Source organism: Furipterus horrens, unplaced genomic scaffold (genome assembly GCF_987537825.1).
Source record: "Furipterus horrens unplaced genomic scaffold, mFurHor1.1.pri manual_scaffold_11, whole genome shotgun sequence".
Lineage (NCBI taxonomy): Eukaryota > Metazoa > Chordata > Mammalia > Chiroptera > Furipteridae > Furipterus > Furipterus horrens.
In genome coordinates, this window is record NW_028327181.1 from 62,983,015 (window position 1) to 63,124,076 (window position 141,062).

General features: G+C 52.6%; 1 protein-coding gene, 1 long non-coding RNA gene and 1 other non-coding gene across 4 annotated transcripts in view; all 3 read left to right on the plus strand.

The window, feature by feature from the left end:
- The first annotated feature begins 224 nt into the window (after positions 1 to 224).
- RAB11FIP4 (RAB11 family interacting protein 4) lies at positions 225 to 96,797 on the plus strand. The gene is made up of 15 exons (XM_090291911.1): positions 225 to 383; positions 31,456 to 31,543; positions 32,992 to 33,080; positions 84,943 to 85,172; positions 87,336 to 87,530; positions 88,084 to 88,218; positions 88,508 to 88,543; positions 89,566 to 89,665; positions 89,938 to 90,041; positions 91,096 to 91,236; positions 93,203 to 93,284; positions 93,777 to 93,914; positions 93,991 to 94,149; positions 95,299 to 95,442; positions 96,551 to 96,797. The coding sequence occupies exons 1-15, from the start codon at positions 225 to 227 to the stop codon at positions 96,665 to 96,667; spliced, it is 1,917 nt and encodes a 638-aa protein (XP_090148037.1). The 3' UTR covers positions 96,668 to 96,797.
- Positions 96,798 to 113,010: 16,213 nt separating this feature from the next.
- Positions 113,011 to 113,082, plus strand: TRNAT-CGU (transfer RNA threonine (anticodon CGU)). Its single transcript has one exon. It is a non-coding gene; the product is annotated as a tRNA-Thr (tRNA).
- A 22,405-nt stretch (positions 113,083 to 135,487) lies between these two features.
- The window catches only part of LOC149998003 (uncharacterized), a 6,579-nt gene continuing 1,004 nt past the window's right edge, over positions 135,488 to 141,062 (plus strand). Inside the window, exons 1-3 of one of the 2 annotated variants that reach the window (XR_016514300.1) lie at positions 135,488 to 137,876; positions 139,023 to 139,290; positions 141,035 to 141,062. The exon at positions 141,035 to 141,062 is cut by the window's right edge and continues 1,004 nt beyond it. This is a non-coding gene — a long non-coding RNA (uncharacterized LOC149998003). Of the gene's footprint in view, positions 137,877 to 138,880; positions 139,291 to 141,034 lie in introns of those variants that run through there. The other variant, XR_016514301.1, reaches the window with a different exon arrangement.

Here is a 141,062-nt window from a genome sequence, read left to right on the forward strand (position 1 = left end):
GTCTCCGCGCCGCCGCCGCCGCCGCCGCCGCCTCGCGCTCGGAGCGGCGGGGCTGCAGCGCGGCGCCTGACACGGCCGCGCCCCCGGGCGGAGGGAGGCTGCGCGTCGCAGACCCACGCTGGCGGCCGGCGGCCCCAGCGGGCGCGCGGTGATGGCGGCGCGGGGCGAGCGGCGGCGGACGCGGCGGGCGGCGCGGGGCTCCAGCTGACTGCGGGCCCACCCGGATGGCGGGCGGCGCGGGCTGGGCGGGCGCCCCCGCGGCTCTGCTGCGCTCGGTGCGCCGCCTGCGCCAGGTGTTCGAGGTGTGCGGCCGCGACCCCGACGGCTTCCTGCGCGTGGAGCGCGTCGCGGCGCTCGGCCTGCGCTTCGGCCAGGGCGAGGAGGTAAGGGGACCGCGCTGGGCGCCCGCGCCCCATCACCTGAGCCTCCGCCCCCGCCCCAACATCCTGCTTTCCTTCCCCAGCGGCCTCGGAACCCCTTCCCCCGCCCCTCCCCCAGCTCCCTTGCCTTCTCTCCTGCCCGAGGCGGTGGCTTCACCCCGGGAGGACTCCCGCCTGTGCCACCTCCTGTCCCCGCCAGAGCTGAGGACATCGAGCTCCCCCTGCCCTGTCGGACCCTCGCTTTCCACCATTAGCGCCAGTGCTGCGAGCGTCACGCGTCACGCCCAGGGTGGCCTCTCTACCCATCTTCCATGACCCCCAGTCCCCCTGACCGGTCTGCAACCCGCTCAGGGTTTGGGGGAATAAGCTGTCAGAACTCGGCCTCTGGACCCCCGCCCCCTCCCTCCCTGTAGCGACTAAGACGCGGAGGTTTGTGTGCACGAAATTCCAGGACCCTGTGGGAGGTGTGCGCCTGGCTGGGCCTAGCCAGGGGGTGGAGAGGACAGCTAGGGGCGCTCTGCAGCTTGGCTCCTTGACTGCACCCCCTGCCTAGAATACAGAAGGAGGTGTCTGCCTGTGGCCACCCAGGATTCTGGGCACTTGCTCCTGCTTGGTGCCCACCACCACCACCCCCGCCCCCATTCAGGCTCCCATCGGCAAGCTTGGCCGGCAGCTGGCTGTGTTGGCTGCGGCAGGCCTGCCAGAGCCAGCCTTGGGGAGCAGCAGCTGAGCAGTGTTTCCTGGGGTGGGCCTGCGTCTATTTGGGGAAAGCAGGAGTTATGTTGTTAACAGGGCTGACATCTGAGGGTTGGCGCTGCCAGCGGGGTGAGCAGAGGAGTCTCGGTAAACACCCCATATATCAGTGTCCTCTCATGCCATGGGCACAGGGACTGGTGACTATGTCTGGGGGGAGGGCAAGTCACCTGCCTGCAGGTGAGCATCCCCACCCTCCTGCTACTGTGCATTCCGAAATGGTCAGGGGACAGAAGCCCTGAGTAGTGAGTTTCCAAGGACAGGTAAGGCCTCTGGCTGTGCATGGGGAGCACAGGGCCACAGGCCTCAAAAGGGGCACTGGCTGGCATTCTGTTCCTGGGACAGCTCAGGCCTCACGTTTCAGAACGTGGGAGAAGCCGGGGCATGGCTAGATTGGATCCATGCCTCCCTGTCACCTGCAAGTGGGAAATAATCGATAATCATCTCCCCCTGCCATGGGCATGGCCCAGACCTGTGGGTCCCTGGGAGCAGGAGGTGGAAGAGGATAAGGCAGGGGTCCAGTGTGAGGGCTTAGGTACCCCATCTCAGCATGATCACTACTGTGGTTCTGTTGGAGCCCCCACGTCTTTCTGCAGACCGAGCCCACCCCCTGCCCTTCCTGGCTTTGCTCGGGGGCACCTCCACAGCCACCATGTTCTTTCTCCTTTCACAAAGCTGGCCAAGCCCGGGCGTCCCCTGGAGTGGGCTGAGCAGCCCCGGGCATGGGGACAGCCCGGCTCCTTCCTCTCAGGACATTGGCTGCAGGCAGGAAGAAGTCGCTGGCTCTGGGTGGAACCTGGAGTTCCAGAACCGCAGAGCCGCCATGGTGGGAAGGGCTTTCCAGCCATCTCTGGCCCGAGGCCAGTAGGCCCTGAGCCCCAGCACCCACCACCGTATTCCTGAGCTGGACAGCTCTTGCCATTAGAGCCTTCTCCCTCATACACTCTAGACCCAAAGCTGCTTGTCCCTTAGCCATCGAGGATCTACACAGGGACTCACGTGGGTCTCTCTTCCACGTGGCAGCCTTATTTGAAAACAGCACTCCTGCCCCCCTCACTCCTTCCCACCCATCTTCCCTTCTCCAGGCCAAATACCCCCAAGACATTCTCATAGGACCCAACAGGGGCCCTGGAGCTGCCATTCACTGTTTCTGTGACTCAGTTTTCCTAGTAGTAACATGGAGGGGCTGGGCCAGAAAACCCTGCTGGGCCATTTCAGCCCCAACACTCACACACACGCAGACGACTCCGGGTGAGGCTGCCTTTTGACTGCTGCACCTCACTTTCCACTCGTATTAAGTTTCTGGTCACCAGAGCCCCCGGGGATCTTTTGTAGGAACCTCTGCCAAGACAGGAGTCTCTCCATCCTAGAGGAGGGTCAGTGATTTCTTTCTGTTGAAAGCATGCTATCCTTACAGAAGCAGTGTATAGGCACTGTAGAAAATGAGAAATATGGACAAGCAAAAGTCCTGTTGCCCAAGGAGCCCCACTGTGACACCTTGGTCACATGCTTCCAGAGCTGTTTCTATGCTTGTATGTGGATTTTCTCTAGAATGTGAGATCATGCTTTGCCTAATGTTTTGTAGCCTGATTTTTCTCCCCAGTAAAGGATTAGCATTTTTCTGCTTCAATAAATCCTCATCTCATTTAATATGCAGACCTTATTCAGTTTTCGTATTTGGCCCTAAAAATGTCCATTTTTGCTGTTTTGTTTAAACCGGTTTTCTTTCCAGAACTGTGCAACCATGCAGTCCATCCAGGTGTTGTGACCCCTAGGTCTCTCTCATTCAAACGCAATTTTTAAAAAAATAATCCCGACTGTAGAAGAGATGAGGCCTGTTGTCTGTGTCAATAATTTTTGAACCTAAACCTGTTACTTGGCCCTATTTCTACTAAATTTCATCTTATTGATTCCATTGCACTGTAACAGACACAAGAGAGAATATCAGACCCTACTCCTGTCCCTCTCAGAGGCTGCGCTGCCCTCAGGTTGCAGAAACTGGTGCTGGCTGTTGGAATTCGCAGGGCTGGTGGTAACACAGGGCAGCACCACGGACAGGGCCTGGGAGGGGCGGGTCTGCGTGCACTGGATCATGGACTGAGCAACCCACAGAAATGCACTTTGCATCCCTGCTCACTGAATATGCATTACGAAATAGGATTGCCATTTCCCCGCAGGTAGAGAGCCCTTCAAAATGCTAACAGTTTCCAGTTTCTATTTCATTTGTTTAAAAACCAGGTAGAGACATTGGTTTTCCGTACCCATTAATGCTCCAGGGTAGATGACTACCATTCATTAGATATGGGGTTCAGTGAATGTCAGTTATCCACCTTTTACCAACCACCCCCCAAAACCCAGGTTACCAGGATCAAATGCTTTGCAAAAATTAAAATAGACTAACTTTCAAAGTATAATATAAAATAAATACTCATGAGGCCATACTGATATAAATAAATGATTCAATGAATAAATAAATACTAGGAAACTCTCCTGTACAGAAGAAATTCAAATAATTTATGTAGATAATTCCTCATCATGGGGGTGGAGCCTAAGTTTCCACCCTGAAGTGTCAGATGTGACGGTGGCTGCCTCTAAAGAGCGCAGCGTGGAAAGGAGGAAGGGGCAGCTCCACAGCGGGAAGCCTGGGTGGCAGCGCCTTGGGCCAAGGGCCATGGCAGTAACAAGTTAGTAGATACGATGGGATGAGAGTGGCACTTCACCTCTGTAGTCTCCCTCCCAGGACGTCACCCCCCCCCCCCGTGGGAAAAACATCAGAGAGTCCCAACACCTGAGGGGCGTTCTACCAAACACCTGACTAGCACTCCTCAGGTGGGTCAAAGCCACAGAGAGTCAGAAACTCCCAGCGTCCAGCGGAGCCTAAGGAGACAAGGCCACTAAATGCACTGTGGCATCGTGGGTGGGCTCCTGGAACAGGGAGAGGACATTAGGTAAAAACTAAGGAAGTCGGGGTCAAGTACGGACTTTAGTTAATAATAATGCTATTAGGCTGGTCTCTGATAGCTCCCTGATTTATTGTTGACTTAGGAATCCTAGCAGAAAAGAGAAGACACAGAAATGTGATGGAAGCGTAAGTAATGTATGAGACACAAAGCCTGGTCTTCTAAAGAATGTAAAACTAGTGTAAAACCACTGCCCCAACCCTGGGAGCCTGTGATGCAGGGCGAGCAGGATCAGTGTGACAGGTGCCTGGAACGATGGCCCAGTGCCCTGAACCCAGGCTGACGTGGAAGTGCTTAGTCCAGTATCTGCACGGAGCAGGCACACTGTCAGACTTGCTGCTGCAGCGATTGTTATTATTTTCTAAACACTTGCAGGCATCTCTGAGAGGCTCTTCAGGGCTGGGGACTTCCTGGGGGTTGAGGTCCAGGTCTGGAACCAGCCTCTGTGTCCTCAGCCCAGCCTCCTTGTCCAGCCTGGTGTGCCAGCCCCTCCCTGGGCTGTCTCGGGACGCATTTCCTGTTACACACCCTCCCTTTTCCAGTTGGAAGACCTTCCCTCTTGCTAGAGAAGTGGAAGCAGAAGTAGTTGAGTGTGTCTCTGTCATCCACTAACACAGCACCATCTGCGGGCTTGTCCTTCCTGCTGGGACTGGAGCTCCACTCCAGCATCCCAAAGCGGGCTGTGAATTGTTTGGGGAGATAAAGCTGCTCTAGCTGACTGGACCCGTCTGTCATCCCCTCCACCCCATCTCTGCAGCTGCCCCTGGATGGGCCAGAAGCACAGGAACACCATGCCTGCTTGTTTATACTAAACAGGAGGTGAAATAAAGGCCCCAGTTGGGCTCCTTTAGTCCCCACGTCCCCTCTGGATGAACGGCTGCGGGAGAGATGCTGGTGCACCTGGCTTCCTCCTGGGGTCTGAACTCTCAAAGGGGTTGGGGTGCTGGGATGGACCAAGAGTGAGCAGGAGCCAGTCCCAGGGCTGCATCCACCTCTGAGATTCCTGGGCGGCCCCAGGCAGGGTAGTCCTGAACTAAAGCGGGGCTCTGCCCAAGGGCTGGGGATTGGGTGCTGAGGAAGAAGTAAGCACACCCCTACATCTGCAGCTGCAGCTGGGAAGTGGAGAGGGGCCAGGAGGAGAGGCTGAGCGGAAGGTAGGGCCAGATCAGGAAGGGTTCAGGCAGCTGTCAGTGGGCAGTGGGAGCACATGGCCAGAGGAAGAGGGCCTGGGCTGGGACAGGGGGTGTGGAAGGCCTGCAAAGCCCCAGCCAGTCCCCCCTGAACTGCAGAATTTAAGGCTCTTTTGGAGAACAGGCCCCCTCTATGTGTCCCACCCTAATGGGGCCCTGGTACAGACGACAGCTGGCAAAACAGAAGGAAGGCCCAGGTCCTGTGCACCTCGCAGGATTGCGTGGGGGCACCTGGGGCCCGTGAGTGGAAAGCCGGACAGGAGTGGGCGCGGAGAGGCCTTCTGCTTCCTGTTTCTACCCACCTGGGTACAGCCCTGTGCTCCTGAGGTTGGAGGTCATTGTGAGAGTGGGGACCGAGGCCTAGGTCCCTTGGGAGCAGGGAGTGAGCATGAGGCACTGAGCTCTGGGCGTGGGATGGGGAGGGCAGGGACAGGACCCAGGTGGGCCGTCAGCCCCCTCCAGCCTTGGCTGTACTCTCAGCACAGTTTGGCTGTGCCGGGATCAGCTGAGCTCCCTTGGGTGCTGGGCATTCACCCTTTCATAGGTGGATGCTAAAAGGTCAGGGTCACCAGGTGAGGCAGGGGAGTGGCTTTCAGACTTGCGTCTGACTCTGATGCCCAGGAACCTTCCCCAGCTCCAGGAAGAGAACCAAAGGAGCAAAGCAGGAGAAAGGAGGGGAGTTGGTGCGGGGGGAGCAGGGCAGAGGGAGGAGCTCTTCACAGATGGTGAAGGGGGCAGAGCCAGGAGAGGCTGAATGGAGGATTCCTGCATGCCCCCCCACCCCCCGCATGGGCAGGTGCCAGGAACGCAGGAACCTGGCAGGTGGGGGTGGATGGCTGAGAAACGGCTCCTCCTTCCGTGGACTGGGACTGCACTACCGTCTGCACTGGTCAGCCTTGCCTTAGAGGGCAGTGCAGATCTGGGACTGTGCAGCCACCGAGTGCCTGGTGGGTCCCACCCAAGTGCCATGCCCCATGAGACTTGGTGAGGACAGAAACACCCATGTTCATGGGTCAATTTGTGTGGGGTTGGGAGAGGGGCGCTACCCTAGGCCTGGATTGAGTGTGCATGGTGGGGGGCTTCCCTGCCTCCTGCTGCAGCGGCCTCTCTGGCCCACCCAGTCGTCATCCCAACTCCAGGCCTGAGCAGTCCCACCAGGGTGAGCTCCGAAGGGGAGGCTGACCGTTGGCTGGGACTGACCTGTGGAACCGGGCAGGATAGAGGGTGAAATGCCCACTGGCCTGGAAACCAGTGGATGTCATGCCTGGGTTAACTGCTGTCCCCACCCCCACACAATTGGCTGCATACGCTGACATTTTTATCCAATAGTTGTAATGGAAATACTTTTTGCATTTGGTGGTTATCTTAATATATATTCCCAGGATTTAAAAAATTGATTTTCCCCTTAACATCTTGTACACCTACTGTGTATGCCAAAACTCTTCCAGGTGCTGGGGGACAGGAGTAGCCTGAGCTTGCATTCTGACGGGGGCGGGGGAGAGAGCGGTGAAGGAATCAAAATTATACTGGGTGGTGTTAGGTACTAGGAAGAAACATAAAGTATGAAAACCGATGGCAGGTTTTTGACCTTAGAATGACCATGGAAGGCCTGGGTCATAGATGGACGTTTAGGTGGAGCCTGGAATGAAGTGGGGCCTGTACCTTGCAGATTTATGGGGTGGTTGATCCAGGCGGAGGCAGGAGGGGGCCTGGGGGTTTGAGGCACAGCAAACCTTGAGTGTATGGGGTGGGCAGGGAGATAGGCAGGGGGATGGGCAGAGGAGGACGTCACTTCACCCAGGTGAGAGATGCTGGGGGTGGGAGCAGGGGAGCAGCGGGAGAGAAGTGGCAGATTTAGCTAGTAGAGCCCATCTGAAGCGGGGTGTGAGAGAAGGACAGGATTTGGAGGCAGGAGTTTTACTCTGGCCTGTGAAACCTGAGATGCACCTGGCATCTAAGTGGAGATGTGGGACCAACAGTGGATTGATGATAGGTCCAAAGAATGCCCCTCAGCCCCGCTCCTCCCAGCAGACCCTTGGCTCTTCCTCCTTTTCCTTCTCCCCCGGCCCTAGGTCTCACTGCCCACAACAGTTTATGTGAGGAAAACACAGGACCTAGTGAAAGTGTGATTCAGCCCACTTAGGAAACCAGGCTTGGGTTTGGGGGGTCCAGGGATTCAGCTGGGCTGGCTTGGGACATCTCGTCTACCAGGATGGACGATGTCTCAAGATGCCTGCCTGCCTATCTTCTGTCTGGGATGCTGACTGCCCTTCTTCCTAGCCTCTCAGTCTGAGAACTGCCCCCTGCACCTTTCCTGCCCAGAGTGAGAGCTGGCTAGAGCCATAATTAATTGCTTGGACATGCTGTCAACCTGTCTGCTAGCCCTTTCCTGACTGGAGCCACCCCCAGTTAGAGTTGGACTTTGCACCCTTCTGTCTTTCACTGTCTTCCCCTCTCCCAGCATCTTCTGATCCTTGGAGGCCCCCCTAAGAGGGCCCCCTCCTTGCAAACTGCCACCCTAGGGTCACTGCTTAGGGATCTATTGTCCATAGCTGCGTGCTCTCGGATACAAGGGGAGCAAAGCCGCTCAGGATCCAGAAGTCCAAGTGATCCAAGAGGAGAGTGAGCCTCTTGGTAGCCAAAGCCCAAACTAGAACTGTAAGGATTTCTAAGTTTCCTTTAGACCTAAGACCTCAGTCTAACCCACATCTTATGGGCTGTGGCACAAAACTCGGAGAAGATTGCCAACTTCCTCCAAAAGTACTTATTGATGGCACATGTCTTATAGTGGGCACTGTCCCCAGGGAGATCCTAGTCTAAGGACAACACCTGGGCTTGGGAGGCAGAGGGATGATTTACACCAAAACAAAAACTAAAAGGGGAAGAGAGGTCCATTCAGTGAGTATGTTGCTCCAGAACAGCCCTGCCAAGATGTGGGACTCGCTGCCACCCAAGGCAAGGCCATTCTATCTGGACAAGGCTCTGGCTGGATTCTCTTTCATACAGGGAGCTAAGGTCTGTCTGCTAGAACACATGTCTGCTGCTAATTCTTCCCTCTTCCCATCCATTCATCCACCTACCTGCCCATTCAACAGGGCATCCATTTATACATCCACTAATCCATCTAGCTGTCCATTCATCATCCTTTCCATTCAAACATCTACTTGCTCATTCAGCCACCCAGCCACTCAGCCACCCATCCATCCATCTACCCGTCCCACCCAGTCATCTACCTACCTGCCTGTCCATCCACCCATCAACTCATTCATCGACCCAGCCACTCATTCATTCATTACCCTTTCACCCATTTCTCCATCCATCTGCTCACCCACCCTTTCACCAGCCTCCCCAGCTTACTCATCTCTCCCTCTACTACCCAGCATTTAATGATTATCTACCATGTACAAGGCCTGAGCACTGATCCAGGGACGGGGACCAGCTGTATGTGGTGCAGGCACAGGAAGGGCAGGAAGGTGAGAGCTCAGGCTGGGGCTGGAGTCAGGGAGTAACCTCATGGAGGGCTTAGGAGCTGGGACTGTATGACTGGCTCAGAAGAGTTTTGGGCAGGCAGCAAGACCCTAGCACATACCTCATTGGAGTTAGCTCTTTACGATTGCTCACGTCCCACACAGGTAGTGGGTCTGGCGAGGGCTGAGGCCTTACTGGGAGAAATGAGAGCCCAGATGATGTAAATACATGCCTATCATGATGGATGGACCTCAGTTTCCATATCTGTGAAGTGGGGACCATACCCCTATTGTGGGGCTCTTGGAGGATTGCATAGAATAAAGGCTGAACGCAGTGGCATCTGTTCTTCTACCCACCTTCTTCATGACCATGTTGGTGCCCTGCTGTTTCGTCCCCTTGGAGGGCTCGGACCCCTTTCTGCCACCTGGTACTAGTCCAGGCATGGGCCTCCTTGCCCAATGGCCAGTGACTCCTGCAGCCACTCTTGACTCTCTGTGGATGGAGGGGATAAGGGACTGATGTGCGCAACTGCCTTCATGTTTCGGATACACCATCTCCTCCTTGGGACCCCCTAAGACCTGAGAGATGAAGTGAGCTGTCCAGGTCCCACAGTAGCAGAGGAGCTGGGATGTGAATCCAGGTCTGTCTATTTCCAAAGCTGCCTCCTAAGTGGCCTGCATTTGGGGGTCCCAGGTGTTTCCAGGGTCAGAAGAGTGGGAGAATGATCAGATCTGAGTTTTAGAAATTTGACACTGGAGAAACCTCAAGCTTGAGGCTACCTCTGGCTTTCTCAATCCGGGGTGGTCTGGGTTGGAGGGGGGAGCAGCGCTTGGCAGTATCCTTATTTAGAAGTAGGGTGTCATCAACAGGGTAAGTGGGGTGGGTGGCACTGTGCCCCCCAGTAGATGGCTGCTATGGAAGGTGACAGGTGCTGGCTGGAGCTGAGGCTTTAGGTCGGAGAGGCTGCCTGCCACTGCGCCCTGAATTATGCATCACCATCACTTCCTGTTCAGATGGTGATTAAAGAGCTGGGAGGCATGTTCCCTGGCTGCTCCTGTGTCCTTCTGGGAGCCTCTGCAGTCCTGGAGACGGGTAGGGCAACGTCAGGGGCTGGCCTCGCAGGCTGGCCCCTCAGGGCCTAGACCCTCAGACTGGTCCCTCTGTCTGCACCCTGGCACCTTCTGCAGGCTCCTCCATCTTCTTGGTTCAAGATGCAGGCTCTCAGCCATGGAAGCCCTGTGGCCCCCACTGGCCTTGACCTCTTCCTGCTCCCAGAGCCCTGCATCTCCCTCCAGCGTCTCAGCTCAGGCCAGGCTGGCTTTCATGTTCTCTCTATGCCGCAGAGACGTGGTTGATGGGGTCCTGGCATCCGCTGCACCAGGTTTGACACCCAGGTCTACCACTTTCAAGCTCTGTGACCCTGCACCTCAGTCTCCTCATCTGTAGAGTGATAATAATATTCAAAACGTGTGTTAAGCCTGTAGCACCATGGGTGACACCTAGTGCTATAAATAATTGTTACTATGACCGTTGGCACTAACGCTAGGTTTTCTGGGAGGGCCGTCCGTTTTCATTCTTTTACAGATCCTTCTGAGCACCTGCTCTGGGTCACATTCGGTGCCTAGGATCGGATTCCTCCACTGAGGGAGCTTAACTACTGCGGGGTGGGGGCTTCTAAGGTAGAGTCTTGGTGAACATTGTGACAAGGGCAGGGCTGGCAGCCTGTCCAAGTGTGGCTGGGGTGTGAAGACGGCACAGTCCCTCTGCCCCCAAAATGGGAAGCTCTCCTCGAAGGGAAGGACAGCTGTGCCCAAGGAGCAACCTCAGGAGGGAGTGCAGGTGCCAGGGGGCGGGGCTGCTGAGGCAGGCAAGGCTGGGTGGAGAGGGCAGGGTGGGTGTTGCCCCAAGGTTAAAGCAGAGGCATGACTTGGCTCCATTGCATTGTAAACACACACGCCCAGAACTACCTTGGGACCCAGACAGGAGGCTCCTGCCCCAGGCCACGGCAAGGGGAGGGGAGGCTGAGCAGATGGAGGAAGGGCGGGTCAGAGGGCAGCTACAGGACTTCACAGCCACTGTGCCAGGGTGAGCAGCAGGGGGCATGGTTTCGTGCACTTCCTGCGGCCCCACGTAGGCGCGGGGGGTATGGTGCCTGGGCCCAGGTGCGGGAGCCTGCGGCTCAGGGTCTCCCACGCACCTGCACAGCGCCTGCAGCTCACAGGCCGGAGCTCACCCCAGGAATGCTCCCGAAGGCAGCTGCTCAAACAAAAAGCTCCAAATGCTGTTGATTTATAAATTTTATCGGACAGGAAAGGTAACTACTGCTAAACTGTAGTACTTGTATACCTTAAAACCCTCGTCCTGTCCTTGGTGGTGACCCACACATGGTTGTGACCAGGGCCTAAGAGTCATTTTGGTCCCTTTCCCTCTAATGATATTTCCTGTATTTGGACCAAACAGCCATGTCCCCTCTTTGCATGAGCCCGGCCCCAGCATTGGCCCTCCCTCCCGCCCTGGTAGCGTCTCCACAGTGTTCTGTCCTGCGCAGCAGAGCTGCCTGAGCCCGGCCCACCGTGGGCACCGGGGCTGGCAGCCTGCGCTGGCGTGGGCGGAGCGGCGCCCAAAGGGAGAGTGGGTGTGGAGGGGACCTGAGTCCCGGGCACCCACACCCGGCCTTCCGCCTGCGCTCCACGCTGGGCTGGGCTGTCCCTGAGCCCCAGCCTGTTCCCAGCCCAGCTGCCAGTCGCAGGACGGGCCTTTGGTGTGGGTTTTTAAAACTCCTGACCCAGGAGACACCTGCTGCCACTTCCTACACGCCGAGTGGGTGGAATCAAGAGCCTGCTTGCCCACTCGTCTGGACCCCCTTTCCTGGGCCATCCAGTGATTGGTTTGTTTCTCCATCTGTGTGTCTGTCTCTTCCCCTTTCCCTTCACTGTCTCCAGCCAGACTTGTCCCATAGCAGACCCCACCCAAGGTTTGAGGGTGCCCGTTTCATGATGCCCTGTTTCCCTGTCAACACAAAGCATTATTTTAAATTTTATTTTAAACTTGTTTAAATTTTCATTTTTAATTGCTAATGAGACTTTGCATTTTTTTCACATTCTTATTCTTCGTATCTTCTGCATAAACTGTTGTATTCCTCTCTTTTGAACACTTACCAAGGGGAATTTTAATTTCAATAGTTATATTTTTAAGTCCATTCTTTTTATTTTTTTTCAGCAGTTTGTCATTTTTTTCTTGCTCTGCTTTCTTTTTTGCTTGATTACATTTATTACTTAAAATTTCCTACATTTAAATGTTTTGTTCAAATATATCATATGCACCTTATTTCTAATTATATTTATCATATTTTAGTAGTCAGGAACTTATTTTCCCATCTTTAGCAAGAATAAGTAAGTTATTTTGTTTATAATCTTCTGTTGTAAAAATATTTAAGTTTTATCTATTTGGAATTTATTATGAGGTTCATCCAACATTCAGTTCTACTAATAATTTGAATTTATTTCTAAACTAGAACTGAATTCTATTACATTTTTTCTCACTCTTTATTTTGAAAATGTTCAAACAGAAAAGTTGGAAGCAGAATACAATGAACAGCCAGAGAGTCTTCACCCAGATTTACTGTTAACATTTTACCACATCTGATTTTTCTTTCACTCCATCATTGATTATCATCTGTTTTCTTTAGTATTGTTTTGTTTCATGGAAGCGTTTTAAGTAAATGAAGACCTCTTGACCTTTGCCCCATAAACGTAAACACCTCAGAGTGTAAGAACAAGGACGGCCTGCAGCTTAAACAAGGGCCCCCAGCACACCTAACATGAAATATTCAATAACATCATCTCATATTCAGCCCACAAATTTCCCCAGTTGTCCTCAAAATCTCCTTCCTCTCTCCTTGTTTTGATCCAGAATCCAATCAAGGGTCACATATAGCATCTGGTTTGTGATGTACCTGTTTCATCTTCAGAAATTAAAATAGTCTCTGATTTTTTTTCATGTCCGTAACATTGACATTTTCTGCCAAGTCTGGGCCAGGTGCCTGTAGGCTGTCCCCTAATCTACGTGTCTGATTGTTCCCTCACATTTCTGGCAAGGAGAGGTGGCAGCATGCACTTCTCAGGGCATCACGTAAGGACCCATGCGGGGTCATTTTTGTCCTATTATTGGGGGTGCTGAGTTTGATTAGTTGGTTAAGGTTGTGTCTGCTTGAGTTCTTCAATATAATGGTACTTTTTCATCTTTATAATTAATAAGTAATCTGTGGGGTGGTACTTGAGACCGTGCAAGTGTTTGTTTCTCCAGTAGCTTTTCACACAATGGTTTTAGCACCCATTGATGCTCCTTGCCTACATAAATTTCACTGCTGGTTGCAAAATGGTGCTTTTTCTGTTCCTATCTTTTTTTTTCCCCTAGAGATAGTGTTGTTCTGTAGAGATCTTTCCTTCACCCCTTTTATAAGCATCAGTAAGGGTTCATAGATTCTTTTCAGTGTGTTATAATCAATTACCATCATTCTTTCTTATGCGTAAAGACTTTTTGTGTTTTTTTTTAATTTTTAAAGTATATTTTATTGATTCTGTTGTTACAGTAGTTACAATTTATTTTTCCCTTTGCTCCCCTCTGCCCAGTACCCCACTTCCCTCCAGCAATCCTGCCCCTTAGTTCATGTCCATGGGTCGAGCATATAAGTTCTTTGGCTTCACCCTTTCCTACATTATTCTTCACTTCCTCCTGTCTAGTTTGTACCAACCAATTATGCTTTGTCCTGCACCATATCCCCATTTCTCCCCCTCCCCACTCCCAGCTGATTCCCCATACCTATGATTCTGTTATTCTGGTTTGCTTAGTTGGATTTTGTTTTTATTTTTTAGATTCAGTTGTTGATACTTGTGAGTTTGTTGTCATTTTAGTGTTCATGGTTTTGATCTTCTTTTTCTTAAGTCCCTTTGACATTTCATATAATAATGGCTTGGTGATGATGAACTCCTTTAGCTTCACCTTGTCTGGGAAGCATTTCATCTGCCCTTCCATTCCAAATGACAGCTTTGCTGGAGAGAGTAATCTTGGTTGTAGGTCCTTGCTTTTCATCACATTTAATACTGCTTGCCAGTTCCTTCCTGTCTGCAAAGTGTCCTCTGAGAAACCATCTGATAGTCCAATAGGCATTCCCCCTCCCCCTACCATAGGCGACTCTCCGCCTCTCTCTTGCTGTCCCCAGGACTCTCTCTTTATCTTTCACCTTTTGCATCTCAATCATGATGCATCCTGGTTGGTCCCCTCTGGGTCCAGCTTGCCGGGGGCCCTCTGTGCTTCCTGGGCCTGTATGTCCATCTTCTTCACAAAATTTGGGAAGTTTCCTCATTTTTTTCAATTCTTGCTTCCTCATTCTGCATTTCTTCCTTATGTTCCAAATCATTGATTTGAACCTCGGTTTTCTTCCCTTCATCATTGGTTTTGTGTGGATTTTCCTTCATTTCACTTAGCATAGCCTTCACTTCTTCCCTTATGCATCTGCCATACTCAAGCATATCTGTCAAGCCTGTGAGCATCTTTATCACCAGTGTTTTGAGTTCTGCATCTGTTAGGTTGTCTATCTCCTCATCTGTTAGGTTGGCTATCTCCTTATCGCTTAGTTCTCCCACTAGAACCTTGATCAGTTTCCCCTTTTGGGCCATACTTCTCTCTCTCCTCATTCTGACAGGCTCCTGTGTTTGTTTGCCTCCACATCCCAGGTACAGCTGTTGCTCCTGTTACATTGTAAGGGGTGGAGCCTTAGGTATTCGTCAGTACAGGGCGACCTGTTTCACCACGTTGTGGCTTTATGTGGGGGAGGGGTCTGAGAGGGAACAATGCCACCCATCCAGCACTCGCCCCTTTTCCAGGCACCTTTCCCACTTCCACACCGGACTGGTGCCCCTCTAGCTGCTGCCCTGGCTGTCGTTCCCAGAGTGGGTGGGCCTGCAGATGTTCAAGGACCGTGTGGGCCCTTTAAACAAGTGGACTCTGCTGAGAGACAGGCAGTTTCTGCCTCCACCCCAACCCCCACTGGTCTGCACAGTCAGAAGCAATGAGGCTTGATTTTCCCCGGTGCTGGGACCGTCGTAAGCTGCGAGGTCCAGTTAGGAGCTGGAAACGCTCCCCAGGTGTCCCGTCTGACTTTTTAAAACATGTGAATGTGCTTTCCGCCGGCCTGCCACTGTTGCTGCTGCTGCCACCACCACACCATGTCCTCTCCGCCCCGGCTCCGCCCCTCCTACCTGTCTGGATGAGTATTTCTTCTTTATATCTTTGTTTGTTGGACTTCCATTCATTTCGATTTTCTGGAACTTCTGGTTGTTTCTAGTTTTGAGGTAGTTGTATTCCTTCTTAGTTGTGGAGGGAGATGCAGCGTATCTGTCTACGCCTCCATCTTGGCTGGAAGTCTGTTTTGTTTTTAAAGCAACATTTTAAAATTTTGATCACTGTTACTTGGTGTAATATATTTTAAAATTGAGACAAATCAACCACCATTACCTTTTTTAAAAACTTTCTGATATTCTTCACCATTTATGGATTTTTAAGTATGTAACACATTTTCACAGCCTTTACTTGTATTGCATTAAGTTTATTAAGTTAGAGAATATTGCTTTTTATTATATACTTACTTCTCCTATTAAAAGCAAAATATTAACATTAAAAATAAATGTCTTACAATTAGGTTAAATTAATGTTTAATATTTAATATGTTTTGTTATCACTGAGGATGTAATGCTTTTTTTTCATTGATTTCTTTTTCTAGCTGCATGTCACTAGCATATAAAAATGCCATCAATTTTTGTAAATTTATCTTGTATCTCACCACCAGTGTGAGCTCATTTATTACATCTAGTAATTTCTGGTTGATTTCTTTCGGTTTTCAAAGTAAGCAGTCATGTCCTCTCCAAAAAGTAGTCATTTTCTATGTTCCTGTATTTATGAGTCTAATGACTTTTCCTTCTGAGCTGGGACTCATCAGCCTTTGTAGAATTAGTTGGCATAAGGATGGGCACTGGGGAGGCATCACCCTAACTTAGCAGGGCCTGGGACTGAGGCATGCTGGGACGCTGGCCACGTGGCCCAGGTGCAAGGTAAGGAAAACAGGCTGGGGTAGGTGCCTGGGCGGCAGTTGCCCTGGGTGGTCTCCCAGACAGCAGTGAGTCCTGGAGAGGCTGAGGCTGGTGTTGCTATGGGACGTGGTCTCATGTAGAGGGAAGGGCCTGGCAAGAGGTAGTCAGGGGTCTTGACTGTGGATCCGGGGAAGACTCAGCCTCCAGAGGCAGAAGCTGTACAGCCAGGGGACAGACAGGCTGAAACTTTCTGAGCACAGACGACCACACAGATGGTCTTGGGCAGCGGAGCAGCTGGCAGGCTGAGGCTGTTCCCTGCTCTCTGCTGTGGTTGAGGACTAGTTGATAGAACAGTAGGTACAGGGCTAGGGGGCTGGCAGACACTAGACCCCATCATTTTTTTCCTTATTATTTTATAGATGGAGTGACTGTTGCCTGCTACCATTAGTATGATATTGGTACCATGTTAATAAAGACCACCCCCTCCCTGCCCCATTCCCCACCCCCCATCACAGCTCCAGAGAGGTGGCGTAGGCTGAATAGGCCTGGAGCGTGTCATGGCCAAGCCCTTCTGTTTTCACTGCAGCTGCTGCGCCTGCTGGAACATCCCTGTCCCCACAGCCACCTAACTACCCTCTTGCCAGCCTCAGCATGTACAGGCTCAAAGCCCAGAGCCCCCAGGGCCCTGGGTTAGGGCCAGCCCACTGTCCCTGCCTGTGTGATTCCCCTCCCAGGTCTCATCTCCAGATTCTTCAGGGGGAGGCCTTTGAAAATGCAGATCCCAGGGTCCACACTGGCTGTCAGACTCTGCAGAGCTGTGCTGGGATGACCAGGTTGGGAATCTCCTTGCCCCTCTGCCTGGAGGCCACACAGGCTTGCACCTCACGGGCTGCCCTCTTCACAGGGAAACCCCCTCCGAGTCCCTGACTCTCCTGGGTCTTGTTTCCCTGGTCTGGAAAACGGAGCCAGGAACCCTCCCTGCAGGGGTCGGCATGAGGGTAAATGAGGGGCCACTGCCTTGTCCCTCTGGTGCCAGGGACCCTCTTACCTTGGTCTTCTGCCTCCACCCCAGGCCTCTGATCCACTTCCTTTGGGGTGAGGTATAGCTTGTGAATAAGGGAGGCCTCTTGCCTCTGCTCTTTCACTGCTGTGCTGACTGGAGGAGGAATCTGCCCATGCAGAGAGCTCCCTTAGATGAAGGACAGGGGCCTCTCCCCACCCGCATAGGCCGCGGGGAATTTCCTCCTCCAGTGCTTTGCGTTTGTCACTGAGCATGGAGGCTACTTTCCAAGGAGGAGGGACCGTTGCAGCAGAGAGGAAGCAGGGACCAGAAAGTCCCCTTTATCCCCCACTGCGCAGGGTCCGGGCTCTGGGAGGGCTGGTCAGCTCCTCCTCCGCTCCCTAAGCTGCTTGGCTCCAGGAGGACCCAGGAGGGGGTCCCACCAGATATGTCCCCTGCCCAGGGGATGCAGGCAGTGCTGGGAGCTGCGCCCCTGGCATGGGGGATGGGCACGTGGACCGCCTGCACATTGTTTACTTTTTGCCAAGAGCTCTCACATCCCTGATCTCCTTTGCTCCCCATGGAAATGGTATGAAGTGAGTGTATTGCTGGCTCCATTTCACAGGCCAGAAGGCTGCGGCTCGGAAAGTGTGGGCTTTGTCCAGGGTCTCACGGCCAGTTTGTGGCGAGGCTGCTTTTCTCTTTACCCCAACTTGGAAAGTCCCTGACGGGGTTCCCAGAACTCGGAGTCTTTTCCATTCGCCAGCTTCTGTCCTGTTGACAGCAGCGACACTGAAGTTCTGGCGGGAACACTAAGTTTACCATGTTTCAAGTAGTAAATCTCAGTTCACTGGGCGGCTGAGGTGCTCTGATTGCGTCCATTTGGGGGTAACAGAGGGCTGGGGGGAAGGCATTTCTGCTTGGGTTTAGCTGAAGTGTCAGTGTGTGGGGCAGTGGCCCGGGGCTAAGTCCTGGGTGCTAGTGGGATGACTGGAACCAGAGCTGGGCCAGTTTGGAGGGCAGGGCGGTGGGATGGGCAGGAGAGGGGGGCCCAGAGGCCACAGCCTGGAAGGAGCACTGGTGCGGGGCTGTGCTCCCGCTCCCACAGGCCAGCACTGAGCTTTGATGAGCAAACAGTCCCATCTGACATCGGCCATGGCCCCAAACCCACCGAAGCCCTAGAGTGGGTAGCACCCTGCAGACTGCTCTAAAGCTCACAGACGTCAACCGAGGGCCTAGCACCAGGGCCAGAGCCAGTGGCGGATGCCAGGTGCCCCATCCCACGGTGCTCTGAACACTGAGTGTCCCCCAAATGCCATGTCCCAGGACAGGTGCCTCTCCCCTTGCAAGGGGAGCTCCCTGCCCCTCGTGGCCAGGAAACCTCCCCCGAGGCAGGGCAGCCTTGGCTTCACCTTCATTAGAAAGGGTTAGCTCACCTGTGCTCGGGCCCACCCCCAACATTCCTTGTGGTGCTGACACCCCAGAGTTCCAAGCGGCATATACAGATTGGTTGAACTCTCTCTTGGACCCCTGCTTCCAAATTCTGGAAGGGTCCTCAGAAGCTACCCGGACCCTCACTCCTCCCTGTGTGTCCTAGGGACTGGCAGTGCCGGCTTCTCCCAGGGGCTGGTCTCCAAGCCTCGTTTCCTCCGGACCGCCACTGCTGGGGCTTATGGCTCTTTGGGGTGGATTCCGTTTTATCTAACCCCACCATGCTTGAGTTAATTTCTAAATGTAAAAGCTTTATTGTTTTTTCCCCTGAGTTTAAAAATGATCCAATACATTTTAAAAATTCAACCAGTTACCAAATGTAGAAAGAAGAGGTAGATGGACTGGCCACCCCAGCACGCAGAGAGAACCTGTGTCAATAACTTCAGCACTAGTTTCCCGGCGGGGGCTGCCTATTAAAAAAAAAGAGAGAGGAAGAGTGCTCATGAATCCAGAGTTTGCCCTGGGTCAGGTGCCAGGCTGTCTTGATGCCTTTCTCTTTAAATTCTAACACTCCATGAGGCAGATGGTGTTACCCCAGAGAGGTTGAGTCAGTCACTCTCAGTCACACAGCTGGTAAATGGAGGAGGTGTGATTCGAGCCCAGCTCTGTCTACTTTCGGAGCCTGGGCAGGACAGCAGACTGCGCCTGGGCATGTAGCAGTATTAATAGTCACCTCCATGCCTTTATGCTGCTCCACAAGCTATTTTTAGTTCACTCATAAATAGGGTAGGACATTTGTCTCTTCCCCGAGAGCTTCCCTGGAAATGTCTCCCTGAAGGGCAGAGTCTGGCTGAGGAGCTGAGGAAACAGTTCCTGAAGGCATTGACAGATGGATGGACAGACGCCCAGGCCAGTCTACCTCAGACCACCCAGGCGTCTGTCCCTTTCATTCCTATTCAGACTCCACACAGAGCCCTCCTGGGTAACCGCAGGTGTTCTGATCAGCAGCAGCACAAGCTGTGAATGAGGGGCCCGCTTGGGGACACTGGGACATAATGGGGGTCACATAAAGGAAGGCATTTCCAGCCTAGGAGGTGGCAGCCGGGGTCCCATGGGACTGGCCCCCCTGGCTGCACGGCCCCTCTCCATTGTGCACTGAGCGTCTTTGCTCAGGAAGCCACCCGCCCACCACTTGCTGGCCCCTGCACTCCTTGAGGAGGGGACCTTCATGAGGTACAGCCCCTCCCCCTCCAGTGTGAGAACCAGGAACCAATGCAAAATGGTTCAAATGCTGAGGAAAATGTGTCTTTCTCACAACACACAGGCTCAAGAGTGGGTGGCTCTAGGGTGGGTTCCTTTGAGGGCTCAGAGGCATCATTCAGGATCCAGCCCCAAATCTCCACTTCCCCGTTTGGACTCAGGTTAGTGTCCACTTTCCAGGTGGGCAAGAAGGGCAGGAGCACTCCCTATGGATGGCCTCCCCAACCCCCTGCCACTGCCCCCATCATCAAAGAAAAACTCTTCTAGAAGCTTCCTACACGTTTCCTCATATCTCATTGGTCAGAAATGTATAACATGCTTTTGCCTAAACCAGTCACTGGCAAGGGGGTGAGCCCACCTGACTGGCTTGCTCCAATCAGGACTCATGCCCAAGGGCACCTGCTCAAACGGGAGGTGGGCATCTCAGCCACATCAGGGCTGCCCAAAGGTGGAGGAGAGGGAGGGGCAGCATAGCTGTGACAAGCAGGATCTGTGTCTGCCACGTGGAGCTCAGTCCTTGTCATTATTTCTTGCTTTATATTACAGGGGAACTAAAAGGGTCAGAGAGATGGAGTAATTCCCCAGGATCATACTTCAAGGTCCCCAAGCCATGTTGTACGGAGACATTTCTTCCCAGCCCTTTACCTCCATCTATTTTTCTATTCTGGTTTTCTTCTCTTCCTTCCCTAACCCCATGCCCACCCCAGACACCCTGGGAAAAAATTACCTTTGATATTAATGTCATCCAACACCCTCATTTTCCAGGTGGGGAAACTGAGGCCCAAAGACCACTCAGGAAGGTCACTGATGGCCTGGGACTGGACCAAGGGCCACGTAAGCCCAGCACCCTGAGATCGCAAAGGGGCTTGGTGCCCACCCTACTTTATCACCTCAACCCACTCGAGATGACCCTGCAGCCTCCCTGCTGGCCGGGCCCTCTGCCCACGCCTGCTGTGGTAGAGGCTCGCCCTCAGCCCCCTCCTTATGCGCCTTTGCATGGGACACTTCCATGGCACTGTACAGTCTGTGACGGCCTTCACTCCACCAGTCTCACTGACCTCACAGTCATCTTGTGAGCTGGTGGGATGCATGACAGACATGCAAGCTGGGGCCCGGGGAGGGTCGTGACTTGCCTGAGGTCGCACTGCGAGTAGTACAGAAGCCCAGGCAGAGCTGACCTGTGCAGTCACACGGGTTTAAAGATTTTAGTTAGTTAGTTTTTTAGAGGGAGGGGAAGGAAGGGAGAAAGAGGGAGAGAAACATCAATCTGTGGTTGCCTCTTGCACACCCCGAACTGGGGTCCTGGCCTGCAACCCAGGCATGTGCCCTGACTGGGAATCGAACCGGCGACCCTTTGGTTCTCAGGCTGCCGCTCAATCCGCTGAGCCACACCAGCCAGGGCGCACATGGTGTTTAATGCTCTGTGATTGCTATCTTGAATTTCTGAGTCCTTTTGGAACAAGGGCCCAGCACTTCCATTTTGTGCAGGCCCCACCCATCATGAAGCTGACTCTGAGCCCGCTGGCCTGTGACTCCTCAGGGTGTTTTCTGCTCACCGCTCAGGATGAATCTGATTCCAGAGGACAGGCCTTCATGGCTGGGAGAGTGGGCTCATGGAGGGTGGGCTGGGGGGCCTGGGCCCAGGGTGCAGGGTCAGCAGGACCCACCCTGCAACCCTTGTCTCCAGCTGGTTCTGCTGAAACTCTAGTGTGACTTCCCTCTCCTTTCTCTGCTCCCCTCCCACAGCCAGTGGGGAGGCCAGTGGCTGCCTTCCTCTTCCCTTCTGTGCTCTTTGTCCCTGGAGTGGGGGTGGGGGCTCCAAACTACAGGCCTCATTGTGTGTCCTGACATCAGGCAGCTAGGCTGCCTGGGGAAATGGATAAAGAAGCAGCTCAGAGGCTCCTGGGGCGGGAACAGGAGCCCCCTGGAATGGTGGGAGGAAGGGCCCACACAGCAGGAGGGGGTGGGGGAGTTTGAATGCCAACCATACCCACTAAGGCCAGGTGCTGGCCTCAGGTCTTTGGCTGTGCGGCAGGTGTGATGGGCTCTCTCACAGGCCTGTTGGGTCTATTGGGAAGAGCTCTCCCCCTGTGAGCCTCCGAGATGGTGACTGTTATGCTAGGCTACCAGGTTCTGCCATCCCGACCTTCAGGAAAGAGTGTAGCCAACTCAGTGCAGCTCCTAAGCCCTCTCCTTTGGACCCTGGCCTCTCTCTCCTGCCTCCCACCTTGATGATGCCCCTTTCCACTCGCCCTCCTGCCCTGCCTCCAGCCCCCAAGACCACTCCCCTCAGCAACGATCTTGTCCCTCCTTCCCCTGCTCCCGCTGGCGGCCTGCTCAGCCCTTCCTCACCATGCCCTTCCAGTAGTCCAGCTCATCATCCTGGGCGCACGACGCCCCATGCGGTGTTCATGCCCCAGTGTCCCTGCTGATATCTTTGGGCTTGGAGCCTCCAGGCTGGTGCCCTGAACATGGCTCTCAGCTCTAGGGGGCTCCTCGGCAGAAGCCCTTGGGGGGTAATTCTAGGCTCTGCATGTGGGACAAGACTTGGGTGGTCTAGGGGGCAGGACTGAGCAGCTCCCCGCAGAATGGCGGGGTCCTGAAAGCGCTTCTGGCCTGCCTCAGGGAGTCTCAGTAAACCCTGGCCCTGTAGCCCCCATCCCTCCCTGAGACCCTGGCTTCCTGGCTTCCTTCCTGTCTGTTTATTTTTTCTTTTTTGCTTTGTTTAGTTTAGTTTGGAAGCTGGGGTGTTGACCCCACTCCACCCACGCTGAGCCCTGCCCCCCCTTTGCAGGTGTAGGGCGCCTCAGACACCCAGGGAAGCCCGGCCACCACTGCCCAGGGAAGCGGGACTTGCCTCCAGGATGTCCATGGGGTTTTAACATTTGCTTAGATTCCCGTAGCCGCCACCACCATCAGGGTACAGAGCAGTTCACCCCCAGAGTCCACATGCTGCTCCCTTGTATTCAAACTGTCCCCCAACTACTTTCCCCAGGGCCACTGATCTGTCCCCGGCCTCACAGTCTTGCCTTTCCACGTCCTTTGTGACCTTTTCAGATGCTGCTTTCACTCAGCACAATGCTTTTGAGATTCATTCATCTTGTTGCATATCAGTAATTTGTTCCTTATCCATCTGCCTGGCGGGGACACTTGGGATGCTTTCTGGCTTTGCCGATTATGTATAATGCTGTTATAGAAATTTGTGTGCCGTATTTCTGTATGAACACAAGTGTTCATTTCTCTGGGGTAAGGAAGTTCTACTCCAAATTTGCTGGAGTTTTTATCAGGAACTGGTCTTGAATTTTGTCAGTTGCTTTGTCTGGCTGTGTTGAGAGGATCATGTGGTTTTCTTTGGTCATCTTTAAGTCACACCAGTTGATTTTCAAATGTTGAACCAGACTTGGTGGGTAAATCCCACTTGGTCATGGCTGTGTTGTATTATATATATATATATGGTATATAATCATATATTTATGATATATGATATATATTATATATATTCTATATGACTATATATTCTTTTCTTTTTAAGATTATTTATTTATTTATTTATTTAGAGGGAAAGGGAGGGAGAAAGGGAAGAAACATCAGTGTGTGGTTGCCTCTCATGCACCCCCAACTGGGGACCTGGGCTGCAATCCAGGCATGTGCCCTGACTGGGAATCGAACCAGCAACACTTTGGTTCACTTAATTCACTGAGCCACACCAGCCAGGGCTATATGACTATATTCTAATATTGTCTTGAGGATCATTGTATCTATGCTTTTGAGGGGTATTGGTCTGTAGTTTTCTTATACTGCTTTTGTCTGATTGTAGTATCAGGATAATGCTACATTAAATGAGTTGAGAAGTGTTTTCTTCTCCTTCTGTTTTCCAGAGGGGATTGTGTAGAATTTATGTATATCTTTCTTAAATGTTTGGTGAAACTATTTGGGCCTGAAATTTGTTTTGGAAATATTTAAACTGTGAACTTGATTTCTTTAATAGTTATGGTACAATTCAGATTACCTCTTCTTGTGTAAATTTTGGTGGGTTTTTGAACATTGATTTATTGGAGTGACATTGGTTAATAAAATTATATAAGTTTCAGGTATACAATTCTATAATATATCCATCTGTATATTGTACTGTGTATTCACCACCCCAAGTCAAGTCTCCTTCCATCACCATTTATAACTGCTTTACCTTCTACCTACCCCAGCCTCCTTGCCCTCTGGTAATAACCGTATTGTTGTCTGTGCCTATGAGTTGTTTATTTTCAGCTTAATCTCTTCACGTTTTTCATCCAGCACCTACAGCCCTCTCCCCTCTGACAGCTGTCAGTCTGTTCTCTGTCTATGAGTCTTTTTCTATTTTGTTTGCTAGTTTATTTTGTTCATTAGAGTCCACATATAAGTAAAATCAATTTAAAAATTTCTGCTCTTTATTATTTCTTTTCTTCTTCTTACTTTGGATTTGAATTTTATGCTGTCTTTTTATTATTTAATTTCAAATATTTCAAATTTCCTTTGAGATTTCTTTGACTCGTGGATTATTTTAGACATGTGTTATTTAATTTCCAAGTGTTTGGGAATTTTTCAGATGTCCTTCTGTTATTGATTTTAGTTTAATTGCATTATGGTCAGACCACATAGTTTGTCTCATTTCAACTCTTTAAAGTTTTGCTTACTGGCCCCAGGATACGATCTGTCTTGGTGAAGCCTTCCTGTGCACACAAGAGACTGTGTGTTCTGCAATTATTGGGTGAGAGTTTATAAATGTCAATTAAGTGAAGTAGTTAATGGTGTTGTTCAGATTTTTTATGTCCTTGTTGATTTTCCATCTGATTAGTTCCGTTGATTGCTGGAGGGAAGTGTGGAAGTCTCCAACTATAATCGTCAATTTGCTGTTTCTCCTTTCAGTCCTATTAGTTTTTGCTTCCTGTGTTTTGAGTTCGGTTGTTAGGCACATGCACGTTTACCATGGTTATGACTTCTTGGTGAGTTGACCCTTTAATGTAACGTTCCTCATAATCCTTGGTGATCTTCTTTGTTCATATTAGTTAATTTCTGTTTTTCTATTGTTCTGTGTTCTGTTTTTTTCTGTCATCTCCATTCTGTCATTGAGTCTATCCACTGAATTTTTATTTCAGTTCTTTTGTATCCTTTTCCTTTCTAAAATTTCCATTCAGTTCTTTTTTATAGCTTTTTTCCTCCAAAGAATTTCTATTTCCATTTGTTTCAAGAGTGCTCATCCTTACTTCAGGGAGCATGGTTATGATAACTGCTTTAAAGTCTTTGTCTACATCTGGCACATCCTGGGCTTGATGTTCATCAATCGCCTTTTCCCTTGGGCCTTGTTGAGCTTTTCCTGTTTCTTTGTATATCAAGGAATTTTGGATTGTGCCCTGGACATTTTGAATATTATATTCTGAGACTCTGGGCTCTGTAAGAGTCCTCTGGAGAATATCAGTGTTTTGTTTGCTTGTCTGTTTGTTTAATCATTAAATCAACCCGTTAGGTTGAAGCCCCTGATTCCGGCCTGCCCTCCGAGCCGTGGTTCCAGTGTGTGTTCAGTTCTCCAAGCCTTCGAAGTGCTCTTTGGATCCACCTCGCACGTGCACACTCTGGCGGCCAGTCTGTTCACCGTCTGCACTGCGGTTCATTTACTAAAGTCTCTGGTCTGCTGTCTGGGGTTAGTGCCATGTCTGCGCAGCTTAGGAGTGAGCCCAGGACTTCAAGCACAACTTGATGGGATCCTATTCTTGAGCTCACTCTTCTCTGTGATTCCCCCTCACCCGCCCCCTGCAGTGCCAGGGGCCACTTTTCCTGGCCCTTTGGTTGGAAGTCTGAGGTTTTTGCCTCCCATACTTTCACATTTCCCATGACTGCCTCATTTGCAGGATGAAGTAGTAAGAGGAAAAAGAGAAATGAATATCAGGAATTTTTCTACACGCTTTGTCCACAGGGACCCCTTTTCCTAGTGTCTCTTTCTATGGAGAAAGATTTTCCTCCCTGAGTTTAGGTGTCTGGCTGCTGTTCCTGCCACCACCACCCGGTTGGGGACTGGGGCTCACCTTCGGGCAGGGCAAGGGGACTGATGAAAAACAAACAAACTGCATTTCTTCCAGACTCTGCCCCAAAAGGGTCCCCTCCCTTGGCCTCATATCAAAAATAGAGAGTTTGTTCTGGAGCTTTTTCCATTTAGTCCTGCTGTGTAGTTGTGGCATCTGGGCTTTCTGAGTCCAGAATGGGAAATATATAAGGAAAAAATAAATCATAACACTTACTACCACCCTGTTCCTCTCCCTTCAAGATTGTTGTTGTTGTTGTTGTTGTTTTTTTATTATTTACTTAAAGTTTTAATTTCCTCCCAATTTTTCTGCTCCTATTTACTTTCCAGGGTCCTCATATAGTTGCTCAGTGTATTCTGTCCACAGTTTTTATCTATAATTAGTGGAAGAGATACATGTAAAATACTGACTCAACCTTTACCTTCTGAACCAGAAGCCTCCCTTGGTTTTTGATCTTGGCATCTAATTTAAAAAGATAAACTGTCTACAAGCCACATTTGGGATGCTAATGGGAAACCTCTACTTTAACAACACATTTGAAATTATACTCTTTCCTTCAAATACAGCAGACCCTTGCTCGAAAAACATAGTTTCATTCAATGGCATTTTGTTAAAACATTGATGAGATGTCATAAGAACTTAACTCTAGTTTATATCAATTAGCCTATGGTTTCATTTACGTCATTTCACTTAAAATATCAAAACCTATTAATGACATTAAGTGAGGACTTTCTGTATGGAAATGATTACACAAAGATTCTCTGTAGAAAACCATGAGAGGTTTTCTAGGTGAAAAGAGACCAGAATACCAATGAATTCTTTTTCTGGTCAGAGCAGACCCAGATTTGTAATTATAATGGTATAAGTAGAAGTAATAATGGGTACTAATTGTTGGTAAAGAACATGAATTCTGGAGCCAGGCTGCCCGTGTTCAGATCCCAACTCTGCCTCTTACTAGCTGTGGGACTTTGAACCTGAAGAACTTAGTTTTTCTGAACCTCAGTTTCTTCACCTGTACAATGGGAATTTAAAAAGTACCTACTTCTGAGGTGGTTGTGAGAATTCAATGAATTCAGTAGTATAGAGTGCTTAGAACAGGCCTGGCACAAAGGAAGAGGTACAAGGCACTTGCTTGACTAATAATATTGTAACAGCTAACATTGATAAAGACACTTCACGTACAGACAGAGCCAGCTTATTGCCCTTGTTCAGATGAGGCAGCTGAGACCTCAGGGAGGCAAATGGCTTGTCTGAGTCCATCTGGCTTGCAGATCTCGAAATCAGGGAGGCGTGGGTGGCTGGATCTGGCTGGTGATCAAGGGAGAGTGGCAGCAATGGAGCGAGGAGCGTCGTCTGGCCTGCGCGAGAAGAGATGTGACCCCGGGGAGTGAGCGAGGAAAGAATCTGCCCGAAGAGAAAGGCAACAGAAATAGAAGGGGAAGCCTGGTAATTAGGTGGCCCAAAACAGGAAAGATCAATGTTTCACTGCCAGTGAAACCACCAGCTTCCCTGGCAGCCGCCCTGCGGCCCAGCTGTGAGTGCCTCCGCGCAGACAGCAGCTGCTCCTGTGGTCCCCGCCGGGCCCAGGGTGCACAGGGCGCCTGGCCTGGGTGCAGAGTGCAGCCTGGGGTGGCCCGTGCACCTGTGGCCCCTGTTCACCCAAAGACCGCCTGCAGGTGGTGATTTGCTGAACTCGCTGTGTGACCTTGAGCAAACCCTACCCTTCCTGGGACTGGCCTCCCTGTCTATAAAATAAAAGGCTGAGCCCTGGCTGGTGTGGCTCAGTGGATTGAATGCCGGCCCGCAAACCAAAAGGTCACCGGCTCAATTCCCTGTCAGGGCACATGCCTGGGCTGAGGGCCAGGTCCCCCGCTGGGAGAGCGCGAGAGGTAGCCAACTGATGCTTCCCTCGCACATGCACACCTCTCTCTGAAAATAAGTAAATCAAATCTTAAAAATAAAATAAGATAAAATGAAGGGCTGGGTGCCCCCACAAAAGGTTACCTCATGTCCAGGAGGGTTAAGGCTCTTGGTGATCAGGGTGAAGGGCTCGGGCCATAGAGGTGCAGCTCCTCCGATTCACAGGGGGCAGGAACTGAAACAGCACTGTGGGACACAGCCTGGTAAGAGCCCCCCTCTGCCGGAGGGCTGCAGAGCGCAGGGCTCCAGGACGAGTTACCCCTGTGGTGACTCTCCAGACGTCTAGCCTGTGCCTGTCTCCTCAGCTGTAACATGGGGACCCCACTAGTAGCTGCCACTGTTAAGACTGTTGTGAGGATTGGATGGGACCAACTACGGCCAGAGCCCAGCACCGCGCCGGGGCCTGTGGCAAGCCCTCCGCAGGCCCAGCAAGGGTTGTTCATACTCCCCTATATAAGCAATGCTGCTGTTTATTTAAAAAGCCATCGAGATTACAGTTATGGTGCTTACTGCTACGATTGGCATTTATTGTTTTAATTCTGCCGTGGTCCTGCCTGTTTTCCAACGGGGCGTTCAGCAACTGACACAGCATGTACGCGCCCACTACACTGTGAGGCGCACTGTGGGCGGCACTTGAGCCAGAGCTCAGGGTGCTCGGGGGACTGGCACTGGCCCTCGGGACCCCGTGGATCTGCTGTCATCAAACACCCTGCACCTCGGGCTGGCTCACGGGGACGAACAGCCTGGCCCTCCCAGTGTCTCCAGTCCCAGTGCATAAGTGGCTCGCGGACTCCAGACCCTCATCCACAGCCTGCTGCCTGGGTGGATGGGAGGCTGGGGCCCCTCATCAGCTCTTCAGCACGTGACCTGCATCAGAGGTAATTACTGCGTAGCCTTGGACCTTGGAGAGGATTGTAGGGATGAGCGCCAGGTGGCTCGGGGGTACCAGCTCATACCTGCATTCATAGACTCCCTACAGTGCTGGTGACGAGAGGAGGCAGGACATAGCTGGGGTAGGGAGTGGGCTCTCCAAAGCCCTGCAGGTGGCTCCCAGCCATTGCTACTCTCAGAAGCCACGTCATTGCCTGGCAGTGTCAGAGGCTGCCCTGGCTGGGGCAGGGAGGGTGCAGCTGCAGTGCTAGGGAGGCTCCTGTTGGACGGGCAGGAGCTGGCAGGAAGCTGCCTTCCTCTTTCACTGGAGTTCCTCCGGCCTTCCCCGAGAGCCCACTACCGACTAGGTTCAGGGGGTCACAACTCACCCCCACACTCACTCTCGAGTGGACAGACAGGGTCAGCGGGAAGAGAGGTAGAGCGCTGAGCCGCCAAGTGCAGGGAGGGAGGAAAGAGGTGTGTGAGGCCTCTCCGTGCTCACTGGTCACCTTCTAAACCCCATAGGCACATGCCCATGACACCAGGCCACCGCAGTGACCTGGGCTTCGGACCCCTGCTGCAGCTGTTACGCTGGAAGTGCCCTGTGTGCACGCAGGACACATGGTCCTTATGAATGGATGAGTCCTTCACAGGGCGTGTGGTGGGGGTGCAGGACAGAGATGACAGCATTAACAAGAACAACAGTGACAGAAACCCCTTTCCTACGTGCTGTGCACTGCAGTTTCCCGAGTGCTTTTATACCCACCCCCTGCCACGCAACCCGAGGAGAGTCTGGAGAGAGCTCACCCTGCCTGGCTGTGCTCTGGGTACTGATGGTGGTTATGGGGGGTGGGAGTGGGGGGGAGTGCCTGACAGCAAGTGTGTGTGTGTCCACGTGACTGTGTGTGGTGCCTGGCACATAGCAGGTGCCCAGTCGTTGCTTGTTGAATGAAGGAGTGAACAAATGCATGAATGAATGCTTCTGTGTGTGCTGTGGAGCGGCTGCCACTAAGTTACAGGCTGATTCGGAAGTGGGCTTCTAGAACAAATATCAAAGCTCAATTTCAGGTGCTGAAAATTATAGGGGGGGAAATGGCTCCAATTAATTAGCAAAGATAGTTCTGATAAAATGTACCATTGCCAAAAATTAGGAAAAAATACCCCAGCTTGCAAGTTGCTCTGATTGAAGACTTGTGACATTTTTATAGAGAACAATTTGGCAACTGTTATCAAATGTTTTAGAAATTTAGATGTTTTGGAGAATCAGTTATATTCATTTATTTATTCAACAAATGCTTATGATGCTTATGCTATGTGCCAGTCATGGTGCAAGCTACTAGGTACACGGTGGTGATTAAAACACACATGATCTTTGTCCTTAAGGAACTGAATTTCTAGAGGGGAAGATATAAGTAAAATTATCACATAAACATAATTACACATTGCAACAAGTGGTTCGAAGGGAAAATATAGCAGTACTATTGGGCTGGCCAGAAAGTTCATTTAGTTTTTTTCTGAGCAATGGCTCTAGTAGTGCTTAGTTGTCTTTAACTTCATTCGAAACACTTTTGTTAGTTTGTATTGTGACAGCTGTCATATCACCGTGCATTTTTTAAGAAGTTTATCAAAATTTGTGATTTTTTGTGCAGCCATTTTAATATTAAAGATGGAAGAAGATACATAACATTTTTGGTGTATTATGCTTTATTTCAAGAAAGGTAAAAATGCAACTGAAACACAAAAAGAAAGATTTGTGCAAGTGTATGGAGAAGGTGCTGTGACTGATCAAACATGTCAAAAGTGGTTTGTGAAGTTTCTTGGTACTACTGACATTTTGGCCAAATAATTCCTTGCTGTGGGGATGTCTTATGCATTGGAAGGTGTTTAGCATCACCCCTGGCCTCTACTAGAAGTCAATAGTGGGAGACAGTCGACATAGTCAAAATATCCAAATCAATCAAGTTATTGGTGAAAATTTTAAATGTTTCTTTTATTTTATCGAAAAAACCATAGGAACTTTTTGGCCAACCTAATACATGAGTGGATAATAGCTGGATGGGCCTAATTAAGTTGAAGTGGTCAGGAAGGTTTGTCTGGGAGGAATACATTTAATAGAAGTACAGATGGAGACTTGAAGGATGAAGAGATGTTGTCAGATGATCAGTGAGGAGGATAAGCATTTGAAATACACAGAGCAGCACGTGCAAAGGCCTTGAGGCAGAAGTGTGGTTTGCCTGTGGAGTCCACTGAAAGCCAGTGTGGCTGGAATGCAGGGAGTGACAGAAAGATTTTATCCTGGGTGTAGTAGACAGTCACTAAAAGATTTTAAGTAGATGACATGATCCAATGGAGGTGCTGAACGGGGAAGTGGGTAGTTAAGTGAGATTTGCATAGTCAGGGAGGGAGGTGCCGGCGGCTAGGGCCGGGTGGGATCCCTGGGCTGATGGCGGAAGGAAGGCAGCGTTGGGACACAGCCCTTGGGTGTGGACTGGATGTGGGTGAGAGGGAGCCATCCAGGGATGCTGACATGATTATTTCTTGCTTGTAGACAAAGGGGAGTTTGACCAAAGGTTTCTCAGACCTACAAAAATATTTTTAAAAGTGGTTAAAACTGTGTTGAACAGATAAGTAGGAAATGGCAGGGTTTTAATTTAGTCCCTTTTCTAGAGTTTCTGCAGTGAGTTCATATTGTTTTTGTATGAAAGAAACCATGAAGTTGAAAAGTCAGAGCATTTGCTGAATTTCATGCGCCAGTGTTTATGGGAAGGACTTGGAGATAAGACACCCCCTCCCCCCCAAACCTGGGAACTGAGTGCCGCTGCCTGGTGGTGTGGCTTTTCCTCACTCGTACTGTCTGTCACTTCAGGAGATTAAAGTGGCACCCCCGCTGTCTGGGGCTGGCGCTGACCCCAGGTTGACAGGCAAGGGGGCTGGGAGGGGACCGCAGGTGGCCCCTTGGCCCAGTTCATGAGTTCTCCCTTCACCACAGCCTCCTGGCCAGACTGCCAGCCTCACCCCTACTCCATGAGCCCTCTGGGGAGTCTGTGGGGGCCTCACACCTGTTACTTCTTTCTTCCTACAGGTGGAGAAACTTGTGAAATATTTGGATCCCAACGACCTGGGCAGAATTAACTTCAAGGACTTTTGCCGGGGAGTGTTCGCAATGAAAGGTGACGTGTTCTGGGGGCGAGGGTCCTAGGGGGTCTCAGGATTCTATTCAGCTGGTTTTAACTCAGATTCTTCCCAATGGGGGTCCCAGGAGCCCAGGATAGTTCCAGAAGTGGTTCTTCCCCTGGCTCCCCATGAGGGCCAAGGGGAAGAGTCTCAGGCTCTGAACCCTGGAGGGGCTGTGGGTGTGTCTGAACCTGTGCTGTGGAGTGCCACGCCAGAGCCAGGCATGACTGGACCGGCCGACCATCATTTCTGCCCTTCCACCGTCTGTCCGCTGTGGGGGAGGACCCCCTCTTTCTCTTCTCTTCTCCTTCTGGATGACCAGATTCCTGAGGAATTTCCCAGGACATGGGACTTCTGGGCAAAGCTGGACAGAGCTGGTCACCCCATCTCCCTCTGTCCCACCTAAGTTTCCTACACCCTCTTTTTCTCTAAACTTCCCCATTTCTTCCTTTCTTCCTTACCCCTCCCATTTAACGGGGCAACATAAAATCCCTCTCTGTATTCCCCAATTTAAGGCCAGTAGTGAGAGTCCCCAGAAATAGGGTCTCAGAATGGGACAACTCTTAAAACGCACACTACTGCCGAGGGAGAGCAGGTAGCTGAAGTGGCCAGCAGGTGGACTCGCTGAGGCCGTCCCCTGGCGGTGAAGAGGAGACAGCTTACTTCTAGAAGTCCGGAGGCCTTCCTGTTATCCATGAAGGAAGCCATATTTCCCTGTCTGTGTGGATAGCATCAGGATGAATCCTTCTCTGTGGATAACCCCGAGTTCTGGGAGGGTGGAAGGAAGCAGGAGTTAGTGCCAGAGAGGTGAGAGGCAAAGGGAAGTGAGCTGAGATGTTGAGGGGACTGCACATAGCAGGCCCCCAATAAAGGATTCTGAGTGTTGTTTGACCCTGTAGATCCACCACTACCTGCACCTGTCATGTGCCCATGCTAGGTACTTGGCAGGTTTGACCTCCTTTGTCTGATATGATTTGGGGACATTTTCTCACGGACCAAGGAAGGAGATCAGCTATGTAAATGAGTCAGCAGGTAGAGCCATCCTGAGGGCGGCCCTCTCTGAGATGTCTGGAGTATACAGGGCTGCAGGGGGCCTCTGCCTCAGGGTAATGTGTGTGTTTGGAGTCCCTGTGAGGGAGTATTGATTTACACCCCTTCCTCCAGGAAGGCCTCCTTGGTTCCTATTGCTCCCAGCTTGCCCTCTGCATTTGGGAGCCTCCTCTCTGTGTATTCCCTGTTGGGGTTAGTGCCAGTGGAGGGTAAGGACCTATCTCAGCTCCCTCCACAGAGCCCTGGACTGTCTTCTCTACAGCCTGGGTGTCCTATCTCTGTCTTTGAATGGCCACCTGGTCTCCTGGAAATTCAGGCTGCCTGCCTTCCTGCCTTCCTGAAGCAATGCTGCCACGCCAGGCTGAGGCTCTGACCCTCCATTGTCTATCTGCAGGGTGCGAGGAGCTGCTGAAGGATGTGCTGTCCATGGAGAGTGTGGGGACCCTGCCCTGCGCCCCGGAGATCCCAGACTGTGCGGAGCAGGTAAGAGCGGGAGACCTCAGGCCCTGCCCCACACAGGAGGGGTAGCGGCACCTCTTGCAGCCCACCTTACCTTTCTGGGTCTTCTTGCCTTGGCTTCACCTTTTTGGTGTCTGAGAGCCCCAGATCCTCCTTTGAGGATCCTTTGGCTTCAAAGTTAAGACATAGGTTTTGAAGCCAGAGCAGTGAAGCCCCTTGGGAGCCACAGCAGAGAATGTAGGGGCTGGGGATCCTCACGGGGAACCTTCACTACCCCTCTGTGATACCAAGGAGAGACAGCTCAGAAGGGGAGTGATAGGCTCATGGTTAACAGCAGGCAGGACAACAGTGTTTTCTTTTCTCCTGTGCCATAACCCCCTGCGCCCACAGGTCCCTATATGTTTTGTTTTTTGGTTTTCTCCAAACAACCACCAGTTAATTCTCTGACAAAACTGGGTGTCCAGCAATTCATTGTGACACTGATGTTCACTAACCAGAGTTAGTACAAACCCAGGGTCAAGAACTCAGTCCCATGAGACTCCCCAACTTGGGGGCAGCCACAAATGGGGCACCCCAGCTACCTGTACCTCCACTGGCCGACTACAATGCAGGATTCCCGTGACCCTCCTCGAGTTCAGTAGTTTACTAGAACAACTCACAGAACTCAGGGAAACATGGTATTTACTGCCAAAAGAGCTCAAAAAGAGTTAGGAGGCTTCGGCTAGAAATAAATGATAAAGATTTTTTTCAAGGGTCTTTAGGGTTTGCGAGTTGGAAATACTACTAGGTGATACCCAGAAGTGTACCGAAGAAGGAAAATAAAGCTGAGAGTTCTTACAGTAAAAATGCATTCTTGAAATGAGTTAGTCCTGCATTCTTGGCCTCTGGCTTGGTACGAGATGGTAATCCTTCAGATGACCAGTGGTCTAGATAAGGGATGTCAGGTGGTCTGGATAAGGGAACATTCTTTCCCTAGTCCTTCAGGGGATAATCAAAGAGTTATCTGGAAGGTCTGATGTGTATCAGGCATTGATGCAGGACTGGAAAGTTCAAAAGCCTACATTCCTAGGCTAGTTCAAACAAGAATAGAATCACTTCCTCGTGCCTTAATCCACTTGATTTTCGTAATTTAGCAGCTTGACTATAGTGATTCCATTTTATTTCTTCACTCTTTTCCTCATTGTCATTGTTGATTTATTATAGAGGACAGAGCCTGGGAACAGATCTGCATGGGGTCAGGCAGGGGGTGTGAGTGGCTTGGCACAGAGGTTCCCCGCCTCCCCAAGGCACACCACCCTCCCAGCAGGGTAGGGTCCTCACCAACCTGGAAGCTCTCCGAACCTTGAATCTCCTTGTACAGGAATCTTCAGCAAAAGACTTGGCCTGTTTCTTAAAGCAATGTTGTTTTTCCAGAATTCAAAATCTGGAGGTTACAGAAAAGCAAAGATCATGTCAGTTGAATTTCAGTCACCCCAGTACTCCCCTCATTTCCTCTCTCTCAGGACTTTGCATGCACAGTTTTTCATTTCTTTAGGTATGATCCCCTCCTGGGTGAACTTCTTTTCTGCCATCTCTGTAGGTCTGGCCTTCACAGGTGTCCAGAGCCCAGCAATGTGGCAACTGATTGCCAGACGCAGTGGGCAGCCTTGCTCAGTGGGCAGTGTGGTTGACCTGGGCTCTGTTCCTTGCCATGGGGCTCCCGGGGACTGGCAGGGAAATGAGGGGCCCAGTTCAAAGGTCAGCCTGCTGGGTGAGTGGGTGCCTGTGGTGATGGATCCTGAAGGCCTGGCGGCCCCAGGGCCCCATGATGTGAACGAATTCCTTTCCTGCCTCAGATTCCTATCATGTTTGGCTCTGGGCTCCATTTGGCTAAAGGCCAGGAGAGGCAAGACCACAGCTCCTCAGGAGTGGGGAGCAGAGGGGGCCAGCCTGGGACAGGTCCTAAATCCCCACTGTGCCCTGCTGTGTCCCAACTGTCCCCTAGGGGTCAGCTTAAGACTGCTGAGAGCCTGGATCACTACTTTGGCTCCCCAGGTGCCACTAGGGGATGAATATGTGGGGCGTTGTTTGGGGGCCATGTGAGGATGACACATGATGGGACCGCAGTAGCATACCCCCGGCCCCTCCTGTCCTCAGGGCAGGACAGGGGGTCTCTGATGTTACTCACCACTGAATGAGGGTTGCAGTTAAAATGGTGAAATGTTTTAGTGTGGGCTCGTGGTAAACAGTTGCAAACCAGTCATCCTGAGGGCACCCGGCCCCATTCAGCCCTGTCCCACGCCCCATGACCCCCACCATTGGGCTACATAGCAGGGCACTCAGTCTGCTCTCCAGACTTGCAGGCCGATGTGAGTCCACCTAAATCAGGTGGCACCTGTGTCGTACCAGTGCTTGAACTTGCCATATGACACCCTCCTGTGTCCCCAGAGCCCGTGGTACCCCGGCACTAAAAGCCCCTTTCAGGGTGTTGGGCAGCTTTTCTGGTGCAGGGGATTTGGGTTTGGTCAGAGTGGATGCTGGGGGTCCCTGGTGTCCATGGATGGGATCCTGAGGCTTAGGTCTCAGGAAACACCCAGGAGTCCCTCCTGAGGCTGGACCTTCCTTTTCACAGCCCCAACCCCCATGGTGTAGGGGTCTCTGCAGGGCGAGGGCACAGGTAGGTATGGAGAGCTCAGCCCAGATTTCATGGGCAAGGGGGCAGAGAGCTGACACCTGACCCCACACATGCTGTATGAGACCCTGGGTCCTTGGTCATTCTCCCACGTGGGTGACCCATAGGGAACCCCATAGAATGAACAGGGCATCAAGGCACCTGCTCCTCCTGGGTAACCACCATCTCAGCAAATGGTGTCACCATCCTTCCAGTTCCCCAAGCCAGAAAGTCATCCTTGCCTCCCCCACATTCAGCTGGCCTCGAGGCCACTGCCCCCACTCACCCCCTCCTCTCTCCCACAGCCACCTACTGGCTCTCGTCATCACCCCAGCCTTTCTCTCTCCAGACCTGTGTTCCACAGTTGCCTCCGGATCTTCCTAAGGAGGTGCTCTGATGGTGTCGCCCCCACCCCCCTTCTGTGGCCCCTCATCATGGATAGGATAAGGTCCATCATCGGCTCCTACCCATTTCTCACGGCCTGTCTCACACCCTGGAACTGGTAACACCCATCTGCTTCTTGTTCCATTGTTTTGTTTTTTTTAATGCTCACCCGAGGACATGCTTATTGATTTTAGAGAGAGGAGAAGGGAGGGAGGGAGGGAGGGAGGGAGAGGGAGAAAAATATCGATTGGTTGCCTCTTGTACATGCCCTGACCTGGGACCGAAGCTGCCACCTAGACATGTGCCCTGAACGGGAATCAAACTTGTGGCCTTCTGGTTTACAGGGCAACGCCCAACCAACTGAGCCACACCAGGCAGGGCTGCTTCTCATTTTTTGAAAAGTCTGTGTTCTCTCTTGCCTCTGAGACTTTGAACAAGTTGTCTTTTTTTCCTGGGGTGTCATCCACCCACTGTTTTTGGGCTAACTTCTGCTCATCATTTAAGACTTACATAGGCACCTCCCCCTCCAGGAAGCCTCCCCTGGTTCCCTCTGCCCCAGCCTGGAGGACAACCTGCGCTGAGCTTCCGTGGGGCCCTGTGCTCTCTATCACTGCCTTAGCCTCACCCTCCAGGATGGCTTCTTGTTCCCTGTGCAGTGACCCCATTTCACCCCAGGATGGCAGGCCTCAAGTTGAGCTCCCTCCTCATCCATGCTCCATAGAGCATTTCTCTAAGTATTTCAGGAGTAGAAATCTAGACGTGGACTTGTACTGAAGGGTATGCAGATTTTATTTTTTTAATATTATTTTAATAGATGTGGCCAGCATTTTCTTCCATAAAGATAGAACCAATTATATCATCCAACAGTATATGAGAGTGTCCATTTCCTCACCCCTTCACCAACCCTGGAAGGTCTTCATCTGCCTCCCAGCTTCTCCCCTCCCTTCTCCTTGCACCGCTCTGATGGAGGGAGACTTATTCTCACTTTCATCTGTGCTGCTGTTCACTAGTGAAGCAGATGCTGCCTAGGTCCCCAGGCCCTTTGACGTTCTTCTGTGAACTGCCTAGTCCTAGTCTTTGCCCATCTTCCACTGAGGTGTTTTTTTGTTTGTTTGTTTTTTAATGCTCACTTGAGGATATTTTTATTGATTTGAAAGAAAGAGAAAGGGAGAGACAGAGAGACAATGATATGAGAAACATCAATTGGTTGTCTCCTGTATGTGCCCCTACTGGGGATTGAACCCGCACCCTTTTGGTGTACAGGACAACGCTCCAGCCAGGTGAGCCACCTGGCCCAGGGCTGTCTCTTTTCTTATTGATTTATAAGGAGAAAAAAAAAAAAAAAAAAAAAAAAAATATATATATATATATATATATATATATCTCTGTTATTCTTTATGCATTTTGCTTGTATTTTACTCTTGGTTTTGGTGTCTTTTACTGCACAGAATTTAAATATTCTGAAGTAATCATTATCAATCTTTTTATGCCATTTAGATTTTACATATTATTTTGTGTCTTCTTTGCCTCAAGGCTGTACACTTACTCTTCTAGATACATTTTTTTCAAGTACTTTTAGACCAAAGGTGTTTATGCTTAATTCTTTAATCCACTGGAGCATACTTTTTGTTCCGGAGAGCATACTAGCTGGCGTTATTGTCTTCCACATGTCACCAAGCTGTTCCAGTTCCTGCGGTGGAACAGTCCTTTCCCCACTCATTTGACATTTTACCCCTTATTTGCACACTAAATGTCCTTAGACATGATTGTCAAACAGTGTCCCAGACTCTGGCCGGTTCACATCAACACGAGCTTTCCTAAGGGAAGAATGCAGAGGCCGGGGGGTGGGGCGGGCATGGGGGGCTCTTATACCCTGAAGATGACCAGTGTCCGGCACGCCTGCTCAGCAAACGCCGGCCCTGGCCTGAGGTTCCTGTCCCTCGAGAACCTGGCTGCCTGGGTGCGCAGGCACCAGGAGGGAGCATTCCTGGTGTCCAGTGACCCGTGGCTGTGCTTTTCCAGAGAGAGGCCCTGCAGGGCCCGCCGGGCCTTGGGCTAGTGGGGCCAGGGGTGCGACCTGTGCCGGGGCCTGAACGGGAATCTCAGTGGGGAGCTCCTCAGCTGCCCCCACGGAGAGAAGGTGCGGGAATGGAGGGGAGGTCACATCGATTTCACAAAGACATAGCAAATTTACTTTTCCTCAAACTTTTGATTTATTTCAACTTCAGGAAGATTGTAGAAGTACAATGAATACCCATGTATCTGGCACCCTAGATTCACTGATTGTTAGCCTTTTGTTAATTTGCGTTTTCTACGTATGTTTGTGTGTGTTTATACATACATTCTTTTTCTTTCTTTCATTTTTTGCTGGCATATTTGAAAGTTAGCTGCAAACATTATGACACTTTATTCTTAAACACTTGACCATTCCTCGGAGCAGGGCTATCCTACTATGTAACCACAATACAGTTACCATTTGTGGGGAATGGAACTTTGACTCAATATATTATCTAACATAAACTCCATATGTAAGTTTTCCATTATTTTTATAGCTTTACTTTTTGATCTCGGACCCAATCCAGGGCCACACGTTACATTTAGTTGTCATGTCTCAGCCTTTTTTTTTTTTTTCACCCTTAATAGCACAAACATTTTTTTATTAACTCAAGCCAGTTGCTCCAGAGAATGCCCCTCAATTTGGCTTTGGTCTTATTGATTGTCCAGCCCTTGGGGTAGTACAATTTAAATCCAAATTAAAATGATGTGGGGGGAGGGGCCCAGGAGGGGAGTTCTGTTTGCTTTTCCACTCCAACACGCATGTAAAGTGCCTGGCCGTGGTTCCCACTCCTCAGACCTCACTTTCCCAGCTGCAGAGCAGCCAGCAGACAGGGTATGAAGGAGATGCAAGATCACCACGGGCAGAAGGGCTTGTCTCTGTGGGGCAGAGTGTCCACTCCTTGGCACCTGTCCCCAGAAGTGGGAGGAGGCAGCAGGCCTCAGTCCTCACTGACTCCGAGAACATGTTGTGGGCTGTGTGGGTGTCTGAGTGATGTATGGTGAACCCTGGCACTTGGGGACAGCATGAGGAGATGGGAGTCCTTGCTCCATAGCTGTGGCCACATCGCCTTCTCAAATCTTTGCACACCTGCCCTCGCAGCCTTCAAATTTCAGCACAAATGTCGCCTCCTCAGAGAAGCCTTCCCTGACCACCTGTCTCAAGGAATCCCTCCATACCCCATCCCTCACACAATCATATCACCCTGCTCATTTCCTTCAGAGTGCACACAATCTTAATCGTCTAGGTGTGTCTTGTCTGTCCCCACAATGCACTGTAAGCTCCGTGGGTCAAGGACTTTGCCCGCCTCTTTCACTGCCACGCGCTCTGCAGCCGGCACAGTGCCTGGCACAGAGACACTGTTTGAACGCATTTGTTGCCCAAGCGGATGGATGAATCTCAGCCGTGGAAAGTCAGCTCTGCCAGGGAGGGATGGGCAGGTTTTCTCCGAACTGGGAGCAGCTGGGGGATCTCCCCCCAAAAGACTATAAGAATCACGCTCTGCCTCAGTGATTCCGGGGCTTAGGAAGGAGCTGGACAGGAGGTGACCAGTGGCTCTGACTGCGCACCTGGGCTCTCAGACTTGAATGAGTGTGAATCCCTGGGAGCTACCAGATGCAGCTCGAACGCAGTAGGTCTAGGGTCAGCCTGAGTCTGCACATCCTGCAGGCTCCCAGGTGGGGACCCTGCTGGGCTTTCAGTGACTGTGGGTCCTGCCCCCCACTTTGCCCACAGATGCCACCTGCCACCAGAAGATGTGGAAAGAGCTGAGGCTCCCGTCGTGGCCTCCTCCTCTTGCCTTCTGCCTGCAAGTGTTGTTTCTAGCAGTGGCTGTCACCTCCCCATGTAGCAAGGCCTGCTAGGCTTCTGTCTCCACATTTCTGTTACTGTGACAGACAGCACAGACTCTCCGCCAGGAACTGTGCTCGGCCGCAAGCTTCTGTCTCTGCTGTTTTCCCTCTGCGCTCCTTTCAGTAAGGCAGACTCCTTGGGGATGTTGTGCCTGGCTCCCCGCTCCTCACCCCGCTGAACTGCCCCCAGTGCAGACGGGACTTCTGACCTGGCTGGGAACTGGCATTGCCATCCAAACCTGGAGGCTGAGGGGTTTCGAAGCTTTGGTTTAGGGAGTAGGTGCATATACGCATGCCTGACGGCCCTAGAGGCAAAGGGTTAATTTGAGCATGGGAAAGGCATGAGCGTTGGGGTCTGAGGGCCTGGGGTTTGAATCCTGACTCTTTCACTGACTAGTGTGGCTGCCTTTTGCAAGTTGCCTAACCTCTCTGAGCCCCCCTTTTCTCCCTTGCTAAATGGGGGTTGTAACTGATATCTTCCTCTCAGGGTTACTGTGAACATGAAAAATGGGAAGCATGGAGAGCACCCAGTACAGTGCCTAGAAAATGCTGGAATCTCCCAGGTCACAGTGCACAGATTGCAAGACACATCAAGGAGATAGAATGAATACCTTTTGCCCCAGAGTTGCTGACAAAGCGCTGATAAGCGACGCCTGGGTCCCAGGCCTCCTACCACACCTGCATTCCATAGCCCACCTGCCGCCCCTGCACAGATAGGACATTCAGCCCCTGGGCCGCTCCCAAGAATTGGGCCCACCCCTGTGTCAGGCCATGCTCCGGAGGAGGGAGGGCCTGAGGACCTAGCATATCTGCCTGGCCCCCGGGAGAATGCCCAAATGTTTTATGAGAGAGAAACAGCTCCCCCAGCCCATCATTGCTGCATTCCTGACGAGGACAGGGGAAGTAGCTGAGAGTATCAGAAGACACCACGTGAAGTCTGATTCTTGAGGTGGCCTCTCTGGTGGGGGGGTGCGGGGGGTCCCAGGCTCGTTGTCAATTCTCCCCAAGCCTCTTTGATTATCAGCACAGCATCCGTGGGCAGGAGGAGCACCGGATAAGTCCCTGCCTCTGGGCCTTGCCTGCCCCACTTTGTACACATTCCCTGTATCCAGCTGGGCAGAGAGGGGGCTCTTTGGACCACAGGGGCTGGGAAGCTGAGCATCTTCTCAACTCTGATGCTGTGACTTTACATCCAGAACCCATTTAAGACATCTACCTTCACGACGCCCAGCCTGCTCTTCTCCCTGTGCTGTGTGACTTGGAACATTCTTGCTGTCCTCAAGGGGACTTTTAATCCAGGCCAAAGGGACCCCTGAGACCTGTGGGAGGGCCGGCGCCCAGGTGCACATACCTGAGGCCAGGAGGCAGGTGCTCCTCAGCCCTGCAGTCACAGGCAGAAACTCAGATGGATACGATATGGGAGAAAGTCGTCCTGAGGACGAACTAACCCGCATTCCTTTAGATTTTCCATTCCTGGTATCGAGTTCCATGTCAGGAAGCGCTGTTCCGGTTTACCTGCTCACAAACCCTCTTCATGGATGTAGCTTTTGTTTTTATTTCGCCTCAGTGTAAGGCAACTGCAAAGTGAATACTTCACCTTTCTTTCTAGCTTGCTTCCTTCCTTTCTTTCCTTCTTTCAATTAATCATGTGGACAGGGGTTGGAGAGAGAAAGAAACATAGACTTGTTGTCCTAGTTACTTATGCATTCATTGGTTGCTTCTTGTATGTGCCCTGACCAGGGATCAAACACACAACCTTGGTTGATGATGCTCTAACCAACTGAGCAACCTGGCCAGGGCACAATATCTCAATTTTTAAAAAGTGCTACCTGCAGTCTTATTTGATTTGTCATCTTGTACACTTTGATCCAATACATTATTTTTAGGATTTCTGGACCAAGAAAAGGTCCTTCTTGGTGAATTTATATCCTTTTCTCATCAGATAAGAAGTGTAGCATATCTACTCCTTTTCAGTCTTGGTAATTAGAAAACAGTGCCAATGATGAATCAATAACTTTTCAGTTTAGTTATTAATCTCCTTTTTCTGTATCGAGTTTATTTTTTATTGTATCATTTTAACTGTGAACGTCTCATTGTAAAAAGTTTCACAGATGTCAACAACAACAACAGAACTGAGTTCAGATAGTAAGGAGGAGCGATTTGAAAGGCTTATTCAGGGAAGGGAAGGAATGGTTATAATGGGAGGAGGGACCCCTGCTGTAGGGAGAAGGCTCCTGTGGAAGGTCTTCAAGCTTCTCGAGGGTTAGGCTAAAGGGGGTTTTTTTACGGGGAAGACTAGACAAGGTTCATTGGTGCAGGGCAGTGGGAGGACAGGGCGGTGTGGTCCCTGGAGGCAATCAGGGACCGCTGTGTGCTGAGGCCAGCCTGTGCTCAGAGGGCTGCTGGGAAGGGGCTGAATGCGGCTCAGGAGTGGTTCACAGACCCGAGAGAAGAGCTGAGTCAAAGTTTAGTGAATAAGCGTTTTGTTTTGGTAGATGGTAGGGACCAGCAGTTCCAGGGAGGAGTGTGCATTTGCAGGGTGGAAAGTGGCAGTTCCTAGGTATCCCTTTGCCTAGACTTCACCCTCCCCAGGGCAGGGGCCAGCCCCCCAAGTCACCCTGCCCTGCCCGGCCCTGGGCCAGAGTGGGTAGGTCGGTCAGTGTTTGTTGACTGGCTAAATGAGGGCCTTCTTAGTGAGGAGCTTACCTTCCTGGGAGGTCTCCCGCCTCCTCCCTGAGGGGACTCAGCTCCCGGCTGTGACCCTCACCCCTCCTTCAGGAACTTCTAGCCCCCTACTTCCCTAAGAGGGTCCCCAGCTCCCAGCCTTCCCCACCACCACCCCTTCTCTGAGGGGTCCTAGCACCTCCCTCTCCTCCCAAGAGGGCATCCAACTCCAGGCAGCAAGGCTGGTTTCTGCTCCCACCCCAGTGTCTTTTTGGGGGGTTGGGACAGGCTGGAGGAGAGGGTGGGAAGGCAGAGGGGGGTTACCCTTCAGTCCCCCAGGGCTGAGGACAGACCAGAGGGAGCATCAGGCTGCAGCCCAGGGGCTGGGAGTGGGCAGGCAGGGACCCCTTTGGCCTGTTTGCCAGCCTGACCTCCCACATGTGACCAGCCACACCCTTCCTGCTGCTTGGACCCTCTCTCAAGTCATCTCTGCCTCTGCGTCTCTGCCTGTGCCCTCTGTCTGCCTGTCCTCTCTGTCTGTCCGTCTGTGTCTATATATCTGTCTCTTTCTGGCTGTCTCTCTTTGTCTATTTCTGACGCCATCTCTGTGCCTGTTGATCCCGTCTTTCTCCCTCTCTTCCCACCCCCTTGTCCTTCTATGGTCCCTCTCCATCCCGTCTCTCTCTGGCCTTCTGATCTCTCCAATCTCAGCAGGAGCCAGACCCAGGGCTGAGCAGGGGGCACACGGAATGCCAGCCGTGCACAGGTGCTTTCCTTGTCAGCTCTCTGACCACTACCCCGCTCCCGTATTGCCTGCATAGATGAACCAGGTGGTACTATTACACCCACTTTAATGATGAGGGAGCTGAGCTCAGACAGCAATTAAGTTGCTTGCCCCAGGTCTCAGGACTACAGTGTGCAGAGCGAGGATTTTAATCTGCACCTGGCGCCAGATACCTCAGATAGCCAGCTCTGGGTCCACTTTTCCTGAGGCTTCTTGGGTTCCCAGGCCTCCCTCCCCTTCCCCCAGCAGCCTGGGAGAAAGGACCAGAGCACTCCTCTGCCCCAAGGGGTTTGCACTGCTTCAAAGACAGCTCATCAGAGCATCTGCCCTGCCCAGAGGACATCTTTTACCCAGAGGAATGAAACTTAAGTATTTCAGGAGCCAGTGAGTCCTGGCCTGGGACCAGGAAGCAGAAGTCCCCTAGCCCATTCCTACTAGCTCTTGTACCCCTGGACGTGGGCAGTGACCTGGACAGAGAGGGTCCTAAAACCAAAGTCTTTGGGTCGGGTAGAGGAGGCAGGTGGCGCAGAGCTGCCCAGTGTGGGTCTGTGCTCCTCAGGACGGAGTCTCTGCAAGGGGGTCTGGGAAATGCATTGCGGAAAGATGAGCCAGCTCCTCGGCTGCAGGACTTCTGGGAGCCTGTGCACCTCCGGGACCCCCGGCCAGGAGATGGAGGCAGTTTGCCCGCCTTCTTTGCTCTTGGAGCCCTTCATGTGCCAGCCTCTTTGTTACAGAAATGCGGAACTGGCCGCTCCTGGGCAGCCCGGGCGTGGTGGGAAACTTGTTTGAGACACAGCTGTCCCTCCTTCCCCAGAGGAAGCAGTGTGGCCCTGTGATAACACTGTGGGGTCTGGTCAACAGCTGTGACCCAAGGGTGCAAAGGATGTGGCTACATCCACAGTCGTGTGTGAGTCTGGTTCCTTATCTACTAGACAGGGTCATTGAGCACCGCAACTTCAAGGGGGCACCGTTCCCACCGTAATCGTAGGAGCGGCACCTCTGGGAGTTGTGCGGGGCATGGCCTGGGCCACCAAGCATGGCCATCCTGTCCCAGCCCCCATCATCATTGTCTGACTTTTGCAACAGCCTCTCTGTTGACTTCCTGTCCAATCAGCCACCGGTGGCATCTCCTGCAGCCCTCCTGTGGGTCGTGTCTCCAGTCCCCCCTCTTCCAAGTCCCTTCTCCCCTCAGCCAGGGGCCAGAGCAGTGCCCTCCAGTCATGCGGAGCCTGGAGTCCGGCCTCGGAGATACTTGGCCTCTGTGGTCTTTGGGGCCAATGTCCTTATTTGTAAAACGAGGATAAAATACCGAGCAGGGTGCAGTTTTCTTTATCACTAGATACTGAGCTTCTGGAGGCCAGAGGCCACCCTTATTCCTCTCTGTCCCTCAGGGTCTGGCACGTACTTGGTTTTGGTGAATGCTTATTAAATATCCACTTTGTCACTTTGACCAGAACCTTTCTGGAGCTTCTCCCACACTTGACTGGTCCTCCCAGGATCTCCCCAGCACGGCCTGCCCTTCCTGCTTCTTGGCCTTCTCCTGTGCTCTCTCTCCTAGAATCCCTGCCTGCTCCATCTGCAGCACTAGTCATTTTGGGGACAGCCCCGCTGCCACCCCAGAGCCTTCCCTGCCTCTCCACCAGCACCAGCCCCTCCCCTGTGGCCCTGACACTTCTGCCTGACCGTGGGAGGGGTCATTTGTGTCCCCATGGGGCTTCTCTGTTGTTCTGTAGGTGAGGCGGGGAGTGGGAGGTTGTCACCTTGCTGCACCCTCTTGGAGTTCCCGGAGCCGGTGCGGTGCCAGGCGCAGAGCACAGCTCAGGACAGGAGGACACAGAGTGGACTGGAAGCTGGTGGCGGTCACAGTGCTCTTCCCCGCTTCCCGTCCCCCGCAGCCGCCTCAGGCAGGGGGTCAGCCTGCTGCTGTTCCCGGCGCAGGCCCGAGCTGGGCTGCGGCAGGCTAGCTGGCTAATGCTGGCATGGGGTCCATTGAAAAATTAGTCTTTGGGTCTGGTGGAGAAGTAAGCACATTAGAGACTTGTGTTCGATATCTTGGCTCACTGGACACTCTGTTGTTTAAAAAGGGGTGGGGGTGGGCATTTAAAATGCTTAACTCAGCCCTGGTCTGCTCCCTTTGAGAGGAGGTGGGTAGCTTCACGTGGGACTGAGAACTTTGCAGTCAGATAGGCTGGGTCTGAATCACGGCTCATCCCCTGCCTAGTGAGACTCTGGCAAGTGGAGTCGCTCCCCACACCTGGTGTCCCATCCGTGCGGCGGGCACATCCTGGAGCCCTGCTCAGGCCCCTGAGGACCCAGGCAGGTGGAGAGGAAGCCCTGGGCATCCACTAGAGGAGTCAGAGATGGATAGGGAGGCAGCTCTAGAAATGTTCGCACCTGGAAACATCACTAGTTTGCTTCTATTTTCTGGCCAAGGACCATTTATTTCTTGGACCTCTTCATTTTCTCTCGCCTTCCATGACTCATGCAGCAGGTGGCTTTCTCTCTGGGACTATTTTTGTCACTGAAGCAAAAAAATTGTTTTAATAATTTCATAGGAGTTTTCACACATGACTAATAAAGAACAATATCACTATAAATCCTGACTCAGTCACGTGCTACCCCCAACCACCCACAGCCCCCTCCCAACACCCCTACAGACTCCCACTGCCCATGGACCCCTACCCAGGGACCCCCTTCATCCATGGACCTCCACCTCCCTTGGGCCCCCACCCACTGTCCCCCATCCCCTACAGCTCTGGCACCAACCTCAAAGCCCCACGGCCCCACCTACCTGATAAATACCTTAAGGCCATTTGTCAGAGAGGACCAGTACCCAGGTGAGGCAGAACGGCCCCTCCCCACACAGAAGCCTGAGCCCCAGCCTGGCCTGTGACTCAGATCACACCTCCATCCCATTCCCCTCTCCATCCTCCCCGCAGACCCTTAGTCACTCCCTGAATTATACAGAAAGGACCACCACAAGGCCACCAGCCCTGCTGTAAGCCAATGGTCTAACCAAAATAAGTGGGTGCAGGACTCCTCTGAGTTCAGTAGGCTCACGACCCTTGGGACGGTCAGAGGGAGATGAGACTCGGCCGGGGGACACTTCTTTCCCCTCAAGAGCACCTGTGGGAACTGCTGTCACTGATGCTCCCGGCCCACCCTGTGCAGAGTGTGGACTGTGACTGTCCCCAGGAAGCTCATTAGAACTGCAGTGCCTGAGGCTGGGCCAGACCCACTGAATCCAAACCTGCATTTTAACAAGACCCGGGTGACTCACTCACATGCTCATTAAAGCCTGAGCCACACTTGCAAGTCCCTGGGTCTCCACCTGGTGGCACATTGGAATCACCCCATGAACTTTAGAAACCCGATGCCTGGGTTGCATGCCCAGATGCAGTTTTAACTGGTCTGCAGTTTGGCCTGGACGTGGAGAGCTTTAAAATCTGCGGAGAGGTTTGCGGATCGCTGCTCAGTCTCATCACTGGCCCGGTAAGGTGGCTGCCGGCCAGCGCGTGGGAGGATGAGTGTAGGTCAGGAGTACCCACCTGGAAACGAGCAGGGAGGCGCAGGGACAATAAGGCGCTGTCCCATGGTCCCACTGGCTGATGGCAAAGCCTGACCCAGGGCTTAGTTTCCTGACACCAACTCCCAGGCTCTTAGAGTCACTCCCCCTACACCACCTTCTTGAAAATTTTCCGTCGTGGACCTACACCCAACTCCGGTCCTCAAACTAAAACCCCGGTGGGTCTCCATCAGCATGCGCCCTCTGCTCTGGCTTTGTTGGCTGCCGGCTCAGGACTCCCACACACTGTCCCCAAAGCCAGTACAGAGTAAAGCACCCAAGCCGGGAGGGTTAACACATTGTAACCACTGAGCTTCAGCCCATTCTGGGATGGACACCGGCGGGGAGGCAGCCCCATAGAGTGGCGAACCAGGCGCTCCTGGCAGCCGGGTCTGAGCTCCAGCCCTGCCGCTTGTCAGCTGTGCAGACTCCCACTGACCTGCAGCCTCTCTGGGCCTCAGCCCTAATCTGTAAACTGGGCCCAACAGCACTCCCCTGCTTCAGGTTGGTGTGAGGACTGAGTGAGATAAAGGTGACGCGGCCCTAAGCAGGGCCTGGCACGCGATGGGCACGAGATCAGCGTCGGGGCTGCCGAGGGCCTTCAGCATCATGGAGCACGGACACAGGAGGCCCGGGGTTCTCAGCGGGCCCAGGTGTCTCAGGCCCCTGCAGCAGGAACACCTGGAACCTGCCTAGCCAAGAGGCAGCCAGCGTGGACCTCTCTCCTCGGCCAGACACACAGGCTCGGGGTGGGCCCGCGTGCGTGTTCCGTGACTGCAAGGAGACCTGCCTGTCACTGTGGGGACGCCCCAGCCTTCCTGGGCAGATCAGGCAGCACAAGCTGGCTGTGCTGGCCTCAGCTGGGGGCACTTTCCCTCCGCGAGGAGGGGTTACTGTCAGGCATAGCAGTTGTTACTGTCATGGCTATTTTATTTTTATTCCTCCCTCTGGGAGCCCAGAATGAAAGGGAAATGTCAAGCTCTGCTGCCTCATTATGGGGAGCAGAGAAACGGGCAGGCGGCTGGGTGTGGATATTCTCAGCCAGGGCCCATGGAGACTGTCTAGTGTAGCATGTTCATCTTCAAGATGGGGAAACTGAGGCCATCAAGGGTCAAGGACTTCCCCAAGGGCGAGTCGGGGCCGCTGGAACCTGCTTCTCATGGTTCTTTGGTCTGAGGTCTTTCCCCTATGACTGCTGCAGCCAGGAAGGAGTTGGAGGTGGTGCCCCCAGAATTTTCACCCCATAGCCGATGTTGCCATGTGAAATGCAGACCCCTGGGCCCCGGTGACGAACTCAGCCTCTGGGGTGGACCCAGAGACCTGCATCCTTAGCAGATCCTGACTTGGAGTTCTGGAATCACTACCGTGGGCTCCCCTCAATGCCCCCAAGGCCCAAGACCTGTGCTCTGGCCTCTGCTCACCTCTCCTGCATCGAAACGGCCCCCTCGACCATCCAGCCCCTGGCAAATCTACTTTCATTTAAAGCATCACTTCCTGGCACACCTGACCACGGTGTGTCCCAGACGAGGGGAAGAGAGGCGATGTCCTGTCACAAATAAGTACGTGCACCCTGGACCCAGGCAGCCTGGGACTGAATCTGTCCCTGGCACTTCTCGTGCTGTGTCCTCTGCGTGTTTCCTCCCCTGTCCCTGCCTTCGTCCCCACACCTGGAGGAGGGGTGCAGTGGCGCCTCCCTCCCGTGCTGCGAGGACTGAATGAGCCGGTGTAAATAACATGCGTAGGTTAGTAACTAGCACATGGGAAGGACATATAAATGTTTGCTATAATTATGCCCATTTTACAGGCTGAGAAACTTAAGCTGAGGGAGGTGAAAAGACTTTCCCAGGGCCACACAGCCACTAAGTAGCAGAGTTGGTTGGGGTTTCTGCCCTTGACCCACATAATCCCGCCTGAGTGTCTGCAGCCTTCCCACTCCTGCCACTCAGCGGGTGGGTGACAGGGGGGCAGGGAAGACCGCCCACCTCTCTACCCTCCCCCACAGTCCTCACACACCCTGGGGTTAGGATACGTTCCCAGTTCTCTTAGCCAGGGGGGCAGTATCTGGAAATCAGGTGGCTACCCGGTGTCACTGCAGCTCAGCTTCCATTCGCCCCAGAAGTCCCTAATAGAGGCTGCTGGCAATGTCACCACTCTCAATCTCAGAAGCCAAGCACTTCGGACTAAGAGAATAGTTTCAAACAACAGAGAAGTCCCTTCCTTGTCTGGGGCAGAGCTTTAAGGCCACGTGTTCTTCAACCCTGTCTCTGCCGATCGTTTTTCTAGAGTTCAGAAAACTGTTCCTTTGCAATACTCCCCTTCCCCACCCCACCCCCAGTCTCTCTCTCTCTGAACTCTCTCCAAGCACTTCTGATGGAAGTGGAGAATTTGGCGCAGCCTTTGGCTGACACTCACCCTCAAAATGGGCTCTGAGGCCGAAGGAACAGGGTGAGCGCCCGGCCCAGGGCCGCGCTCCCCTCCGGGGGCTGCCCACCCCCTTCTCCCTCTCTGTAATGGCCAGGGGAAAGGCAGCTCCGTTACCACCATGCTTTTTCTCTTCTTTCATCCCTGGTGTGATAGAATCTGCCCTGAGTGGTCAGTGCCCGGCCAGCTCTCTCGGGGCCCATTCTAATGAAGGTAACTGAATGCCAGGGCCACTGAAACTGACCCTTTGCAAAACAGCCAGGGAGGGCTGCCCCTGAGAGCGGAGTGTGCCAGCTCTTGTTTGCCCTAGCCTGGTATTAGAGACAGGCCGGACCATGGCGTGGGGGTGGGGGCCCAGGAAGAAGAAGAGGACAGAGAGCAGGTTTATTTGGGGTGAGCTGGGCTGACTCACTACAGTCTGTGCTTAGTGCTTTCAGGAGCTGTAAAGGCAAACAGTAGATTTGGGTCACAGGGGGGTGGGGTGGGGAGGAGATGTCAGATTAACCAGGATTCAGATGCCAAATAGCTGGAACTCAGGGATCTGGGCTCTGGACTTGGGATCCTTCTTTTCAGGGTTTCTTTCCCTCCCTCCCCTACTCAGCTCAAAACCTACAACTGCAAAGCTGCCCTTGGGTAGACACATGTCACCACGGTCCAGTGCTTCCCATCCTTACACCTGAGAGGCCTGTGGCAGAGTAGAAAGGGCTTTTTGGCAGGTTACTTAAGGTTTTGGAGCCTCAGCTTTCTCATCTGTGAGTTAGGGAGAGTAGGTGCTTACTCTGGTGGGATCAGGCGTTATGGGACCCAAAGCTCTTACAAAGTGTGGAGTTATATTTAGGGTAAAGGGTCCTTTGCAAGTTTTACAAAACCCATAACCATGTGAGCCCACTGGTGCATGTGAGGGTCCTAGAAGTTTAAACTTCATGACCTTTACAGAAAATCCAGATGTGTGCACATCTACCTGGTAGCAATGTAAAGGATTAAATGAGCAAATATTTGTAGAACTCCTAGAACAGTGCCTGGCACAGGGAAGCCCCCCATGTTAACTTCTCTTCTGATTACCTCTCAGGGTTGTCATGAGGATTAGCTGTTGTGTAGGTAGCACCAGGCACGGTGCTGGCAGGGGCTGTCCCTCCCTCCATTCATTCATTCATCCATTAGTTCACCTAGTTATTAGTGCTCACGATGGGCCAGGTGCTGTGCTGGGGTCAAACAGTCCCTCCCAGGGCTTTCAGTCTGGGGCACGTTACCAGGCCATCAGCTGGTCACACAAATAGGCAATTCCCAATGCGTTGGTGATGGTGTGAGAAAACTATAGGTGGCACCAGGGGGAATGGTTTTGACTTCGAATATAAGGGAAGGCCTCTCTGGAGACATTAAAAAAGGAAAGTATTCTATTATTTTAATTTCTGCTTTGCTTACAGTTTCTGCATGTCCATCTGCAAGGCAGTCTGGCATAATGACATTAATAGCAATTACCAGGCCCAACTAAAAGCTAAGCAAATGTTATCTCATCTGATCCTCTTGACAACTCTGAGCCCAGGAGCGAGGAGCGTGGAGACTCGGGCGGAGGAGGTGGATTTACTGAGCTGACTTACTACTAAATGGCAGAGCTGGGATTAAACCTCCCACTGCCTTAAAGCCCTTCAGCTGCACCACATGCTGACACAGAGGCAGGGATGCCCTTGCAGGCCCATGTGACCTCATGGCCTTCTCAGAGGTCACACTAGCCACTACGAAAGTGGTTGTAGCCTCCCCAGGGCATCAGGGCCCAAGAGCAGCCTCCCAGACATGGACAGCCCTCCCGGCGTCCTCAGGCACCTGTGCCGTGAGTGGGCAACCCAGACCCAACACCGGGCCGTGGACACCAGGCTCCTGCTGGTCTCCCTGCTTGGCTCACTTCCTCGGTGGGTGCTCTGCTACTTGATACCTTGGAGGCCTGGAGGCAGTCACAGTGAGAGGCACAAGAAGCACTCAAAAGGTGAAGACAGAGTCAAAGGTCAGAGTTCAAAAAACAAATAGGGAAGCAGAAAGAGCCCAACCCTTGGGCCCAGAGAGCCACTGTGGGGGAATAAGCTTATCCCTGGGCTTCTAGACAGGCCTGGCAGAAGAGGAAATGGGTGATACAGAGTTTTCATGGCCCAACAGAGGGAAGCAGGCACACAGCAGATGGGCTGGGGTGGGGCCAGTGGGGGCTAACCCTTCTTCAGCTCCTACTATGCACCACCCACTCTGCTAGATGCTCAAAACCCATTTTGGGGTGATCCTTATAACAGACTTGTGTAGCAGGTACTCTTACCTCCATTTTACAGATGTGAACACTGAGGTTCAGAGAGGTACATGAACTTACTAGGATTCTTATCCTTGAACCTGACAGTTCAGGGGGAGTGTCATCATGGAGGAGAGAGTTGGCCACATAATAGATGAGTTTTCTATAGAAGTTTTATTTTTTAAATCAATTTTATTGTGTTTAAATACAGACATGTTTCATATTTCTTTTAGCCCTTGTTAAAAATTGAAGCAAATGTTTTGAAATTGTGTGTGAAGAAGTATGTTTGTGGGAGATGAGAGATCGTAAAAAGTGTCCAGGATTGTAATGTGTGCGCACATAACTCATTGCCAGAGTCGTAATAACAGTGTGCACATATTGAGGTCATGAGAACCATCCACTTTGGAGACCTTACCCCATTCAGCCCTCCCTGATGAGAGACACTCACAAGAGGGCTGTACTATTACCCCCATTTTACAGTTAACAGAACTGAGGCTCAGCTGTTAAACAGGTTGCCCAAGATCACCCATCTCAGGGTGGAGCCCAGGCTCAAGGTCAGGTCTTTCAGAGAGGAGAGAGGTAGCCGTGTCCCCAGGACTGCCCTGAGCAGGTTCTGGCAGGAGCGGATGGCCAATGAGCCAGGCTGCAGGTCCTGGGTGACAGTCTGGTATTGACAGAAGCAGTTACCCAAGCTCTCAGTGCCAGGCGTGACGATACAAGTCACCACTCTGTGACAGCCCCGCTGGCCAGACCCTTGCCTGGCGTCTGAGCTGGCAGTGAGCCCTGCAGCCCAGGCCCAGACTTGTAGCCAAAAGCAGGTGGTCTGGCCTGGTCCTGAGGCGCCTGGGCTTCAGCCCTCGATGCTGAGTCACGAAGTGGGAAAGAGCGTTCACCTGAGGTCAGTGCCCCAGATCTGGGCTGTGCACACCACCCTGGGGCCAGGACAGAGAGGGTGGAGATATGTCCCATCCACCCGGAGGAGCTCAGCCTGTGGGGGAGACAGAACATGAAGAACCCCTGTGTGGTGCTGGGTATGGAATGTTCCAGCTGTCCCTGGCTTCCCAGAACCGGTGAGGGAGCAGCTGATTGTGCCCCGGGGTGGGGGAGCACAGGGAGCTGGTCTCTGGGAGCTGAGTCATGGTAATCCCCATCAAAGTGCCCATCGCTCTTCATCCCTGGTCCTCACGCACGGCCCAGGACCAATCCCAGTTTCCAGAAGAGGCTCCTCCATGTACTCATTCAACAATTACATGTGGAGCCCCCCCAGATCCAACAGCCCACTGCAGACAGGGTCCTTTCCCCCAGAGAACTGCTCTAGGGGAGGAGGCGCCCATAAACAGGAACATGAGTCAGTACTGTGCATACGGATGGAGGAAGAGCTTAGAAGGATATAAGGCAGGGTGGATCTCAGAGCGTGATGGTGGGGGCTGGGGGCATGTGAAGAGGAGATGGGGCAAAAAGCAGGAAAGTGCAGAGGATCTGAGGTAGGAAGGTGTGGGGTTGGTCTGAGAGATGGCAGAGGCCACTGTGGCTGGGGACGGATGGAGACTGGGGCTGGGAGGGCCAGGGCTGAGGTGCCTGAGAGCGTGGGGCAGGGGTTCTGGGCTTATCCTGGGGGTTATGAGGTCAGGGGGAGGTTTTCAGCTGGGAGGTGACAAGACCTGCTTGGGGTTTTGGAGAGAGCCCTGGGGTGTGTGGGGGTGTGAGTCAGGGTGACCGGTTAGGTGGCTGTGCATTCACCTGTGGCGGAGATGGGGGCAGCTGGGCCAAGGATGGTGACAGGCAGGTGGGGGAAGACAGGACTTGCCCTTGTGACAGTCCGGGTTCTCCTCTGAGCACCTGGGTGAATGTCGGTGGCATTTGCTGAGCTGTGGGGTGGAGACCAAGGGAGGTAGCAGGTTTGGAGGGAAATTTGGCAGCTGACCCTCCCCAGGGAAAAAGGGGCTGCCTGGCCCAAGACTGCAGACCCTTCCTGGGTGCAGCCTTGTCCCTCAACTGGTCCATGTGGGGACACAGGATTTTGCCTCCTTGTCTCTTTTGGGGACAACTCTGAAGGGCCACCCTGGCTCCAGAACGCCCGTGGGAGGCCTCGTGACCCCGAACCACAGTCATCTCTCTCTGCCCCTCCCTGCCCTCCTCGTGCCCTTGATCCCTAAGACACTTCTCAGTAATCTTCCTCTACAGGTGATTGGATACACTAGCCTGGAGGTCAGGGGAGAAGGCCAGGCTGGGAGGCACCAGCATTTGGAGGACCGAAGCATACAGTGTGGCACCATCTAGAGCTGAGGGAGGGCACAGGAGCCAGCAACAGTGACTGAGAAGTCACTCTTGGGGAGGTGGAAGGAAAGCAGGAGGGTGGCATTCTAGAAACTCAAGGAGAGACTCACTGGGTCAAGTGCCACAATGGGAGTTCAGATGACCCATGACTCTCTAGTTGACTCATTTCCACCCCATGGGATTTTGAGAGGGATTTTTCAAAGCCAGGGCATAATCTGGCAAGAAGGAGAAATTGAGGCTGCAGGGAGTGGCATGGTCGGGGGTGGGGCAGGAACAAAGGACCTGAGGAGAGTGGGGGGGTTCGCTCGCCCGCCTAGGAGGGTCCATCTGTGAGCCACGAGTTGTGGCAGAAGCAAGGCAGGGAAGGCACCTGCACAGTGGGCAGGCAGACCTGGCGTTGGGGACAGGAGGCAGTCTCTTCTGGTCGCTTCTCTTGAACAGTCATCAGCTGCTGGTGAGTCGTGGGGAAGCAGAGCTGGGGACGAGAGGAGGAGGAAGGAGAACCAACTGAGACTGAGGACTCCAGGCTGGGAACCAGAAGAGGTGTGATTCAAACCCAGCCACGGGCCAGCTTGAACCCCTGGCTCCAGGCTTCACTAGGTGGAAAAAGCGCAAAGAAAGACATTCAACAGAGGGAATAGCAGAGGAGTCAAGACCACTGTGTTCAGCACGTAATGGAAGTAGAAACAATGAAAACATGTATTAAGCTATTGCTGTGCTATGAACTCTTTGTGCATTATTTCATTTAACAAGCCCCTCCCCACAAAAACCCTGTAACACAGACACTGTGGGTCCTCATTGTTTGGTAAATTCTGTATTTGCAAATGTGCCTACTTGCTAAAACCTGTCACCTCCCCTGCCAATCAGTACAGGCAGTGTTTTCACACTCATTTGCGGACATGCTCAGGGTGTTCACAGTTTGGGTCAGCCCGCTGAGGTTGAGCAGGATGTTACTCCTTTTCATTTCCGCTTTTCAGACTTGGGGGCTTTTTGTTGGTGACTTTGCTCTTTTAAGTGACCCCCAAGTGTGGCAGTGAAGTGCTGCCTCGTGTTCCTAAGTGCAAGAAGGCTGCGCTGTGCCTTACGGAGAAAATACGAGTTAGGCAAACTTTGTACAGGCATCAGGTGATAGGGCTGTCGGCGGAATCAATGTTAATGAATCAACAACATATATTAATTAAATAGGGTATCTTTAAACAAACACACATAAAGCAAGGTTACAGATTGATTGATGGATGAAAATGTTATAATCAGAGGCTTGTAGGAACCTAACCCCTAGGAGCAGTGGTTCAGTAGTCACTGATTCAGTTTTCCCATAGCTACTGCAAATAATGAGAATTGACTACCCAAGCTATGGGAGGTAAGTGGCAGAGCTGGGCTTGAACCTGGGCTGCCCAGCACAGGAGCACTTCGCTCCCATGAATGTGGCCTTGTGGTCTAGTGGGACGCTTGGGTTGGCCTGGAAGAAAGGTTTCTTTTTTAGGGCACCCCGAGAGCAGCCCTGCCTTCCCCTGCACCGGCCTCCTCTGGGCTTGGGACCTCTCCCGTGTCTACCTGAACACAGCAGCTCCTTCAGTGCGCCCGGGCTGCGGCCACAGAGCCTCGCTGGCTTGTGGTTTTCCCTAAGTGGGAGGAACACAGGCTCAGTGTTCTGGGGCCAGGCGCCTTTGGTTTCCCTCTGCTGGGCCCTGCCCTGGAAGGGGAGCCACAAAGGAGGTGTGTGTGTGTGCCTGAGACAGGAGGCCAGCTCCAGGCTCCAGATGAGCCCGTCCCGTCCTGTTTATTCACGGCAGCCTGGCCCACTGGGTGGGTCCCAGGGAGCCACTGGCCCTGGGTCCCCCCAGGGCCCGCTGCTGCCTCCCCAGGCCCTGCTCACTGCCTGTTCGCAGGCAGAGCCTGCAGACCTGCTTCTGTCCTTTAGGGGGTGGCTTGTTTGTTACCAGTTTTGGGTATTTTTGAGTTCCAGTGTCACTAAGATAATTTAGGAAAGACACAATTGTGGGGTGACTGTGTTTGCTTTCAAAGTAGAATAACAAGCCCTTCAGTCTACGTCCTTCTGGTCTGAACTAAGATGTAAAGTTGTCTTCATCCACTACCATCCTTGTCTAAAAATTATGCTGTTCTCAGGAGGGGGTAAATTCCTGAGATTAATGACCACGACTCTGGAGTGAACCTTTAGTAAGTCCTATGTATAGGCTGAGAACAAGGATGCAGGGAGACCTCATAGGACTTGAGGAAGGGGCGGTGACCATGCCAGGGCAGGGGGCGGGAAGCTCAGAGGACCTCATGGGCCACACCCTTTCAGAGAGCCCCTGAGGGCAGGGGGTGGGCATGCTGCATTCCAGAGTAGCTCTGGGGGGGTCTGGGGGTGACTCAGCAGTGAGCATGGCCCAGCTGCCAAGCTGTGGGGCTGCAGAAGGAGTCTGGGCTTGGAGTTAGAAGAGGTAGGGTATGGGACCCCAGCATCAAGTGTAGGGTCTCACTGGTGTGCACCCACTTACTGCATAGTCCTAGGAGTCCAGTGGTGCTGTGGGGAGAAGGTTTTACCTGGTAGGACATACCTGAGTGGGGTTTTGAAGGATGAATAGGAGTTTTCTTAGTGGACAGAGGAGGTAAAATGTTTGATACTGGCTCTGGCTATGTAGCTCAGTTAGTTAGACGTCATCCTAATACACCAGGGTTGCGGGTTCAATCCCTGGTCAGGGCACATGCGAGAAGCAACCAGTGAATGCATGAATAAGTGAAACAGCAAACTGATGTTTCTCTCTCTCTCTCCCTTCCTCTCTCCCTCTAAAATCAATTTTTTTTAATTAAAAAAATGTTTGATACTAAAATAATATCCCCAGTCTACTCCCAACCAGTCACCCTTTCTGGGGTCAGTGTGGATCCTCTGCCACTAACAAGCTTTGTGACTGTGGGTAAGTCATGTCTTCTCTCTCAGCTTCCCAACTGTAAAATGGGGTCTTTTCCAGCTTTAATGCACTGTGACTTCATGTCCATATAGGCCTAGATGAGAATAATTTCTAAAAAGTTCTCATAATTGCAAAACATTTTCAAAAGTCTTTGACTTTCTCTCTTTTAATGTTGATCCCGGTCTTACAGAGTCTGTCAGACTCTCTCCATTTGACTGAAGAGGAAACTGGGGTTTGGCGAGATGAGTGACTGGCCCTTCACCAGTAAGTGGCAGTCAGACCTCAATCTAGATCTTCTGACCCTGAGTTTGGGGCTCTCTCCACTGTTCCACATGACCTCTCACACCCCCCACAAACCTAAAATGCCTCTGCAGGCTACATATAAATGCTTCCTGATGGACCACGTACCTTGCCCAGGCCCTGGATCAGACGTTCCTGTTAACAGAGGGGGAGAGAGCAGTCAAGAGCGGCACGTGCGGAGCATGCCCGGCCCCAGCCCTGAGGAAATCTAAGAGGCCCTGGGACCAGGAGGAGGCAGGACCTTGAGAGTTGTCAGGTGGAAGCTGTTTTAGCCAGAAAGCCAGATAAAGTCTGGGACAGCATGGAGTGGCACAGCTGCCCTTTCCTGGAGCAAAAATGAACATCTCAATCCAGGGTCACAATAACCCTCTGACCCCAAAGTTTCTCTGTCACCTCCCCTGGTTTGGTTTTCTTCAGAGCAGGTGTCATGTATGTCATTTACACATTTATAGTATTTGTTTGTTGTCTAATTTCCCCACCAGAATGTAAGTTCCACGAGAACCGAGACTGTGTTGACCACAGCTATACCTCTGACACCGTGAACAGGGCCTGGGACATAAAAGGTCTTCATTAAATGCTTGTGAGTGAATGAATGGATGAATGAACAAATGATGCCTTCAGCTGTGATTGCTCCAACTCCCACTGTCATCAGCAAGCCTTTAGCAAAGTAGTTCCCAGACTTTGTTGCACTGGAATCACCTGGGGATCTTTAAAAAGATCTAACAGCTGGATTCAGTTGTTATGGGGTCTGACCCTGGCACTGACTTTTTTTAGTCCCCCGAGTGAGTCAGTTGTGCACTGCAGTTTGGGAACCACCGCTTTACCACCCACTCCCAGGGAGCCTGCTCTGGAAGGGGGTGGGAGGGTGGAGAAGGTGTTTGTTGGAGAGGAGGGTTCTTTATGCTCTCCTGGTTCTGCAGTCGCCTGCCTTCATGGAGAGTAAAGGAAAGAGGACTTATTCCTCCTGGCCTTCACCCAGTTCAGGTCCAAAGCACAGTCCGGCTTCTTCCTTGCCTGCCATCTCCTCCTCTTAGATTACTGAATGAGTCACAGGAAACATAGCTTTTCTTACCGTTTTCCCTCTTGTTGGGTTTGTGTGGGTAAGAAAGCCCATTGTGTGCACAGGTTGACAAAAATAGAGCTTGGCCTCTCTGAATACTCATTCTGGGGCCAGAGTCAGTAAGACCTGGTCCCACCCTGTCTGCACAGTGTCCAGCCAGATGCTAGGAGGGAACCCAGCCCCAGGGGCAGACTGCTGACGGTGTCCTGGCCAAAGGACAGTCACCAACACCGAGGTGTTTGCCAATGGAAAGGGCCTCCTTTTTCGGGATGCGTACCTGGGTCCAAGATCTGTTCCGGGCTAGCCCAGGGTTGTAGGGTGGGAGGGGATCCTAGCAATATGCCGTCCAACTCACGGCTTTCCAGAGGGAATGGTCCCAGATGCCCTCCTCTTCCCAGTCCCAGGGCAGGCCCCTTAGACAAGTGCCCGCTGGAGTGGAACGGTTCTGGGATTTGGGTATTTCTCCCATTTTTTCTAAGGGGGAGACTGGGAACAACTTTCCCTCAGGTCAAGCAGCCTCTACAATCCCTGGGTCCTGCCTATTGCACAAGTACCTGCTTCCCTTTCTGAAGTCACTGCAAAGTCATCAAAGGTTGAATTGGTTCTCCAGGGTGGAAAGCTGAGACTTAACGTTCAGCGCCAATGCTTTCTGACTGTGGAGTCAAAGACCCTGTAAAGGGAGATGGGAAGGCAGTGCTTGCGGCAAGTCTGAGCCAGCTGCGTGGAGGGCTTTCCCACGTAAGGAGCAGTTGCTAATGATACTGTGGCTGGACAGAAATAATGCCCAGTGTGACAGGGTTTGACTGATGTCGACAGTCCTGGTTGATGACTGAGGTCCATCTTGGACAGCACAGGACAGTCACAGGCGTGGCCCGAACCCTGGCTCTGCGGCTCACTGACTGTGCAGCTGTGAGGAGAGAAGTCATGTCCCGCCTCTGAGGCTCATTTCCCTGTTGGGGAATGGTTATACCAGACCAGTGATTCAATACACCTTGAAAGCTGCAGAACCCTTTATTCACATGAAGTCATATGTAAATCCTTTGCTCACATGAAGTCTACATGTGAAGCAGACAGAAGTGGAGCTGTGGCTCACCTGGAGCACCTCCTCTCTTTTGCAGGGTTCCCACAGAATCCTGAGGAACCCAGTTTGAGAACCACTGGACCTAATGCCTTTCTTTTTCTTTTCTTTTTTTTTTTTTTCAGTTCTATTATTATTTGTGTAGGGATTTTCTTGTTTGTTCAGTTGGCTAATTAATGTTGGTTGGCATCAGTTGCTTGGCTAATGTGAATGCTTTGGTAATGATCAGAGAGCTCTTTTCTGTTAGAATGACACCATATATGCTTAGCCCATCTTTCCATACGGCCCCAAACATGTACAGAGCACTGTCTCTTTACACCATCTGCTGCTGAGCTAACCCCTGCATGGAGCCAGCAGAAGGAAAATAGGCATAAGTAGGGAGCTTTGGTGCAGAGAGAACTTACTGTTCCTTTCCCTCACCTGGATCTCCCAGACGGCCACGTGATTCCCACCCCCATCAGCTTCTAGACAATAGTCACTCCTGCTTGTCAACATTCTCTCTGCTTCTCTCTGGCTTTGGCATTTCAACATCATGGGAGTATTCTCACATCGACAATGGCAGAGTCAGTTTCATGACATTAAAAAAAATGAATCAGCGTGACTTGCCCTCTGAAAATCATTCTTGGATCCAACCCTGGGAGAGGGTTTCTGTTTTTAATGAAATGGTTCTCTCCTCTGAAAAGTCAAGGCAGGAGCCTTAGGGGACTCAGAGCTGGGCAGCACCGCAAAGGAGTCCGCTCCCTGCCGCTCCCCAGCCCCTGCCTGTCTTACCCCATCAGTAAGGCCTCCCAGTCAGAATGGAAAGGGGAGGAACTGCACTGGTAGTCAGGAGCCTGAGTTTCAGTCCCTGCTTGTCTAATATATCTCATTGTGTGGCTTCGGAGAGATTCTCAACCCTCTCCGATCCTCTGTCTTCTCATTCATGAAGTGGGGGAAGAATTCATTAGATATTTATCCAGAGAGTCTTCTTTCCTAGGTTGAAATGGTTTGATTCTATGACATCTAAAACACATCTATGCTAAGGGATCAGGGTAGCTAACTCAAGGGTCCGTTTGTCCCCAGCCTCACGGTGCTGTACTCTGGAGGTAGGGCTATATTTCTTAATAACTCTCTTCTAATCCCCCTTTGAACACAGGACACTGGGACCTTTGTGAGCCCTGGCTTGGGCTGGAGCCCTCAGTTTCCACATTCCATTTCAGACACAGCCTCCCCCCATCCACACAACAAAGAAATAATCACAGCTTCCCTGAATCCTGTGAAAGATGTCAGGACTTCTCCCAAAAGCCAGTGTCCTGAATCCTCCCACAAGCTGCTTCAGGTGCTAATCCTCACCTCAGTTCTTCCCAGCCTTTTGCCATATGTAACTGATAAGGGCTACTGTTTGTTGAGCACCTGCTATGTGCCAGCTCCTGTTCACAGTATTTTATGGGTCCTGATTATTTCTATCCTCACAACCCTAAAATACATACTACAGTTATCTCCAGTTGCAGATGAGAAAATTGAGATACTGAAAATTAAACTCACCGAGGGTCGGCCATCCAACTATAGGGGAGTGAAGCCAAGATATGAGCCCTGGCTCTGGCTCCGGAGCTCACGCAGCTAACCACTGAGCCAGACTAGCGCTCATCCATGCTGCTGGTGATAACTAGGAGCTGCTAGTCACTGAGTGCCTGCAGCATGGGCGCATTGCACTAGACACTTATTTTATCGTTTCATTTAAACCTCACAACTGGGAGAGGAAAGGTCTTGTTTCTATTTTGTGGATGTGAAGACTGAGGCTCTGAAACATTCAATGACTCCCCTGCTATAAATTGTAGAACTAGGCAGGCTTCAAACTCAGAAGTGTTCAATGCTAGTGCCTTGTGACCTTCCTCTCTGTCCTGCCGCTTTTCACAGCAAATACTTGGAGATGCTCCCTACCCCACTACTTCTGAGGAAAGTAAAGAGGGACCCCTAGTACCACCCCCTCTGTGGAGCTCTTGGAAGTGTCAATCAGGCCACCCCTGGTGGGGTCAGGGAGGGGACTTGACAAGTCTGACTTTCTCCGTTGACCTGTGCTTGGACAATGCCAGGACCCAGAGAAGCAATTATCACCTTGGGTTTCTGCTACTCTTCTCCGATTCTGGGTGATTCTGTCATGTGACCTGCTTTCTGGGGCCCTGTATTCCTTCGGGGCAACACGAGACTCAAAAGGGAAGAGGAAGAACCCCTGGAGTCAGACACACCCTTCAGCTTCACAGAGGAGGCTGAGCTAAGGTCTCAGGGTGGAGCTGGGAAAGCATATAGAGCAGCCCAGGGTGCACGGCCCGGCCCGTTCCTGTGCCACACCTTTGATGAGTGCCTAAAATTAAGTGTCCCCACTGTGCCAGGGTGCACAGCCAACGAGGCCCACTGTGCCATTCCCATGTTGCAGATGAAGACACTGAGTCTCAGAGAGGCTACAAAACTTGTCCTAGGACGCACAGCTGGCAAGCAGGATTCAAATTCAGGTCTGAGTCCACAGCCAGTGCTCTTGATGATCCACCACAGCACCCCTGTGTGTTAGGGATGATGTGGGTGGACACAACAGTCTGTGGCCTCCATACATAGCTCTCTGAACTGCAAGGCATAAGCAGTGGCACTGGAATTTCCACCTCAACCCTACCCCAACCAGCTACCTCACACATGGAGCCCTTGCAAGGAAGTCCTCCCCAGCAAGTCTGGGAGCCCCAGTGGGATGCCTTGACTCAGAGATAGGCCCTGGTAAACCAAGGGGCAACTGGAAATTTATTTGCAGGAGAGATATTGGAGAGAAGAAATTTGAGAGCAGAGAGCCAGAGAGAAGGGGGCAGAGAAGCTGTGTGTGGGCGTGTGTGTGTGTGTGTGTGTGTGTGTGTGTATGTGTGTGTTGGCGCTGCAGACAGCATCAGGGTGGTGACAGGCCTTGACCATACCAAAGTGCTGCCGTGTTGGCCAGTGAGAACTCAGGAAAGACAAAGGTGGCTTCATGTCTGCCGGGGCCAGAAAATTAGGAAGATAAATCCGCTCCCCCCAGCCCAGTTGCACAATGCAACATCAAGTCAAAGAGAAACCGGATTCTCAGTATTTGCTGCTTTGCATCTTTGCCTTCTTTTAATCCAGAGCATGGTGAAGTTATGAGGGGGGCACTTTTTTGAAGTAAAGTAATATATTTATTAGGATTCAACAGAAGGGGTCCTTCCCTTTTTGTTTTAGTTCTTGTTGCCTCTCGCTTCTTTGTTTGACTCTGTACGAAAAACATTGGGAAGGTTGTGGGTGGGATTCAAAATGAGAATCAATTTAGGAGCCACCAGACTCAGGCTGTTGGTGGTAGTGGTGGTGGAAGTGGGGGTTGGGGTGGTAGGTCTTCGGGTTCGCAAATGGGAGCCCGGGAGCTCTAGCCAGGATATCGCAGTGCGGTGACCACAAACAGGGAGAGTAAGTTAGAATGGACAGCGGCGGCCGCAGAGCCCGGCAGGCAGGCGCGTGTTTGCAAATGCCGTCTTCCGCAAACCCAAGTCCGGCCCGCCCAAACCCAGGGGGCCGTAACCTTGCCGCGTGCGTTCCTGTGGGCCCGGGCGAGCTCCACCCACAGAGGCGTCCGCTGGGCGGGGTGGGTCCTGGCTGCCGCTAGGCCATTGGTCGGTGCCGCCCCTGCCACCTGCCTCTACCTTAGGGGGCGGGGCTACCTGGGCCCTCCCCAGTGGGTCTGATTCCCGGGCTGCGTTTCCTCCTCTTTAGGCCCCGCCCCCGGCCCCAGGCCTGCCCCTTCGATCCCAGCTCCCGGGCGCCTTGTGATGTCGCGGCGGCTTTGATACAAAGAACCCTTCGGCCCACGCGGGTCTCCCGGCAACCGGAGCGGGTGGAGGCGGGGCCGGCGCCTTCTACTAGGGCCCAAGCGAGCGAGCTGCCGCGGCGCGGTGAGGGCTGTTCCTGCTCTCCCCGCGCTGCCCGCCACGTCCCTTCCCACCCCGCCGACCCGCGTCGGCCCGCTTCTCGCCCCTCTGAGCGCACCGACCCGCGGCCAGACCGGGGATGCGCACCCCGCCGGTCCCCGGGAGCCAGGTAAGCGGCGGCCGAAGGGCTCGGGCTCGCGGGGCTCCAGCGACGCGCACCTGGCCCGGCCCGCAGCCTCTGGGCCAGGGAAGTCCCCGGAGCGCGGGCGCTAGCTCCTGTCCAGGGAGTGTCCGCGCTCTCGGCCTTGGCCGGGGAGGTCGGGTTACCTGCACCCCGGCTCTCTAGGCCAGGGCGGAGAAACCGCTGCCCACTCCGGGCCCTCTGCCCGCACCCAGGTGCGAGGGTGGGCAGGACTAGCTCCGAGGCGCGAAAAGAGATGACCGCTTCTCTCTCAGGCGCAGTTTCAAAAAGTTGTTTTAGGGAGATGTAGTTGCCTGCGAAGGGGTCTCGTTTGTCCGGACGCCTCCTTTGGGACCCCCTAGTCTCAGCTCCGCTCCCAGAGCGCCTGCTCCTCCGTGCCGGGTGTTGCCGCAGTTCTGCGCTTGCCCCAGCCGAGTCCCGAAGCGGGCTGTGCGCGAGCGAAGTTTTTCCGCAGTTCTTGGCTTCTGCACCAAGCCTGTTCCCTGGCTTCCCTCATCACTCCGAGGGGCTCTGCGGGGTCAAAGGGAGGGCCAGGGTTGTTAGCGGCTTGGGGACGGGCCCCTGCCCCTTCCCAGCCGAGACGCTGCCGCGCACCCGACGTGTGCGCGACTCCTACCCCTTCGCTCCCCAAGAGCCAGCGAATCCGTCCCGGCAGTAGTTGTCACAGCCGCTTCTCTGCGGGCGACAAGCGTGTTGGCGGAGCAGCCTCTGGAGAACCGTGTCTGTGCTATGGGAACCTGGTCCCTATTCAGCCCCGGACGGTTCTCCTCATCCCTGCACACGCACCAGTGTACCTCATTCCCCATTTCCCCGTCTCCCTAGCCCTGCTCTTCCACAGATGGCTGGATGTGACACAATACGCGGCCCTGAGGGACATACCAGTGTTCCTTGACTGACTTATTTCTAGGTCACCTTCCTGCACTCAGCCTAGGCGTCCTGGTGTAGCAAACCCCTGGGCTGGTTTCTGGTTTCTGGTGACCCACCTACCACATCTCAGCCCACCCTTCCTGGAGCAGCGGCTAATCGCTGGGGTTCCTGGGAAGGGGGTGGGGCAGCACAGCCTCTGGGGCATCCCCAGGTCGTTCCCCTGGTGAAATGTGGTTATAGTGATGCCAGGTTATGGAAAAAGGAATCTCAAAAGGGGGGAGGGTTACTGATATTGTACCTCCCAAACCTCTGCAGTAGGGATCACTGTCTCCCTCCCTCCCTGTAACCATCTAAGGCAGCCTCGATGGAGTCCTGTGAGTCACTGCCATTGATTGGGGTCTTGCCACCTGCCCAGCGCCAGCTCGCCCAGATAGGCTGGGCCCAAACCTTAAACTGCTTAGCTGGCCCTCATGAAATGCTAATTGTGTGTCCAGGGGCTACTCTACACAGCTGTTTTCCTGCCCTTAAGATGTTTGTAGGCAGTTGGGGGACTGAGAACTTCGGTGGAATTGCTATTTGCCTAACTCCTTAGAGCCGTTAGACAGGCTATTTTGGGTTGTCTCCTCAGGTCCCTGTGAGGTCCCCTGTGTATGGCCTGGAGAGATGAGGGAAGCCAATGAAGAGCCTGGGACTTTAGTAGTAGGTAGTATAGCCTGGGCAAATGTCTACTGGGGGACAGCTTTGTAACTTTGGGATCCTGAGCTTTGTTGGAGGGGGTAGGGTGGATGACTAAGGCCAACATGAGAGATAAGATTGTGCCTAGGGGAGGGGCTAAACTAGCCAGGCCAGGTAAGCAAGCTGGCAAGTGTGACCTTTGTTCCGAGGAAGATCAGTAGGAGAGACTACCTGGAGTCTATTTATGGAAATGACTTTTAGTCAATTGAGGGAAGAAAAGGGAGAAGAAATTAGGGAACCTGGAGCAGCCTGCCCTGGGGAGGCTGGGGCTACAGCTTGAAAACTTCCTGGTGGATATGCTGCTGCCCCTCCCCCACTCCCTCCCACTGCCCTCTCTCCAGAGCATCTGTGCCCTTCCCTAAAGCACACTGCCGCCCCCCGCCAAGTGGCTAGAAACTTCCTTTCCAAGGGCTGAAGTGGACTGTTACACCAAGAGAAATTTCACACTTGATTCTGCTTTGAGGGGCTTCACAATTTCACTTCACTTTATATTGGGTTGGCCAAAAAGTCAATTTAGTTTTTTCTGTAAAATAAAAGACACATTTTTTTATTTTTACTAATAACTTTATTGATTTGGATATGTTGAGTATGTTGTCTGTCTCCTGCGTGGTATAACATTGATTGTTCTCAGTTGATGTCTCGATTTGATCACTATCAACTTCAACTGGCCTAGCTGACCATGGAGCGTTGTCCAGTGAGAAATGTCCAGCACGAAACTTCACAAACCACTTTTGACATGTCTGATCAGTCACAGTGCCTTCTCCATACACTGCACAAATTGTTTTTTGCGTTTCAGTTGTGTTTTTACCTCTCTTGAAATAATAAAGCATAATACGCCAAAAATGTATATTTTCTTCCATCTTCAATATTAAAATGGCTGCACAAAAATTCACCAATTTTGATTTTTTTTTAAATGCACACTGATATGACAGCGTCACAATACAATCTAACAAAATTATTTCGAATGAAGTTAAAGACGACTAAGTGCTACTAGGGCCTTTGTATGGAAAAAACGTAACGGACTTTTTGGCCAGCCCAATAGAAGGGGAGATCTGTGGTCAGCTTAAACTGTTAAAAGGCTTAGAATCAATACTGAAGTAGAATATGGGCATCTTAAGCTCTTTCTTTGCAGAGGACTGACTTGTATTTTTAAAAGCATTGGCATTTCATCTGTTTTAGAATACCCCATTTTCTTGGGGGTAGAGAGAGAAAGTTGAGATTTAAGTTTGTTTTGACCTTGAAGAGTAGAAAAATTAAGGTGTGCGAATTAAGTTTAAGGTTTCAGTAACTTGTACATTTCTGTATCATACTATATGGTAGAGCCTTCAGTAAACAGTACCCTCAGGCTATGCTGAAGAAAGATTTTAACATTACAGAATATAAATAACTGGAACTGATAGTGCCCTTATTAAAGTTTCTTTAGGTACATGCCTATTTGATCACTTCAAGTGTTATATCCCTGTGTGGTACCGCAGTCTCCTCCATCAGATGGCATTCCAGGGCACAAACCTGTCCCCATTCTGTTTGCCCAGCCCCTACCCAGCACATGCCTGGCATAGGCAATGTTTTTCAACAAATATTTGAGCGTCTGATTTGTGCGAGATTCTGTGCTGGGCACTGGAAGTTCTGCAGTGAAAACAGCCAGCAGCCCCTGCCTTCATGGAGCTCACAGGACAGCAGAGGGGCAGGCAGATAGGAAAACCCTGTGCCTGTGAGACGGCAGGAGAGACAGCAGGAGAGACAGCAGGGCTGTGAGCGAGTGCTGTTTAAGGTATTGTTTTTAAACAGAGTGGGCAGGCAGGTCCTCGCTGAGAAGACCCTAGGTGGGACCATGGCTGGTGATATGTGTCCGCAGAACTGCAGGGAGGCTGCTAGGATTGCAGAGTAAGGCAGGTAGAAATTAGGGGGGGGCACTGATGCAGCCCAGCCACAGCCCAGGGTCCCAGGAGAACAGTACAGTTGACTCTAGAGATCCATGGGCAGAAAATACATTTCATTGCTCTGCCCGGTTCAAACTATTGCTGTTGAGGGGTTTGGGCATTAAGGCATTTCTCGAGAGAGGAGTGTGTGTGTGGTCGTTGCTGCCGCAGACTTTCCTGCCCTTAGCCTGGGTCAGATCAGATAAGCCTGTCCACATGAATGTAGAAACAGTTCTCGTCAGACTGTTATTTCCACCACACATATCAATACCAGCAACCCCCCCAGCCTGGTGTGCACTAAGCTGGCAGAGCACTGCTGGGGCGATTTCCCTGTTCCCGCCAGGCAGTGCCTTCAGGGGAGCGTCATGTTCAGCACTTGAGGCTCCCAGAGTGGCCGGCAGCCAGTGCTTGTCAGGCTCTGGCCAGCCTCCCCTAGGGCTCTGCTTCCTCATCTCCTTCTTAAGCTTCCAACCTTCCTGAGTCCCTGGGTGCCCAAGCCTCTTTTCACTCCCTCTACCCATGGGCACTTGGCAACACAGTTCTGTACCCTGGTGTTCTAAGGAGTCTCTGTCCAGCCTAGGCCCCCTGTGTGTGTGTGTGTGTGTGTGTGTGTGTGTGTGTGTGTGTGTGTGTAGAGGAAGGAGAAAGGTGACAAGAGCTAGTTGCTTCTTAAGACTGTTGCACAGAGGTCTCAGGAGGCAGTGTGGTGGCCCAGAGCTGTGGGGTCCAGGTGACCTCTGGCCCCAGCTCTGTCTAGCAGGCTGGTGCTAGTAACCACATTTCTTGACTTCCTTCAAGAAATGGGAAGTTTCCTGATTGTTGGGCATATTTTTAATTGATTCAACATGCCTCATCTTCCCAGAAAAGTGGGTTCTTCTCTTACAATGTAAACATGATTCAAATGAAAACAAAAACTCTGTAGCTGTTATTATTAATATCTGTGGCTCTGCTCGTGGGAGTGTTTCTCTTTTAAGGGATCAAAAAGAGGAAGACCTAAACAGAACTTGAATGCAGGAGAGTGGGTGGGAACCCTTAGTCTTGAGTCATCTTTGTCACGCCCACCCTCCTCTGCGCTCTGCAAGCCTATTACCATAGAAAGGGAAGCCACATTTCCAGTGGCCTGTGCTGTCTGCAGTGGACTTGGTGATCTGCTCTTTACCACCAGACTTCCGTCTCCCACTTAGGGTAGGGGAGAGAGTAGGAGCAAGTTTATCCTTCCTGATCACTGGTTTTCCTGGGAAAAATACCTACCTCCAAACACAGGCACCTTCATCTCATGCTCAGTACCTGTTAAAGTAGAAAAAAAATTGGAGCCAGAAAATACATGGACCTCGATCCTGGCTTTGCTGCTTGCTAGTGCTGGGCCTTTGGGCAAGCTACTTCGCCTTCCTGAGCCTCCGTTTCCCTGTCTGTGGAATGGGATGGATAATACTGTCTACCTCATAAGGGTGACGGTGAAGATGAAATGAGCCACTGTGACCTAAACTGCCAGAGTGGGTTTGACACTTGCTCGGTTGGCAGGTGATAGGTGGTTAGGCAGCTAGAGAGGCAGGAGAGTATAGTGCCCAAGAGCCTGGACTCTGGCGGTCAGGCATCTGGGTTCCAGTCCTGGCTCAGCCAGTTGCTGTGTGTGGACACATAGGCAAATGGTCTGACCTCTCTGTGCCTCGCTCTCCTCACCTGTGAAATGAGGACGATGCTAGCACCTCCCTCATAAGGTCATTATGTGGATGAAATAGGTAAATGTATGAAAAATACTCAAAACAGTGCCTGGCATATGAGTGAGCTGTTAGTTTTAGTGCCTACAAGCTTCTACTGGTTTGATTCTTATGGTGAATTATCTTAGCACCTAACAGAATTTCTTGCAGGGAGGATGTCAACACTGAAACAGGAAGGTGGCTGGGCAAAACCTCTGCTACCTGAGGGCCGTTGGAGGAGGAGCAAAACTCCACTTCCTCGGCTCTGTGTTTTTAATAAACCAGCTCAGCCTCTCCTGCTGCAGACTGGGGGGTTGGAGTGAAGTGACTGGTGCCCCAGTGGCAATCTGAATAAAATGCAAAGCACGATCCCAGGTGACAGCCATCTCCCTGAGGCTTGGTGTAGGGTTGTACCTGGTCCTTCCTCCCAGAGGCTGCTTGCCCTGCCAGACCGCGGCCTGTCTACAAGGAGATGGGGCTGTGCCCCTGCCCACCTGCTCTTCACCTCCAGCGAGGGTCTGTCTGTCTGTCTGTCCACCTGTGCCCAGCTGGAAAGCCAGTGTGGAGCAGTGTAGCTGGCCTGCCAGCCCACAGTGTCTGCCTTGTTAAAAGCGTGGCTCTGACTGGCTGCAGGCCCCAGGAAAGGCGCAGGCTAGGCTGCCACCCCACCATGTTGGGCTAGTTTTCCAAGGAGCAAACCTGCCTGGTCATCTAGCTTGGTCGCTCAGATGTGTGCAGCTCAACCAGCCTCACCTCAGTGGAGAGTGGTGGTCAGGACAGCCTCTGCCCAGGTAATCTTGAATTGATGGTCTCCTGGAAAATGAGGGTCCTTGTTGACAAGGCAGGTCTGGCCAGCACATCGTCATGTGGTCATCTGCAAGCTCTCGTTACATTGATTATTCGCAGAGGAAGGTCCTGCAGCAGCTGGGGCCTGTGTCTGGCTGTGTAAGCACACATACATGCATGGAGCTGGTCGCGACCCTTCAGTGCATGCACACAGTCTAAGAACTGGGACTGAGTCCCCATCCCCCACTTATACTCGCTATGTATTTTATAGATTCTAAAACACTTTATTTCCCCTCACATTTTAACATCTCAAATTGGTATGTGTTGTGTATTCACTCGTGTGTTATAATTTAATTGACAGTGCCTTTTCTTTCTTGGTGTGCTCGAAATAACAGTTCATCTTAAAATCAAAGGCAGCTTGGGTTTAGTGAAACACAAAAACTAGGTAACCTCTAGAGAACTTACATAATTTGCCCAGTTTCTTCAAGGAAGGGAGAAGAGCCACCTTGTAGTGGTGGTGGGATTTACAAAAGGGCGCTATAATGTAGTTCAAGGGAAGGAGCTTGAACACTGAGCAGGCCCGGGCTCAGATTCCAGCTTTACAGCTCACCAGCTGTGTGAACTTGGGAATGCAGAGCAACCTCTCTGAGCCTCAGGTTTCTTCTTCCACCGAATATAGATCATGGCTCCATAGTCGACATCATGATTATGTGCAAGGCATCTTTCGCTATTTCTCTCTTCCTGGGTGTCATCTAAGGTCACATTGCTCCATTCTGCCAGGGTTAAAGGGGAAATGAAGCAGGGAGTGGATAACTGGCCTTCCCAACATGGCAGAGGGAAACTGTGGTGTTGCGTACCAGGGCCTCCTGACTCAGTTTATAATTCTTGAACATCATCTTTTTCTTCTTTCTATCCCACTCCTATTTTGCCTGAGTTTTCACTTCCTGTGTGTTTTCTTTTAGCAATTTTCTTTCAAAGCTTGCTCCTCTCTGTAAAATCTTCCCACATGCAGCCTCTTTGAAGCTTCTTGTGGTGGGGAATGGGAGGGGGCTGTGCCGTGTGGCCAGGGTGGCGCAGGCCCCAGGAGCCTCAGCTGACAGTAGTCAGTGGTCTAATGTGCTGTGGTCCCTGCAACCTTCAGCTCAGGTCCAAGTTCTGGTGCCACCAGCCATGCTAACCCTGTGCCCCCGGCCTGCGGGGCTCCCCCTGGGACACTGCTCCAGTGCTGAGTGCTGGGCTGCCATCTCCAAGGGCATTTCGTCTTCCCTGTACCCTCCTCGCACGAGAATCAGACCTTGTTCAGGGCCCAGCCCTGCTAGCTCTGTGACCTTATGCAACTTACTCTCTCTGAGCCTGTTTTCTCATCTGAACAGTGACTGATGCACAGAAACACCTGGCATATGGTAGCTGCCTAACAGATGTATTTTTCCTGGTCTTCCTCCAGTGTTCAAGCCTATCTGTGTTTCTTTAGCTAGGCGCCAAGGGCTCTGGGAGCGCCTGCCGACAGCGTTGCGCCCGATAGATAGATGGAGGAGCTCTGAGCAGGGCACCCGTGGGTGAAGGTATGGGGCCCGTGTGTGCAGGGTGTGCCCGCCGGATGGCGGGCTGGACGGGCAGGGCGAGGGCTGAGCGGTCAGCGCCTGGGGCCCTGTGGGTGAGACCCACAGGCGCGCTGCTCACTAAGGTGGGAGTGGCGGGCCCAGCTTGAGGCCCTGGGAGACAGCCGCGTGGGGATGTCCAGCTGGAGATGCTGACTGAAGGGAGACCTTCGGGCTGTGGTCTGAAGCCTGTTTTCCTCAGAGGTCTCCCCTCGGCCTCTCTCCCTCTTGGGGTCCTGGTGTAAGCCAGGAGCCCAGCTTCCTGAGGCGTGTGCAGTGTCCAGGGTTCGCATCCCCTCCTTGCCGGGGTGGTGTTTGGTCTCCAGGACAAGGATGAGCCTCCGTCCTTCCCATGCACAAGGCACGTAATGAACTAAGCCAGCCCTAGAAACAGGGCTGCGGGTGGCACAGGCTTTGCTTACGGAGAGCCCGTATAAGCTGATGTGGTGGCTCCCCGGGGACCCTCAGGGGGCAAGGCTGCCGCACAGCTCCTGGCCAGGGACAGAGAGAACCATGGGTTAGCTGTGTCAACGCTGGAAGGGAAGGTCTCCCCACCTGGTAACTCTTCTCCCCTTAAAATGCCACCTAACAGGGGGTGGGGGGTGAGGATGAGGACCCTGCCTGGCGTGTGCCTCCTCTCCCAGTGTCCCAGGAAGAGTCATGGGAGCAGAGAAAGGACCTGCTGGGGAGAGAGTGTCCAGAGATGGCTGTAGGGCTCAAGGAGCTCTGGGCTGCAGGGGGCGGGGTGGTGCCAGGGTGTGGAGTGTCCATCTGGGGCTTGTTTAGGATCAGGCATTTGTGGCAAAGGAGGGAATTGGGTTTCAGGCCTAAGGAACACGTGCCAAGGCATAGGGGTGGCGGTGAAGTAGGACAGGAGCTTGGGGTGTGAGTGAGGGGCGTGAGGGGGAGTGGCAGCTTCATGTCCTGAGGCCGAGTCTGGTTGGACAGGGCCCTGTGTGCTGGTCTGAGGAGCCAGGCCTGGTTCTGCGGCCAGTGGCAAGCCCACGGGCTCTTTGAGGGGCCCTGACGGACTGTCAGTAGCTTCGGACTCCCGGGGGCCTCCTTCCTCCTGAGCCCCAAGCTGTGGTTTGTGGTCAGACCTGGTGCTCTCTGACCTGTCCCCACAGCGGGAGAGCCTGGGGAGGGCCTGAGCCAGTTCAGCCTGCCCGGCCTGCGGCTCCGAAGCTGAGGGCAAGCCCTGGTGTGAGGCAGGGGCCCCTGAAGCACACAACCTGGGTAGCTGGACCTGGCAAAGGCTGAAGGACAAAAAGGGACACCTGAACTGAGCCAGCGGGAGCACTGCTTGGGGCCCTGGGCTGATGGGAGGTGCTGGCAGGTTACAAAAACAGAGGGCTCAGGGCGGGGAGCCCCATGGGCTAAGGTGCAGGGGAGTCGCCCTGCCCTGTCATTGGCCCTCCTGATCCCCATCTGTCTGCTCCGGGAGTGGGGTCACGGGGAGCCTGGGCTGTTAGCTGCAGTTACATGGGCACTCTGGTCTTCCAAGGCCTGAGGGTTCCTGTGGCAAAGAAAAGAGGGGAAGGAACTGCCCCAGCGGGGTCAGCTCTGTTGGGAGAGGGTACCCCACTGAAGGAATGCTGCTCGGCCTACCTGGTGGGCGGTTGGAAGCAGGTGAGCTGGTCTGAGCCATTACTTTCCCATGAAGATAAACCGTGAGTCCCCAAAGCAAGCCCCACAGGCCGTTGATTGTGTGAGCGATTAAGCCCTCGCTTCAAACAGCCACGTCTTTAAAAGCTATAATTTGTAACCCAAAGCAGCTGCCAGGAGATGATCGGAGAGCCCTTAAGTGCGTCCCCTTCCACACGCAGCCTGTTAATTGGCTTCTGACATTGGAGTTGCCCCACACCTGGTTGGTGGGAACTGGAGCTTCCCAGCAGGTAGTTAGGAAATCTTTTTTGGAGAATTTAGATGGGATGATTGAAATTACGGGTTCATGACTCAGGTTCACGTGGCTCTGCCTTTTTGTGTGATGACAAAGGGATGCAGGGAACAGTGGAATAAACTCTGGACACCATGTCCTTGTCTGTCAGGAGACAGTATTGACTTGCTGGGGTTTAGGGGAAGAAATCCAGATCACCCCAGTAAAGCACAGAGCAGATGCTGGCCCCGTGGCCGGGGCTCCAGAGCGTTACCTTCCTTCCCTTCTCTCAGGTGTGGCTGCACCGGCCCCGAGACGCACACAGAGGTCTTGTGTTTGGATTTGCTAGGTGGATACAGGGAGCTCAGCTCGCAGGAAGCACCTCCCTGACCTGCAGCGTCTGTTGGCTGGCATGCCTGGAATTCCTGGGGCTAGCTGCTGGGTTTGGTTTCCAGATGTGGAAGCAATTTAAGTTCTGTTTTCATAATCCCCAACAGTTTGTCTCAAAGTCCGTGTTCTCATTTGGAACGCAAGGCTGTTGGCTCTGTTTGGGGGGAAGGGAGTAGACTGCTTCAGGGGGCCTCTTTGAATCCTTGTTGTTCGGGAGGTAGGTTCACGGGGGCACTCAGCTCTAGATCCCAGGACTTTCCTGGGACAGTTGCCCCCATCAAGGGCTGGGTCCCTATGGGAGAGAAGCTGACCCTGGGATTACCTCCCTTGTAGGTTTTCCTTTGAGATGGGTCACTTAGCCAGATTCAGCTACAGCATCTGCCTGGCCCCTCAGTCACCGTCACTGACCCTGGAAGGACAGGCCAGGGGACAGGACAGATGGGGCTTCAGTTCTGGCCATGTCAGAGGGAGGCTAGCGGTACCGCTGAGCAAGGTGCCCACGTGGCCCGGGAGTGGGAAGGGCCCGCCTTCCCAAAGTGACCACAACAGAGGGAAGAAATTGCTCTGGATTTCAAGTAGCCAGAAATACTGCCTGGCATGGAGAAACTGGTAATATCGTGCTCAATTACCGAGTGCCGCTGGCCACAGGGGTGGCCTGACCCAGGACTTGAGCCTGTGGTGGACGCCGTAGTTCCAGGGCTAAGTGCTGGCCTCTTCTCTTGTGAACAGTCACCATTTAGGTAAAATAACTTTTACGTTGGTATTACAGCTACGCTGAATGAAGTTCCGGGCAAACAGAAACTGCCTTTGCAGGTTTAAATGTCTCTGGCGGAACTGCACCTGCACTTCTTTAAAAGTCCGCTGCACCTATATTCTTGAGAGAACTCAAGAGATGGAGATAATTTACTGAGATTCATATATAAATAGTGTTTACGAACATCATCCTGAAAGTCATAAATTTGTCAGGCTTCAGTTCCAGCAAAATAGTGTTTTTAGAAGCAGCAGTAGCTCTAAAAATGATCATGAAAGAGAAGTCAGTATTTCTTTTGAGGAGAAACCAAAACAAACAGAAACCCTGAGTCTCTTGATGAAATTCTGGAGATCCAGTAGTTTTCTTTGGTGGTTGAATTGAATCGACCTTAGGAATTTACTGTATTATCAGGGTGGGAAGGGGGTGAAGAATAGAACCTGAGCTGAGGGGTTCCATTCAGGCTTCTTAGGAGAGAAGGCAAGTGCGTGTGTTCTCTAGGGCTGCCACAGTAGAGTGTCACGGCCTGGGTGGCTTAAACTATTGACATTCAGTTTTCCCACAATTCTGGAGTCTTAACATTTGAGATCAAGGTATCAGCTGAGGCCTCTCTCCCCAGCTTGGAAATGGCTGTCCTCTCTCTGTGTCTTCACAGGGTCTTCTGTGTGTGTGTCCATGTCTCTGTGTCTGTCCCCTAATCTTCTCACAGGTCATATTGGAGTAGGTTCCACCCAAATGAATGACTTCATTTTAATTTAATTCTTTAAAGACCCTGTCTCCGAGTAGGACAGTCATATTCTAAGGCACTGGGGGCTGGCACTCCCAACAAGTGAATTTGTGGGGAGCAGAAAAGCTTCTCTGGAACTATCGGCCAAGGGGAGGGCAAAGAGGAGGGTGAGCAGAGCCTGGCATCCTAGGAAACCTGAGTGCGGGGAGGCAGCAACCCTTTGGGCAAAGGCTCACCGTTGGTAAGGGCCCATTGGGGATGGCTCTCGGCCAAATGCTGTATTTGGAAAAGTTTCCAGTAATGTTATGACTTGGAGTTCACTTTCTAGGGATGATCATTCTTACAGCTTGAGCCACATGAACTTGAGCCAATCATTGGGACCTGGGGTGCTCGTCATTCAGTTCTCCTGCCTGTGGGTTTATCACCCTGGGAGGCTGTGTTGGTCTTGCATCCCCACTACTGCTGGGGCCCCGCCCTCTCAGACAGCGTCCTTTCTGCACAACTTCACTTCTTCATGTTCCTTTTAAGTGGAGCTAAACTTGATGGGGACTTTATGCTTTTCCTTAACCAGTTCAGTGAGTTTGGGGCAACTATCTTTCATGCTTTATGTCCACAAGGCTTAGTTCTAGCGTACTGAAACAAGTAAGACCTGTAAGACCTGAGGATGGGAAGCCATTGGGGGTGGGACCTGGCCACCAGCCTGTATAACCCACCAAGGCTTTGCCCCAAGCGGTGCTCCACAGAGGTTCCCAGAGCCCACCATACAGCCCCTCCAACAGCCATGACTCCGTCAGCCACCCAGGAGTACCCCAGTGTTTCACCCAGACCAGCCCCTGCCACCAAGACAGGACATCAGGGAGCTGACACAGGAGGACACCACCCCATTAAGGATTTGCGAGTTCCAGGGGCTCTCCAGCGCTGTGACCGGGTTGCTTTGTCTCTGTGTATAACTTTTTGTTTCTGAGCCATTTGAAAGAAACTTAGGCAAGACATTATCAAAACTAAGGACTCTTCTCCTTTATAACTACACACCAGAAACAACTAATCCACCTTCCTGCTTCCTTGTTTGTCCCCAAAAGGTCTTTTGCAGCTAGGTGGTTGCTTGTTTGAACTGGGATCTGATCAAGGATGACATGCAGTTTTTATGTCTCTTGATTAATCTAGAGCAGTGGTTTTCACATGTGGTCCTGGGACCACCAGCACCGGGATCACCTACGAACTGGATAGAAATGCTCTTTAAAAAAAAAAAATTCAACCTATAGTAATGCACATTTTCAGACCTCACCCGAGAGCTACTGAATCAAACTGGCTCAATCTGAGTTTTAATAATCGCCCCACCCCCACCCACGTGATTCTGATGCACTTACAAGTCCCCTCCCTCTTTTTTATGGCATTCTCTTTTTGAAAAGGCCAGACCAGTGTCTTGTAGAGGATCCCACAAACTTTGTCTGATTATTTTCTCTGTGGTGATATGTGTGACTTGTTCCTCTGTCTCCTGGTTTCTGTTCAGTGGAAGGTAGACCCTAAGGCTTAATGAGAATTGAGTTGTGTCATTAAAACTACATGATAGGTGTTGGTGTTGTGTCCTTCATATTGTGCCATGTCAGTAGGCTCATGTCTGGGTGTCCCATTGAGTGGTGTGAGGTCTGAAAGCTGCATTAAAGTGACAGTAGCATGCTTCCTCCATGGTAGAGGGATGGGGCAGGGCAGGGCAGGGGTCGGTATTTGCAGTAACGTGTAGGGCGGTTCTTTGGTACTGTGTAGGGATGCACTTCCCTGTCATCCACTGATCTAAGGGTTTTATCCTACATTTGTTGAATGTAGCGTTCTATTTGTGTCCGGTCAAGTTTGTGTTTTCAAGTCTTACGTCTCCCTTCTAATGCTCTTGTTTGTTCGCTCCATCAGTTACCGAGAGAGGTGAATTAAAATCTCCAACTTTTAGTTCGAATTTTTGATTTATGTATTTCAAAATGATGTTATTCCGTATCTAAACATTTATAAGTGTTATTTCTTGTTAAATTAATTTTTATCATTTCTTCATGTTCCTCTATCTCTTATCTTAAAGTGAACTTTGATGTTAATAGAGTCCCTCTAACTTTGGTTGATGTTTACATGGTGTAGCTTTCTTTATTCTTTTACTTTCCACCTATCTGTGTGCTTGTGCCTAAATCATGTCTCTTGTATGTAGCATGGAGTTGTTTTGCTATCTTGTCGGACAACATTTGTCTTTTGTTGAATAGTTTATTCCATTTTCATTTAATGCAGTACTGAACGATTGAGCTATTCGTTTTTTATTTGTCCCAATCTGACCTTAGTTCTTTTCTTCCTTTTATTGTGTATCCTTTTGGGTGACATAAACATTTCTATATTCTGTTTTTTTTTCTCCATTAGATTTTTAGTAATACATTTTTATTTTTTAAGTGCTAACTTTTGATGTACTCAAAAACATGTTATTGGAACGGAAATGGCGTGGTGGGGATAGAGGGTCAGTGTCTCCTGGTGGCACAGACGGCCCCACTCTGAGGGGCGTTTCTGGTGGGGTCCTGGGTCTGGGCTGTAGCCTAATGGGCTCTTCCCGCACCCGTGGGACTCATGTCATTCACGCCCACAGATGATCCCTAGGTGGACACACAGAGCCAAAATGCCAGCTGATTCATTTATAGTGAGAATTGCGCTCTGGCAGTCAGCCTGGCCAGCCCTTCCGCCCCTGTTGTCACAGGCTCCTGGGAAGTGTGCCCTGACGAAAGGGTGGAGGGTGAACCTGGACGCAGGGAGCTGGTTAGAAAGTCCAAATGGATGGTGAGTGTCTCATACTCTGGGCCCCACAGCCTTCAGGGTGGCGGGACACGCGGGTCAGCCAGACGGAGCACCTGTGGGCGAGCCTGTGAAGGCCCCCTCTCCTGGCCCCATACTGGGGACACATTAGATCTCTGAACACTTCCAGCCCCTCTGCTCGACCACCCTTCTGTTCTTAGGTTAGCTGCCACGGGGCTCTGACATCCCTTATTTCTGAGTTTTCTGGGAGATGCCTCGTGCCCCCACCTTCCCTTGTGCTCCTGTGGCAACACCTTACCAGCCTGTGTGTTGTGGGGAGGGTGTGAGATCAGGAGAGAGACAGTCGGGAGTCGCCATTGAAACACTGAGAAGAAGCGGTGTGGGCTCCCGCACCCCTTCCGCTGTGGGGGCGTGTGCAGTAGCAGAACGCGTCATCCCGCGCTTTGCTCCGCGCCAGTGGCACGGACTTTGGGGAAGCACCAGCTTAGCTCTCTGTTTCTCCTCTTCTGTTCAGCACTGGCCCGACGCTCCACTGCCAGTGAGGCCAGGTCCGGGGCCGAGCCATGTCTGCCTGAGAGCCTGTCTCCCTCGTGCAAAATCGGGTGATGTGAGAGCCACACCCTCTTAGTGTTTCCCACTGGAGCCTCATGAGCTCCTGAGGAAGACCAGTTGTCACTGCTGTCTCCCCTCCTGGGATCTGCAGACCCACTTTGTGACGGAAGGAGAGTGCGGCTCCTGGGGAGTGTTGGGGCAGAGCGGGGAGCCCAGTTGAGGGGTGTTCTTGAGATGCTGGTGGTACTCACCCTGGTGGGAGGGTTCAGGAGACAGATCTGGGAGCCCTTGGCTGGAGGAGAGAGCCTGAAATCACCTGAAATCCCTGCCAGAAGGGAGGGGATGTGACCGTCTCCTGTCTTCCTGACCTCCGCCTGCCTTTGAGAGCAGGGAGCGTGGGCTACCGAGCTTCGCTGTCACAGTATGAGGTCAGTTCCCATGGCTGGCTGAGACGGGCCATAAACTCTAAAGGCTTGCTAACCTGGCGCTCCTATGTTTGCCCTTGCCCTGTATCTGAGCCAAGGTTACTGTATTTGTTGAGAAGGCACGCCTGAGGCACCAGTCTGCCTGTGTGGATGTGTAAACGCCCCTTTATTCCCACCCTCGCCCCTTAACTGGCACCTGGGCAACCCTGTTGAATCAGGATCTCTTATCAGCCACTGATGAGCACCAGCCCCTCACTCAGCAGAGCATGGCCTGGCTTCAGGGCAGGGCTTGGCAGCTACAACCAGGAGTCAGGTACAGCCTGGCTGGCTTACTCATCTCTGTTGACACCATCTTTGCATGATGAGAGTGGCCAAGCCACGTGGGGGAGCCCAGCCCAGGTAACCCCACCTCCTCCCTGAGGACCTGGGGACATTGGCATCCACTAGTTTGTTGCTTAAATTGGATCTCCTGCTCCCCATGGGAAAGACCCAGCGAGACCCTGACCGGGCCTGTCGCTGCTCCTGGGCTGTTTCCTGGCTGCGGGTGTGATGAGGGATTTTACCCACAGCCGGACCCCCACCCAGGCAGCAGACTTGCCTTGTGGCTATCACCCCCATACCTTCTCTGCAATGGGGTTCCACATGTGCCTGCTGGTGCCTGGCTGCGAGGGAAGCTGGGATGTACCCGCCCAAGCTATTTTTATCCAGCCATGTCCCCACAGAGCTGTTCCTTGGCTCTGAGTTATTGCTTGGGGAGCAGAGCTGTTGCCAGGGCTGGGGGTGGATGAGCCTCGAGCCTCCTGACTCCCTTGCCCAAGCAGCATCTCTTCCTGACACTTATTAAAGGGTGTGATTAATATGCAGAGACCTTCCAAAGGGGGCAGAAGAAGATGCTGGTGGGGAGAAAAGGGGCACCTGGCATGTTTGGAGGGCAGGCTTTGCGGCTCGCGAAAGTCTGGCTTCCAGAAGCTGAACCCAGCTGTCCTCCCAGTGTGCCAGCAGGGTGGAGGGACAGGGCCCCAGGGGCTGTTTGGCGGCCATTAGGCCGGGAGGCACCCTGGTTGTCTTCTCTCAATACAGTGAAGATGATAATCGCTCAGATTTCCCGAGCACTTTCTGTGTGCTAAGAACATGCCAACTCATTTAGTCCTAATAATAGTTAACTCTATTCCATAGGTGGAAAAACTGAGGCACTGAGAAGCTCAGTAAACCTAAGATCGCAGAGCTTGTACGTGGTGGAGCCAGGATTTGAACCCAGTCAGTCCGCCTCCTGAGTTTGCTCCTAACACCACTCTGCCCCTCTCTTTTTACCGTGGTACCAGAATCTGTGAGGTGCGAGGCATAGCTCTAGATGCTCTACGGCAATTCTGCCGGTCAGGGACCTCCATCCCTGTTTCCAGATGAGGCTCAGAAATGAACAGCTACTCACGGTCGCAAGCTAACCAGCGGCCTGGCGAGGACAGGGACCCCAGCCTCAGGGCTGCCATGTCAGGCTCCTCCCAGCTCAGCATCCACAGCGCAGTTTAGTTCCACAAGTGCTGGCTAGTGACCTGCTGTGCGCTCCTGCGGCCGGCCGTCACCACTGGGGCTCAGATGTAAAGTCCCGTGGTTACCCCTTTAGGGTCTCCCCTCCCCCAGGGAATGTGGAAACGGGTCACCTGGGAAACTCAGAGTGATGGTGTGTGTGTGACTTGGAGGTGCGATTCTGCTGGGGCGAGGTGGGCAAGGGGAGGGCCTGACGACGGCGTGGGTCTGGGCCTCTCGTGCTGAGAGCAGGGACAGTGGGGCGTTGTTGGCCACTCCGAGGCCTGGAGGGTCCCCCTGGAAATTGCTAGTTGGCTTTTCACCAGCCATTGAATTCAGCCCATGTCAACTTCCTACAGAGGAAGGGGCGACTTTGGGGCCTGCTGGCTGGTGAACGTGCTCTTGAGACTGGAGAGGGGACCCACAGGCAGGCTGTGTGTCTCCAGGCTCCCACGTCCCATCAGGCCAGCTCCATCCAGCCCTGGCCGAAGACGGGGCGGGGCCGAGACAGGGCGGGATGCAGAGGGGACGGTGATGCCACCTCCCCTGCCAGAGCAGCGTGTTTCCGGAACCTGGGGCCTCAGAACTCTCCAGAAACCCCTGATCTTGGATAATTCAGCAGGCCCAGCGTTTTGAGGAGGGGAGCCCTCCTGGCCTCCTGTCTGACCGGGACCTCGCTGACTGAGCAGCTGGGACAGCTTGGTTTCCGCAACGCAGCCCTGCACGAGGCCAGGTCACGATTTAGCGTCCCCATAGCTGCTGAGTCTCTGGTGCTTGTGAAAATAATCATGTGGAACCCTGACAGCGGCCCCTGAGGTTCAGATGACTGTCCTCATTCTATAGGTTAAGGAGTCAGGGGCTCACAGGTCACTTGCCCAAGGTCACCCAGGTTCTGAGTGGTCGGGCCATTCGGGACTAAAAACCCAGTCTCCCAGGGCTCCAGAGCCGTGTCCTCATTCAGCCTCATTCACAGGGTGTCCTGGGGCTTGTGGGGGAATACTACACCTGTTTTACCTCCCTTTACTTCTGGGGTCCCTCAGCAGGGTGGGAGGAAGTGACCTCGAGTGGTCTGGATATATGTCATCTATGCCTGTGTGGCCCATGGCGGCTGGCCCTGTGCCCAGGGCTGGCTGGCTGTGGCCCTGAGGGAGAGTGCTGGGAATGGGGATCACCCACAGCTGTTGGCTGGTGCTGCCTGCCGAGGACACTGTCTGTTTCCTAAACCTTCTCCAAAAAGAGACATACCTTTTCTGTGAAAACCTACCCACTCCCCTGGTCCTGCCACCCCTGAGAGCAGGCCTCCGGTCCGGGACCCCACCCCGGACAAACTCTCACACCCCGAGGAGCACACCGCTGTGAGCAGATCTGGACACAGGCCATGTGGCCCGGATGAGCAGACAGCTCTCTGGGCCTCAAGGTCCTCACCGGAGCAAGACCAACGTGCATGAGGTACCTGCTCCCCCCACTCTGGTAGAAATGACCCCCACATCGCAGGGGCTACCCAGCCCAGGTGCCCTCTGCCTGGAATCAGCCTTGGATTTGTTGGGAAATTTGCTGGAATCTTGCAGTTTCAGTAGAATTTGCCTCACCACCCCGAGGCGGATTAATCTTTAGCTCCTGCATACTCCCCAAAGATCTCCCTGTTCCTGGAAGCAAACGCGACCTGGGGGCTCCGTGCTGGGCCCCATCTGCCCAGGTGGCCTGGCTGGAGGGCACCTTAGCTCTCGGGAAACCTGGGCGTCTTCCCAGTTCTCCTAGAAACCCGGTGACGACAGTATTTTTATTATGGATGAGTTCTTTTTCTTCTGTAACTTTATCTAAAAAACATAAAAGAAAGGAACGGGTTTAGAAGGGTTTCTAGTGGGACTTTGGGCTCTCCCGGCCAGTGAGTAGGGGCTCAGGGTGGGGCTAAGAGGGAGCCTTCCCCCCCACCCAGCAGCTGCCGCTCTTTGCCTCCTTGCCTGAGGTGTAGGCATCTGGGCAGGCTGTCCCCCAACCCCAGCTGCACCCAGGCCCTCCCCCAGAGGGCTGAGGGGCATGGGAGCAGGGCCACAGGGACACTTATTCAGAACAAATGCCAAAGCTCTGCTGTCCCAGACTAGCTGAGGTGCAATTAGTTAATTTCCTTATAGCTGTCTTTATATTATTTGAATTGAGGGAAACGACTAGAAATGGTTTTGAAGTTATAATTAAAATTTCTACTTGCCTTGGGCAAACAATGGTGGGTGGAATGAAAAGGTGTCGATGTAGGGAGCAGCTAACAGAAGAGTAGGAGAGAGAAGGCTGACGTGATGAGAGGGAGGGAGGGGAAGCGAGGGCGGGCGGGGGGCTGGCCTTGGCAGCTCTGTGGCTGGGACATTCCAGGGCAGCCCCAGCCAGGCGAGCCTCATCTTCCCACCTGTCAGAGGGAGACCATGGATCCTTGCCCTCTGCTCTGTGCACCTCCCCGCGCTCTCCCAGGGCTGTTGTGAGAGACCAGTCGGGGAGTTTGTGAGCGGCAGACAGACAGGACGCTCTCTCAAGTGTGCGGGGCCGGGCACACGTGGACCCTGCTCAGTCAGAGGGTAAAAATACACCTCACGAGGAGGTTGTCTTGTTGGAGGGAGGGACCTGTGTGGGGACACCTGATCCCTGCTACTGCCCCACCGTGGCTGAGATAGGCCACTCGAGGACCCCCTGGTTGGGACCTTAGGCAACCTGCCAAGAGTCGGGTTCGTTGCTGTGGGATGTCAGGTGAGAGGGGGCCTTTGGTCCCCACCTGCACACTGTGAGTTGGGGGTCTCTGGGCAGAGTGCCCGGCAGAAACTTGGTCTCTGTGTCTTGGTGTCCGGTGAGACAAACATGAGTTGTCCAGAGGCCAAGCTGGACACTTATTCACGAACACTGGTCTCACGTGGTGCTTTTCCCGCCTTCTGGAGCAGGGCAGGCAACTGCTGCAGGGAGAGGGTGGGCACTGGGGACTCATAGTCCAGTTCCAGCCCTGCCACTCACCCCATGTGGCCCCAGGCAGGTCACTCCTCCCACATGGAGGGGGAGAGGAGACCCAGCTGCAGGGCTGTGGTGGCCAGGAAGAGCGCCCACCTGCACAGCGGCTGAGCACCCATGTGAACCACAAAGCTGGGGCTGCTAGCACTACCGGCAGCCCTGCCATGGGCCTGGGCAACGAAGCACACATTGCCCGTCCAGGAGCGCCAGCTCTCCTCGGAGGGCTGTTTCCCCCCTGCCCGCTTTCGCTTCGGGCATCCGCACACTAACTCAGAGCGTTTCCTGCTGGATGTAGGGAGTGGGCAGCACGTGGAAGCTGCCGCATTGTGTGGGTGCCTGGGCTTCGTAACTAGTGATATGTCCCCGTAATGTGTGCTCTCCTCATTGTCACCACGAGGTTTGAAAATCCATGAAGTGTGGGTTGCATCAGTGGTAAAGGGAACCAAGCATGTGGTCAGAGGCAGGTGGGACTTCCAAGGCAGGCCGGAGGACTTTTGGCAGGTGACTCTCTGAGCCTTGTTGTCCCCATTAGTAAAATGGGGATAAGAATCGCTGTCCTGAAGAGTTGTCACAACGCCCAAATGGGATAATATATCAGCTCTCAGCACTGTCTCCAGAACTTGGTGGCTGCTCGGTGAATGTTTGTTTCTCTTCGGATGCAGCTTTGGGCTTGCAGACCAGGAGTTTGCTTAGGGTACAAGATCTGATCACATCGGAGCCATGTGGGATTGGATTAGGGACATCTAGGTGGAAAAGGCTACGTGAACCCTAGGGGTGATTTTAATTACAGAGCCCCTGGGCCTCCAGTCAGGGGGGCCTGGCTGCCTGACGCCGACTTGATTGGTCCATCTGGTGCTCAGCTGGAGCTATGGCACCGGCAGGAGCCAAGCTCATTAATCACTGTCTCTTCTGAGCCCAGAATGTCTTGTGGGGGTAGACCCACATCTGGGTGGGCACAGCCGGGCCTGTCACTGGCCTCCTTCTTCACACATCCCTGATCCTGATCTTGTCTGAGACACTTGGAGGCTTTTCACCACCCTTGTTACTGTTACTCTTCTTGCAGTTTGGGGGCTGGAGGAAGCACTTTAATGGGGGGCCCTGCCAGCCCTAGCCAAGGAGCCCACTAAAGAACCCTGGGAATAGGTTCAGGTGATTTTTAACAAAAGATTCAGTGCCAGGCGGTATGCTAGGCCCTAGGGACCAGCCCAAAGCTCAGAACTGAGAGACCTGGTGTTCTCGCTCCCCTGCATCGCTGTGGCCCAGCCGGGGCAGAACCCCCTTCCCAGGTTGACATCATATCCTGTGGATGGGGTTTGGTCATTGAGGTCTTGCTGTGACACAGTGATCCTGTAAGATGTCATTGCCTCTCACAGTATGCACTGAGGTTCTGAGAGGCTATTAGATGTGCCCAGAGTCGTGGACAGTGGGCCTGTGTCATGCTGTGCACATGTCCCTGTACCGTGCTGCAGCCAGCTCTGCTAGGACAGGGTCATGGTTCTTGGGGGTCATTCATTGTGGCTATGCCCTGACCTCTATCACCAAGAAGCCTTCTCCCAAGATATTTGGCTTCCTGTGCAGACTTTGTAATGGGGACCCTGATGAGCTACCTGGGTGCCCTGAACATAGAGGTATCCTGGCTGTGGCCCTTCTCCATGAGTGGCTGTCCCTGGGGGTTGTGACTCGTCACTGGGCTCTCAGGAGGCAGGCAGCGTGAGAGGCCCAAGACGAATCACTTAGCAGGCATTCTCCTACGTGGGGTCTCAGGGTCCCTGTACTCTATTCCCCACTGTCATTAGCTGGGGTGCCTGGGCTTCATCATTAGTAATATGTCCTTGCCAATGCTCTTGCCATCTGATGACGAATGCTGAGCCCTAGGGAGCCAGTCTCACTCATTCTGTGTCCCTCTGTCTTTCCCAGGGCAGCGAGGTGCCAGGCCCCACCTTTGCTGATGGTGAGCTCCTCCCCAGGGAGCCCGTCTTCTTTCCTGAGGATGACGAGGAGGCTATGACACTGGCCCCACCCGAGGGACCCCCGGAGTTAGACATGGACAGCCCCATGGAGAGCACCCAGAGCCTGGAGGGGTCAGTCGGGAGTCCTGGCGAGGAGAAGGACGGGGGCCTCGGGGGCCTGTTCCTGCCAGAGGTCAAGTGAGTTGACGCGGTCTGGAACTCCCTGTGTGGCCCCTGTGCCCAGAGGTGCAGTTCTCAGAAGGGCTCTCCTGGAAGTAAACATGAGATGCACTCAGGGTTGGCATCACAGGCATAAGTCTCATGGGTGTGCTGAACAAAAAACACTTTTAAGTAACCTAAACGCTAACAGAAGGGCTAGCTCTGGGCTTTCTAGGCAGCCGTGCAGTCGGGTGTAACTGACTGATGATACGGGATATACTATCTCAGTTAGATTTTAACACATTGCGTACAGGGGGCGAGAAGTCTCGTCATTTCTAAAAGGCATTTAAATACCCAGGTACACAACGTGTTAAAAGGCAGGTTACAAAGATGTCAATGAGGTATGATCTTAGTTTTGTGTAATATATATATATATATATATATATATATATATATATATATATGCCTAGGAAAAATAATTCCAGAAAATTAGCAGTGCTTTCAGGGTGGTGGGATTGATCTACTGTGCTATATAGACTATATTTTATTTATTGCTTATGTGTTCTCATAATCAGAAATGTTATTTAAAAACAATATTAGGGTCTAGTGACTTCCCAATGGGGCAGTGCCGTCTTTTAGTTAGTGTTGGCAGAGGGAGCCCCTCCTTCCAGCCTTCACTCTCTCTCTGGAGGGGTGATACAGCATTTGTGGGGTGGTGGGCGGCAGCCACTGTCACCACTGAGGGGGCCCTGACAACTGGGAGTCGGCAGCCCACATATCAGGAGAAGGAAAATGGACAGAGCTGACCCAGGGATTTGGATAGGCAGGGGAGGGGTTCCCATAGCGATTGAACCATATGAAACGGTCCATTTTTAATAATTTTCAACTTTTCCAAAAAGGCCATTTCATATGGTTCACCCTAATATATTTTCTCAGGGCAGGAGTTCTCAAATGCGGGGGCCCTGTGGAGTTTTCATCCACACGCTTCCTGGGAGAGGCCCATCAGCTGTGCCTGTGACCAACCAGCCAAAGCACAGGTGGTCACCGACTACAGACCTGTTGGCTAATCATTTGCCACTTCATTGTTCCCAGTGATTTCTGGGACCTTCAGTCACCAGGAGGCAGCCAGCAGCAAGTGCCAAGAGTTTTAGTAAAATTTAAGGGAGAAAGAAGTGAGCAAGCTGAGGTGCTAAGGAACCTGATGGCAGACAGATAATAAATACAGTTGGGTGGAAGTACTGGGAGCCTTGATTCATAGCCCCCTGGCATTAACACTGTGATTCTTAGATAGAACCTGGGGTTCCTCAGAGGCCCAGTTTGAGACTCACTGCCTTAGCCCATTATGCACTGTTTTCAGGCTTAGGAGGTTGGAGAAGCTTAACCTACAAGTAATTACTTGCCTAATGGCTAATGGGAAGGTCTGTCTCGGCAGGTGACGAGTTGTACTTCTCCCTGTTCTTAGGTCACAGACTGGGCTCAGCCAGCTCTGACACTGTCACAGGCCCCACGTGGCTCAGGTGTGAAGAGGCGCGGGGCCTCTGGCCCGTGTTCTGTGGGGTTGGGCTTCTCTGGACTAGAGGTCCCCTCTATAAACCAGGAGAAGCATCTCACCTGGTAGCTCATGGTTATTTATTTTTAAACTTCATTTTATTATTAAAGAAGTACAAGCCAATGAAATAGAACTTGAAAAAGTTGGGAAAGTGAGAATGGAGGGGAACTAAGTAACTATTCACAGTCCCACCACCAAAGCCAAGCTCTGTTACCACTTAAATATTTTTATTTCCAACTTTTCCTTATTCTGTATAGACCTTTATCATGCTCAGTCTTTCTGTATCTAGAATTTTATATCCAACTTTAATATCTAATATTGATTTTTCCACATCTTTGCCAATATTTTATAAGCCTTTCCACAATAATTTGATAGCCCGTAATTTAATAACTTCATAAGTATAAGTTAGCTGGAGGTGAGCCAGCAGTTTCTAAGCAGTGTTTACTGCTCTAGAGGAGCAATGGTTTGAATATCCCTTGGGCAGAAACAGTTTCTATGGTGAGGCAGTTCCCTTACAACAAGGTCCCAGAAGTGTACTCATCAGGCGTGAACATAACCAGGCATCTGTAGTACTGGTCCACCTCCTGGCAGGCCCGGCGGTTTCCGCGCCCCAAGCTGTGGCCTTGCTGATGGCAGCCCTTCTCTCGCACTAGGTCCCTGGGCCACACTCCATCCATGGCGACATCAGACCTCTCCACACACTCCACCACCTCGCTCATCAGCAATGAGGAACAGTTTGAAGACTACGGAGAGGGGGATGATGTGGACTGTGCCCCCAGCAGCCCCTGCCCTGATGACGAGACTAGGACCAACGTCTACTCGGACCTGGGGTCATCAGTGTCTTCCAGGTGGCCACTTGGTCTGAAAAGGTGTTTGGGGTCCAGGAAAAGTGTCAGAACCAACCCAGCCTCACCCTCGGGCGGTTTAGTGGGCAGAGTCCTGAGCTACAAAGGTTCTGCTCCTGGGGTTTGGGGTGCTGCATTTCCCCCGATTGGGGGTCTGGAATTCCTCTTCCCTCCTCCCATCTTGGGGAAGAAATAGAATTAACCAATCTGGGAGGCTGCAGACGTGGGGGGTCTTCGTTGTCTTGTTTTCTAGACCCTCAGGTTGAAAGGTTCTTCTAGGTGGCATCCTTATACCTCCCCACACACCCGAGTCATCACTTACTCTGACACTAGCTCTCAGCTGCTTATCTGTGAAATGGGCACAACTCATTGGCTACTTCTCTTTGAGAGTTTTGGAGGAGGGGAGATCTGGTGCTTTCCTTTTGCTTCCCACCCCCAACCACACACACCCGAAGTCCCCAGGTATCAGGGAAGCCAGCAACGTTAGCTTGGCAGGATGGTGTGGGCCCCAGCCTGATGGCAGTTAAGAAGGGTTGTCTTCTCTCCCGTGAATCAGTGCGGGGCAGACACCTAGGAAAACGCGGCACGCGTACAACAGCGAGTTGCTGGATGTCTACTGCTCTCAGTGCTGCAAGAAAATCAACCTGCTGAATGATTTGGAAGCCCGGCTAAAAAACCTGAAGGCCAACAGGTGAGGCTCCCAGCCCAGCGTAGGGTGGGGGCCAGGGCGAGGGGCCACAAGAGGAAGCAGCAGGCAAGAGGGCCCCACGCTGTCCTGGCAGGTGAGGGCCATCTCAGAATGGGGTTGCTCCTTGGGGCCTGTGTGTTTCTGCAACAGGAGAATCAGGGTGCCATCCCTCTGGTGGGCTAGAAAAAGGCTTGCCCTGTGCTTTGATATCTCGCAGCCAGGGCAGAGTAAGGCATAGTTTGGAGCCTCACTGTTCAGTGACCACTTCCCCCATCTTTCTCTTTCTCTCTAGCCCCAATCGGAAGATCTCTAGCACGGCCTTTGGACGGTAAGCCACCTCCAGAGAGGACATGTTGACTGCTGTCCCTTTGAACTGCCCCTGCTGCCAGGGCGGCCAGCTCCATGCCAGTAGCCCAGACCCAGGCAGTGCCCTGCACCCTGTGTGTGGCTCAGTGAGCCAAGTGGAACGCGGTGTGCCGGGCAGGGCCAGCAGAGCAGCCAGAGGAGATGTACTCTTAAAAAAGAAGGGCCAGCCTCCTCACTGTCCCCACCCCTTGTCCCTTGTGGTAGCAGTCAGCGTCTCCAAACCCTCAGCTCCCTCACCCTCAGGCAGGCGCATGGGGGCCCCGAGAGACACAGCCCCTCCCCCCCCCCCCCCGGTGCCCTGGGGCTGGCAGTGGCACCAACAGAGACCCCAGGCCCCCACTGGCAGAGGTAGGGGCACAGTGGCCTTCTTCCACGTTAAATCCTGCAGAGCTGGCTCCCAGGGGCTGGCCCAACATGCTCTGCTTCTCCTACAGGCTGGCCCCGGGTCTGCTCTCAGGGCCCTGGGAGCTGCCATTGAGCACCAGCACCCAGCAGCCCACTGCCAGTACAGGCTGGGTGGTCTGCCTCCCTTTGCCCTCCCCCAGGGTCCCCAGAGAAGTAGCAGGAGCACTGAGTCTTACTTCCCGGTGGCCTGCAGGGGCCCAGACTTTCTGCTGGGACTGTGGAGCCAGGCTGCCTTCACGAGGGGTGGGGTGGGGGGGGTTTCCAGTTGGAAGGGGTGGGGGCTTATCCACCAGCTCAGTCACTTGGTAGCTACTGCGTGGAAAGGGTTCTGAAGCAGCAGGAAAGAGCTCTGATGGACTGGCCGTGTCTGCCGGGGGTTCCAAGGGGCATAGCAGCCCGTCTGCCATCCTCTGAGCTAGAGGATCTCATGAGTTCAGAGGTCAGACAACTCTTCTCCCTGGCTGGGAGAGGGCAGACTCCCTAGAGTGGGTTCTAGGGGCTCGCCAGGCCATGGCCTGAGTCTGGACCCCAGTCTCCAGAGGGCTCTGCAGCCTGATGTGCCTCCTTGCACCCTCACAGGCAGCTCATGCACAGCAGCAACTTCAGCAGCAGCAACGGCAGCACTGAGGACCTGTTCCGGGACAGCATTGACTCCTGTGACAATGACATCACGGAGAAGGTGGGCCCTGCACAGAGGAGGGACTTCATGTATGCACGCTCCCTGTGGGTAGCAGGGAGCACGCCAGGATGCTTTCTGGGGACTTGGGAGACTGCGTCCCTGCCCAGCATCACACGGGCACACCCATCCCCACCTCCATCCTCACTCCACCAAGTATGACTGTGCTCTCCACAGAGTCAGCTGGAGGGCTTGCCCATCCATCCCATGGTTTCTAGGTTCTCAGTCCTGATTTTATCCACCCTCACCTCTGCCTCCTCCACCCCCCATTGCAGGTGAGCTTCCTGGAAAAAAAGGTGACAGAACTGGAGAATGACAGCCTTACCAACGGGGACCTGAAGAGCAAGCTGAAGCAGGAGAACACCCAGCTGGTGCACAGGTCAGGGGCCATCGCCCTGGCTTTGGGGTTGTTGGCTGTGACTCTGGGGAACAGAGAGTTGTCCCTGTTGCAGAGGCCCCTAAGAGAAGCTAGGGGAGGTAACCTGCATGTCCAGCTCTGAGGGTCTGTGACACACCAGCCCCCTGCTATATGGCTCTGCATATGCAGAGTACCCAGGAGGACAGGTCTTTGGGGGCAGGGAGATAGGTGGGAGCCTGACCTTGACCCCTAGGGCTGCAGCCCCAGGTCTTGTTGAAGGCAGGAGTTGGGATCCACTCTCCTGTAGTGATGAGAGCCTGACCTCCCATGCTGGGGACAGGCTCTGCAGAGGGAGAGGCTGGTGTCAGCTGGGGGCCACACCTGCTGCTGGTGGGAAAAGTCCCAGCATTGCTGCCCCCTCCTCCCACTGGAGGCCTACTGAACACGGTATCCCCAGTGCTGACCGTAAGGCATCAGTGCATATAGCGTTCAGTGGTCCCCATGCGATAGCCTGAGACTTGTTGCCCTGTGCAGAGGTCAGCCGCATGGAGGGACTCTTGCCAGTGAAATGTGTCCCATGTTGATGTACCTCCAAGGCCACCAGTAATGGGGTTTAAGAGCCATAGAGGAGCCTGGCCCTTTCCCAGGTCAGGTATGCTCAGAGCCACTAGCCAGAGTCAAGGTGCCCAAAAGTTAAATTGTTCACTAAAGAGGTACTGGCTAGGAAGGGAGAGACCAAAAAGGAGGTGAGACCTGAGGGCTGTCACCATCCTTGTGCCTGGCCCAGGAGCTCCACCTTCTCAGGCACAGCCTCGCTCCCCTTGGATCCACGGCCAGGCCTGCCCCTCTGTGGCATGCACGGCTGTCACACCTGTCCTCAGGGGCCGTGCTGCCCCTGACTCATCTGTCAGCAAAGCTGCCAGCCCCCAGGCCTGACAAACACATCGCCACCTCCCACAGTATGGGAGTTAATGACTCGGGGTCCAGGGCTCCCCCTGATTCCAGCCTGGGCTGGGGTGAGAGAACACAGGCCATGAGAACGTGCCCTGGACTGGAGTCCATGCCCCGTCCTCAGGGTGCACGAGCTGGAGGAGATGGTGAAGGACCAGGAGGCCACGGCTGAGCAAGCCCTGGAGGAGGAGACGCGGCGCCACCGTGAGGCCTACGGCAAGCTGGAGAAGGAGAAGGGCACCGAGATCGAGCTGCTCCACGCCAGGTGGGCCCGTGGGAGCGCCCGGTGGGGGGACCTGTCCTTTCTGCTAGCCTTCTGTCTTGGACATGCCCATGTGCCCTGGGATAGCCCCGTGGGGCAGGTGCTGCTGTCTCCATTGTATAGATGGAAAACTGAGCCAGAGGCCAAGCCCTGTGTCCTAACAATTCTAGTTGTGATACCTGAACACTGGACACGTTCTCTAGGAAGTATGTAAAAGAATGTTCACAGTAGCATTGTTCATATCAGGTAAAACTGGAAACAACACGCATGTCTGTCAACAAGAGAATGGGTAAAGCCCCCCTAGACCAGTGGCATTGCCCTGATTCCTGAGCTGGGACTCGTGTCCGGGCTTGGAGCTCCCCCTGCTGTCAGACTCTTTACTGACCCTAGGCCCCGTGGGCCAAGGGAACTGGAACAGCTGGGCCATTTAAGGGCACCTGGGGCTCTGGTATAGATGTTAGAACCCAAGGCAGCCAGAAAGGGGAGTGCTGACCTGAGATTCTGGGGTGGTCACCCACCAGTTCCATGAGCTTGGCATACTGTGTCCCTCCCCTGGCCTCAGTTTCCCCACCTGTCATTCCTTCCTGTCTGCCCCATAGTGATTGTGAGGGTGCTGAGCTGATGCACATCAGACAGGGGAGGGCTGTGACGATGCCCCAAGGCTGCCTTCACCAGGGACGTGGGCCCTGGCAGAGGGGACAGCTATCCCCGCACTCCTCAGCCCCGCTCGGGCCCCAGGTCTGAGCGTAGCCTTGGTGCCTGCTAGGTCCACCCGGGGGTGGAGGGTGGGCTGGGAGGTGGGACCAAAGGGAACTTGTGCACTTGGTGCCCCTCTGCACTTCAGTCAGGAGACCCCCCTAACTCCCCTGTGCCCGAGACCCCCTTTGTTAACTTCACTGACCAGGGGTTCATTTATGTTTTCACTCATGTTCTAGAAGCTGGTGTGTGCATCTGTTTCTGAAGGCTGATACCTCATTAAGCATCATTGTTCTCTGTTTGTGACAGCTGGCCAGGTTGGCTGGCCTGACAGAGGTGTCTGGAAACAGGTGGGGGAGGTAGACAGTGAGTGTGGGCCAAAGGCCAAAGTTCAGAAAGTGAGCCCTCTTGGGAACTGTCCTAACCCCTGCCCCCCACAAAACTCCAGTGGGCATTGTTCACGTAGGACAAGCAGGCGGTGTTCCCAGAGCCATGCAACGCGCTTTGTTCCTTATATCCTCCAGGTTCCCCATGCGGTGGCCTCACCAGAGCACATGTCTCAATTCCTCTCTGGGGGCCTCTCCTGGGGAGCCCTGGGGGCCTCGGAGGCAACGGGAAGGGGAAGGAGCGCGCTGCAGGTGTCGGTGTCAGAAATGACCCTGCACAGTCCTGGTGCCACTGACGTCCCAACTCATCTGCCCCTCTTCTCAGGGTATTTAAAACCTACCTGGGCACTGGGGCTGCCTTTTCAGGGCTCATAGTTGGATGTCCCTGGTGAATGCAAACGTAGAGCATGATGACTGTTGGAACCAACTGCATGGGCGTCAGAGGCAGCTGCAGTGGCACTCAGAGGGGAGAGCCCCAGGTGGGATGCCGGCAAGAGAATGGAAAACAAGATAGTCGTTGCTGCAAGTGCAGGTTCCAGCGGGAGCGCCCTGTCGCAAACAACCACAGGGGGACTTTCTCTCCTGCAGGGGAAGAACACGCCCTTCTTTTGGTGCAGGCTGTAAGGGTGCATGCAAAAAGAAGCTGTGTTCTTATTCACACACGAGTGTTTCCTTTTATCAAGAAAAATAACAATGATAATTCAGCGTCTTTACCCTTTTGCCTTGGATGACAGGAAGCTCAAAGCTGTGTTATATCATTTGGAATTACTTACATTTTCTCCTGCTTTCTGGTATCTTTCCTCCTCCAGGGAGCAGAGGATCGCTACAGATCATCCAATTGTAAGCTGACCTCCGTTTTTGACGCTTTTGTCTTCCCCTTGCTCCAGGGTGCAGCAACTGGAGGAGGAAAACACCGAGCTCAGAACAACTGTGACGCGGCTCAAGTCGCAAACCGAGAAGCTGGATGAGGTGAGCAGCCGGCCCAGGTGCCTCTCAGCCTCGGGTCTTGAGCTGCGTCTATTTGGGGCAGGGTTGGCCCCAGAGGCTGTTAGTTTCTAGTTTCTGAAATTATAATAAAATTGCCCTAGAAAAAAAAGGCAACAAAATATGAATAATAATTTCTTTCTATATTTTTGGTTTTCCAAGTTTTCTATAGTGAATATATTTTCTTAAATAATGGGGGAAATTAAAAAAAGAGAAAAACGTTGGCTTCTGTTTGGGCTGCCACCTTCTAGCCAAGTCACACCTGGAGGACTCCAGAGGCCTGAGATTTTTCTAGCTGTGTTTCTAGAATCCCAGGGAATCTGGACGTTTCTTTAAGCAGTGACTCAAGGGCTCTGCCAAGGGGGCGGGGCTGGCCTGATGGCCCGTTTGTTGTGGGGGCTGACACAGACCTTCAGGGAGTTCCTGGGGCACAGCGAGCCCCTCCGGAAACTGCTGACCTGGTCTTCCTGGCTCCAGGAGCGGCAGCGCATGTCGGACCGGCTGGAGGACACCAGCCTGCGGCTCAAGGATGAGATGGACCTGTACAAGCGCATGATGGACAAGCTGCGGCAGAACCGCCTCGAGTTCCAAAAGGAGCGGGAGGCAACGCAGGAGGTGGGTCCCAGGCCGGAGGGTTCCAGCATTCCCTCCTGTGGCCCTGCTCCAGCCAACCAGCCTCTCTTCCATGCAGCTCATCGAGGACTTGCGGAAGGAGCTGGAGCACCTGCAGATGTACAAGCTGGACTGCGAGCGGCCAGGCAGGGGCCGCAGCTCATCCTCCAGCCTGGGCGAGTTCAATGCCAGGGCCCGCGAAGTGGAGCTGGAGCACGAGATCAAGCGGCTCAAGCAGGTGGGCCCTAGGAGCCTCTGGCGTGATCAGCTGTCTGAGTCCCCGTGGGTGGGTTTCCCGTGAGGGGCCGAGAGCTGTAGCCCTGGCCCCCCAATGTGCTGCTGTCCACTCCACTGAACCACATGCTTGTCAGGGCTGCTTGCCCTCATCACACGGCCCAGGCATGGCTGCTTACTTCTAGACTATGGCTGATGGAGATTTCTAGGTCGGTCTTTGGCATCCATAAAAAGAAACTGAAACCACTCTTCTGCCCTGGGCATGTGGGGTGGAGAATGAGACTCTACCGAGCCTAAAATTAGTGCCTCCCTGTGTTGGGGTCTCCCAGCCAACCGTGAGCCCAAGGTTCCATTTCAAATGGCTCCTGGGAGCACTCCTATAATTGGAGACCAGCCAGGGGTAGGGAAGTGGGGTCAGGAGGAACAGTAACCAAGTGAAGGAGTGATGGTTACTGAAGCCCATGCTTAGCCCAGCCCTGGGGGCGGGAGACTGCTGTGTAAATTACACCCCTGAACTGGCTCCAGCAAGGCGGAGATGCTGGTGTTCACCTTCCCACAGCAATCCTAAAACACAGCCCTTCTCCTCATCCACCAGGGGGAGTCCAAGGCCCCAGGTGTGAGCCCTGAGGAGCCTTTAGGCAAAGGCTAAAACATGGGGCTGGTAAACAGGGTCTGGGCAGGGCACCGTGACCGCCTGCTGGGGAGTGAGGATGCACTGGAAAGAGCTCTCACAGGCAGGAGGAGCCAGGGAGATGAGCTGCCTGCTAGCCCAGAGACCCCAAAGCATCGCTTTTTCTCACTAAGGGGATTGTTGGAGGAGCCTCTGGGTGGGCAGCATCCCCACACAGGGCCTCAGGGCGTCCACCTCTGGCTCACCCACCCTCAGGGACGAAGGTAGCCAGAAACCATGCTTCTGCCTGGAAACTTGTCTCCCCCAAGCAGAACTGACTTCTAAGAACCCCGTGACCTGCCAGGACCCAGCCCTGCCCCTCCCCACTCCTGGCAGAGGCCACACCATTCATGGGTGACCTGACATGACACACACCTGAGGGGACGGTACTGGTGGGAGTCAGGAGACAGTGGATGCAGACAAGTGGGTTCCCATGGGTTCTGAATGTTTCTGGGAGCTGATAGTGCTCTGTCCTACTCATAGGAGAATCATAAGCTGCGCGATCAGAATGATGACTTGAATGGACAGATCTTGAGCCTCAGCCTCTACGAAGCAAAGAACCTCTTTGCCACCCAGACCAAAGCCCAGTCTCTGGCTGCGGAAATAGACACAGCCTCACGCGATGAGGTAACGTGGCCATTTGCTCTTGCTCTCCCTTTGGGGCCTGACCCGTCCCCACCTGCCACGACATTGAGCCCCAGTCTTCCCAGAGCAGGGAAAGCAGACCCAGGCCTGGCCCCCAAGAGTCCCTATCTGCCTCCACCCTGAGTGACAGGGCAGGGCTGTGCAGGGAATTAAGTCCACTCTGATTTCCTGCATGTGGTGGGAGGAGCTCAGGTGTGGGAGCAGGGTGGAGTTTGAGTTTTAGCTCAGCCAGAAATGTGCAGAAATGGCCAGTTGATTTCATTAACACGTAGTCCAGGGGAGCCTGTAACTCCCCACCTCCCAGCCGAGGGGGGGGCGGGCACTAGCATTTCTTGAGCACCCGCTGGCAGTATAGCTTCACTTCATCTCACAGCTCAGAGGCTGTCTGAACAGACTGGGAGATCCGGACAGAGGGTCACGGAGCCTGTGGAGGGAGAGGGACTCAGGCTTCTAGCACCAAAGCTCCCTGTTTCTGCCCCACTGGGGTATGGTTATAAAAGTTCAGGCCTCCAAAATACTCCAGTTACATTTTAACATGAATCTAAGACAGTCACTGAACCCCTCACCCTGTGCTTGGGACACAGAGCTGAGCTGACCCCTGGGCTCTAGTTGCTCCCAGGGTAGCCAGGAACAGATGCAGCATTTCAGTGACATCCTAAAGGACTGGCCAGGAGTTGACCTGGAGAGGGGCAATGGCCCGGCCAGTGGGGGTAAGGGGCCATTCCAGGCAGAGGAGACAGCCCGACAAGTCTTAGGGCCCTGGGACTATAGATGTCGGTCTTGATTATAAATGCCTTTGGCTGATGTTCTCCACTTTTACCAAAAACTTATGTACTTGGGCCCCTTTACAGACCAGTTAAATCAGTATGTTTGGGGGTGAGGCTGGCCGTCTGCGTAGTTCTTACTCCTCAGGTGTGAGCTGAGCCGGGCTGTAGACATGCGTCCCGGTATCTGAGTGCTGAGGCTGGTCTTGGGGCTGCCTTGCCCGGGGTCTCCTGAGCTCTGACTTCTGGCAGTGGCTCCCTGTGAGCCGGGGCATCTGGGCTTCCCACCCAGTTCCGCCTCTGACCACCTCTCCTATTATCATCAGCTCATGGAAGCCCTCAAGGAGCAGGAGGAGATCAACTTCCGGCTGCGACAATACATGGACAAGATCATCCTCGCCATCCTGGACCACAACCCCTCCATCCTCGAGATCAAACACTGAGACAGGGGGACTGGCTGGAGAGTGGCCTCAGGGTCCCAGGACCCCAGGACCAAAGGACAGGCCCTCCCTGAGGGCATGGCCCCGGCCGGGCCTCACGCATGCCCCATAAATGTCTCTGGCCACCGTGTAATGTGTTCTGGTGTGGATGTGGGGAGGCCATGCACACAGCAAGGAGCTGGCGTGGGGCCATGGCTGGGGGTGACATCTGTGCCATTAGCTGTTCATGCACTTTGTGGTCCCTTTGCAGGGGCAGAGGGTCCTGGAGGTTGCAGGGGACAAGGTCTGCGATCAGGTGTCACTGTAATAACAAGAACTGGAAGCTTGTGTTTCAGATACTGGATGAAATGATTCTACCTCTGGGGATGAGGACTGAGGAATACTCTAAGGGAACAGGCTCTGTTTTACCACCTTATTCCCCCAGGAAGAGGAGCAACATTAGGATCTTTTCCAGGAGTTGGAATGCCCAATGGCTGTGTGCTCGCCAGCCTCCTGCGCCACCCCTGAGGTGCAGGTGCTCGAGCTCCGCAGCGCGGGGAGGGGCTCCGGAGGGAGATGAGCTGGGGGCAGCCCGCCCCAGCACCCTCCCTGGCCGGCAGCCCTGTGGTGCTTGAGCACCGTGTGTCGGAAGGGCTGAGGCTTGCAAGGAGCCATCTTCGTTCTGGGAGTTCTCGGCATTTTTAGGGTGCCCCGTGCACTTGCCCACCCTGCTTACCTACCTCTCCCTTTCTGGTTTTGCTCTGCTTATAAGACAATGAGAAATAAGCGGCATTCACTTGGCTGTAAGGTGAAAGGATTAGAAGGAAGGAGAAGGAGGCTGAGGGAGGGGAGTGTTTAAGGTAGGTGTTGGCCTCGGGCAACCAAAGACACTATTTTCAGGGAGGAGCACCCTCACCTGCCCATCAGTGTCCTTAAAATGCAGCCGGGATGGACCATCTCGCTGAGTCCGCGGCTGGGGGTGGGCCTTGCTCACCTGTGCCCACTCTGCACAGCCTGGTGACAGCAGGCCTCGGGTTTGCAGGTTCGGAGCCGGGCTCTGGGCTGGGCAGGGCTGGTGGGGGACACAGCTGGGGGAGTTTCAGGGAAAGTTCGTCTTCCATTCCCACACTCGCGAGTTCACGCTCTGGGTTGTTAATGCGGCTTTTTGTACCAGACAGCTGGGAGTAGGTACGGAACTGTCCTTTGAGTTTTTCCAGTGTTTCTTGATTTTATATGGCTAATGCGTTTCCTCAATCCAAATATACATAAACATGTATGGTCTATGTATTTCCCCCTGCAGTTTGCTTTTATTAGCACTTTTAGGGTCAAGGGGGACATTTGGGCATGTTGGGGAGGGAATAGAGAGGACTGCACAGAGAAGACACGACAGCAGGGGTGGAGAGGGTACCTGGGGACGTGGGTGTGTCCCCTGCTCACAAAGGCAGGGCTGTGGCCAAGACCGACCTTTCTTCCATACCAGTCACCTTTTGCTTCTGTTGGATTTTGTGGCTTCTTTTTGGGCATATGTACGTGATTTGTTTTTATGCTGCATAATGGGACTGCCCCATTTTGATCCAGGAGTTTGGGGCTACCCGCACCAGGGAGACGAGGGCAGAGGTCAAGTCTTCTGGGAGTTTCTTAAGCCCTTATGACACTGTCTCCCTAGGCTCCCCTGAGGGTCTGGTAAGTGGCAGAGGCAAGAAGGCAGAAGGAGTGGGGCTCTAGAATTTGCCAACAGGGAGGCGTGGCCACAAGTTGAAGGGAAGGAGAGAACACTTGGGCCTGGCTTTGGTCTGGGTCCCCGTCCTGGTGTGTGAGGGGCCTGCCCCAGAGACGAGCATTTTATGTGTAAAACTTGACATGCTCTTTAGCAGCATTGATGTGGAATTCCCGAGAAGGCCGCAGAGAGGCACGGGTTGCATATATGGGAAGGGATTCCTGCCTTGGGGCAAGGAGCTGTAAGAGCTGTCAGCCCACCGCCATCTGCTGCCTCCTCCCTGAAGGGGGCACCCCAGGAACCTCCCTGAAGAAACCCCAGTTCAAAAGGCCCCTCGGGGCCTGGTGCAGTGCTTGGGGTCTCTGGAAGAGGGTAGACTTGACAGTGAGATGGAATTCCACGTAACACACACCTAAAGTTAAATCCAGCCTTCTGACTTCACCCAGAACACCTTGCATAAAACAGTCTGTCAAATTGGCTTTTTAAGATCCCACTTTTAAAAAATAGTCGTCTGTGCCTGAAAGCCAGCCTGCGGAGGGAGGGCAGATGCCGCCGGGGTCCCGCCCTCCAGTCCCTGGGCAGGCTCCAGAGCTGTGCTAACTGGGTACTGGGGGCAGACCCTGCCTCTGCTGTGTTCTCTCCTCCCTCACTTGTCCTCGTCCTCAGGTGGCAGTGCTGCCCTCCTCGCGCGGCACCGGGGCTGTTAGCGAGTCTATAAGATGCCCAGTGAAATTTGAATTTCAGGTAAACGACAAATAATTTTTAGTAGGCGTGTGTTCCAGGCAATACGTGGCACGTATTTGAAATGGAGAGATTTTTGAAATCCTGATACCTGGGCCAGATCCCCAGAGGTTCTGATTTCATTGGTGTGGGCGGAGCCCGGGCATCAGAAGGATTCAAGATTTCCCCAGGCGATTGTAACTTATAATTTAACTGGATGTCCTGTGTGAGTTTTTTTCCCCCCAATCCAAGTAGGGGTTGGTGCTACCTTATCTGAAGTATAGAGTGCTGGGAGGGGCTTCTGAGGCAGATTCACACTCTATAGACATTGGACTGTCCTTGCATTAAAGTCAAAGCCAAACAAAATTCAATGAACCAGCAAGTTACTTTTATGTACAGTATCTAACAGAAAAGGAAGCACTTTCTGGTTTAGCTAAGCCCTGTTCTATGGGAAAGTATAAGACAAAGTTCTAGTAAAAAAGAATTTCTTAACTTTGAATTGGTCAACTTTAGACAAGGCATTTTATTTTCAATGTGTTGGATTCTTTGCAGCTTGTTAGAGGGAAATTCCTTTAACTTGCCTTTATTTCTGATCTATTAAAAACACAAAGCTCGAGAACTTTGCAAAGCACTTAGACCTGAAATAGTGGTTCTCAGCGCTGCTTGTGCATTGGAATCAACTGGGGAGGATTTAGAAATTCTGTTGACTGGCGTGGCAACCCCCTCCCCCCAGATTGGGATTTGATTGCATGGGTGTGGTCCAGGCATCTAGAGGTTTGAAGGGCTCCCCAGGTGATGCCACGGTGCAGCTTGGCGGAGGCCCTGGCCTGCAAGGCTGCCGGCCAGAGGTAGAGAACACGGCAGTGGGAGTGGCTGCCGGCGCGTCCGTCTAGGAGCTGGAGGACAGCGGCTTTTCCTGATGGGACAGCAGATAGTAGGAGGTTAGTACATCCCTTGCCCCCAGGACAGCAGGCCAGATGCCTTCAGGAGCCAGCGGATCCAGCTGTTGTCCCCAGGCCGGGGGTCCGCGGTTCTGAGTGAGCAGGCCTGCCTGGTGCCCACGCACACAGCAGGGGGTACATTCTGGGATGCAGCAGTGGGAGCAGAACAGAGTGGGGTGGGGCGTGACCAGCAGCCTCAGAAACAGTCACCTGTTCCCCAGCTGAGCCCAGGGGGACACTGGCTTGGTGGGTGCATGAGGGCACCCCAGCGCCTCCCCTGTTAGCAGCCAAGCCAATGCCCAGCCCACAGCCAGGAGGCTCCAGGCGCCACTACACTGGTGGTTGGATTCCTGGCCCATCGGGGCCTGGTAGTTGGGACAGCGCAGTGTGGGCTCTCCCGTTGCCACGAGCGACTTAGTCACCGACAAAGGCCTGCAGGGGCAAGTGGGGCCTGTGAATCAGGGGGAGATTAGCCCTCTTTCTGTGCTCTCTGGGTATGCGAGTTTAACGCATTAGCAAATTCAAACCTAAAAGCTAATTTTAGGTGTCATTGGAACAGGGGACATTTTGGATGGTCACCATGCCAAGGAAATGACTTTGTTGTCCTGGCAGATCTACTGCAGTGTCCCTTTTAAAGGGCTAAGGTGGACTTTAGATTGAGGAGAGGGGCCACTCAGTGCTGCCACCCTCCCAGCCTTTCTTGCTGTGGGACCAGGGCAGCCCCTCCAGGACAGAGGCTGGTGAGCCTGAGGCTTGCCTGCTGAGGGGCCTCAAGCTGTGGGGCCACGCCCTCCCCAGTCACTGGGAACAAGTCCCTTCCCTTCGCTGAGCCTAGGGACCCCCGGGCCCTGCCCTCCTGCTCTGGCTGAGTGCATGGGAGAAAGGGCAGGGAGCAGGAGAGGCCGGCCCAGCTGTGTGGCGGGGCAGCTCCGAGGCTCTGCCGCCCACCCGGGAAGGGAGACTGCTTCCTAGGAAGGTTTGTTTCTAAAAGCGCAGACCCTTTTCCTGCTCCGACCTTGTGCTTCTCTTTCCATTGTGACTAACGGAGGGATGCTTGCCCTGAGCCAGCTGCCAGGCTGGGAGTGTGGCATCTCAGGGCCACCCCTGCAGGGCCTGAGTGCTGTGTCCCAGGAGCCTATGCCTCCTGCCGGGACCCCCTGCCCTGCTGCCCTGCACAGGCTGTTTTGTCTGCATGGTTTGGGGTCGTCGTCCTTGTGCCTTTTTGATCCCTGTCACCACTGTACAGGATTTTCCACGCTACCACTGCCCCTTTTCTACATCCTCCCGTCGACCCTCGCCCTTCCTGAGCCCTGTAGACGTGTACATAGTGTTCCATGCGGTGTCCACGTGCCTCGTCACTTGCCACATCCAGTCCGCCCCCCGCCAGGTCTCCCGGCACGCTCACCCGCGAGGATCAGGCTCCTCTGCCCCGCGCGCACTCAGCCTTGCACGCGTGGGCACTTCATACAGAATCTCTCATCATGGTCTTAGGCTTGGGGGACTTGGACCCCCTTTGTCCCTCAGCCAGCCAGCCACTAGTTTAGAAGCCTGCACACTAGAAAAGGGGGGCTTCTCCCACAAACCTTTCCCTGTGTTGGCGTCAACACTTACAGAAAGCAACCTGGGGCTTCAGCCCAGCGGGGGCGTTAGGGGTCTGCAGCAGCTCCGTGGGCCCCTTGGAGGATGCACCCCGGGCCCCAGGGAAGCATCCCCTGTTGGGCTCCCAGCACTCGGCATTGGGCCTAGGTTCAGGCCGCTGCCTGCCATCCGGTATCTGGAACAGCTTCGGACAAGGGGCAGAAGGAAGAGGCCTCTTGCTGCTGCCCCCCTCTGCCCTGAGCAGCTGCCAAGCTCTTCCTGGTCTGCTGAAGGTGCTCAGACCCGGGTGCCATTAACTACCCCTCGGCTGTCGGGACCGCCGGCAGATGTGCTGCGGTGGGTGGCTCGCAGCCTGCTGGCCCCTCCGTCCTGCTCCTACTGTTCCCTTGGCTGGTTCTGCTGGGGGCCCGAATGGGGTAAATGGACTGTGGTCTCATGCCCAGAGGTTGGTTAGGTGGCGTTGACTGACTGGGGTTCCACCTGCATCTTTTGCCCCAGGGCCGTCCACCCGGAAGCAGGTTAGCTTTCGGGCTCTGGTGAGACCTCCGGCCACAGGCCCCAGGGTGGGGAGGGTGCGGTGAGGCCCCAAGGCCGAGTCCTGGGGTCCTGAGCTCTGCCTGCAGCCTGCTTCTAGCCAAAAAGGAGCTGGCTCTCAGGGTGGGCTCCTTCGGGAACTCATGTACAGACCGAGGTGTAAATAAACAGTTTGCTTTTCTTGCCTGACTTGGTGCGTTTCTGTGGTGGGGAAGGGAGGGTGGAAGAGGTGTGGCCTCCCCAGTGTGCCAGGGTGGCTGGCGCTGTCCTCCAGCAGCATGGCTCCCAGAAGCTCCCCTAACACCACCATTCCAGCCCCAGGGCTGTGAGGTTTGAAAACTTTTCCTCACTGCCACCACCTCCCCTTTGCCAGCAAGGGCCTCCCAGGGGTTTCAGCTCACTCTGGCCCCGTGCCATCTCACCCCACGCCAGCCACCGCGACCCCCCCTGGGTCACAGGCCAGGCCCTCCCTCAAGCCTGGTTGCATGCTGACCTGCCAGCACGTCCTTCAAGCCCTAGAGTGTCGAGGTGGCTCCAGGTTAAGGGGGCTCAGACCCCCAGGTTTCTGCCCTCCCCTTGTTTACTCCTTCCTCTCATTATTATGGGATTCCAGGTGTCAAAGGGGTTCACAGGTCCCCCAGGTAGCACTTCTGGAGGTGAGTCTCCATGGTCCCTCTCCTGCCAGTCACGTGCCTCCAATTCCTGAGTGCTTTCCTTGCACCCCAATTTCAGAAACAGTTTCCTTCTTACTTTGCCATACTTTCTTTGAGACTGGTTCTGCCTTCCCCGCCCCAGCCATCCAGAAGCAACTGCTGGCATGTCCAGAAGCTGTAGCCCCCTTATAGCCTGCCTTGGGGTTCATGTAGAGATCTGGAGCCCTGAAAAGGACCTGACATGGAGGCAAACTCAGACTGTAGTCAGGGATGTGGAGGGGAGCACCACAGTGTCCTGGGGACAGGGTGAGGATGGGCATTGCTGAAGTACCCCTAGTATTAACTTCTAATTGGCTGACCTCACAATAATCAAGCCATTAACCATTTTTCAGGACTCTGTGTTTACAAAAAGATTCCTGGACTTCAAGTCAGAGTATAGGTTTAGGCCCCGACTCCCTCCTGACCTCCTACTGTGTGGCTGAGCGAGGTCCTCCCCTCCGAGCTTTCTGTGCCTCCACTGTACAGTGAGGGGATCCCAGTTCCTTCACGAAGCTGTGCTGAGGAGGGACCGGCAGCTCGTGTCCAGGCCCCGGCCGGGGGGTCTAGTAAGTGCTTGCGGAGTCGGAGCCTGGATTTTAGGAGATAAGGCTCATCTTCCCAAAAAGACTTATCGAATTGTCTCCTCTGTTGTATTAGTTTTCTAAGGGCATCGGGGTAGGGGGAGGAAGGGGTGTGTGTCATAAAAACACCATGAACTGGATGGCTTAAAACAACAGAAGTCAACTCCCTCGCAGCTCTGGAGGCCAAATGGCTGAGATCAAGGTGTCAGCAGGGTTGGTTCCTTCTGGAGGCTCCGAGGGAAACTGTTCCAGCCCCTCAGTCCTCAGTGTTCCTTAGCTTGTAGCCGCGTCGTCATATGGCCATTTTCCTTCTGTGCATCTCTGTGCCCAAGTTTCACCTTTCTGATAAGGACACCAGACATTGGATTAGGACCCACCCTAACTTAGTACAAGCTCGTTTTCACTTGATTACATCTGCAAGCACGCTGTTTTCATATAAGACTACATTCAAGGCACTGCGGCTTAGGGCTTCAACATTACTTGTTGGGGGACACAATTTGACTAAAGTTTACTATCCTGGAGAGGTGGATGCACGCACTGCTGTGTGTGTACAGGTTGTGCCCTCTGCACAGGTATGTGCTCACTGACCAGCCTTGGAGAACATTTCCTGACTATGACGGGTGGCATCCCCACGGCCCCCAGAGGTCACAGGTCTGCAAAGTGTTGCATTGCCAGAGCCCCCAAGTGTAGGGGCGTTTATAGTCAGCTGTGACTAGCTCAGAGTCTCCTGAGTGGGTCAAAAATACCTGGGCATGAAATCATTCAACCAATGAACTTAATCTGCGGAGCAGCACTGTCTGTGCCAAGCTGTGCCCTGCACTCGGAGGTGTGCAGAAAAGACGGCAGAGGCTCTGTCCAGGGTGGGGAAGAGGCGTGCACCCAGGGAGAAGTCCAGAGGGGGCTGTGGGAGTTGCAGGCAAGGGGATGGAGGCCAGCTGTGGATCGGGGCCGGCCCCCCCCCAAGGAGGGGCTGTGTCAGCAAAGCCCCAGAGGGTTATAGGATTTAGGAACTCCACATGGGGAGGCTTGTAGAAAGCGCAGCCCTTTCAGTACTGTGGCCAGGAGGTGGGACCGGGGAGGCAACAGAGAGCCTGGGGGGCTAAGGGTGGGTCTCATTCACCCATTGAGCAAGTGTTTCACCAACACCTAATAGACACCCAGTGTAGGGCTAGGTGCTGGGCTTGTGTCTGAGCAAAGCAGACCCACTCCCCACACTCATGGCACGGAGGGCTCCTAAAAGGCTGGTTGGGAGATTCTCAACCCCGGCTGCCCATCTGAATCACCTGGGGGGATTTTATTTTATTTTTTTTTTAAAGATTTTATTTATTTTTAGAGAGAGGGGAAGGGAGGGAGAAAGAGAGGGAGAGAATCATCAATGTGTGGCTGCCTCTTGCGCACTCCCAACTGGAGGCCTGGCCCGCAACCCAGGCATGTGCCCTGACTGGGAATCAAATCGGTGGCCCTTTGGTTCGCAGGCTGGCGCTCAGTCCACTGAGCCACACCAGCCAGGGCACCTGGGGGGATTTTAAACCACTCGGACACAGGTGTACCTCGGAGCTGTTGCCAGTTTGGTTCCTGACTGTGGCAGTTAAGCCAGTATCGCAGTCAAGTGCATCGGCATCTTTTTGATGGTGGAGGGTCTTGCCTTCAACTTGTGAAAACACAAATCTGTGAAGCACAAAAGGCGAAGCACAATAAAACAAGGTGTGCCTGTGTGTCTGAGGCCCCAGCCCATCGAGTTGAATTCGGGTGGTAGGGTGAGACTGGGTGCTGGTGTTTCTTTTTCCCTGAAGTCCCCCAGGTGATTCTGGCCAGGGGTGAGATGCTCCCATGGATAACCACTCCCGAAACCATTTAAGGAATCAGGGGAGACTCAACTGAGGGCTGCAGGAGGAAGAGATGGCCAGGTGAGGCGGATCGGGGAGGACGCGGGAGTAGGAACAGAATGTGCAACAGCCTTAAGGGAACTGGCACACGGAGGGCAGGGCCACAGCGACCACCGGGGGACCTTCCGCCCGGAGCCGCCAGCTCAGCGCTGAGTGTCAGGGAGCAGCAGAGGGCCCGGGAGGCTTCGGAGAGACCGAGGGAGGGGTGAAGGCAGCCTGCACAGGTAGGACCTGCTTTGTTGTTGCTGTTGTTGCTTGTTTTTTGCTGAGAGAGACGAGGAGTTGCAGTCACTAGGTTTTGGTGGTCACTTGGGCAGAGGAGCCTGGCGTCTCAGCCCTCCGGGGAGGGTGTCTCTCAGCCAGCTGGTCTCCAGAGAATGACTCAACTACAGCCGAGCGCAGAAAAAGCTCCTCCTGCAGCTCCTCACTTTCAGGCCTCGGGGCAGCAGGCGCGGTGCCACCAGCCCTTGTCGGGTCCCAGGGGAGCTTGGTGGTCAGCAATGGGTGCCTGGTGGTCAGCAGGAGTGTGCTTTGTGGTCAGCAGTCAAGGGTGCTGCATGGTCAGCAGTGGGTGCTCGGTGAGGGTCTGGGCAGGTTCCCTTCCAGTCAGTCCATCTGGATGTCTGCTCTGATTTTCGAGCCCTGGGCCAGCGAGAGCTGTCGTCCTGCCTCCCCCGCTGAGGGACAATCCCCTGCTGGGCCTGCAGGAGGCGACAGCGAAGCCATGCGCATGAGACTTGGGGCTCGCTGCATGCTGGGCAGTGTTCTAAGTGCTGGCATCATTTAATATCCGCACGACAGCTGTGAAGTGGGTGGTGGGAGTGTCCCCATTTTACAGATGAGGAAACTCCACCACCACAGGTGACCTAACCTGCTGCAGGTCAGCCAGGATTCCTGCTCAGGTGCCAGTGTGGGGAAGAATCATCCCAGAGCAGGGCTCGGCTGACTCACCCGCAGAATGGGTTGCTGAGGTGGGAGAGGTTACCAGGGACTGAGAAGACTTCGGGGAGAAGGCAGCTACATGCTGAGCCTGGGCCGGCTCTCCGGGAGTGGAGGCGCTGGGAAGAGGACCTGGCAGGGGGGCACAGGGGGAGCAATGGTGCGGAAGCGGGGACTTGTGCACCCTGTTTGCACAAGGAGGAGCAGAAGCAGAGGCCCGGGAAGCCTAGTGGGCTGGGTGGCACTTTAAGGTGGGCTGTAGGGCCAATAGTGCTCCAAGTCCAGGGGGCCAGGTTGTGTGCTCTAGGGCCCAGGAAGTCCAGAGCCAGCTTCAAGCCAGTCCTGCCTGGATCTAACCAGGTGTCTGGGTAGGGGCTGCAGGAAGTTCCCCTCTCTCTCCTACCTCTGATTTGTCTCTGGCTTTCACTCTAAGCTCTGACTCTGACACTGGGTCCTGATTTGGGCTCCATGACATTGGTGTGGCCTCTGGTGCTTCTGAAAGGCTCAAACCCAGAGAACAAAGGTGCTGGAGTCTGACACCACAGCCCATTTGATGGGTGGCACTAAGCCCTGGGTTACCTGTGAGGCCCATACCCCTGCATTCTAGCCCAGCCGGCCCCCTCTGCCCCCATTTGGCTTTTGCAGCTGATCCAGTCCAGCAGGTACCCCAGAGCAAACGCTGAGCTTTGCGGGGCTCTGGGGGCATCTGGGCCAGCCCCTCAGTGCTCAGCCTGCAGGTGCGGAATGGGGGTGTGGTAAACATAGACCCTGGAAGCTGTCAGGGCTGGGAGGAGACCTGTCAGAGCCCTCAGGATGGGCGAGGGGGGAGGGGTTGAGGTGGGGGTAAAGACAAAGGAGAACTCACCTCATCCTCTGTAAGATCCAGCCCCAGGGCTGAGCATCAGTCGGTGCCTACACTCAAGGTCGCAGTCAGTGAATGGCAGTGGGAGGGAGTGTCCAGAGACAGCAACCCTGAATAAGTATTCACTCCCTATGTGCAGGCCACTGCCTACTGAGAGGTGGAGTTCACTTCCCCTCCCCTTGAATTTGGTGGCCCTGTGACTATTTTGATCAATAGATACAAAAATGCATCAAATGTGCAGGAGTGATATTCTGGGATTTCTCCAATCTGACCTTAAGTGGCCTGAAGGAAGCAGAAGCTTCCTTTTTCTTGAAACACACCTTCTTGGAGGCCAGCTGCCATGCCAAGGAAGCCCCAGCAGCCACGTGGAGAACTGAGGTCCCCGAGCCAACAGCCCCAATTAGGCTCCCAGCTGGTGCCCGCTGCGTGAGTGAGGCCACGTTGGGACTTCCCAAGGCCCCGGCCAACACCAGATGGAGCAGAACTGCCTGGTTAACCCAGGGAGCTGTGAAAAGCAGTAGTTCTCATTTTAAGCCTCTGTGTTTTAAGGTAGTTGGTTACATAGCAATAGATGCATGAAACAGCAGGTCTTCAGTGGTTTCTTCTCTCCCTGAAGATTTGTCTTTCTCATAAAGGGATCCAGTAAAGCAGGACCCATTTTGGCAGTTGACTTGGTTCATAAGTCCTCTGATCTCAACCCAGTAGATCTCTAACTGTCCAGGAGCCACATGGTGAACCCTAACTATCTAGGGCGGCAGGGTCATGTTCAGGGAAAGAGTCCTGAAGGCTGCAGCTGCTTAGAGGTGGTGCTCACTGAGGCTCCTGTCTTGTTTGGGGGCTTCTGAGGAGCCTGATTTTATTTAACTCATGACCCACGCATGAGGGCTGCCCAGTCCCTTTAAGTTACACAGATACCTGGAAGCATTCTGTTAAGAGTGAACACCAACAAGTGGAGGAGTCAGGAAAAGGAAACTGAACTAAACACTCAGGAGGGGAAGAAAGAGAGAAAAACCAAATCGCACTCGCCATAGCTATGAAAAGCAGTAAACATCAACAGACGTGACCATGTGCTAGTTCACAAAGGTTTCAAGCGGTGTTTACTTTTTTCTCCTGTTAACAGCAGCCTTAACCTAGAGCTTTTGTGCTGGCAAAGAGACTGTGAAACTTGACCAGAGGGACAAGCGTCAAGTTGCTACTACACCCTAGGGAAAAGGGTCAAGCCAGCCCCTCACTCCCCTGCTAACTTTAGCAGTGAATAATGAAGAAAGTCATTCAATTTTTAACTAACCCAGGGCGGCAGCTAATAGCTAACCAAGTCTCCCGTTTTGTGGGTGAGAAAACAGAGTGAATGCCTTCCGGGGGGGGGGGGTGGCGCACAGGCCATGGCCCCTCCCACATTCAGCATCTGAAAAGTTTCAGCTGCTCCATGCAGATGACACCAGCCTACACACCTAGAACCAAAAAGCACGTCAGCTGTATGTAACTCAGGTCCATCAACTATTACTGCTATGTAACAAACCACCCTCAAAATGCAGTGGCTTGCAACAAGAACCATTGATTATTTTCACAATTTTGTGGGTAAGCTGGCAGTTCCTCGGCTGGCTATACGTGGAGCTGCATTCAGCTGAACGGCAGCTGGGCAGGAAGGTCCAATGTGACCATGCTTACATGTCTGGCAGGTGGTGCTGGCTTTCAGCTGAGAAACTTCTCGTGGCCTCTCATCCTCCAGGAGCTAGATTGTCTTCCTCACACAGTTGTCTCGGGACAGAGTGCTGACAAGAGAGCAGAGGAGAAGCCGGAAGGTCTCTTAGACCTAAGCTTCAGAATGTATGCACTGTCCCTTTTACCACATTCTATTGGTCAAGGCAAGCCAGGTGGCCAGCCATATCCAAAGAGGGGAGAAATAGACTCCACCTTTAAACGGAAAAAGCAGCAAAGAATTTGTGATTGCATGTAATTGACACCTCCAGAACTTTCTACCCTTCCTGATTTTTCTCCCCTGATTTAAAAATTGAAGCACACGAGGGCAGGGATTCATGCTCCTTAGCTGCTGCTGTAGCCCCAGCACGAAGATCAGGGTCTGGCAGCTAGTAGGTGCTCAATGAGGATTTGTTGAAGGAATGAATGACTGGGTACTCTTACTACTGCACTGCATGAGGTGCACCTTGTCTGATTCTTGCCCACTAGGAGCTCTGTGTTCCGGAATCAGCTCTCACTTTTTGATCAAATTTCAGAGCATCTTTGCCAATGCAAAAGTACTATATGAAAAATGGTACACATAAATTTAGAAAGCAGAAGTTAGACCACACACTAGTGGAGAAAAGACAAAACCAGGCTCCTGAGCCTGCTCAGCTAAGCAGTAGACGTGGACTGACCCATAGTGACCCCCATCACGGGGCCACCCAAGTGCAGCCCAGGGTTGGCCATGACTCATAGCAGGTGGGTCAGAAAGCAAAGGATTCAAGGATTATCTACCTTTTTTTAGTGTTTTTTAGGTTTTTTTTTTTTTTTTTTTAAGTTGACTTTATTTTTTTAGAGAAGTTTCAGGTCCATAGCAAAACTGAATGGGAAGCACAGAGATCTTCTGTATTACAACCCCTCCCCCCCATACAGCTTCCCCACTATCAACATCCTGCCCCAGAGTGGTACATCTGTTACAATCAAGGAAGTGATCCACTTTGAAGCACGTGGAAAATGCTTGTCTACAACAGTAAGTGAGAAAAATCAGGACACTGGAATATACAAATGTGAAAATGGGTTTGACTCTCCTGTGATTTAAAAAAGCTATTATGTGCCACTGAAAAGAAAAAACTATTGCCAATTAATTGTAAGACTCCATCACCTGCGATCAGTTGTCGCCTTGATTTCTAATTTAAAATGTGAGAAGAACATGCATCTCAAAAGACATGAGTTACAGTGTGTTTTACACACACAAGATGGCAGGACTGTGCTTCTCTCTGCTGGTAAGATTACACGTCCTTTGAAATTTCCTATTTAAAAGGGGTCTTTAAAAATTTCCCCGTCTCTCGAACAAATGGTGTTGGGAACACTGGATATCCATGTGCCGAAGAATGAAATTGGATGCTTCCTTACACCAGATACAGAAATTACCTCAAAATGGATTCGAGGACTAAACATAAGATCTGAACTGATATCTCTTAGAGGAAAAAATAGTGGGAGCATTTCATGACATTAGACTTGGCAATGATGTCTTGGCTATGACACCAAGAGCACAGGCAACAAAAGCAAAAATAAACAAATGAGGCTACACCAACCTTAAGACTTTTGCAGAGTAAAGGAAACATTAGCAGAGAGAAAAGTCAACCTATAGAATGGGAGAAAATATTTGCAAACTCTATCTCATAAGAGGTCAATATCCAGGATATATAAAGAACTCCTGCAACTCAAGAATGGAAGAAAAAAAAACAAACATAACCTGGATTTAAAAAATTGGCAAGGGACTTGAGTAGACTTCTCCAAGAAGATATACAAATGGCCAACAAGCATATGACAAGATGCTCTACATCACTAATTAGGGAAATGCAAATCAAGCTTCGTGAGATACCCCCTCCCACCCATTAGAGTGGCCGTTATAAAGCAACAGCAGCAACAGAAACAAGTACTGGCATGAATGGGGCAAAGCTGGAACCCTTGTGCACTGTTGGTGGGACTGTGAAATGATGCAGCCACTGTGACAAACAGGAGGTTCCTCAAAAAATGAAAAATAGAATTACCATATGACCCAACAGTCCCACTTTTGGGTATATATCCAGAAGAACTGAAGACAGGACCTCAAGATTTTGCACACCCGTGTTCACTGCAGCATTCTTCACAATAGCCAAGAGGTAGAAGTAAACTAAATGTCCATTATGGGATACGTGGATGAATAAACATGCAACGGACTATCACTGGGCCTTAAAAAAGGAAATCATGTCATGTAACCACATGGATGAACCTTGAAGACATTATGCTAAGTGACATTAAGCCAGCCACAAAAGGCAAATACTGTGTGATTCTGCTTATATGAGGTGCTTTGAGTAGTCAAACTCCTAAAAACAGAAAGTAGATTGGGAGTGGCCAGGGGCTAGATATAACAGGGAAACGGCAGTTGCTATTCAATGAGTATAAAGTTTCATTTAAAAAAAAACAAATTTATTTATTTTTAGAGGGGAAGGGAGGGAGAAAGGGAGAGAAACATCAATGTGTGGTTGCCTTTCACGTACCCACAACCCTGGCATGTGCCCTGACTGGGAATCAAACCAGCCACCCTTCGGTTTGTAGGCCGGCACTCAAACCAGGGAGCCAGCCGCACCAGCCAGGGCCAATGAATATGACATTTCAGTTTTGCAAGATGAAAAGTTCCAGAGATCTGTTGCACAACAATGTGCGTATAGTTAACACTACTAGACTGTACATTTAAAAATGATTAAGATGGTAAATTTTATGTTATGTTTTTTACCACACACAAAAATAGCTTTCCTGGGTTTTCCCAAATCACCACAATCTATACTTTTAAAAAAGTTCTACAAATAAGGACAAACGGCTTTGGCAGTGGCAGGGTAGGCAGTAGCCCAGGTGGTCTGGTTTATGTCCCCTCCCTGGCTGCAGTGTGTGCACGTGAGGCTGGGCCCAGAGGGAGGTTGGCAGCTGGCCCCCCACACTGAGAGGTGAGCTCTTCCTCCTCCACCCACCTCTCCTAGAACGGATGCTGTGGCCAGAGGTCAAACCAGGACAGGGGAACCTAATTTCCTCCCTGCCCCCTTGTTTAATTTAAAGAAAATCTACACAAATCTACAGTATAATAATAAGCACTCATATTTTCACTGTTCAGTTTTTTGCCTCTTTTCATAGATTGAACACATTGCCAGCGAAGTCCCCTACCCAGTCTCCTTTATATGTCTTTTACTTTTACCCTGCTTTGTTTTTCCCTTTACTTTAATAAATGGTATGTTTGTCCTATGTCCTGCTTTTTAAAATTACATGTGCTTTTGTGCTCTATGCTGACTATCATTCCTTTAAATCTAGATCATTTCTTTTAATAGTGACCTACTGTTGCAAGGCATGGACAGCCTTGGATTCTTCAGTTCAGGTCGCCTCTAGTTGTTCACTCCCAGGAGTGTCTCGAGGGCATCTCCTGCGCCCACATGGGATCTTCCTAGGCAAAGCCAACTTGTCTAAAATGGTATTTATTCGGAGTCTCCTGTGCAAGGCCCGTGCCAGGGGTTGAAAGGCAAGGCGGAAGGAAAGCAGCCGGGAAAGGATTTGTTTGCACAGAGGGTCCCTCCTGCAAGGTCAGTGAGGGAAGGTCACCTCCCCTGACCCCTGCGGCCCGGCCCCCCTCCGTCCCAGCTCCCTGCATCTTTCGGAGGGCCAGATCCGTTCATGCATGTTTGCCCTCCTTCTTGTCCCTAGGCTCCCCATCTACTTGGCCTTAGCTTGCACTGCTCGCGTACCCTGCCGACTGGATGGAAATGACCCAGCTAAGAGCACAGAGCGGCTCACGGAGCTGGCAGAGACGCCAGTGCTGACCGACACCCGGCCCTGGCTCACTGGGCGCAGTGGTCGCCGCTTCCGCACCCATGGTAACCGTCATGGCTGCTGGTTTCTCTCCTCTCGGGATCTGAGCCTCATCCCAGGCTCTCTGCGGACGCAGTGCCCGTAGGGGCGCTGGCGGCAGGCTGAGGTCCGGCTGGGCTCTCAAGAACTACGGGTTCGGACCCCACCGCCAGCAGGATGCGGGGTCTGTCTTTAGCTTTAGTGGGAAAGAAAGGGGGTTCCCGACTGGCGGGTCTGGAGGGGCGGGTAGCCGGGGCGGGACCAGAGGCGGAGCATCACCCCTCAGGCGCCTGCTCCACCTCCCTTCCACTGAGAGTTTCTAGGGCTCGCTTGGCTGTCAGGCGCGGTGGCCAAGTGGTAAGGCGTCGGTCTCGTAAACCGAAGATCGCGGGTTCGAACCCCGTCCGTGCCTGCCTCTTGAGGGTGGGGTTTGGCAGAGGGGTCCTAGTACCCTCCTGTGTGCTGTACCCTCCTTCTGCTACTTGGCTTTTTCCTTTACTTTTCGGATATTGTTCAGGCGTCCTCCAGCTCCTCCCCTAATCAGGCTGTGGGTTCACACAGCCGTGATGCACAGGGCAGACCTGTCCCAGATCCCTGTGTTCCTGGTGGGGACACAGACGCCCGAGGCGAACAGCTCGCATTAGGCACTGGGGTAGCCAGCGGAGGTGGTCCCATCCACACTCATTTTGCAGGTCTTGAGGGTGGGAGGACCTCCCAGAAAGGACATTTGAGTTTCTGGAGATGTTTCGTGGTTTCTGTTTGTTTCTTGAAAGGTGAGGTACCCACACCGTGCTTGCCCCTGCCTTTTTGTCTAGGTCAGGAAGCCAACCACATCGTTCATCTGGTGGGTGCTTATTCCTTTCCCAACCCTTGTGAACTGAGCCTTTGAATCTGGCTGCTGGCCAGAGTTGGCACTCCCCAAGTCACCTCTAGGATAAGCTGCCCGATTTAATATGACATTATGTGGAGTGCCTCCCATTCCTGCTACGCCCCAGTCTGTCTGTCCCCTTCTTCAATTGTGACACTTCAGATGTAGTCTCTTTAATGGAACTTAACCTCCCTCATTCTACATTTCATACTTCTGTTAATGTGACCAAAAGTCACAATATCTTTCTGGAGGCCCCATTGAACAGTTCACCATAGGGAGCTTCAGGTAGATTGAAAGTCAGCAGCGTCTCTTTGGAATGGTGTCTAGTGTTATCAGAAGATAGGAGGTGGGACTCAGGCAGCAGGGAAATATATTGATTGTTTCCCTAAGATTTCAAAAAAAGGAAGAGATGCGCTTGTCTTTTGAAGGGAGTGCTGACGTGGGGTGTCATTGTCATCATGGAATTGTTACTAAATGCAAATAAAAAGCTGATTCCAAGTATGCAGGGATAGGAAGGGGCAATGTCCTAAATTACTGGCTATTGCCTTAAATCCTACCCTTGAATTTGGACTACTGATCCTTGGAACTCTGAGGCTGGACATTGGGTTTCCTGGAGTAGCTGGAGGAGAGAATTCCACCCTAGCAGCGCTGGGTGGATGAGCCAAGACAAAGTCAATAAAAGAGGATCAAAGTACAGAAGAAGTCAGCATACAGATGCTGGGGGAAGCATGGGTCCCCAAAGGTGAAGGGCCAGAGGTGGGGGTCAAGTATGAATCCCAGGTCATGGTGAGTCAAATACGAGCACCAGGGTAAACAGAGAGCAGAGAGGTTTTGTGATTACCCTGCAGGCCTTTGGGTATCAACAGTCACTCCTGTGGGGCTGGAGGTAGGTTATTGGCTTTAAAGGGTGAGGACAGAGGCAGGAAGAGACCCCTGTGTTGAGTTACTTGCACAACCTCTATTAAGCCACTTATATACTCTGGAGTTCAATTTCCTTAGTTGCAAAATTCAAAAGTTGACCCTGGCTAGTGTGGCTCAGAGAACTGAGTGCCGGCCTGTGAATCAAAGGGCCACCAGTTCAATTCCCAGTCAGGGCACATGCCTGGGTTGCAGGCCAGTTCCCCAATTGTGGGCATGTGAGAGGCAACCACACATTGATGTTTCTCTCCCTCTTTTCTCCCTCCATTCCCCGCTCTCTAAAAAACAAAATCTTTTTTAAAAAGTTGAAAAAGATATGTTCTAACTGCCTTGTGTCCTGAAATTCTACGTTTCTACCCCAGACTGGGCCTTGAACAAGCAAGGGAACCACCCATCTCGCTCATGGCTGTCAAAGATGGCGATTCATTGTAGCCCCTTCCACAGTGGAGCTTGGTCATTGCCACTTCATGTGGGGTCTATGTGGCCCTGGCTCCCCATCCAGCGAGTTACAATAGCGCCCCCTGATGGGCAAGGCTAGAGCTGCAAAGGCCCTGCCTTCTGCCAGTTTTCCCCTTGCTCAGATTGCCCCCTTCTGCTGCTCCCAGTGTCCAGGCCAGAACTCGGGGCCTCTGGTGCTACAGTTTGAGAGCCACAGAGGCAAGCACAACCCTTGTGGGCAGCAAATATCCAGGACTTTTTTTTAACTATAAATTACTTTAGGTCAGGCCTCGTCCTTCCTGGGAGCGACTATTATTTAACTTAAAGGCAGAGTTTGGCATGTACATATGATTTGCCGCATGCTATCAGATTTAGTCCAGTATTCCATCCTGGAGAAATATATTTTTAAGTCTATTGTTTTACAATAAAACTGCTTCAGAAGCCACACAAATCAAGTGACTACCTTAATGAATTATAAGAACACCAACCAAGTCAGAGAACTTCGCCAGACACCCCAGAAACCTCTTTCAGTTGCCCCCTCCTGCTCACACTCACCCACAGCCAGAATTAGCTCTGCCCCCTACTCTTATAGTAATCACTTTCTCACCTTTTTACTCATCACCTAATGGAGCATCTTCGCATCTTTACACCGATTGTTTAACTTTGTTCACTTTGAAAATTGATATATCTTTTAAGCTTTTTATTTCAATCACTAGGATCCTCTTCCCTTTAATTCCTTGCGATGTATCTGTTGAGGAACCTGGACCATGTGATCTGTACAGTTCCCCATAATCTAGACTTTGCTGCCTGCAAGCTCTTGTTGCAGTTCAACAAGCTCCTCTGTCCTCCTTGGTATTTCCTGCAAACTAGCAGCTGGATCAGACACTGGATTAGAGTCAGGTTCAATCCCTTGGAGAAGACTCAGGTATTATCTCCCCTGAGAAACCTCTGATTCCTGCAGGTAACGAGTCAGCTTCTTGTCTGGGACCCCTCTGTGTGTGATATCACAGCTGGAGGCCCTTTGGAGCTGGGATAGTGTCTCACTCAGGTCTGTGTTTCCAACGCCTGGTACAGAGACACAGCAAGGTCCCTATTTGAAAGCTTGAGGAAGTCTTCCCTAAGGAGGTGACATTACATCTGGGCTCAGGAGGATGAATGGGAATTTGTCCAAGTACCACAAGATTTGGGTATTTCTGCCCTTCTTCAATCATCTTTTTTTAAAAAAGGATTTTATTTATTTGTAGAGAGAGGGGAAGGGAGGGAGAAAGAGAAGGAGAGAAACATCTAAGTACAAGAGAAACATTGATTGACTGCCTCTCACACGCCCCCAACTGGGGACCTGGCCCACAACCCAGGTATGTGCACAACCTGGCAATCGAACCTGTGAACTTTCGATTTGAAAGACGATGCCCAACCCGCTGAACCACACCAGTCAGGGCTCAGTAATCTTTGACACTCAAATATCATGACCTAGGTTACAGCCAAGCAGGCAAGGGTGCTTTCCTTTCTCCCATGAACATTCTAACATTGCATGTAAAATGGAATTTTGCATTAAGAAAGGAATGCTCACTCTCTGTAAATAGTTTTATTAGCAAACACTAAAGGTCCAAACCCATCCTTCTGGGAAAAAAGTTGCCAATTAGGAACAGAAATCATCCAACCCTCTCATTTCACAGCCACAGAAATGGGCAAAGAGAAAGGAAATGATTTGTTCCAGGTTGTCCAGAAGATCGACCTTTATCACACAAACTAAGCTCTTCTGCAGGACAAGCACAAATCTGTTTGAAAAAGTCATCTTCATTATTACTTGACACATGCCCAGGAGATGGCCCCTCTTTTTGCCAGCCTGTGAGCTAAGCGCCCTGTCACTTGTCTAATGGTCACCTTGATCAGTAGGAGGAGCACACAGTGACCAAAGCCACCAGGCCTGACCACAGAACTCAGGCTGTAGAGGCAAGGGAGGGACCCAGGTTAGATTCCTCAGGAGACAGATGCCTCGCTTTTCTGGGCCACGTGCCCATTGAAAGCCTGTCAGAGAATCCCGAGTGAGATGGCTGGGATTGTGGGCTGGCAGGGCTCCTTGTGTGACCTTGCTTCCCAGGAGTGGCCGGCCACCCTCCCAGCCTCACTCTTTAGGTCGTATTCAGAGGGTGCAACCCAAGTAGAGAGCGTCAGACCACCTGACTCCTCCCCACCTCTCATCATGCAGGAAAACCGAACCCAGTTCTGCCTTTGCCTTGCCGAGATATTATTCCATATGGAGAGAACTGACGTCTTTCTGGAGAATTTACCTCTCTGCTACTACTTGCATGTAAGGGATGCGTCTTCTCAAGTGACCTAGATAGATTAAGGGACCCTTTAGAGTTTGGCTGAAATATGAAGGTCATCAACAAAGTCAGAAACTTAAAAACATCTCTTCCTACAGTTAAGAAACAGTCAAGCTGGAAGAAATGACACACAAAAAAATCATATTCCGGTTTTGCCAGTGATGAAGCAAAGACCCAGAGGCAGTGATAACTTATCAAAGGTTGCAGAGGAATCAGGAACTGAAACAGGCCCAAAACCTTGATAAAACCAGTGAAACCAGCTTGACTTCTGTACAGTGAAGATTTCTTGCCTGGCCTGTCTTTCCCCTGATCACTGGGGCTCTCCCTCTCTCTTAGCCACCTGGACCCAGAAAACAAAATCCATATAAATTGCCATTGGAGCAAAATTGGCTGAGAAAATGAAGGCGTGAATTCCACATACAAAATACTCCAGGTTGTTCGCAGCCCTTTCTCCCTGTGCTCACCAGGACCCCTGTACCAGAGCTCTTTCTGGCTGGTAGCAGGAAGCTGAAAAGAACCCAGCACCACTGGGACTAGAGAGGTGGTGTCTGATAGGCTGCATGGTCCCAAGGAGGAAGCAGAGTGGAAAGGGCACAGAACCGTGTGACCCTGGGTGAATCATTTCGAATTTCCAAGCCCAGTGCCCATATCAGTAAAACAGGGCTTCTCCTCCCTTCCACTCCACAGCACTTGATTGTGTTGCTGGAGATATAGCAGGTGTTCATTATGAGCAGAGGATCATACTGTACCGTGCTGTTGATATTCAATACTGGGAACGGTTTGGGCATGGGAGGCTACTGTGATTGTTGAACTCTTGGGATATGTGGCCACCGCCTGAGAGGAAAGTGGTGATATCAACGGGTGTCTGTGCAGCTCAGGCCCAGGGGGCTATGAGGAGGGCTTGGGCAGCCAATCCCATCCAGTCCCGGCACAGCTGCGTTCGCAGCAAATATTGACTGTGTGTGCGTGTGTGACGTGCCAGGCACGGGGACACAGGAGTGTACTCTAGAGACAAAATTCCTGTCCCTGGGGAGCTTGCATTCTGAGAGTTGGAGGCAGAGATCAGTGGCAGGGAGGCAGATATATTTAAGTGAGTAAAATATGTGGCATATTAGAGGGGACAAGGGCTACGGAATGGAAAAAAGTCTGGAGTCCGGGGTAAGACGTGATGGAGAAGGGGGCTGTGATTTAAAATAGGGCAGGCAGGGAAGGCCTAGGGAAGAATCTAGAATAAGAGAAGCAGCTCTATGAAATTTTTCCCCAAGGCATGTGGATCAGCCACAGAGATGTGTGCAGCACTCAGCAGGGTGGCTCTGAAATCAGCTTGCTAAGGCGCCTGACTCCTGGGGGCTTTGGGGGGGACAGAAAGGACAGAAGCCACAGGGCTGATGGGGAGAGGTATACTGCATGTGGGAAGGGCCCTGAAGACTGGGCCTTTTTGAAATATTTACTCAGAGACAGCTGGAAAGTGCACTAGACTGTTACAGAGAGGGGTCCCCAAATTATGAAACTGGAAAAGCTGGTGTTTATGCTGCCTGCCACCTACCAGACCCAATAAGCAGAGACAGGGATTGAGTCTTTACGGGCGCTTTATTCAGATGGTTGGCGATCTGAGAAGATGGCAGGTTTGTACCCTAACAGATTGTCTTAAATTCCATTATAAATGTGCCCTTTTTTTTCAAGGAGAAGAAAAGTGTAGGTAAGAGGTTTGGAATTCTGAGAAAAGGTTAATCAGATAAAAGCTGCAGCATTCTTTCCACTGTGTCCTGGGCGGTGGTCATCTCACCCTGGAGGACAATAGCTCAGATACCATCTTGGAATTGCCTGCAGTCCTCCTGAGGCACAAAAAGGTGGAACTGCTGATGGTCTCCTGGGGTCAAGGTGTGTCATACCTTCATTCCTGAAGCAATGGCTTTTTACATATATTGATTACTAAGCTTATTAGCTGTTACCTGAAACTAAAATTTTCCAGCATTTGAGTTCCCCATCATTCCCCCACTGTTAGTTTAAACTATCTTATTCCTATGATATCAGTTTCATACAGAAGTACTCATTCTGTTGTGGAGCACGTACGTTAGCATTAGGAATACATTTAATTGCAGATCCACATGAGGGGGCACATTGTACGCACCAACGTGCTACGATAAAGCACAAAACAGTTTTTAGCACAGTTGACAAAAGGTGCAGACTCTCCAGCTGGGGCTACACTGGTGACTTTCAAGGAAAACATTTCCCTGTCTTTTAGGGTTACCACAGATTCCCAATTATAAATATCTGAGTAGATTATTTTTTTATTGATATGCTTAAACAAAGTATGATTTTGAAGGCTTTCCAGGGAAGTACACACACCTATAAGACATGTAGCGAAAGTTTGTTCAACATAAGTTCCTGCAAGACAAAATTCAGAGATGTTTACAACATTTTTGCTAAATATACCCACATATTTTCATCTCATTTGAAAGGAACAAGTTCTCCATAACATGGGGTTAAACAAAAAGCGATGAAAAGAATATGTCATTGTTTTTTAAATATGACTTTTAGGTCTTCCTGAGACTCCTGGTCCATTGTTCCTCCGGTGCTTTCTTTACTCTGGTGCGGTGAATCCAAGGCTCTATTCCTGCCAACTTCACCACAGTAGGGGTGGTGAGGGGTACGTCCCAATGTCCAGTCCACTTTCCTTCTAGCTGGCTCTCGGGAAATCCTGTCTCCAGGTCTTGAGTAGCACCTTATCTCCAGGCACAAAGGAACGCAGGGAACCTGCAGGGGAGAGGCCTCTAATACAAGCAACTCCTTAGTTGCAGCTAAGGTCTGGCTTAAGTGTCGCACACTTTCATTACCTTCACTTTTTGATCTATATACATATCTCCCACCCCAATCACAGCCTGAAATGGTCGCTCACACACAGTTTCATAAGGACTCAGTTGAGTCCCACTCCGAGGAGCCCCCCTCATCCTGAGCAGGGCAATAGGTAAAGCTTGATTCCAGTGGAGGTGAGTTTCTTGGCACAGCTTGGCTATATTTTTCTTCAAGGCGTGATTCATCTTCTCTACCTTCCCAGAAGCCTGAGGTCTCCATGCCGTGTGGAGTCTCCACTTGATTCTTAAAAATTTACTAATCTTCCATGTAATTTCTGAAACAAAAGCAGGTCCATTATTGCTCTGAATGTTGCCAGAGAGGCCAAATCGAGGGATTATTTCCTTCAGTAAGGCTTACACCACCTCTGAAGATTTCTCAGTTCTAGTAGGGTAGGCTTCTACCCATCCTGAAAAGGTGTCCACAAAGATGAGCAAATATTTCCGTCCTCAGACTCTTGGCATGTGGGTAAAGTCTATTTGCCAGTCTTCAAGTGGACAGTGCCCTTGGTATTGATCCCCTTCTTTGTTTTGACAAGGATCTGTCTTGGGGTTGTTCTTCCGGCACACAACACATCTAGCAATTACTTTTTTATGGCTTTAGAAATTCCAGGACTTGTGTAACCATAGACGTGGTTAATGAGTCCCTTACATAGTGAGTGGCCATCTCATGCAAATGCTTCATGACTGGCTCTGCTAAATATTCAGGAAGCAGTATAACTCCTTTCTTATTCCTTCTTCATCCACTATCAGCTCCTTCTTCATCAAAACCCCAGCTCTCAGCTTTCTCTAAGTCTACAGTCAAATATTCAGGGTCAAATCATGACAAGTCTAGAACAGGTACCAAAGGCATTATAAATGTTCCTTTAGCAGCCTCTTTTGCTGGTCTCAGGCCTGCACTTACTGTACTAGCTAAGTGGTCCTGGCAAGTAATTTCACCTGTAAAATGTGGCTTATGATAATACCTATACCTAGGGTCAATGTGAGAGTGTAAGGAGAAGCTCTAGACACAGCCTGGCACAGAGAAGTCTCTCACTGACTGAGAGTCATTGTCATCACGGTGTGCTCTCCCCGGCTGCATTTTTCCAATTTCAGGAGGTAACACATCGGCGGATCGTGAAATATATTTAACAGCTTGTAAGCAGCATTTTTTTCATGGAACAGGAGAACATAAACATACTTGTTTATGTATACATATATGCATACATATATAGATATTTCCTACCATGGGGCATCCCTGAAAGTTAGAGAGCCACTGTTCTAAGGCAGTGTTTCGCTAAAGACGGTCCCTAAGGAGTGTATTTCTAACTCTAGGACTTTGCATGAGACTGTAACCGCTTTTGCCATATTAGAGTGCCACTTGTATTATTTACTAAATACTTGCCTTTGAGTTGGCTCACTTTTAACCATTTTAGCTACACCATAACAATAATATTCATGAAATTTACATTAAAAAAATATATTAATAGCTTTATAGCGCCCCCTAAGAAACACTGGCGGTAAGAAGTGTGGTTGTGAAAGCTCTCAAAGTAAAGCTGTGGCCCAATAGCGCTGAGAGACCCTGGTGAGTCCCAAACCCTCAGGGTCCCTTTCTGCCCTTGGCGACAGGCCCAGTCCCACTGCCCAACTTTGAGTTCTTGTAATTGACCTTTCCACAGTGGTCACCCCAGAAGCAAGGGACAGGTCCTGTCTGTGGATTGGCCCTGGATCTTGCTTGGGATGTAACCCCCGGGGGAGGGGGCCAGGGCCCTCGTATCTCTTGTGAGCTGTGTCCTGCCACTGCAGCAAGTTTGCAGAATTTCCTTTCTTGTCCAGTTTTGATTCCATTGATGGGATTAGGTGCCCCCCCACGGCCATGTCCTTTGATGTGGTCAGGGGGTAGGTAGCAGAGAGATTTCAAGCTCTGGGAGCAAATCTTAATCTTCTGCAGGCTTCTCTGGGATCAAGCGCTGGAGTAAACCCATTACATCCCTGCCCTTTCATCCCCCCAGGACACCGGCTCCTCCAGGCTCCTCAAATCTTAGAGATCCAAAGTGTTTGTCAGATTTAGAGAGAGCAATAAAAGGGGAAGAGAAAGCAGCGCTCGAACCCCATACCCCCTCCAGCACCCGCAGCATCACCAGCAATGTCAGGGTGTCGTCGTCTTTCTTCCTGTCTAATCCTGGGCTCCCACAAAACGGAGATTGCAGGGGCTTGGGGCCAGCGCCCACGCTGTCCCAGCACCGAGGCCTAGGCCCTCCATCCCTTCTGCAGCTGGGCTGTCCTGGGTCCTGGGAGCACCTGACTCTGCACATCTGTCTGTGGTCCTGCCCTGAGATTTCCATGTGGGAGTGCGTGAGGGGCTGACAAATCAAGTAGAAACCACTGAGCCGCCATAGCACTCAGGGTTTAAGGCATGATTTGGATTGGTGAGGCCAGAAATATAGCCAATGTTGGTGTCAGACCACAAACAGGTATCCTCATTCTTTTCTTTACAGTAACTCTAACTCAAGGGCTCTGTCCCAGAGAAGTGGGGGAGCTCAGTCTCAGTCTTGATCCAGGCTTCCCCTTCGCTCCCTCTTCCATGGTCCCTGGAGTCCTGGCCAGCTTGAGGACGGGATGTTGGCAGAGTCCTCCGGTGCTCCAGACTGGTATCCGACGGGGCAGGCAGTTCCGCAGGGACTTAGACCTGGCCTCCAGAGAGTGGGGCAGCAGGTCCTCATGAAAGGGGATTCCGCTCACATCGATCCCTCTCTGATCTTGGGAAAGCTCCCCTTCTTTCGCAGCTTTTCTGCACTAACCTTCCTCCCCAGAGTCCCGCTGACGGAGCTCCGGTTTTCCGGAAGCACAGTCAGGAAGAGAGGTTGTCTGCAGACTACTGAAACGGGAATGGAAAACACAAAATTAGCATCTTATGAAAGCATGCTACTGGGTACTATACTTTGCGTTTTATATTTATCTCATTGTTTTGCCACCAGAGCCCCGCTGAGGGGCCTGCCTAGCTCCGGGTTCCGGATGGGGAGGTTGAGGCTAGCTAGTTGCTGGAGCGCACCCCTGGGGCGGGACGAGGCCCAGGAGCGGAGTGGCCGGCAGGGGGCTCTCGGCTCTGGCCTTCGAGGGAGGAAGCGCTAGCAGTGGCTGGGACCGGTCAGAGGAAGAAAGGGGAAAATTACTGGATCTTGGGGGTGGGAAGGGCTGCATGACTGCGAGGAAGGTACTGGAGACTGTAGAGTCGGACCGCCTGCGTCCGGACTCGGTCCCGGGGGCGTTTAGAGCAGCTGGGGAGAAGGCACCAAGGCCACCCCCATCCCCCCGCCTGGGTGTCCTCCGGTGTGCCGCAAGCTGGAGCGGACTCGGACGCGGGCGCCGCAGGCTGGTGCGGGCGCCGCAGGCAGTAGCGGGTGGCGCCACCGAGGGGCGGGCAGAGGGCGGGCCGGGGCGGGGCGCCGTCCTTTTGGCTCCTGAAGGCGGTGCAGGCGGGCGCTGGCCGCGTCTGTCCTCCGGGAGCCGAGGGGTGCGGAGCCTTCCTGATGTGTCACCAGCACGTGGAGCCAGCTCCGGCAGATCGAGAGAGAACGGGCGTAACTCACCCAACTTTTGAGGGGTCTCGACACATCGCTCCGCTCCCTGCTGCGCCTGGGCTCATGCTTCTTAGGACAGGAGCAGCGACGGCCCCTAGGTCCCGGGCAGGTTGAGCAGGGAGTTCGCCCGGCATGCGCGCGGGTCGCCCAGGACGTCGGGGCGCAGGGCTCGGCTGGCAGCGACTTCTCCGACACCCGGGGGCGGTGCGGCGCAGCTCGCCCCGGCCCTGCACCCCGCGGATCTGAGCACAGGTAACTGAGGCGGTATGGAGCTGGGCCTCGCAGCCGAGGCGTGGGACCTCCGCGAAGTTTCTGGTGTAACTCTGGCGCTCGGCTGGGTGTGGGGGAAGCCTAGATCCCACACCTCCTCTAGTCCGGTCCCCTTGGCCTGCGCCAGGGCGGCTGGGGGTGGTATGGAAGCCGCTGCATGCCGGGCGTCGTGGAACTCTTCCGGGGCTGGTTTCGGAGTCCGGCGGGCCGAGATCCAGCGGGGCGGGTGCCGCCTTTGGGGGACGCCGCTTGCAGGAAACCGGGAGCCTCGGCCGAGCCCCGCGCGGTGGAAAGCGGGCGGTCGGCCCCAAACCAAGGGAGACCGTCCGGAGCGCCTCCGTTCGCCGAACTCAGATGGGCGGGAGCTGAGGGCTGGGTCTTTGCGGGCGAGATGAGGGTATTAGTTCAACTGGCCTACAAAGTCCCAGTCCTCGGCTCCCGGGACCAGCGGCTCTTCTGGGCTTCTGGCCCGCGCGAGCTCAGCGCCCAGGCGGGGACAGGGACCCTGGCCGGGCCGCCACCTCCCGGGTCCACGCTCTCGGAGAGGAGGTGGTAAGGCGCGCTCGCTACGGGCTTGGTGCGGAGATTCGAGGGATCTCTGAGTTTCCCAGGAGAAAAAGTGAATGCGCTCAGAAATCTGTATCGGTGACTATGTGCGATCCGTGACCTCCCGGGTGGAGGGAGGTCCCCGCTGGGTAAGAGCAGGAACGAGGGCAAAGAGACAGTTCCCTTCTCCCCAACCACCAAAGCCCATTAGCCAACCAGGGCCCACCCTGCTGCGCATTCCAGGGAGGCAGCCTGGAGCTTGGTGGTGAGGAGGGTCTCCCAATTTCTAGAGCTGCTTCTGGGGAGATGGGATGGGACGCGGAACTTTAGCCCCTGTGGACCAGGAAGCCCCTGTCTTCCCCTCCACCCCCTAGCCCCACGATTTTTTAAAAAAAGATTCATCTTTATGGGTATGTTCCTAATGGCTGGTGTTTTATTCCCTGGCATATGCCACATAATGCTGACCCACCCTGAGCCCTCTTCAAGGTTTATGTTGAGATTCCTTTCTTAAACCCTCTATCAATAACTTTATTTTATTCCGCCTCCTCCAAAGAAAACCCCACTCACCCCTGAAACCTCGGGTTTGCTTGGGGTTGGAACGTCTAGTTATTTTGCATTGTGTTTTGGCTGTCTGGGCAGTGGGGGCCTTGGAAAAACATTTGGGAACGTGCAGTGAAGTGACCTGAACTGAGTGAGGGCAAGTTGACAGAACAGCGCACCTTGGTTTCCTGTCTTCCTGGATTTGGGAAACGGGAGCGGTTTCCAGGTGCAGGGAGGAGGGAGAGGGAAAAACGAGCCAACCCAGGTTGCCCCCCTTCTCTCAAAGTTGCGCAAAGACCCATTCTGGACAGTTTTTCCACAGGCTTCCCTGACTTCTGTGTAGAGTACACCTTGCAGGAACCCCATTGATGCCTCTATCCCCATTTTGGTGGCCACGTGGGGGCTTGAACAGAGGAGTGAGAAGGGGAGCCCCATAGACTATGGGGTCACTGAAGCAGGGTTGGGCCTGTGAGCCCAGGAAGAGAGCATAACCCTATGCACTGGAGTTGGCCCACATGTTTTCGGTGTGAGATTTTTTCTATAGTCAGTAGAACGTGCAGATGCCAGGATTATGAGAGAAAAGAATTTCTTTGGCCTTATACCTAAATGTACGTGCATCTTGACCAATTCTCAGTTGTTAGGGAAAATTGTCCAAGAGTGGGCTGGGGGGAGCTTCAAAATGGAGGCCTTGCCCAAATTAAGAAAAACGCTTTCTCCTGAGTACTGAATCAGTTTGGGAAAACAAAGTTCCCCCTTTGAAGCCATGCCTCTCCCAGCCTGGGGGATCAATATCTTAAAGTAAATGAAGTGGAAATCTCCAGAATAACCCGGGGTCATAAAACACCCTAGAACTGGGCTGGAGCAATGAGATCGGAAAGCCGGTAGGGTGGCTGCTTCACACCCACCTTGGAGGAGACAGGTCTGCGGATGAGGGATATAAATCTCTGGAAATAAGGTGTAAGGAGCCAGGCAGCAGGCAACTTTCCTGAAGGCTGTGCCCCATCCTCTGGGGCTGACAGGGCTTTAGGGATTTTTAGGAAATGGCTTGGTGCTTCATTTCTTTGGGTAAGCAAGTGATTAGTGTTTTTTTTTCCTTCTTGGGATTTTTCCTTTGCAAAATGTGATTGAATCAGCTACGCAGCAGGCTGGCTTGGTTTCCAGCAGCTGATTTGTTCTTCGACTTAAGCCGTTTTATTTAGGAATTGTGTTTTAGTTGAGCGCTTTTTGATTTTCTGTCCCTTTTGAATTCTCATAGTTCCCTGGAGCAGATGCCTCCTTCCTTCCCCCTCCCCCACCCCCAGCCCGACCTGATCCATTCCTCCAAGGCGGATACCTTTAGGCTCTGTGAAGTCAGACTTATTTGCCCTGGAGTGGGCTTCAGGAAGCAGATAAATGTTGGTGAGAGGGGAGGATTTAGGCCAGACCCTCAGGGGGACCCACAGAAGACTCCTGAAATCCATCTGGACTCCCAGTCCTGCCTACTGGCATTCCCTCAACTCTTTAAGTAAATTGCAACCTGGTGAATAATTAACTTCACCCTCGAAGCTGTTTCTTTCTTTTTTTTTTTTTTTTAAGAAAAATAAAATTCCAATCTATGAAAGATTAGAGATCAATTTTTATCTAGGAGGACTGGACTAACAAAAGACATGTTAGGAAAAACCCTCTCATCTCCACCCCTAAGTCTTAGTAAGTCCAGAAATTCTGATGCTTAAAAATCCCTCCAGTTTCGCTGGTGGCCTTTGGGGGTGGTGGGGAAGAGGGGGTGCTCTGAGCTACACCCCCAGATCTCCCTCAGTGCCTCTTTGCCCAAAGCGAAGCTGTCTGAATCCTCCGCGATGGTGAGGATTCGATTCCATCCCTCCGTTGGTGCCGCGACAGCTTGGCCTCCATTCCTGCAAGGAGTTGATTCTGCTGCCAGGCCAGAGTGCTGCACTCGGCGCGGGATGGTAAATATTTGGCCTGTCTCAGTTCTTTCACACAAAAGAACAGTGCTCCTAATCTGTGACAAGTCTATGAAAGGGCTGTCAGAAGCAAGGGATCATTTTGGATTCCATGAAGGGCTTTTCTCGAAGCAGCCCAGGGTGAGGGCCGTGAAGGCGGAGTTTGGGTCCAGCTGTGCTGGAGTTGGAGTCCAAACTGCCGCTTGCCAGCTGGGTGGCCTTTGACAAGTAACTTCTCTGTGCCCATTTCTTCCCTGGTGAACGAGGGTTATGATGCCTACCTTGTAAGCTTGTGGTGAGGCTTATATGAAAAATGTAGGCACAGCGCCTGGCACCCAACAGTAGACCTTTGACTGGTTGCCCTCATCTTCTCAGCCCTCTTATTCAGAGTCTGCGTGTGTATCATGCTGGTCAAGGAGGGTGCAGAGTGATTGAGGCCTCGGGCTTGTGGGTCTCTATAGCTTGCTAGCGTGTGGCCTTGGGCAAGGTCCTAACCAATGACAACAGCAGCTTTGTAATCATAAGTCTGGGGTAACGCCCGGGAACCCCTTCCCCTATCTGTGTCTCAGTCCTCCCAGCTTTTATTGTCCACCAACCACATGCCAGGGACTGGGCCAGGCTGGGGTTCTAACCATGGGTAAGGCTGCCATGGTTGCCCACTCGCTGCCCACTCGCATTTGTACCCCAGCTCTGAGAGCAGATGAGGAGCATTGTGAGTCCTCTTGTGGTAGCTGAGGCTGAGACTCGGGGTGGGGGGGGAAGGCTCTCCCAGGACCTCACAGCTGCCTTTGGTGCCGCAGGAGCCTGACGCCCAGCCTTGTCGGTGCAGCAGGGCCTTCTGGGTTGGGAACCAGCAAGCTTGAGCTGTGGAACAAGAGAGGGATGGGCCTGGATTAGCCCTGGGTATACAGATGTGGCCACCCTGCACATCTGCTCTGCAGTACAGCCAGCCCGAAGAGCCCGAGGACTGGTTCTGACACTGAGCACGTGTCAGGAAAGGTCTCCCGGAGAATGAGTTGCCACAGCTGCTCTTGGCTGGCTTGCTCATTGACCCAGTGGGCAAGCGACACACACTCGACTGGCGCCAGTCAAGCAGGGTACGAAGTCGAAGGAAATAACCTGATCTTCCAAAAAACAGTGAAGAGTGATCATCATGGGAAAAAAAATCATAATTTTGTTGGACTTCCTTATACTTTTTTATGGCTTGACAATGTTTTTATTTTGGATTTCAAACTGGAGTTGGAGATAGACCATAGTCTTTTCAGTGCTTTAGGGCCATTAGTACTTTAACTGGCCCCGGGCAGTGGGCAAGACACAGAGACAGACACAGAACAGGTGACTTCTCACCCACTGCACAACTCCCTTCCTCCTCCCCTTGGTGCAGCCTGGGGAATTTTGAAATTGCCCTGTAGCCAGACCCCTTGTGTGTGCTGCCCAGGAGAGCTGGGGAGGGAGGGGCTATGTGGAAAGATCCATTGCCTGATTTTAATCTCAGCTCTGCCGCCTTGGGCCTGAGAGCCCCCTTCTCTGTTCACCACGGGTTTGGCCTGAATACAGTGTGTACTCCTATAGAATCTTCTAGAATTCTGAGCCAGGAGGCGCAGAGGAGGGCATGAGGCTGGAACCTGGGGCTGCGGTTGGGAGGGGTGGGAGGGGTGAGGGAAGGACTCAGAGATGTGCAGCTGGGAAATTTGGATGCGTCTGTGAAGACTTTGTGGTTGATTCTCATGAAGCTCACTTCCTCCCACTGGATTTCTGCCCCAGGGTGTGTGGGGTTCAAGGGAGAACACTGGCTTCTCCTTCTTGGGGACAGGCATGAGTTGCGGTCTTTCCAAGCAAGCACTTAAGAGATCATCCTCTCTCTCTCCATGTGCACTGTAAGCGGGCCTCCTCCGCGGCCCTCCTGAAAAAGTTGAGCTGCCTTGCTGCTTTCAGGCCCATGGCACCTGGCTCTCTAGGAGAGACGTCTGCATTCCTGCGTTCAGCAGGCCTTAGGGAAAGGGTGCTGGCTTTGCATCTGGAAGCCTGGCTCTCCGTGGACTAGCTGGGTGACCTTGGGCTGGCGGTGTGCCTTGCTGAGACTCAGTTTCCCCGTGTGTGAAACTATGTGCCTGCCCACTTTGTAGAGCTTTATGAGAATTGGACGAGAATGCCTATGTGAGATGCTGGGTGTGTGGCAGCAGGCAGTCTATGGTAGCCATTCTCAAGTGACACCATATTCATCCCAGGGCCTGTGGGGCCAGTGAAGAAACCCCAGTGAGGTCAAGGAAGGACAACCTGCGCCTGGCAGGCCTGCTCGCTGGCTTAATATCTGGGGAGGAAATATTGGAAGGAAAGCAAGTCCTTGCTGCATATGCTGGGGAGTGGGGGGGCGCCAGGGGGAGTTCCTGCTGCTTCAGAGAGACAAGCCCCATACCTCCTAGGAGGGGCAGGGCAGGAAAGGGTCCAGAAATTGCTGGCTCTTCCGGGGGTGGTTTCATGCCATCACTGTGCTCCAGCCTGAGGGGGCAGGTTAGTGGGAGAGTCAGGGTAATATTCTCTTTAATTTCTTCCTATGGGAGCTTGCTGTTGTACACTTAAGGACATGAAAAAAAAAAATGAAAAAGAAAATTGTGTCCTTGCTCGTTGAACTTCAAGGGCGATTAAACAGATACTTGGAACCAGGACTTGTATATAAGCAAAATGTTGGTCTCCAACTTGCCTGGCCAGACCACTGTATATCTGGGAAAAGTCAACCACTTGCTCCCAGCTGTGGTTATGTGGAGGGTTCACCCTTCCCTGGCCTGAGTCTCTCTCCCTCTCCCCATCCCCCCGTGCCTGGTGATAGCAAGCATATTCCTTGTCACTCAGGTCTGGGCGCACGCTCACCTTGGCCAGATCGCTGAATGTTAAACCATCTGGCAAAATATCACATTTCGACAATGGGCCTTTTCTATATAGATGGGGATAGAGGGGGCAGTGCCGGGGTGCTGGAAAACCACTTAAGCATTGACAGTGGACAGAGGCAGGTCCCAGGATCCTGACTCTGAATGTGAGGGGTGGTGGGGATGGAGCGGGGGGCGGGGGGTGGGGCTGCTTAAAATACAAGTTAACCAGAGAACCAGCACCCACTTCCAGAGCCTGAGCGGGGGAGGGGGCTGCTGGCAACCTTCGGTACCCTCCCTTCTGTCCTTTCGGTGGGTTTTGTTGTAATTAGACAAGTCCTGACAAATATCCCATTGCCCTTTGGGCTGGCGAGTTGTGAGGAGTCCTGCCTGGAAACCCAGCCTCCTCCACTTGGGAGCCATAATTAGGCAACAGAACAGTTCACGGGCCCTTGATTCAATAAAGACCCTTTTATGATGTTGGTTTTTCCCAGAAAAATAATGCCACTTTGCCCTGTTTATTGCATTTAGATGTGTAATCATATTAGACTAAGCAGCCCCGGGGACCGAAGTTACGTAGTTAGGGTTTTCACCGAAGTCTGTCACCCTGTCTTCAGAGGAAAACAGTGTCCTCAGAAAAAACAGAAAACAACCAGGAACATTTTTGAGGATTTTTCTCTCTTGGCATTTAAAGGACACTTTCTTCCACCAGAGTGAGAAGCGACTCGGAAAAAAATCAGAAAGTGAAACTAACTTGACTGGCCAGCGTCAACCCTGCCCAGCCCAGGCGATGTGTGCACAGTGTGGGCCCCCACTTGTCGCAAATGACATTTGTCAGTCGGAGGGGCAGCTCGTGTCCCGCAGAGGGCTGGAGGAAGTGCCAGAGGGAGGCCTGTGTCCTCTCCACCAGGAGCTGTGATGTCCCAGCACGGGTCCCTGTTCCCTGTGACAGCAGGACCACAGGTGGCCATTCCCTGCCTCCCCGAAGCCCCTCCCTGTGAGGGCAGGCAGCCCGTCTAAAAGTGGCCCTGGAGGTGGCAGCTTTCAGTGGCTGGGAGGGTTTCCCTGGCCCCTGGCCACCTTGACTAGACACCTCCCAGGCATTCAGCCTTGGGAGGAATGCAGCTCCCCCTACACACACACACAGCCATCCCCTCTTAACTTCTTACCCCCATAAGAGTCCACAGGGTCAGGCAGGCGGAAGAACGTTGCCCAATGAGCGTCAAATCCCTCTTGGAAATCTTCCCAGTGCCAGGGCCGGGTAGCGATCACCAGCGGAGTCCAGAACCTCTTTCCCAATTTGGGGCTTAGAAATCTCAGGCACGGCGGAAGTTTCTGGGAGTCACTTGTGGGCGTGCTCTAGTAAGAAACAGAGGATGTGACATTTCAGAATGCCTAAGACATGGTGCATTAAAAAGGGGGGAAGTCCATTTAATTCTGGGACATCTGGTGGGTGTTCTTTCTGAAATACCTTTTCAGATATCTTCCTTTAATTCAGGAGCGCTGCATTTTATAGGAGGAGGTCCATCTATTTATGGATAGTGTGCATTAAGATATTTTTTCAGTATCACTATCTTAAGGTTTGAGGTGACATTTTTTTAACTTTTATTTTTTAATACTTTTCCAGTTACAGCTGACATTCAATATTAGTTTTGGATGGAACCTTTACTTTAGACTTTCTGGAAGAAGTGCTATTAAATTACATATACGTGTATATACATCTGTGTGGGTATATATAAAAATAATATATTATTTCTTTTTGTTTTTCTACCCAAAGGAGTATAATTAGAGCATGTGAAACCAGGTTATACAATTAGTACATTTTTCTATTAGCTGTTAGGAATTTGCAATGAGATGAATTATTTTAGATTTCCAAATGAAACTTTGGCCATAAGGACATTCTGAGGAAAGTACTCACGGGGAAAAATCATGGATTTTTGGGTTCAGCTACCACCCACTCACCTGCTCCCCCAAACACCTATGTGCCGGCCTATCCGGCAGCAACAGTGACCAGAGAACAGTTTTATTGTCCTTGTCCCAAGTAAGTGAAGTTTGAAAAATTATTTGTTGGCTCTTCTCTGCCCCTGACCATGGAGCAGGAAGATGCTTTACTACATTTTTCAGCAATAATGTTAGTAGCTGTTCTTCGCAGAAGAAATTCTGGTGATGTGTGTTCATTCAGTTCATATTTTCTGTGTTTCTCGAGTGTGTGCTTTCTTGGTGCTAGGTGACCACCAGGGCAGTCTGCAGGGGTGGGGATATGGGGATATCTAGGGAAGACCAGGGAATGAGCCCTGGGCAAGTGGCTCAGTTCGTTGGAGCGTTGTCCTGTACACTGAAATGTTGCAGGTTCGATTCCTGGTCAGGGCACATACCTGGGTTGCAGGTTCAGTCCCTGGTTGGGACATGTACTGGAGGTAACTGATCAATGTTTCTCTGCCACATCGATGTTTCTCTGTCAAATCAATAAACATCCTTGGGTAAGGATTTAAAAAATAAAAAAGGGGGGGGGATGAATTTGGGATCCTACTTTCGCACTTTGTAACTGCCTTTGGAGCAGACCCACAATGCTTTATCTGTAATTATGAACTCCAAAAAAGTATGAAAACCAAAAATTCTTTCTGTAACAAATTTCATGTGGAAACCTTACCTAAACTGATTGAGACTCTGTAGTATAGTCTATATTTATCTTGGGGGATGGTGTCAATATTCATGGGTTTCACTGCAGAGACATTAGTGTGTTTGATTACGGGTGCTGTCCTGCTGAGCGGGATGTTGTATAATGTGTGGTATATGTACCTCATTGCTTCCTAAAACCTGAACAATTCTGAAAGGTTTGGGGTAACAGCAGCCCTGTCATAGGAGCATCAGCGTAATGAAGATGACAGCAGCTCTGGGCCCTGAGTTAGGGGCAGCGTCGCAGCCTGTGGGCTGAGGGGCCAGCTGGGTGGTGGGCCAGATGTCCGGATGCCCAGGTGGTGGGCCCCACGTCCCTGCGAGCCCTTCCCTCACCAGGCCCTGAATTCCATGCAGGCTCAGCAGGTCTTGCTGTTGTACCCTTGATGCCGCCGCCCACTAGGTGCTGAGTGAATGCTATACTGGTCAGAAGCAGGGGTCAGTAAAAGGTATCCATTCAGGGCCAGTCAGTATTTCAGGCTTTGAGTGCCCGAGGGTTTCTGTGGCAGCTCTTCTGCTCTGCCGTTGTGGCATGAAAACAGCCATAGACAGTACGTTAAGCGAATCCACTTGTGTTTAATAAAATTTTATAAAAACAGGTGGGTCCACAGTTTGCCGAGTCCTTGGGAGAGGATAAATGTGTCCTTCAACATAGATCCTTTTCTTCCCCATGTGTTAGCCCTGCTGTCTGCTTGTCTCGTTTCCTTCCCTCCCTCAGTGGAGTTGCCTTTCAGGAGATAAAAGCTGCAGCTGTAACGCCAGCACTTACCCTGGCTTTGGCTCCTGGATGGCCTGGTAATGTGGGCCAGCGGAAGGCACTGCCCTCCCTGGCCCGGCCTCCTTAGTGGGCGTGTACGTCCGTGGGGACAGATGCATTCGGGCTCGGGTCCAGCCTTGCCAAAGGGCACTTGGACCTCACCCACTGAGGCGTTTTGGGGGCTAAGCCAACCCCAAGGAACACTGGCCATCAGCGTTGGGCCAGGCAGGGCTGGACAGTTTGCAGAGCATGGTGGGAGTGAGTGTTTAGGAGCCAAGGTGTTCTTAGCAAAAGAATTTCTGGCAGAGAGATTGCTTATTGTAAACTCGGGGGCTCTGATGGATGAGATTCAGGACTCTGGCTTTGTTCATCTCAGGTCCAGGCTGGTCAGCAGGTCCAAGGTGGCTTCCCACTGCAGCAGAGGCTCCAAGCCAGCCGACAGTGGGCTGGCCTGGGGAAGACTGGGCAGGTAGCTGGAAGGGGGCAGGGCCCAGCAGAGCCCCATCCCCGAGGCCGAGTGCTAGGAGCGCCAGCATCCCTTCACCCAGCACAGCCCGGCCCTCCGTGCCAGGAAAGCTGGCCCCTAACTGGAAGCGGGCTTGGTCTCTTTAGACCCTGGAGCCAGACCCTCTCAGCCAGCCCCTGCCCCAAGCCTTGTGCGTGCCCAGTGGCTTCTCTGTAGGAGGGGTTCACCCAAGACATTCTGGGTCTAGTGCCCTCTGCCCGACCACCTCCTTCTCTAGTCAGGGTGGGACGGGCACATAGTTTTCTTTCTAGAGCAAATTCCAAACAAGGGTGATATCTCTGCTTGGCCTTTCTTTTCCTTCCATCGCGGTTTCATGGGTTGCTGGCTATTTTAGGGACTCTGTTCAGAGTGGAGCCTCCTCTGCAGCTCCCTTGGGAGCCTGGATGGCCTTTCAGCCCCCAGCAGGAGGGGGCAGCCCCTTGGTCATCAGTGTCATTGGCAGAGCAAGAGCTCAACGAACGCCTGAGGGGCCGGTGCGTTTGGTGATGGGTTAGCTCTGCTGTCAGAGCCACGTGCAGGTGGGTCACCTTTACCTACCTAGCATGGCATGGAGGGGACCCTCTGACCACAGCCTGGGACAGCCCCATCCCCACCTACCTCACCTCTTACTGAGCACCTAGGCCAGGCACTGCCTGTACCATGGTGGTAAGATGGCCCAGAGCAGTGGTTCTCAAATGCAGGCATCTCTGAGACCCACTTGAGGAGCCTATTAGGATTACAGACTCCCCTGGCCAGCCAGCCAGCCAGCCTCAGGTGTCCCAGAGGCAGCATTATTAATAAGTACATGTGACACAGGTAGTCCCAGGACCACGCTGCCTGTGGAGTGGGGCAGAAAGAAGGGGCCCTAGCCCAGGGAGGGGCTGGGGTCAGGGAAAGGACCCAGCAGAGGTGGTCATGATAGCCAGCTGGATCAAAGGCTTTGTACCAGGCACGTTCTCAGCCTTGGGTGGGAATAAACTCTTAATCCTCCCAACGGCCCCACTGATCTCAGAAAGGACCAGACTGAAGCACAGCGCTGAGGTAGCTTAACCATAGAATGCCCACAGTTCTGAGGGAAGCACGCGGTGAGCTGGGTCTCGCCCCTTACTCTGCTGCACGGGGCCAGGCCACCAGCGCATGTGGACTCTGTAGTAGGCGAAGCCCAACGTGGTGATGTGGGACGGTTCAGATGGCTCAGATCCTAGTGTGTGCGGACAGCTTGAGTTTTGCTGGCAGCATAAGTGGCTGTGATCTTGGTTAGGACAGAACACTTTGGGCAAGGGGACAGTTGCCATAATGTCTTTTTGAGCAGGCTGAGGCCAGAGCTGGGGTTTCCAGCATGTTTCCTCTCAGTCTGAACAAGACAAGACCTGGGGGGCGGGGGAGTGAAAGTGTAGCATTAGTGCTCAGGGGGCAGCAAGGCAGGAAGAACTCTCCAGGCCCGAGTTCCCCCTTCTTGGAGACCCCCAGGGAGCCTGGCTCAGCTCTGCCCTTGGGGTCTGAGGGGAAGGGGGAAAGGTACTTAGAGAGGGAATATATATATATATATATATATATATATATATATATACTTTTGTTAAGGAGCCAGCTAAGAGCTTTGTACATTTCTTCCCTTCGGTCCTCACATCACCCTGCACCGTGGGCCTACCTACCTATTCCTACTTAACAGGTGTGAAGGGAGGAAGCAGAGAGGCGCTCCCGGATGGTGCTTTTCACCACAGTGGGGCCACCCACATTTTGAGTGGCCTCAGGCCCTGCACACGCAGCCCCATTGATGCCCGGGCCCCTGAGGTTACAGGGCCAGGCTGGGTGGGGCAGTCTCCTGGTGGCCAGCTGGGAAGACTCCAGCCGGACCAGGGCCCTGGGTGGAATGATCTGGCTTCAGGGGACAAGTTATCTGTCAATGGGTGGCATTCCTTGTGGTCGAGTTCAGAGGAGTCAGAGTTCCGGGCTCCGTGGAGTGGCCTGCTGGGGCCTTCCTGATCAGGGGCCCTGATACTGAGAGTTGAGCCTTTACTGCCCTGGATACCTGGGGACAGAAGGGATCATGCCATCGAGGAGGCCCCTGAACCAGGCTCTGGTTTCAGAGCCCTTTCATCCTCTCATAAGAAAAACAATCGGTCACCAGCCCCTTCCCTTCCCTGTTGGCCACCCGCTATCCCTGGTGACTTCCAGACTTCACTTCTCAGCAGAGCCTGTCAGCTCACTGATCCGAACCTGAAAACCTCGGGGACGCAGGGAAGTCTTTGCTCCTCATAGGCTGTTCTGGTGGTGGAGGGGGAGGACCTACCTTCCTACTCAGGCCCTGGGCAGCTGCTGCCTTCCCAGAGCTCCGCGGATGAGGATGGGGCTGGATGCGGAGCAGAGGGAGGGCTGGACGGAGGTCCGGCTCTAGCTGCAGCGACCCCAGGGCGCACTGTTCCTGTTGGCAGCCTCTTGCCTCCCACAGGGACAGAGGATCCATGGCTATAAGCTATTCAGGAACAGTTCCTTTGGGTACACAGAGCTGAAATGCTCTCATTTCTTTTGCCTTTTCTTTGCCATGGGAGAGAGGTAGTAGGAGCTTAGCTCCTTCTGGGCCCGTTTTCAGCGGGGCTAACCAAGGCCACAACTGCTGGAGGAAGTTGGTCCTTCTCGGAGTCTCATGTCTCTATGATGTTGTTTTAAGAGGCTTTATTTAGGGAGAGCGGCAGCTCCTCCCCAGGTTTTCTGGCTCGGGTTGGTCTCTGGGGCACCTCCCGGAGTTGTCTTCTCTACCTGAACCAGGCCTGGCACGTGAGGAAGTTAAAGCCAGCTCTTCTGTCCATGCGTCAATGTCAGGTCTGTGACTGTCTTTGGGAGCTCTGTCTCTGCAGGGTGGGTCCCACCCCACACGGGAAGACAGGGGCCTGATGACCCTTCTCCCAGACTTACTGCATCACCTGGGCTTGGGCTGCGCTTGTTCTCTTGGGATTCCAATAGGACTTGAGTCCACGGCTCCCTGGAGCAGAAGGCACTGGGTTCCGAGTGTCCGTGGGTGGAGCAAAGGCTAGTCATTCCTGGGCACGTTCTAGGGGCAGTGAGGAGACCCCACAGCCACCCACCCACCACAGACCTTCGCCTGGGCTGTTGGGAGGTGCCAGTGTCAAGTGAGGGGTACCATCTTCACCCACCTGGGCCAGCCAATCGACTGCTGACTGGAGTGTCCAAGGACAGCAAGAAAAATAAAGGACTTTCAGGGGCAGCTGTGTTTTCTATTTCAAGCCATAATGCCCCTAAAAATCCTTATTGCTCTTGCAGTGGGCATCGGGCAGTGGCTGCCAACCCAGCCCTCACCCACCTGGCGGCTAAGGGATGGGAAGGGGCTTCCTGGGGTCCAGTTGGGACTTGCTGATTATTAAAACAGTTTCTTTGGGCCAACTCATTCGTTGGACCTCAAGATATTCTGTGTAGATTGAAGGGTCTCCCTGGTTTGTGGGGGTTCAGAAGAGCCCAGCTGCACGTGCAGGGCAAGTGTTGGGCTGAGCAGGATCTTGTGTTTTAAAACAAAGAGCCTCAGTCCACTTTCTGAGACTAGTGAGCTCGCCATTTTGCAAATATACTTGCAGTGGGGTCAAGACCCTGGAGGTTGCTGGGTGTTTTCTGTGCCCATTCCCCTTTCTGAGTCCCCTCTGTTCTCAGCAGGTGCCCCCACCCCCACCTTTTCTATCCCTACCCCACAGGTTCTTTGGCTAAGTCAAGGCCTTCTCCTGCATGGATTTGGGGTTCTTGGGAGATTATTAAGAAGCTGAAATACCAATGTGTGACATGCCCCCTTAACCCAAGAACCCCAATCCACAAGAATGTCACCAAATCTCACAGCAACAGACTTCCTTTCTAGCTGAGGCTGAGCAGGTGGCCTTCCTGTGGATGGACAGACAAGGCAGTGAACAGGCAGCGAGGCCTATCTTGTGTCTTGCAGGTCAGCAGGGGAAATTTTCCTTCCAGGTATTTTATCAAGTTCCCTCCCAGGTGCTGACACTAAAGCTCTCATCACGTCAGAAGATGACTCCACGTGGGACGCTGACGTCCGTGACCCACCTTCCTGGCCCGTTGGGCTCCTTGCTGCCCGGGGTCTGTGCTCGAGCCTCAGCGTTTTTCTGCCCAGGGGAAGGGGCAGCTCCAAGGTAAAGTTTATCAAGGGTCTGTGGGGGAGGGGTGTGTTTATCCCTGCTTGGTAAGAGATGGGTGGAGCTCTCGTGAACACGTGAAACATGGGGTGATACAGTTCCATCCTCCTCATCAGCTAAGCATTTGCTAATTTCAAATCCACTGTCCCTGAGGCCCCTTTGGCCTGCCTTCCATCCCCTCAGAACTCCTTGTTCCTGAGCACGTTCCTCAGTCTTTATCCCAAAACATTTGCAAAAGACACTCTATCAGTGTTTTAAAGGCAATACATCAAAAATAAAAGAATACTGTTTTCCCTCGGTTATAAAAAAACTGTCTTGTGTTTCAAAAATACAAAAGGATGAAAAAGGCTTTTAAATGCCCATAGCTGGGGATAATGTCTGCTAATGAAATGCATCCTTCCAGCATTTTTTCCCTGTGTGTACACCACCATCCAGTTAGCAGGACTGGGGCTTTTAAAACGGGCGAGGCTTGTAACCCATTTGAGTGATGGCTCTGTGCCCTCAGAAGCCAGAAAATCTCTTATTTTCTTTTTGCCAAGTGGGATGGACCAAGGGCTGAAGATCACCTCCAGCCAGGGAGCTCAGAGACCTCATTGGCAGATGTTGGAGCAGCACTGAGTCTCCCTCCGAACAGATGGATGAAATTGTTTGGGAGGATGCTAGACATGGGGGGCTGTGTCCTGATTGATATCTAAGTGGGCTGCTGCATGCTTCGCAACCATGGTCACCTGAGAATCACTTGGACAGTATTTAAAAAACTCTAATGGCCCTGGCTGGTGTGGCTCAGTTGGTTGGAGCACCATCCCATAACCAAAAGGTTGAAGGCCCGATTCCTGGTCCAGGCACAGGTACATCGACCCCTGGTCCAGATGTGTGTGATTCCTGGTTCAGGTGCCAATCCAGTTGAGGTGGGAGGGTGTACAGGAGGCAACCAAGTGATGCTTCTGTGTTACATCAGTGTTTCTCTCTCCTTTCCTCTCTAAAAGCAGTGGGGGAAAAAAAAAAAAAAAAGAGTCCTTGGGTAAGGATTAAAAAAGAAGAAGCCTCCAATGCCAGGGCCCCACCCCAGACCTTTCAGATCTGATTGTTGGGAGTTGGTAGGACCTGCGATTGGTATGTTTTTGTTTTTCTGATGTTCCTCAGCTGATTCTGCTAAGTAGCCAGGTGCGCCCACCAGTTAGAGATGGGAGAGGTTTCCTCCAGCCCTGCCTTCAGAGTTTAATCAGGTGATGTGACCATTTGCAACTGGCAGATTTTCTCTTCCTGTATTTTCTCTACCCTCAGAGTCATCTTTTGATCCTCATTTCACAGGAGGAGGACCGAGGCCAAGGAGATCAGGAGACTTCCCGGAGGACACACAGCCAGGATGTGGCAGAGTCGGGGTTTAGCTCTGCAGCTTCTGACGCCCGAGGTCAGTGCTCTTTCAGTAATTATTATTATTATTTGTAATTAGCCTGTATAATTATAACAAGCATATCATAATGCTCACTAATACGTAGGTTACTGTGATGATGAAACCCTTGGGGTGGGAGGGGGCTACGATCTCCTGGAGGGGGTGTCTGCCCACAGGGAGACTGGGTTGTCGTCCCTTAGCTGCCCCAGTGCTGACGGTGCGCCTGGCCAGCCCGGACCCATGGCCCGCTGTACTGCCAAGATCCCAGCTCTGGTAGAGCAGGATTTAGCCCCATTTTCAGAACATGCCAGAGGCATGTGGCTCAGGTCCCACAACTGTGGGTGGCAGAGGGCTGCTGGTTCCCTGTTCGTTGCCTGGACAGAGGCATCTAAGAAGGAGCACAGCCTGCGTGGGGCTTCCTCTGGGCGGCCCTGAGGATACGACCCCTGCCGGGTGTCTAGGTCTACAGAAGGCTATCCCTGCCCCTCCCTCTTTCCTGCAGAGCTGGACTCTGAGGACCTGGCCTGAGGGTCCCTGGGCAGGAGGCCAGTGCAGGGAACTAATGGGCAGGCGCATCGACAGCTCCAGGAAGCAGTGGAATGTTCCCGGGGCCAGTCTGCCTCGGACATGGCAGGCGGAGACGGCAGTTGGGAGCCCAGAACGCTGCTTTCCCAGCGCCCAGCAGCTCTGGGCCAGGTCCCTGGGCTTCCTTCAGCAGGGAGGGCCTGGGCCTTGGCCATACCTTCCCTCGCTGGGCCTTGGCTCTCGACTTCCTCTGTCTGGCTCTCAGGCTGCTCCCCGCCCAGCTCTTTGCGGCAGAGTGCACACTCTTGGCAACGACATCCATTTAACCTGCTTCCCAGAAAGCAGGGTGGCTGGGCAGGCCGACTCAGACAGCCCCGTGATGGAAAACAGGGAGGCGGGCCTCAGCTCAGGCTTTTCTTGCCCATATTCCTTGGGCAGCCGGATTGGGAGATAGTCCGAAACTGCCTTAGCTTACCTAGGTCAGAAATAATCTCAGCCCAACTAGCAGCCTTGAGCAATCAGGCTGAGCCGAGAGCTTTGAGCTCTTGGAATTGGGGTAGGGCTGGGAGACAAGCCTTTGCCCAGGGGTCTGCTCAAGGGCAGCCACTTAGCTGGGGCCCAAGGTAAAGCCCCCATCTCTGTGAGCCTGTTGCCTCGTTTGTTTGGGCACAATAGTGTCCCGGAGGAAGGTGTCTGCATTGTAGGCTTATGGAGGTACCGCACCCTTTCGCTTCCCTCTGGGAGGAGACTGCAGCAGAGAACTCTGGGTGATGTCTGGCGTGAAGATGCTCAGGTGATGCTAGTTGCGCTGCACTGCTCAGGAAGGGAGGCTTGAGTTTCAGCATGTCCTCGATCTCTGCAGGGACCACCTTTCATCAGTTTTTTTCTCTGGACCTCCTGCCCTGTCCACACCCTGTTGGGATGGTGGTTCTTGATTGAGAACCGACAGTCCTCATCCCTTTGCCCTGCATTCCTGTCTGGTCTGGCCCACAGAGGCATCCTTCACCCCCGCCCCCACCCATGTTCATCCTATAAGTCCGGATGCCATCGCCATCAGTTCCAAGACATTCCCTTTGGGCCTGAGCCAGAGTAGCGGCCACAGAGCTCCTCCCCCTCTGCTCGCCCACCTCTTTGGGGTGCAGAGAGCCTAGCACAGGCAGGAAGGACTTTCTGTTTGGCTTGGCTGGTGGGGAAGAGATTAACACTTGCTTTCTGTTTTGACTCTTGTATCTAACAGGCAAAGCCCTGTGACATCGCAGAAAAGC

Excerpts from the sequence above, each read along its gene's own strand:
- RAB11FIP4 (XM_090291911.1), top strand. The coding sequence starts at position 225 with ATGGCGGGCGGCGCGGGCTGGGCGGGCGCCCCCGCGGCTCTGCTGCGC. Across the intron at positions 87,531-88,083 it reads GGGTCATCAGTGTCTTCCAG|TGCGGGGCAGACACCTAGGA; the intron begins GTGGCCACTTGG and ends CCCGTGAATCAG. Across the intron at positions 93,915-93,990 it reads AGCGGGAGGCAACGCAGGAG|CTCATCGAGGACTTGCGGAA; the intron begins GTGGGTCCCAGG and ends TCTTCCATGCAG.